This window comes from Phyllostomus hastatus, unplaced genomic scaffold (assembly GCF_019186645.2).
Source record: "Phyllostomus hastatus isolate PE091 unplaced genomic scaffold, TTU_PhHast_1.1 phas_contig_86, whole genome shotgun sequence".
Taxonomy (NCBI): Eukaryota; Metazoa; Chordata; class Mammalia; order Chiroptera; family Phyllostomidae; genus Phyllostomus; species Phyllostomus hastatus.
This window is the reverse complement of record NW_025333977.1, coordinates 51,024,844-51,169,022: the sequence shown is the minus strand read 5'-3', so window position 1 is coordinate 51,169,022 and position 144,179 is coordinate 51,024,844. Positions and strand designations below refer to the sequence as shown.

The window sequence follows — 144,179 nt, the reverse complement described above, 5'->3', positions numbered from 1 at the left end:
GAAAGAAAGAAAGAAAGAAAGAAAGAAAGAAAGAAAGAAAATACGTTTTCTTTCTGAGGTATTAGTTATCATTTTTATAATTTTCCTTCTGTCTCCTGACTTGCCTTTGTTTCTTTCTGATATCTTTCTTCTGTTTACTTTGATCTCTGTCTTTCATCTTTGAGGCTTTCTTCAAATATCTAGTGATCCTTGGCTATTGATATATCACTTAGAGCATGCTATGAAAATCGAGACCAGAAGCTCTGTGTACATGGGTGGGTGATCCCATCTTTCTGGTGAAAAGAAAGTCTTTTCATCAGAAGATTCCCAAATGGCAGTTTTTGGAGTTCTAGTCTCTGAAACTATTTAGGTGTTAATTCTCTCATGTGCTAGGGAGGCTTTGGAGGAGAGGCATTAGTTTTCTTGCAGCCTTCAAGTGTAGAAGCTCTCAAGGAGTATGTGGTACACACTGATTCACTTCATTGCAGCATCCTCTTCTGCAGGTTCTGAGATTGCCACTTATTCCAGTGCTCCATTCACCTTCCATTGTCCCAAACACTAGTTGGCATCTATTCTCCTGTCCTTTCATCATGTCTTCGTTTCTATGGGTTTGTGTCTAGTAAATGCATGTGGATAATATATATGAGGTCTGTCAGGAAAATGTCCAGCCACTCAATATAATGACAGCAGTCTGCACAACACGGATGTAACCTGGCAGCTAAGGAGAGTAGATTGGAATGCGCATGCGTGAACTATAGTACTTCATTCTACTAGTCACTGAGGGTAGTAGATGCTGTTGAGTGAGCATGTGTACTGTGTGGTCATTGCATTCAAAATGACTGAATGAGTAGAGCAAAAAAATCTGTATCGAATTTTGCATTAAGTTTGAACATTTCTCTGTGGAAACTATTGAGATGATTCTGAAGGATGCAAATATAGGCAAATGGTGATTGGTAGCTTCATCATGACAACATACCCACTCATGTATCACATCCTGTGCAGAGTTTTTTGGTGAAACATTAAATCACCCAGGTGACTCAGCCCCCTACAGCCCAGATTTGTCACCCTGCAACTTCTGGCTTTTCCCAAAACTAAAATCACCTTTGAAAAGGAAGAGATTTTAGACCATTGATGAGATTCAGGAAAATGCAAAGAGTCAGCTGATGGCGATGGGGAGAACTGTGTGAAGTCCCAAGGTGCCTACTTTGAAAAGGACTGAGGAATCATTGTCCTATGTACAATGTTTCTTGTATCTTGTATCATCTTCAATAAATGCTTTTATTTTTCATATTATGAGGCTGCATACTTTTTGGACAGGCCTCATATTTAAGCAAAGTAAACTTTGGCTAATTACATTTCTTCACATTTTAATCACCTCTGACTCTCTTCTTTCACTCAGCCCTTTGAAATATTTGCATCTGTTTATCTTATTTGCTAAGCTCCCAATTATATGGAACATGTAGCTAATTACATAAAACTAACATAAGACATAGCTACTAGCATGACACTGCAGGGAGATGGCAGAAACATTGACATGAAGTGTTTCTGTGGAAGCTCATTCTCACATTTAAGTAATTGCTCTCTCTACATTTTCAGATCTTCTCCCAAGCTCAAAACTACAGTATCCTGTGAAATAGTTTGTCTTTTCATTTTTATAGATAATATAAAATAATAAAATGCTAAAATTTTATTAAAAATCTTCCAAGTAATTTTTAAATTAAGAATGCAATTCAGTACCACCTGTGCCATGCATGCATCCTCCTTCATAGCTGAAAGAAAATCCTCTCTGTAGTACAGCCCTGACAGAACAGATTGAACTAACTTCGCATCATTTTTTCCAATTACCTTTTGTCTGAACACAGTACTCTTCACATGTACTGGTAAAATCCCCTACTTAATTCACACTTCTTCCCCTAGAAGCATGAGAGGAACGTAGACTGCTGATCAGTAGACCATGATTCCTGCCTTTGCCCACTGAAGAATAATGTAATTAATAAAATATCACTGAAGAGATACATGTGAACTTCCTCTCTTCAGAAAGCTATTCTTAAACAGGAAGAACAAAATTATATTTCCTTTCTACCTTCACTCATCAGAAAAATTTATAGCAGATTCAAGAGTGAACAGGTTATTTTTTTAGACCTTACCATTTGAAACTATGCCAGTGCTGGAAAACTACAAAAGATAGTAATTTTATAGTCTATTTATTTAAACAATCAAAACCCCTTGTATAATTGTGATTCCCATAAATTTGACTACAATATAATTATAAAATGAAAAACTTTAATTGCATATCAGTTTAATGAATAACCAAAGAAATAAATAGAATATGATTGGGATAGAATTTTAATATAAAAATGTTTACCATGGCAAATCAAATTTCATAATGTTATGTAAATATACACACATCATATGTATTCATATATATGTGCATAGGTACCCATAAATGTTTATAAATGTATCTGTATATATGTTTGTGTTCATTTAGTTGAAATTCTATCTTTCCCTTTTCATGCAAAGTGTAATGGAAGAGCTTCTTAAGAGCCCAGGTATGTTGTAAATAGTCACAAATTGCCCTCACCAACCCAACACACACAAAGTGAAGTTTCCACAGAAAGCGTGAAGCCACAGTGAGGCACAGCTTCTTGAAAACACTCTTGCATTCTAGTTTTAAAGCATCTGTATTTGTCGTTTCTGGGAAGGAAAAACTCAGGTAATCATTTACCGGATTTTACAAGTGTGTTACCTGCAACTAAATTCCATTTTTCTTTCTAATAAGAAAACATTTCAGAACTTTTGCAACTATACTGTGAAAATGAAAGAAAAGTCTGTTTTTCTTTGTCAATCAAGTAGTATGGTAAACCAAATAGCCAATTTTACATCTGTTCCCAGAAGCTCAAGAAAAGTAATTAACTGAAAACTAATAACTAGTAGGAGAGAAATCAAATTCCCTTTTTTATTTTTAAGGGCATGGAATTCTAACTACCCAAAGTGGTCCCTACATTCTGGTGACTTGTCCTCTACTGTACGAGCCTGACTTGGGGCCCCCCTCTTCCCCATGCCACCCTTCCATGGAGGCCCTGTGGTGGGATTAGCATTGTGGACTTTGGAGGACTGACATAGGTTTGAGTTCAGCCAAGCCATGTAAACTTGGCTCCAGCACTTGACCTCTCTGAGTTTCAATTTCCTCATTGGTAGAGAGAGAAGTAATATTTCTTTGTAAGGTTGTTGTTGGGATTAAATAAGACCATAGAATAAAATTTCTAACACAGAGAAACTCTTAACAAATGCTATTTTCACTCACTCTCCTTCAATACAAAGGTTGAAGAACATGAGTTTCCTAGGGATTCAAGCAAGACCCACTGTCATTTAGATGTGGTCACAATGTGACCCAACTTCCTGATAGCATGTCCAACCTCTGACTTTCAAAGCCTGCACATATATCATTTCTAGTTTAATCTGATGTTCCCTCACTGCCATGTGTTATAATGACATTTGAATATGCTGTTTATTCCCAGATACCAGCTAGGGGAAATTTCTACAGAGAAATTCAGTTCTGCTTTTCACCTAGATTTGATGATGAGCATTTAACTGTGGATATGTGGTTGCACTTAAAACAACCTCCACCATTTCCCACGACTAGGAAGGCCTGGATGTCTGGCCTCTGTCTGTCCTGAACTCTCTTCCTTTCTTTCTCTATCATGCTGTTCTTTTCTCTGTGCTTGGACACCATTCAGCTCTCTACTTTGGGGTTTTGGCCAAGCTGTCTCTTCTGCTTGAAGTGCTTTTCATATGGCTGGCCCCTTGTCATCCTTAAGGATCAGCCTCCATGCCACCTTCACAGAGGGCCTTCTCCAACTAAATGCATGTAGGTGTTTGATAAGTTTTTCTGCTTTTGTTTGTTTGGTTGTTTGGGTTACCTCAAAGGAAAAGGAAAAGGATATTACTAGCTTTGACACAGAACATGGCACAGAGAAAGGCTCAGAAAGTGTTTGTTTAATGGAGAAATAAACTCCAGTCAATAGGTTTGCATACCACCTTCTTGAATAAACAAGTATTGGGATCAAAATCTCAATCCACACCCCTCAAACCCCAAATAGATATGGAAAGGCAGAATGAATGTTTAACTAGACATTATCAGAAAAAAATCTTTAAAAATTTTTGAGACACCATAAACCACTTAAAAAAATACTTTCTCCTATATGGAAAAATCCATAAGATATGTCACCATACCTTTTTAATGATGATAATCATCTATTATTGATTTATATAATATTTTTTCTCATGGCTTGAAGACCTTTTAACATAAATTATTTTACCCTAACAGCTTTCCTATGAAGTACTTATCACAATTTTATGCATATGGGAAACTATTTGAATTTCTTTTACTAACTCAGGTCCTCATTCCAGGACTTCTAATTCTGAGCCTTGAGCTTTTCTGCAAACCATTCACTGAAAGGAAATCTATCCTTACCCATTGAAAAAATTATATTGTTCCTATCGTCACTAAACCCTGGCCCACTAATTCTATGACTAGTAGATCCTGATTTGAACTTACCAGCTCATCTTTGTGGAGATGCTACCTCAGAAAACTAACACTTCTCCTTTGAAAGAAAAAAGAAACGTCCTTTACAAAATAATAAATACTTAGGGGAAAAACATGGATTTTTTTTTCTAGTTCTTGGTACAATCAGTATGTCATATGGCTCATGCAAAACTAACTTCTTTATTTCAGGCAGCAAAGGTCATCTTCTCTGCTGGCAGTTAGTAAGTAAACAGAATCACTCAAAATCAGCCTGACAAGGTACCAGTTTGGAAACATAGTAATCTGTTGCTGGCCTTTAAGTCACCACAGCTTTGGACACCAGATTGGAAAATCTTATGATGCTTTTAAGGCTTTTCTTATGACTGGCTGTTGTGAGAAGGACTGGCAGAATCCCTCTATTAGTTCACACTTAGAAGAGACTGAGTGGGACTTGAATGTCCCGTGGGCACAAGATATTGCTTCTGGGCTCCTGTCATCATTTTGTCATATTTCAATATATGGAGGAGGGGCCCTTTCTTATTTGTTTAATATTTATTAAACATCTACTGTAGGTCTATTACTTTACCAGGTATCCAAAGATGGAAGGCATGGGTAGTACCCTCCAAGAGTTAATAGTTTAGTGGGAATACAGGTGGATCCATAGACAATAGAAATCCAGTGTAATGTGTTTGGTATCAGCCCAAGGTGAATAAGCAGGGAAAACATAGAGGGTACATTGCTGATTTTTCTGGAAAAAAAATAGAATAATTTCATAAAGGAGGTAATGCTTGAAACAATGGTGAGCTAATGAAGAATTTACCAGGCAGAAAGGGAAAAGACAGGGACATTCTAGCCATGAGAAGAACATGTAATAGAACCAGAGACATAAGAGTGTTCAGTAAAGCCTGGAAGTGATGAGTAACGTCCTGCAGCCAGTGTGTATGGCAAACATGGAGAAAGAGAGATGCTGAAGATGGCAGTTGGTTTACGGCTAGGCCACGAAGGATTTGGAGGCCACATGAAATGGTAGAAAGTCCTAATCCCAGTAAGTACCTCAGAATGTGACCTTATTTGAAAACAGACTTGCTGTAGATGTAATTAGTTAAGATGAGGTTTTCCTAGAATAGGGTGAACATCTAATCCAATTTGACTGGTGTCTTTACAAGAAGAAGGGAATTTGGACACACACATCACAGAGGGAAGACCATGTAGAAATGCACAGGGAGAGGATAGTCCTCTGAAAATGGCAGAAGAAATTTGTCATTCTGTCACAAGCCACAGAAAAACTGGAACCACCGGAAACTGGAATAAGCAAGGAAGCATCCTTCTCTAAAGGCTTCAGACATAGCATGGCCCTGCTAGCTGTCCAAAGCCTTGGTTTTGGACTTCTAACCTCCAAAACGATGAGATAACAGCTGTTGTTTTAAGCCACCCAGTTTGTGCACTATATTGTAGTTGCCCTAGTAAACTAATACACCATGCTAAGTAGTCTGATTTAAATGGAATGGGAGTATAGGTTTGTAATGGGACTATGGAAAAACTGTCGCCAAAGCCAGAGAGCAACACGACCAGAGTTGTATGTTAGATAAAAGGCTGTGACTGAAATGTGGAGCATACACTGGTGATGGGAAACGGGGAACATTTGTGAAACTTCTAAAGCTTATTGACCACTTACTTCCTCAGTATCTCCTCATCTATGAAATAAACCAAAAAGATGGAGAAAAGGTTGCCCTTCTCCTCTCAATTTGGTGTAAAACATTGTATCCAAGTTCTTTATTCTACATAATATTACCTGGATAAAGAAAGGGCATACTTTTAAATTCGATCCTGCTGCACTACCTTATCTAGTGACGGGGCTATCACAACGAACAATGACACTGGTAATACTATGATACAAATAATTAAAATGATTTTGATATTGATATTCTGATATTAGTTTAAATGAGTTCAAACTCTTATACCCATATAATAAATAAAATGATTTTTTCAGTAACGAGTTATTTGAGTTCCCAGAATTGTTTTCCCTAATCCTTACCTTAGTTGGAAAACTTGGTTTATATCTGTATCTTGAGATGTCTACTCCTGTGCAAGTGAAAAACTTGTTAAGAAACATGCTACCTCTTCGATCAATACTAAGGATTCTAGAGGACAGCTGTTACTTCTGTTAAGTGTATTTCCTAGAAATGTCATGAACTATGATGATAATTGGCAGCTTTCATGCAAGCAAATGGCTTCTAACAGGTATAGGTGGCATTTAAACTTCTGACATTCCAAGGCTATATACTCTCTGAATGTTTCTAGTCTTAAATAGTTTAAATAGGCTCTATTAAAGTACAGAAGATGAGTATGTTTTCAGTATTTCAAGCAACATAAATGCACTCACACACACTTTACAAATGATATCTCTTTACTGAAGTGACAGAAATCACTAGAGAGCAAGAACACGTTGTGGAGGCATTCTGCTTCACAGTCTGCAATTTTCTCACAGCCTCCTGAGATACATGTTGTACTTACATAAATGAGTAAATAATGTAATGAGTGTAAAACATGTCTCAATACATCTTCCATCTAATTTACCGAAAACTGTAACTGACAATGTTACAAAAATATTATTTTATGGTATCGCCTAAAGCGTAAAGTATGTTTCTAACTGCATTATACTAAAGGAGAAATTAAAATGATTTTCCTTTGTTTTATACTGTAAAGTACATAGCATAATACATTTAAAAGTTAATGAGATTATTAAATTAAGATTATTCCTAAGCAGACATGAAAAACTTGTTTGTGCAATTTAGTAGTCAGATGTCTTGGATACTGATACTTAAAATCATAAAACTAATTTGGAAACGTTAAGGCTCAAAGAGATAAAGAGGCTTGATTTAAGGAAACCAAGGTAGCTAAGGGCAGCACTGGGTCCAGAGCAAGTCTCTACATTTGTGGTGCATAGGCAGCACCATACTATTGCCATGCAGGTGTCTTCCACCACGATTAAGCTGTGGTTACACAAACAACAGGAATTCTGTACTTAGTGATTTCTACAAAATAATATTTAAGAGACATTGGAGGCCTTCATTAGTACAGTGTGGTAGTTTTTCCCCTGCAAAACACATTTTCTCCAAGGAAAACAGATACAAAATATTTTGGAGGAATTGTGAACATGGATATTGATGGAAGGGTACCTAGTTTCTCTGTGAAGTCATTTGTGTAAGTATCAGTAGTGGTACAATTACCAAAATGGGAAAAAAACTGAACAAGTGATGTAGGCACAATTTAGAATAGTAGCAAAAGTAAACAAAAAATATCCTATATCTACATGGGGTGGTTGAGTTAGGTATACTCATCCACTGTCATGCATTCATTTTTTCCACTCTTTCTTCTAAATGCTGTAATTTAGTTCTACTATGTGCCTAGCATTAAAAAAATAAATCTCCACTTAAAACATTTGACTTGCATGAACTATCAGGACTTTAAAAGGAAGAAGTGGCTAGATATGACCCCATGCAATTGATTTCAAATCAGATAATCAAAAGAGAAGAACTTAGATGTTTCCAAAATATTGATCTGAAGGAAAAGTTATATGGATATATAAAGTCTGTCTAGAAAAATTGCAACCATTGTTATTACAACAAGAATGGTTTTTGTGACATTGATGTAACCTGGCAGCCAAGGAGAGTGGACTGGAATGCACATGTGTGAACAATGACAACTTCACTGTACTAGTGAGAGGGTGTGGTAAATGCCATTGAGTGAGCATGTGTACTGTGTGGCCATCATTCAAAATAACTGAGTGAGTAGAGCAACAAATTTGTGTCAAACTTTGCATTAAGCTTGCACATTCCTCCACAGAAACTATTCAGATTATTCAGAAGGCTGTAGCTATGGGCAACTGGTGACTGTCAGCTTCATCGTGACAACACACCCACTCATGCATCACCTCTCTTGCAGAGCTTTTGGGCAAAACATCAAATCACCCAGGTGATTCAGCCCCCTATAGCCCAGATATGACACCCTGTGATGTCTGGCTTTTCCCAAAACTAAATTCACCTTTGAAAGGGAAGAGATTTCAGACCATTGAGGAGATTCAGGAAAATATGATGGGGAAGCTGATAGCAATGGAGGGAACTTTGTGAGGTCCTAAGGTGCCTACTTTGAAGGGGACTGAGGTATCATTTTCTTATGTACAATGTTTCTTGTATCTTCTTCAATAAATGTCTCTGTTTTTCATATTACATGGCTGGACAATTTCTTTACATTCCTTGGACAGACAGAGAATATAGCTTACATTTTTTAGAATATAGCTTATAAGTTAAGAAGCCACTATTTCCCACACTCATATACTAAGTATAGTTCATTAGTAAAGTATAGAATGAAACAAGACAGATTTCTTGGAAGAGGAAAATGAGCAAACATTTATTGATAGCCTGCTATAGCACACTGCATCTCATTTAATTTTCTTAATAACTGAATAAAATGTTATTGTCTCCTCTTTTACAAAAAAAAGAAACTGAGCCACAAAGTATCTAACTCACCTAAAATGAAAAAGCTAACAAGTAGTAAAGATTTGAACCCAGGCTTGATATCACATGGACAAACGCTTCATGCAGAATAAAACTCAAGCAAATTATGGGGAACACTGAAAGCCAAAAGCTCCCCCACTCATTTCTTTAGCAATCAGCTGTATGCATAAACTTTGATTTTATCACTAGAGAATGTGCTACCTCCTCTTCTCTATCCTCCTTTCCTTCTTCTTGTCTCTTTTCCAACTTGCAATGTATTTTGCAATTATTTCCCAAGGCCTCAGTACACTGTCACGTCCTCCTAAGACCCCAAAAGATGACTTTTCGGTAACACTCAGGGAAAGAAATTGAAGGCAGAGGAGGGTAACTCAAAATCAACCCTTGAGAAGTTACAGTAAGTACACACTTACCAGACTTTGAAGGGATTGAGAAACTACTGGAGAAGTAATTGAAATGGAGTGGGGGTGAGGTTTAGAACAACAGAAGGGAAACACACAGAGAACATGTAAAGCTGAGGAGAAAGCCATTTAGATTTGTGTTTATCATACAGAACTTCTCAAACTATATGGAAAATACCTACATTCATTACTCTACTGACAGTATTCACATTTACACTAGGAGCTATACTGAGAAGTTTAGAGACAGTATTCAAGATCAAAAGCAAGTCAAAGAGCTCAATAAAATGCTTCATTTCCACCTGGTTTTTAGATACAGCTTTCTGAAATATGTGTATTTCACCCTGGTCAGGTGGCTCAGTTAGTTGGAGCATCATCCCAAACACCAAAAGACTGTATATTAGATCCTCGGTCAGGGAACATACCTACGTTGAGGGTTTGATTCCCCAGCCTAGGCATGTACCAGAGGCAAATGATCAATGTTTCTCTCCTACATCAATGTGTTTCTCTCTCCAAAGTCAATAAAACATATCTTCAGGTGAGGATTAAAAAATGAATAATATAATATACTTAATTAATTAATTAATTATATTTCTGCTCTGTTTTCCCTACTACACAGAAGGAGGAACTGGTCCTCAGGCAATAACATGATTATGTATGCCATGGGCTCCAACTCTAAACTCAAGGTCTCCTCCTTGAAAGTCTAATGGACTTTTCCTTGTACCATGCTGCATAAACTTCTAAACATTGTAGTAAGTACAATACTAGCCACACTAAAAATGTAAAAATGTTTTGTGAATACTAGGGGTTTAATATACCTTGGTAATTGGTTGATGGGTATAATTTTAGAAGGAAAGCCAATGTACTGTCTCTTTGCCAGTTGGATGGGGAGTGGGGCATGTGTCTAGACAACAGAAAGAAAAGAGACATCGTAGTTTATTCACTTCCAATTTCACATATGCAGACTGATTTTCTAATTAGCTCTGTTTCTGTTACTGGTAAAGACTTAACCTTACCTTTCTAATAATTTGCCCAGCCTTTGGACCACACTTGCACTGCAGTTCCTCTAACTGAATTTAAATTCAGTTGTACTTTCGTTAAGGGGGACTCTTCATCACTTTCATTTCTACTAAGTTAATGCACAATAAGTACAACAGTCATACTTACTACTTGTGGTGAATAAGGACATCCAAGTGTTGTAGACTGCCAGGAAAAGCACATTTCAAAAAGCCTTTTGACAGAAATATTTCAAAGATATTAGGCTTTTTTTTTACCATTTAACTCCAATGATCTTCATTTCCTATAACTTATTTTGACATCTAAAGGTATATTGTTTTTTAAAAATCTATTGCATCACATATGGCTACCACCATATAAAGCCACTTAAAAATTACTGGTTTAGAATAAAGATAAAGGCAGAAGAAGTTTGGTTATGGTGAATCAAATAAAACCTTTTACACATTTTTAAGTGAGTTTAATGTTATCTGATGCACAGAAATGCAAACACACACATATAAACACTACCTTGAGATCCCTTTCAAACATATCAGCTTGGCTCAAATATGTCAGGATCTAGCATTCATGACCAAATTATATTGAGAGCCCTTACCAAAGTGATTGGGCATCACAGTTATCAAAACTGGGCATTTTCATTGACCCTCTGACAAACGGGATGACTTTTGTTCCCTAGCAATTAGGTAGAACGCTGTATTAGGGGGCTGAGCTCATACAGTACTGTTGTCAGAGAGTTCCATGGCCGCTAGAACTACAGGAAGACAATCCACTAAAACATTCTTACTAATAAGGAGTTAGCAAAAGAGAGGGTTGAAAAACAGCAGCATAGAAAATAAATGAGGTACCCATAAATTAGAGAAATTTGCACAAATGAGTCAGATGAATGGATTTCAGTTCAGCTTGGTTGTTAAGCTTGAAAGAACTCAAAAATGACCCACTATAGAAAATCAGATTCTATTTTCACAGTTACTAAAAAAATGATTATGTTATTATAATCATAAATGCTATTTATATTCAAAAGCATTTTGAAATGTCTGGAAGATATATGGTAAATGGCCTGGTGGTTTGTCTGGGGATTTTTTTTACTCCGTGATTTATCAAAAGTCCCAAACACTCTGTAATCGGAATTTTAACCAAGTCACTTTGGAAAGCACAAAACTGCCTCTGGGGATTTATCAGCTGCACCCATTAGAGGCTCTGCACATTTTCATACAGGTTGATCATAAGAGCCTTGGGTAGTGAGAATTCCCAAGGACTACCCAGTGCATCCCATTGCTGTGTGATCAGCACAAGGTCCCAAAAGTGACTTGACTGCTTGACTGTCTCACAGGAATAGAATTCAGACTTTCAACTAAAATCCCAGCAGGGAGATAGGGGTTTACAGAGAGAGAGAGAGAGAGAAAGATCTTAAGAAGACTTATGCATAGGTGAAGATCATTTTGAAAAAGTAAGGAATGATGAATTGTTTTCTTTGATTAAGAGGATTCTCAAACTTTGGTGAGCATAAAAATATCACCTAAAGAGCTTATAAAAGAATGTCTATTCTAGAAATTCTGATTCCATAAGTCTGCAGTAGGCAGACCTTAGTAACAAATGCCTCAAGTGATTCTGTTGCTTCATGGGATCACACATTGACAAATCTGTATTATAACAATATTATTATAACAAAATTGTGAAATAGATTGCTCTTGGGGGGATCATCAGATGTGTTGTAATTCTTTCTTCCAAAGTCATTTCTTTCCTTCAAATTTTCAGGCTTCCAAAGGCCTCTGATTCTCATCTAGAATGAGGTCCCTAGTTCTCCCTCACAAACAGAACTACATATATCAACTTTTCATATACAAGCGCCATATTAAGTATGCAATGGCAAGACATCCAAGTCAGAAGAACACTACACATTGCCTATTGTCTAATTGTTATAAAAGAGGGTAATGAAAGGTGTTTACCATTTTTACTCTTAAAGTATAAGGCTCTGAGCTTAGAAATATTTTCATGAGAGTCAGGTCCTCCTATCTGCCCAGATGATGGCTTGGTATAACCCACAACTGCTATTTATCCCTTCACAAAGTTAATCCAAGTTTATCCCTGCAAAAGGTCTTTTGGTCATCTAGTCTTAGCTATTTATTCTATAGCTAAGGCAATTATAGGGTCTACCACCTGCCTTGTCCTCCATCCCAGCATCTTCACAAGTTAAGAACTTTCCCATTCAAGGGATCCCGATTGAGAGCCAAGTCTATGCTCAGAAAAATTTCCCCACTGAATCACGCTCTGCTGTCCAGTGTCAAAGAGGCATTCAGTGTCTTAAATTGTAGTAATAATTTCTTCATATAAAAAGGATGTAGGACATTTGGATTAACTTCCTTCAAAGTATCTAACTCCTGAAATAAGTAGCAGGATCATAGATTCATTCCTCAAAGGAATACACTCCTACAACAAATTTGCCTATACTCTTTTTACTTCAAGTGTTAAATGTCTAGCATTGAAAATTACTTTCTCTGAAGAGATTCTCTGCCACATTCCATAGTAAAATCTGAATGCCTTTTGGGTAATTGCTGCTTCAAGTTACTTCATCATTTTCTTTCTAACTATACAGAAAATTTAGAACTGATAATATTTTTAATCTCAATCCTCATCTGCTGTGTCCATAGATTATTTTTGCACTTTTCAGAATGTTAAGCAGGCCCACCGAGCTAGCAAAGCTCCCTGGACCTCTCGCCTCTAATATTCCTCTTCAATCCTGTAAAGCTTTGAAAGATATTGATTCAGCAAATGTGAAAAATTAACTTATCAAAAATAGCACACAAAAAATGGGAACTGGCCAAAGAAACTCTAAGAATATTGTTTTAACTGGAAGTTGTACCATTAACTGTTACAACATACTGTATTCCTGTTATGGCTCTTTGTGATATATTTATCACTGTGTGGGAACAGTTTAATCTACTCCATACAGAGAGCAGTAGGAGCTCTCAGTAGCCTCAGAATATGATGGCCCTTGCCACAAACAACTGCTCTAAATTTTTTGCAGGTGGTGGGTCTGTCTTTTTTTCTAAAAGGAAATAACCCTACTCTAAAAGTCAAATTTGTCTTTAAAGCTGTAGTGTCTTTAACCACTTCTTTTTCCAGTTTTTCAGTTTTCACTGTGTCATGACTTACAGTGGGTTGCATCAATCATTCTGGGTTGTTACAGAAAATATTTTGTGGTGGTGACTGTCGCATGCAAGAAACTAAGTGCCCTTTGTGGGTGACTGCATAAGTATCTCTGACTTCTTGCCAAATCATTCAGAATGCCCCAAGATCCATTAAAACTCTCCACAGGGAGGAAAAAAGTCCCTCACCCTAGAGAGAGAATTTATGAGTTCATTTCAATCATCACAAATGAAAGCCACCCTTAATATTCATTAGAGATTTTATGGTGGCAATACACATTGTCTATTCATATGCCTCTCTGGAAGGCCAATTTCCTCTGAAAACTTGCATGGCTCCAAACCACAACTTGTTAGAAACAGTGGCCTATGTCCAAGTGGGGTCAGGAGAGGCAAGTGGACAACATTTCCTTATCCATTGGTAATGACTCCATTAAGTCACTGTGGTGACTATGAGCTTCTAAGTTTCAAAAACTAAAGGACAATATGAAATGTGCAGTCAGGTCATTGTATCAGTCATCTATTGTCCTCTGTGACCAAATTTCCAAAAGTACATGGGACTCTTTGGTGTACATCACAAAAGATGATTTTCAAAACTAACATTACTTTCATTTGAAGAGAGATGTATGCTGGAGACAGAAGTCTATGAGTCTGAGATCTTTTAATTCTTTTCCTTTTTTTCCCTGCTACCATGGTTCAAGTAACCTTTTTGTTCCCTCCAATCTATTCTCATAACAGTATGGAGAATAGTCTTTTAAAAATGTAAACGTAAGCATGTATCTCATACCTTCAACAAAAAAGAAAAAAAAAACAACAAAAAAAACAAAATCCAAGCCACTGACTTATAACACTTCTTACACAGCTTCCCATTGCTTTTAGGAGACAAACAACAACATTTAGCATAATCTACAAAGCTATGAGTGGTCCAACCCCTTCCTCAGACTTGCCTTATACCACATCCCTTGATTTCCCTCCCAGTTATTCCCATCCCTTTTTCATTCTCCCTGGTTTCGGCCCCTTACTCCTGCTTTTTTCACCAGGTTCGAGCTCAATCATCATTGTCCCTGAAAGTGTTTCCTGACTCCTCACTAGATCAAATCTGCCTTTTGCAGGCCTTCATAGAACCATGCAGCTCTCACAGCTCTTATTAAAGCATCGTTTCATGTTTACTTATGTGATTAGTTCTATTTTTGTCCCTCATTAGACTTTAAGGTTCACAGTAGCTATTTCTGTCAAACATTTTATCTTTCTTATCTGGAACATTATAAATAGACCAAAACAAATTCTTCAGTGAATAAATAAATGAGTTCCTGAATTTAATCCATTTTGTGCTTTGGCTAAATATCTCTTCCTTTGGATGAAACGTGGACATCAGTTAAGGTTGGGCTTGGGGCGAGCAGCAATAAGGCCTTATTTCTAATCCAGTTATTCATCAGTATGATTGTAATTAATAATTACAACCATTTCATCAGTATGGTTGTATTTAATAGCTGAGAACCATGAGATGCATAAAGATCTTATACTAACATTCCTTATGTTATTAGAGTAAATTCAACCAGCTGCTTTGTAACTTCCCAGGAAGAACAGGGAACATGAATTTCTGTCTTTCATTTTTTGTTCTCTTCTGAAAAAAATATTAAGCCTGAAAGTTATATTCTGACTCTGAAATATCATGAAATTAATATTTGATATGTCTTGATAAATATATAAAAGGAGTTTTATGAAAGATAAAATCATTTTACATATGTAAGTCACTACTAATTTGAGAAGTGATCATTGTAATAACTTGGAAGGCTAAAAAAGAATGATTATGAGCCCAGCACATGAACCCCCAGCCCCACCTTCTTTCTGTCTGCATGCCTCAGAGGTTCACAGGTGTGTGGTCACTAGTACACGTCCAGGAATCTAAAAGTAGAATATTACCCCACCCTCACTGCGAGCATTTGAACTAGGTAGTTCTGGCTTTTTTATCTCAAGGGAGAAAATTGAGCAAACTATATTTTAAAAATCTTAAAAATTTGTGAAAACCAGTCATGTACATTTAATACAACAATATCTCACTTGATAAGGAAGTATTGAAAATTGTTGATGGTAAGACCCTAATGCAAAGTATTGATCATCTTTTTGGCCCCACAGCCCAGACAACTCTTGATATATCATAGACACTATGCTGTTGTTCACTGCAGGAGGGAAAAGTAGCTATAAACACATATAATTATAGATTGTAATTAAATAGTAATTATTGCTACTAAAAATAGTAGCTCTTCTTTATTAAGTTCCAAATGGGTATCACTTAAACAGTTTACACCCAAGTCTTACAAGAACTCCATAGCAAAATCTTCATTATGTCCATTTAACAGATATGAAACTGAAACTCAAAAAATTAAGTAACATAATCACACAAATGGTTAGTAGTGAGGATACGATTGAAGCCAGACTTATTTGGCTCGAACATTCATGGGGTTTCTACCACATACTACACCTCTTTACAACCATGTTTATTTATCTTTCTGGTGAAAAATGTAAAGACAACTTAGTAGCAGAAACTGTCTGGACTATGAGTTAGAAAGTATATGTTCAGTACTATCTCCGCCATCATCTGTTGTGAAACTTCAGATATTAAGTGGTATTTTTTACCACTTAATCTTCATATATCTCAATTTCTCCATCTTTAAGATGGCAATAATGTTTTGTACAATTTATAGAGCTAACATAAGATAAAATGTGAGACAAGTTACATTGCGCCCAGAAGTCAGGGACTCCCTTTATTGAGCTATTAAGACTGTACCCTGAATTCACACTTTCACATGCATCATTTTATTTTTTTAAAGATTTTATTGTATTTTTCCCATTACTATTTAGTCCCCTTATACCCCTTCCCTCCCACAATCACCACACTGTTGTCCATGTCCATGAGTCCTTTTTCCTTTTGCTCAATTCCTCTACCCCCAACCTTCCCCCACCCCCCACTTAGTTGTTATCCTGCTCTCCATCTATGAGTCTGTCTCTCTTTTGCTTGTTAGTTCAATTACTGAGCACCATTTCATCTTTATTTGCAACTCAGTAACTAAATGTGTTCATTTTTACAAATGGAAAAGTACAGGGAATTTACTAGTCTAGTCTCAAAAGTTACAGAGCCATGATTTTTTGCAAGAAAAATTTGGACTCACATGTTTAGACTTAAAATATAGTTCACCATTTACATTGCTTCAGATTTTTATCAATAAAATGGGAAAAGTAATACTACCCTTTTGAATCATGGCACAAAAATAGCATATATAAAAGTAACAGAAATATACTCAAGTGGTTAGTCCAAAGAGGCCATGATTATCATTATATCAATGTATCTGTACGATCAGAACAAGATCTCAAAGGCCTGAACCATTCAAGAAGGCACCTAGTAGGTGTGTGGTGGATGGCAGTGATGAAAGAGGATGTCACACTCCAACCCAACACTCTACACTCTCTAGCCCCTGTTCTTCTGCTGCCCTGAACAATCCTAAATTTTACCCATCCATTTTTCAAAGCAAAATTTAGTTCTCTAAAAATGGCATTCAAAATAATGTTTAAAGTGGTTCTTTTTAAGTGTCAGGAACCTCTAAGTTTCTCATAATGGAAATGTAAACATTTGATTCTTGGAGAAATTTCTTATGGCCCAGATAACAAGGCTCTACTCCAAGTGAAATTATATTCATATGTATTATTGCTGGTTCAGGACATGAGGAAGAGTGAAAATAGCCGGGATAGAGGAAATACAGTTGGTCAGGGGGGAAAAAGACAAACCCAAAATCGAAAATAGCTTATGTAAATAAAACAATGAGAAATAAGGTCAACAATGGTCATCTGAAGGGTGTGAAAAGAGTAGCCTTGAAAAAGCTGAAAGAAAATCCTTATGCACTAACCTTTATTTGCTTATGGAATTTATCTTCCTCAGTGTATCCTTACAGCCCAAAGTATTGAAGATAAAAAGAACCTTAAATATCACTGGTAGTTCTCCCTCATTCTAAAGATGAGGCAGAAGACCATGAAGATTAAATAATTTGACCCACAGAGATGCTAGTAAGCGACGGTTGAGCTCACACCTGACTCCCTGGCTCTTACCTATGCTCCTTTGTTGTATAGGGCAAACTCTGACACCCCATACTACACACTCAGAATAGCTTTGTCTTTAGTATGCTTAGCATTATTTGAATTATGAGCCATTTCTCTGCCACACACACACACACACACACACACACACACACAAATCTACCAATACTTAGTGTGTTCTCCAAGTTCCATTACATAAATGTTCTCCAAGTTTCATTACATAAAATGTTCTAATATTCAAGCTGCTCACCTCCCAAAGGTCAATGCCCAGGTTTGGTGATTTGTTTTATTTTGTTGAACCATACAAAAGATTTAGGCTTTAAGTAAGTAGAACCTCCAGGTCTCCCATGATCTACGAATATAACAGGGCCCCTTATTGATTGACTGACATTCATTGTCCTTCCCCTTTCATTTGAGGATCCAATGCGACAAATTTTAACTTTTTGGTGGAAGCCAAAAATGTAGTTATAATTGATTACCCTGAGTCTTATTTCATTATCATGAGAACTATTCTAAATGACAAATATTTATGATAACTCCAGAAAGATTTTCTTATAGAGTACTGATTAAACTTTCTCCTTAATTTGATGCACTTGAATAAAAAAAGTACAGATCAAAACAAAACAAAAACAAAAATACAAAGAGATAAGGGATCAAAATGCTTAGAGCAATTCATAAGGGAGAGGGATTCTTGATTTCTGTAACAGTGCTAGAACTAGATCACAGTCTGTTATTTTCACTGATAGACATGTGGTTTGTGTAATTAGGAAAAGTCAAACATCAACCCAAACAATTAGACTGGGTTGCATTCTACATTGCTCTGCCTCAAAAGTCTATTTAATATCTTTTAATCCTAGAATTTCAGAATACTACTTCACATAGAGCAATTATATTTTCTCATTTATCTTTATTTTTATTATACAAGATTTTATTAGCAAATGCATTTAAACACTTTATGCATATTTATGGTTTACTTTTCTCATCTTCAACCTAAATAATTTCCAAAAATCTGATGTTTCACTATTATCTCTCATAATTAGTGTTTCTTTTAAAAACATTTTTAATATAAAATATTTTTGTACATATGACCAGCTCTTTTCTAGGATTATTTTATATACAAGCACTACAATGTGTTTGCAATCCTAATAAAATTTTATACTAAGAATTATGTTTTTCTCCCTTTTTACCTTTTCTTTTTAATGAGACCCCCATAAATTCTCATTATAAATCTGAAATGGTAGGTTATATATCCCCTCACATATATACCTCTAAACTCTCACATTCATAGACTGAATGGTTCACAGAGCACTGGACATGAATTTGCTAATGAGTGGGCGAATGAATAGGTGAATGGATGGATAGATGAATGAATGTGGTATTATAGCATCTCCTATTTTTCAAATTCTTCTCTTAAGTCAGTGTTAATTCTTTCATTAAACATGCTAGCTATAATAAAAAACTTTTCATGTAAAATATTCATAATTAATCATTTTTGTTCATTATGCCCTTAAAATTATTTTTAGAATCTTGATCTCAAGTTCAGTAATTTCAGTGCAGAGTATAATAAGTAGATATATCTTTTGATATTTTTGTATCATATTTTCATTTTCTAAAGAATTTCTTAGTCCAGGTCATCACTCACTTTGCCTTCTTTTTCACAAGTTGTCCAAATCTATTTATCGAAACATGTTCTCTTACTGTCCTGCCATAATTCCAACAAAAGCAGATAAAAGTTTAAGCTGTTCTAAGAAACAGATTTTTCTGTCACAAATGAACACAGGGGTGTTAAACTATAAGGAATTATTCATTGATGGTTCATAGCATGCCTTTCTTTGGGTGGATATGTAACCATCTTCCTGGCATATCTTACTCACTGGGCCAGAAAGAAGTGCCTCCACCAATGGGACCACAGAGGCCTCTTGACAGAAGTATAACATCACTAATGTACAAAGAAAATGATAACAGAATCTATGAAATTACTTTTTCCTTTTTTCCCTGTGCCTTCTTATTCTCTTTTTACTGGTTGTCTCAATCCTCATTTCTTTTCATATATTTCTTCAAGTGTACAACATAAATTCTTATTCATCTCTGTACACTGTTAAGCTCCTATTCATCATATAGATAGAGAAGAAAGAAAGGCTGAAATAAAATGGGGGCATCATGTTTGGTAAAGGATGGTATGTCATTGTATTTGCCAAAAGGATGGTATCACTTTGCTGACCACAGAGTGTGTGTAAAAGAGACTTGGGGGTATCTATGTAGGAAGAGGACAGATTAGGTTAATGAGTTTGCATCTGATGCTATGGTGCTAAGAAGGCATTTAAAGATTTGTGAAGGCAGCAGTAGTATTATAGGTTTGACCTTCAGAATCATTAATCAGGTAGCATTAATCAGGTAGACTAGTCAAGTAAATTCATCTGGTAGATTAATCTGGTAACGATGTGTCATGTTGATTGAAGGATGTAGACTAGGGTCAGAGAGTCTGGGAGAGATTGCCAAGGTGAAGAATAGAAGTAAAAAGTAGAGGACAGGCACAAATAACTTATCCTGGTGTTGTCACCTCTCTCCAAAAGATCAGAAGTTTTCTTGGGCAGTGTTAAAATTCTTATACCACTGAGAATTGAGGATATGTGTCTCAAGAGAATTTCCTATGTAAATAACTAGAGGCCTCTATTCACCATTTGAATTGAAAGTTAATTGTAAAATCTTTGTTCCTTTATTTCTTAGTTGATGTTAGCACATATCTTGTTCCTTTCACTGAAACAGTTTCGTAAAGAAATTTTCATTATCCACATTTTCTCATTTGGTGTAAACTTGACAGGCTCATGTAATACTCCAACAAGACCTTCAACCTCCATTCTTATCATCTCCTCAGGCACTTTGGAATGCATTAAGTAGAGCTTTGTTTAATTTCTCATCTTGAGATTCACTCATTTTTCTTTGATTTTTATGTAATTTAGATTCTTATCATCATCATTTTTCTATCTCTACAGCAATTGCATTCTTCTGTGCTTGGGTCTCTGTTTCATTCTTTCAGGTCTTTGACTTTCTATTTTCCTGAAGGAATTTTTTATTATCACTTTATAAACATATCACACTATTTTTATAAAATAGATTTCAAAATATTTGAGACATTCGAAGGGAAAATGAATATTTGCTCCCCTTTTGCATGCCAAAATTACTTCCATTTCTTAACATTATAAAAATAACTTGTTTTTCCTTCTTACAAATCTGAAAAATTATTCTAGATTTTGAAAGATATGTTTATCATAGTATTATATTATGATATGATATTAAAAGAAGGCCTCATCATCTTAGCAACTTGCAAACTCAATTCGTTCTTGCCCTTATTCCCAACCAAGTTTATGGTTCACTTTCATCTTTTTGTTAAGATGTTTCAATTTCTTAACAGGCAGTGCTTCATAAGTACCTTTCAATCACTCTTCTTGTAAATTGATTCTAAACACTTGGCTTCAAATATTATTTTTGGTTACCTCCATTGTTACCTTTCTTAAGAGGCATCTGAAATACCCTCTCAACACCACTCATTTAGATATTGGAAAAGACCCACATCCTTAAGTAGTTTTTCCTTTCATATTTCTCTTGTGGAGTATACACTCTCATAAATCTGACCTTTTACCTTTTCAATTTATATTTCCACAATCACATGTCTTTCCCATTCTCCAGATCCCATAGACCTTACGAACAACTAAACATGTGTTAAATACCTGTGTGTATGTCTTGTTCTTCCCCTGTTGACTTCTGTGAAGAGCCCTTCACATATAATACATTTCCCTGTCTGGATTCAGTTTGTTTCTCAACTGAAGAAAATGTTGCTTCTTTCTAAGCCTAGCACAAGCCTCTGGATTCTTTGATTTTGGTATAAATATTACCTGCTATCAAGTGAGTCCTGATATCATTCTATTTAATTTTCCCAACAGCCCTGCGTGGTAGATATTGATAACCTTTTTTGCATGTAGGATGTTTTCAGTTTGTAGAGTCATTCAGAGGAAAAAGGATTAGCAGGATCTGAAAGCAATATGCAGAACTGGAATTGGTGGGCTCAGAGGGCAGAGAGGTTGCTCAAGCTGATCATGCTAGCAATGTCACAATTGTCATTAAACTCAGCTCCATTGGAACCAGCCTTGAGAGTGTGAGCCTACAGTGGACTCAGCAGAGAGTCACCTCTGGGTGAATGAGAACTTTCTGGAGTACAAGTCAGTTTCAGAACTCGGATTTGATAAGGGGGTCAAAGACATTGGAATCTACTATTGCTCAAATTCCCAAAGTCAAGGAGAAACAAGTGTGACTGGTTTTATTTCCCCTGAAATGTGGGGTTTGGGGCCAGCTCCAACATATCTGCATATGTTAGTACACTTTTAAAAAATATGGTCACACTTTTACACTGTAAAATTGCAAAAAATCACCTCTGGCTACCTGTCATTGATAGCAAGTAACACTCATTTAGAAGCACACCTTTTCTCTCAACACTATCTACCTTCTAAATAACCCAAACAATAACCCTGCAATTACTACAGAAAAAAATACCAGCTATGCTAAAATGAAACTGGATATTTTCACTTGTTATTATTATAGAATGTATGTGTAGAATATAAAAATAATCATTTGCATTCACTGGACTTTTTTCACTCAATGTCTCAAATCCCTGAGTGTAAGTGGTCTCATTACATTTACCAAACCAATTTCACTCTTGCATGTTCTTGAACCCTCTCTTCAATTCCACTGAGGGTTTCCTGTCACAAATACTGAAAATTATCATCTGAAATTCTGAGCATTCTGCAGACATGTTTGACCTTCTGCACATAAAACTCAATTACTGAGTAATATATTAAAATAGACAAAACTACCTAAATAAAAAATGAAAACCATCACTATTGCATACCTTCCTAAATCTACACACACATCCACAAATACTCATGTAAACATTATAACTGAGTTTATGTATAATTGGATTACTATAAGAACAGGTATCAGAATGAGAAGAAATATTTTATCTAGACCTATGAAAACAAAATCCATTGATTTCTAAAACTCCATTATTTTTTTCAGCAAATGTTGGTTAAACATTTAGTAAAAGCCCATAACATTCTAGGGACAGTAGAGGATGCAAAGATAAATTACTTATAGAAAATAAACAAATGCCCAACTAATTCTACTGTAAGGTGAAGCAAGCTAAGCTACATGAAGATAGGGGCAGTGTATATACTACTTAACTCTGTATCCCCAGTATCTAATATAGTGCTAGGCACAAAGTAGATGCCAAAGTATTTTTGATGAATGTATAATGAATAATGCCTTTACATGATCTACAAGTTCAAAGGAAGGATATATTTATTCTATCTGGCATGACCCAGGAAGGTTTTCTAGCAGACAAAGTGTTTGATCTGAGTCTCAAGGAATAGGGTATTCATTTTGAAGGAGAAAATAACATACCAGGAAGAGGCCAATACATGACCACAATGATAAGGAGACAAGAAAGCACAACACAGTTATTAGAAACAGAAAATCATTTAGTTTGGCAGTCTAGCATAGGAAATTTATTAAGATGAAGTAGTAAATAAAACTGAAATATTAGGCTGAAGCCAGACTGTCGCAACCCAGAAATGCTCAATTAAGAGGTCTGGACTTTATTCTCATACTAAGCTCTAAACATTTATCTATTTTTTTATCCTCATCTGAGGACATTTTTTTCATTGATTTTAGAGCGAGAAAGTAAGGGAGAGATAGAAACATTGATGTAAAAGAGAAACACTGATTAATTGCCTTCTGTATGCACCCCACCGGAGATTAAACCCTCAACCTTTCAGTTATGGGACAATGCTCCAACTCACTGAGCCATACTAGCCAAGGCTAAATATTTGTGTTGAGGCTTATATACCAGTTTTTCCACTTTTCAAGTAGTTATTAGTACTGATCCTCATTCTGAAGCTGTCAGAGAGTCTTCAGAAAATAGCTCCTAATTATATTACCAGCAGCTCTCTACTAAACTACTCCAAAAAGCTGAAAAGTATTGCACCCCCAGAAGCTGAAGACTAAGGATGTGGGAGAGACATTCCTAAAAATAATTAATGCTGAACAATTTCATTACCTCCAAGGCTGTTACTAGATACCTGTAATATATAATGTGGCACTTTGAACACAGATTATTTTAGCTCTAGTCTGCAAAGACCTAATAATGCACAAATCTTAAAAGTTAAAAAAAAGCAAAAAAAAAACTGCAATAGAGAATAAGGCTCTTCAGGGATCTTTAATGAACCATGAAATATATTCTTTATCTAGTGAGACACTGATTCTTAATGCAAAACAGTATGGAGTAGGGTTACTGGATATATAAAGTTGTTCCATTTATTAACTACAAACACGAATGACCATAACTGTAGATAAATAAGGGTATAATGCATCCCTTAAGTAACTGAAAATCAAGCTAAAAAATTATACATTCAAGTCCCAGAATAGTTGTGCCATTAAATTTTACTTTTTCAATGACCCTGAGTTTAATATTACTGTTTCCATTTTAAAATTGAGAAAATTAAGATTAAGAATTTCAATAATTTTCTCAAGCTGCACAAATTATTCTCAAGCAGCAATTATTTAGACAATTCAATGGACATTTTCAAATCTGAATTGACATCCCAAGTATTCCTTCAATTGAAAAACTCCTTGGAAAATATTTTGCAGTAGTTTCTTTGAACACAAAGAAATATATGCAAGAGATTCACCCAAGATGGCAGCAGAGTAGGTGGAAGCTAACTAACCTTCCCCTAGGACCCTAATTGGAAATACAACTAAATTATAGAAAAATCATCCTGAATAACCAACTGAAGACTAGCTGGAGTAAAGCCTTAAAATCAAGAACTTACAGAAGAAACCACATCACCACATCAAGATGGGTAGGTACAGCAGCAGCTGAAGTTCCACAGGGATATTTCAGTTGCTGGGGGGATTCCCCCTGAGAAGTGTTTAGTTTGAACCCCACTCCAGGCTCCCCAGCCTGGACAGCAGAACCAGGAAAGGCACCCACATAACATCTGGCTCTGAAAAGCAGTAGTTTCTTTCCACCAGGGAGAGATGGCTGAAGATACAGCCACACACTCAAAGGGCCAAAGACCTTGGGCTCCAGTGGGGGTAAAGCAGAGCGGACTGGAGCCACATGAGGAAAGTCTGGGATTGCTGGCTCTGGGAAGAGAGCTGAAGTGTTAGCTGCCAGTGTCCCTGTACTGTCATTCCCCATACCAGACAAATCATCTTTCTCTAGCAGAGCATTCCCCTCCTAGCAGCATTAGCCTGAAGGGAAATAATAGTTCTATGTGCAGGATTACCTCTTGCACCACACTGTGGAGCTTAAACCCTGCTGAGGAGTACAGCCCACAGCTCTCTCAATGACTAAGCATAACAGACAAACTGCAGGCAGCAGTGGATCTTTGGGTGCTTTGAGATTTTAGCTGGCCCTCTTCTGGGCCCAGTACAGGCAAAATACAATTTGGTGCACAGTGTGCTTTTCTCTGCATTCATGCAGATCGAGCAGAGGGAACCACAAGCCATGTATCACCAATACTTCCAAACCAATTGCCCAGGGCCAGTCATAGGCAGTGCCTGATGTAGATCTGTAACAGAGTCTTTTCAGATCTACCCAATACATGGAAACAAACACAAAAAGGCAGCCAAAATGAAAAGAAAAAGAAATAGGCCCCAAATGAGAGAACAAGAGAATTCTCCAGAAGAAAAGCTAAAAGAAATGGAGGCAAGCAATTTATCATATACAGAGTTCAAAGTAATGATTATAAGAATGCTCAGCAGCATGAAAACACATAGAAACTGTAAAAAAAGACCATTCAGAAATAAATTTTACAATATTTGAAATAAATAATGTACTGGAAAGAAGATATTATAGGTTAGATGAAGCATAGGATCAAATCAGCCACTTAGAAGACAAAGTAAAAGTAAAAACACCCGATCAGAGCAATAAATAAATAAATAAATAAATAAATAAATAAATAAATAAATAAAATATGGATAGTTTGAGGGACCTTGGGACAATAGGAAGTATAACAACATCCACATCATAGGGATAGCAGAGCAAAAAAAGAGAGAGTAAGAGATTGGGAACTATTTGACAAAATAATAACCAAAAACTTCCTTAACCTGGTGAAGGAAAAAGGCACACAAGTTCAGAAAGCACAGAGTCCCAAACAAGACAGACACATAGAAGCCCACACCAAGACACAGCATAATTAAAATAGTGAAACTTAAACAAAGGGAGAGAATCTTAATAGCTGCAAGAGAAAGGAAGTTTGTTACCTATAAGGGAGCTCCCATAAGAGTGTATCTGAGTTTTCAACAGAAGCATTGCAGGCTAGAAGGAATTGGCACAAAATATTCTAAGTGATAAAAAGCAAGAACCTACAACTAAAGCCACTTTATCCAGCAAAGCTATCATTTAAAATTGAAGGAGAAAAAACGAACTTCCCAGAGGAAAAAAAAGCTAAAGTAGTTTGTTACCACAAAACCAGTATTACAACAAATATTAAAGGGCTGGATTTAAGATGAAGAAGAAAAAAAAATCAGATTACTAGTTCAGAAAAATTATAATAAATACATATCTATCAATAATCACTTTAAATGTAAATGACTTAAATGCTCTGATCAAAGATATAGGGTAGCTAAGTGGATAAGGAAACAAGACCTGTATATATGGTGTCTACAAGAAAACCACCACAAAATAAAAGATGCACAAAGACTAAAATTAAAGGCATGGAAAAGATATTTCATGAAAATTAAAAAGGGAAAAAAACTGGGGTGCCATTCATTATTTCTGCCAAAATAGACTTTAAAAGCAAGGCCATGGTGAGGACACTACATAATGATTAGGGAACAATCTAACAAGAAGACACAACCCTAGTAAACATTTATGGACCCAAAATAGAAGCATCTAAATATATAGGGCACTTTAAAACCCTATTGGCATCAATGGATAGATTGTCCAGACAGAAAATCAACAAGGAGATGGCAGTATTAAATGACACAGAAGATTGAATGGACTTAATATCTTCAGAGCATTCCACCCTAAAGCAGAGAACATTCTCTAGGATAGACTACATGTGAAGACACAAAACAAGTCTCAGTAAGTTTCAGAAGATTAAAATCATTTCAATCATCTTCTCTTACCATATGTTATCAAACTACGAATCAATCACAAGAAGAAAACTGAAAAATACACAAGGACACGGAGGCTAAACAACATATTATTACACAGTGAATGGGTTAACAATGAGATCAAGGAAGAAACAAATGATACCTTGAAACAAATACCCACTTTGAAAGAGTGAAATTCATAGCATAACATACCTATTTCAAGAAAAAAGAAAACAGCACAAAGGAATAATCTAACTTTACACAACTTGGAAAAGAACAAGAAGCAAAGCCAAAAGTGAATAGAAAAAAGGAAATAATACGGATCAGAACAGAAATAGAGTCTAAAAAGAAACAACACAAAAGATCAACAAATCCAATAGCCATTTCTTTGAAAAGATAACCATGATTGATAAACTTTTAACAAGACTCATCAAGAAAAAAAAAAGATAGAGGACCCAAATAAATGAAATCAGAAATGAAAGACAAGCAGTAACAATTGACATCAAAGAAATACAAAGGATTGTAAGAAAATGTTACAAACAACTCCATGCTAACAAATTGGACAACCTGGACAAAATGGATAAATTCCTAGAAATATACTATCTTCAAAAACTAAATCAGGACAAATCAGAGAATTTGAATAGACAGATTAAAATTAGTGAAATTGAAGTAGTCAAAAGACTGTCAACAAACAAAAGCCCTGGATTGGATAACTTTATAGGTAAATTTCACCATTCTAAGAACTAACAGTTCTTCTCAAGCTGTTCCAAAAAATTCAAGAGGAAGGAAGACTCTCAAGCTCATTTTATGAGGCCAGCATCATTCTAATTCCAAAACCAGATATAGATACTACAAAGAAAGAAAATTATAAGTCCATATCCCTGATGAACAGAAGTGCTAAAATCCCTAACAAAATATTATTGAAATGAATAGAGAAATACATCAAAAAAATCTTACACCATGGTCAAGTGGGATTTATCTCTGGAATGCAAGGTGCTTACAATATATGCAAATCGATAAGCATAGTACACCACATAAACAAAATGAAGGATACAAACCACAAAAGCATAGTGATAGATGCTAGAAAAGCATTTGATTAAATTCAGCACCCATTTATGATAAAAACTCTCAACAAAGTGGGAATAGAGGGAATAAACCTCAATATAATAAAGACAATGTATGACATACCCACAACCAACATTATACTTAATGGGCAAAAACTACAAATGTTCCCTTTATGATCAGAAACAAGACAGGGATTCCCACTTTCACTACTCTTGTTCAACATGGTTTCTGGAAGTTCTACCTAGGTTAAGCAGACAAGAAGAAATAAAAGGCATCTAAACTAGAAAGGAAGAACTAAATCTGTCATTATTTGCAGATGACTTGATAGTGTATATAGAGAGCCCTAAAGATTCTACCAAGGAACTACTATAACTAATAAATGAATTCAGTAAAGTAGCAGGACACAAAATTAACATCCAGATGTCAGTTGTGTTTTTATATGGCAATAATGAACTTTAAAAAGAAAGTGAAATAGAGAAAACAATCCCATTCACTATTGCTTCAAAAAGAATAAAATACCTAGGAAAAATTTTCACCAAGAATGTAAAATACCTGTGCTTGAAAATTATAAGATACTGAAGAAAAACACTGAAGAAGATACAAATAAGTGGAAGTATATACCGTGGTTATGGATAGGAAGAATGAAGATCATTAAAATGTCCATATTACCCAAAGCAATCTATAGATTCAGTGAAATTCTTATCAAAATACCAATAATTTATTTCATAAAACTAGAACATATATTCCAAAAATTTGTATGAAAACACAAAAGGCCTGAATAGCAGCTGAGATCTTGAGGAAGAAAAACAAAGTAGGAGGTCATCTACATAATATCAAACTATACTATAAGGCCACAGTAATTAAAACAGTGTGGTACTGGCATAAAAACATACAAATAGTTCAATGAAACAATAGAGAATCCAGAAATATGCCCTTTATAGTCGATTCATATTTGGCAGACAAAACAAGCAGATACAATGAGCTAAAGATAGCTTATTTTTTAAAAAGGTATTGGGAAAATTAGACAGATGAATGCAAAAAAACTACATAACTAGACTACCTTTTTACACCACACATAAGTATAAACTTAAAATGGATTAAAGACTTAAATGTTAGACTTAAAATCATAAAAATCTTAGAAGACAACATAAGTAGTAAAATCTTGGACATTTCTCATAGCAATATTTTTTATGTATATCTCCTCAGTCAAGGGAAAAAATAAATAAACAAATAAATGGGACTACATCAAACTAAAAAGATTTTTCACAGCAAAGGAAACCATCAGCAAAATGAATAGACAGCCCACTGAATAGGAGAATATATTCACTGATACATGTGACAAGGGGGTTGTCCAAGATTTATAAAGAACTTTTAAAATCTCAACACTCAAGTAACAATCAATCTAATGTAAAAAATGGGCAAAGGACCTTAATACACACTTCTCCAAAGAGGACATACAGATGGCCAATAGACATATGAGAAGATTCTCAGTGTTACTAATCATCAGGGGAATGCAAATTAAAACCACAATGAGATATCACCTCACATCTTTCAGATGGCTACCATCAATAAATTAACAAACAAGTGCTGGTGAGATGTGGAGAAAGCAGAACTTTTGTGCACTGTTAGTAGGAATGCAGACTGATGCAGCCTCTGTGGAAAGCATTATGGAATTACCTCAAAACATTACAGATAGAACTCCCTTATAACCCAGAGATTCCACTTCTAGAAAGTTATCTGAAGAAACCTGTAACACTAATTCAAAAGAATATATGCATCCTTATGTTTATTGCAGCTTTATTTACAATAGCCAAGACTTGGAAGCAGCCCAAGTGTCCATCAGTAGTTGAGTGGATACAATAGCTACGATACATTTACACAACGGAATACTATTCTGCTAATTTTTTTTTTTAAAGAAGATTTTACCCTTTGTGATGGCATGGGTAGACCTGGAGAACTTTATCCTAAGTAATATAAGCCAGTCAAAAAAAGACAAGTACCATATGATTTCACTTATGTGGAATCTAATGAACAAACTGAAGTAGCAAGCAAAATAGAGACAGGCTCACAGATAAGAGAGCAGGGAGTTGGAGGTGGAAGTGGGTATTGTGGGACTGGGGAGATCAAGTAAAAAAATAAAGGGAGCCCATGGACACTGACACAGTGTGACGATTGTGAGTGGGAAGGAGGTTGTGAGTGTGGATGGAGAAGGTATAAGGGGGATACATTGTAATGGGAAAAGAATACAATAAAAAGAATCAAAACATTAAAAAAAGGAAAACAGAAATATATATATTATAGTAACATGATAGCAAAAGTCACAAGAGCTGCATTGCTACTTGGAAAGTTAAGTCTAGCTCTGGTAACTTTCCTGACACTGATAAATTTGACTGATTAGCACTTTTGTTATCTGTTTTTTTCCTGTCAGCACAAACATCCAGATAAGAGGATACATTTCTGACATTTACAGACTTACCCACAAAAGTGAGAGATGCATATCTGTACAAGAAGACTTGAGACGTGGGTGGTGATTACGGCAAAAACGGTTGTCCTGGGGTCCTACTTGGGCAATTTCCAAATCAGCACTTGTCCAGAGTGTTTTATCTGGAAAAGGCTTCAAATTGTTGTACATTTGAATTTTACCTTCATTGTAAGATAACATTTCTGCCAAGTTGCATCCAGTTGAAGTGTTGGATCTAAACAGTGATGAAGACAGAGAATCCACTCTGAACTCTATTTTTTCTTTCTTCCTTGTGCTAATATTATTAACTTTCTTTTCTTGAAATTTGGATAATTTCATACAGGAAACCAAGGTTGTATCTTCAGCTTCTGAATGACAAAGAAAAGTAAGTTAACAAGTAAGTATAATAATTTTATATGTGTAGGAATTATGAATATTATGGTTCATTTTATAACAGAAATGGATGAATACCAGAGGATAAAACAGTCATTTAATTTAACAAAATAGGCCTGGCTGGCATAGCTCAGTGGATTGAGCGCGGGCTGGGAACCAAAGTGTCGCAGATTCGATTTCCAGTCAGGGTACATGCCTGGGTTGCAGGCCATGACCCCCAGCAACCGCACATTGATGTTTCTCTCCCTCTCTCTTTCTCTCTCTCCCACTCCCTTCCCTCTCTAAAAATAAATAAATAAATAAAATCTTTAAAAAAATAAACATAGAAAATACATTTTAAAAAATTTAACAAAATAATTTATAATACCATTTTGAAAGAGTATTTTGTATATTAAATTATTTGTTTTGTAATGAGAGATTTATTTACCAAAATTTTTTGAATTTTTAAATTTTTAAAAAATATATTTTATTGATTATGCCATTATAGTTGTCCCATTTTTTTCTCCCCTTTATTCCCTTCCACCCTACAGCCCCATTCCCACAGCATTCCACTCTCCTTAGTTCATGTACATGGGTCGTATGTATAAGTTCTTTAAAAAAATAAATGAATCAATAAAAAAGACCCTGGCTGGTGTGGCTCAGTGAATGTTTAAAATATTTAAAAATCCATTTAATCATATTTAATGATTAAAGTCAGTTTGACTGGAATGACTGCCACCTGCAAATAGTATACTGAATGACACTTGAGAAAAAACAATTGCAAAAATTCCCCACATCTTCTAAGAATGATATGGTGTGCATGTAGTCTTATATATTTATAATTTTTAGAAGTCGTGTGTATAAGAAAGCACTATAAAGAAGCAAATGAAATCTTTGTCTTACTTTAAAGAATGAAATCTCAGATATGGGCTGAAATCCTATTGGTATTCTAAATTTTTGCATTTTAATATCAATCTGCAAAAAGATTTATTAAAAAGATATTTAATACTATAAAGTTGATTAGTGAGACCTATATTTACATGTGATGAAAGGTCTGATGAAAATTCTAGTTATATGTAAACCAGTTACAGGAAATAGAAATACATATTACTCATAGTAAATTGTACCATGTGATCAACTCTTTTGTGTTCAAATGTTTAACTGGTGTAAACAAAAGATTATGACTAATAGGGCATTTTTAATAAATAGATGTCAAAGTTGCATGTCATAACATTTCTTGCTGCACTCATATCAAAACTAAAAACTATTGTTTTCTATGGCCAAGGAATGGTTCTGACCCTTATTGCCTTGCTGACCATCACCCATAGCTTTCTCTCACACTGTCCCTTTGCCTGGTCCTGAAGGGAGGGAGGAATGGAGTGGGACATAGGGGTAAGGCAAAATTCAGGAACAGGGAGGGGATATGTTTCACATTTAACTTGGCAATTAGAAATAAACCAAATGTTTAATGATGACTTTAAGGCTTTATAAAAATGGCCTTTTTTAATACATACTATACCAGTTCTTCCCCCAAAGTATTTTTAGCAGCTCATTGAATTCTTACTTATGGAGACTTATTAAAGGAGGTTTTATCTCATCCAGCCTGGAGCCCCTGGCTTTTTTGGTCTGAACCAGTGTTTGGAATCTCTTTAGTGTGCCCATCAGTTCCACTGGGTCATCACTTGATTTTATGGCCTAGCACACACTCAGCTCAAGGTAAAGACAAAAAGCTCTCCACAAAAGATTAAATATAAAATGTATAGAGATCATAAGTATGGGAAAATAAATAATGTGTTCCTCAAACCTGTACCCTCAGACAATTTAAACAATAACTTGAAAGCACAGCACATTTTGGGGTTCAAGCTTGTAAAATATATTACCACTGGCCAGGCATACTAAAGCAGGGTGTTTTTTACCTTTTTTTTTTCAAAATGCAGCAAATTGGGTTAAGTCCTGAGCCATCTATAAGTGATTCACTCCGGTTCAATGTGAAATAGTGATAAGAATGAGGTATTTTGTTTTTAGACACTTTTGTATTGCTTCTCCACCTTTTGGCTAAGATCAAGTGTAGTATCTATTGTCATCAGTTTAAATATACTTCTTCTGTAAAGCAGATTCTTGCTCTTCAGAAGATACACAGTGAGCAAAACAAAATGCAGCCACAGCTTACTACATTTTAGTATACAAATATCAGTGTTTATTATGGTATATTATGGGAAAAATACAGATAAAGGAATTAATTAGCACTGCACTAATGACTCAAAGTTTCCTTGGAAGATTTAGAAATATTTCCCACTAGTTTAATGTTGGCAAATTTATACCTACACTTCTTTTACTATTTTTTACTTTTTAAAATTCTTTTTTATCTTATTATAGCTGTCCCAATTTCCCTCTTTCCCCTCCTCCACCCACCAGCTCCCATAGTCAATCCCCCCACCGTTGTCCATGCCCATGGGTCATTTATGCATGTTCTTTGACTAACCCCTTCCCCTTCTTTCCATCATTCCCCCCTGTCCCCTTTCCTCCTGCAGCTGTCAGTCTTCCATGTTTCCATGTCTTTGGTTCTGTTTTGCTCATTAGTTTCTTCATTAAATTCCTCTTATAAGTGAGATCATATGTTATTTGTCTTTCACTGACGGTTTATTTCACTTAGCATAATATTATCCAGTTCCATCCATGATGTCCCAAATGGTAGAAGCTCCTTCTTTCTTTCTGCAGCATGGTATTCCACTGTGTAAATGTACCAGTTTTCAAATCCATTCATATACTGATGAGCACTTAGGCTTTTTCCAACACTTGGCTATTGTGTACGGTGCTGCTAAGAACATTGGGGTGCATAAGATCTTTTGAATTGGTGTTTCAGGATTCTTAGGGTATATTTCCAGCAATGGAATTGCTGGGTCAAAAGGCAGTTTCATTTTTAATTTTTTGAGGAAACCCTGTACTGTTTTCCACAGTGGCTGCACCAGTCTGCATTCCCACCACTATGATTCCCTTTCCTCCACACCCATGCCAACATGTGTTGTTTGTTGATTTATTAATGATGGTCATTCTGATAGTTGTGAGATGATATCTCATTGTCATTTTAATCTGAAACTCTCTAACGGCTAGTGATGTTGAGCATCCTTTCATATGTCTATGGGCCATCTGTATGTCCTCTTTGGAGAAGTGTCTATTCAGATCTTTTGCCCATTTTTTAATTAGATTGTTTGTTTTCCTGGTGTTGAGTTGTGTGAGTTCTTTATACATTTTGTCTGATGTGTCATTGGCAAATACGTTATCTCACTAAGTCAATTCCCTTTTCATTTTAATGATGGTTTCTTTAGCTGTGAAGAAACTTTTTAATTTCATGTAGTCCATTTGTTTATTTTTTTTCCTTTATTTCCCTTGCCCTAGGAGATATATCAGCAAAAATATTGCTGCGTGGAATATTTGAAATGTTGTTGCTTATGTTTTCCACTAGGACTTTTATGGTATTATGACTTACTAAATCTTTTATCCATTTTGAATTTATCCTAATGAATGGTCTAAATTGGTGGCCTGGTTTCATTTTTTGCACATACCAGTCCAGTTCTCCCATTGAATTGAAAAGGCTATTTTCACTCTCCCATTTATTGAAAAGACTATTTTTACTCTACTGTATGCTCATGCCCTCTTTGTCAAACATTTATTGACCATAGAGACATGGCTTTTTTTCTGGGCTTTCTATTCTCTTCCATTGATCTCTGTGTTTGTTCTTATGCCATTATTGGACTGTTTTGATTACAGTGGCCTTGTAGTACAGTTTGATATTAGGTATTGTGATCCCTCTAATTTTGTTCTTCTGTCTCAATATTGCTGAGGCTATTCAGGGTCTTTTTTGATTGAATATAAATTTTTGAAATATTTGTTCTAGATCTGTGAAATATGCCATTGGTATTTTAATAGGAATTGCATTGTATCTATAGATTCCTTTGGGTAGTATGGACATTTTAATGATGTTAATTCTTCTAATCCATGAACATGGTATATATTGCCATTTATTTGTATCTTCCTCAAATTCTTTCTTCAGTGTTCTATACTTTTTTGAGCAAAATTATGCTTTTACCACCTTGGTTAAATTTATTTCTAGGTATTTCATTTTATTTGTGTTTCCTATAGTAAATGAATTTTTTCTTAGTTCCTCTTTCAGATAGTTTATTGTTAGTGTACAAAAACGTTATAAATTTCTGAACATTGACTACTTATTATTTTTAAAGATATCTTACTCTTGAAGATTTTAAAATATTTTGAATATTTATACCTTACATGCTAAGTTTTATACTAATTGTTAAAAATAGTTGTATTCTGTTGTATTAACTCCATGTGAAGTAACACTTAGAGGAATATTTCTTTTTTTTTTCAGAAACATTTGGCTTCAGATTTATTTCTGCCCTTGTTTCTGCCTCATTCTTTTCACTGAACAGCTGATAAATGGCATCTAAATAGACATGGCAATTTTCAGAGGCAAATGATATGTTTCCTCATTTTATTTGAATGAGATATATTTATAACAGTGCTCTCCAATTTTTTGAGAGAGACTATAGTCCCAAAAATGTTTGAAATAAAGAAATCTCAAGCATGCTAACATTTCCAATAATTATTTACAGTTTTTATTCTTGGTCTTTAAGAAAATAATTTGAGCATCCCTAGCCAGGTAGCTCAGTTGGTTAGAGTGCCACCCCTCCCCCCTATACCAAGGTTGCAGGGCTGATCTCCAATCAGAACTCAGACAAGAATCAACCAATTAATGAATAAATAAATGAAACAACAGAAACCCACACATTTTTAAAAAGGAAGATTTTGAAGGAGAGTTAAGATGGAAGTAGATTAGGTGGATGTTACACTCACATCCTTCCAGGACCAAACTGGAATTACAACTAAAATATAGAAGAGTCAACCTGAATAACCAACTGAAGGCTAGCTGAATCAGAAGTCTTATAACCAAGAATCACAGAAGAAGCCAAGTGGAGACCTGTGGGAAGGACAGAGATGCAAAAACAGCTGGGTATGCTCCCACAGGCGGCAGCTGTGATTCTGGAGGGATATCTCAGAAGCCTGGGTCTTAACCCCAATCCAGGCTACCCAGTTCAAAACCCCTGATTCTGGAAGAAGTGCCCATATAATATTTGGTTTTGAAAAACAGCAGGAATTCTGTCTGCACAGAGAGACAGGAGTCAGCTAGAGACATAGGCACCCTCATAAATGGCCAGTACACAAAATTTTGTTAGCAGCCACTCATGCTGGTGGAAGGAGGGTGGAGAGGACTGGAGCTGTGTAAAAAGAGACTAGGGTTTGTGGATCTGGGGAGAGAACCATCAACAGCCATTAGGACCCCTATGCTGACTCCCTCTCTCACACCACAGATGCCATCTTTCTGTGGTGGAACACTCTCCTCCTTATAGGATCAACATGAGGCAATGAAATAACCCCACTCTTTGGACTCCTGCTCCAATAAAAAGACAAAGGGTAGCTAAATGGATAGCAAAACAAGACCCACATATGTGCTGTCTATAAAAGATCAACCTCAGAATGAAATATACACCCAGACTAAGAGTAAAGGTATGGAAAAGGTATTTCATGCAAATGAATTTTTTTTTAAAACTAGGGTAACAATACTTATATTACACAAAATAAACTTTAAAACAAAGGCTACTATAAAAGAAAAAGAAGGGCACTACGTAAGGATAAAAACAGCAATCCAACAAGAAGATACAATCTTTGTAAACATACATGCACACAACATAGGAGTGCCTAAATTTATAAAGAAAATGTTGATGCACATAAAGGGAGAGATGAACAGTAGTGCACTCACAGTAAGTGATTTTAATGCCCCACTGATATCAATGGATATATTTTACAGACTGAAAATCAACTCTGAAACAGTGGCTTTAAATAACAAACTAGATCAGATGGATTTTATATCTTCAGAGCATTTCATCACAAAGCAGCACAATATACATTTTTTCAAGTACACCTGGAGCATCTTATAGAATAGACCACATGTTAAGACACAAAATATGCCTCAATGAATTTAAGAAGATTGAAATCACATCAAATATCTTCTCTGACCATAATAGTATGAAACTAGAAATTGATCACATAAAAAAAACAACTGAAAAATACACAAACACATGGAAGCTAAATAACACGTTATTAAACAATAAATGGGCTAAAAAAGAGATGAAGGGAGATACTTTGAAACAAATGGAAATGAGAACACAACAAACCAAATTGTATGGGACACAGCAAAAGTAGTCCTACAGGGGAAATTCATAGTATTACATAGTATTACAGGTCACCTCAAGAAACAAGACAAATCTCAAATAAACAATCTAAATTTACACTTGAAAGAACAAGAAAAAGAACAACAATAAAAGCCCAAAGTGAATAGGAGGAAAGAAATAATAAAGATTGAAACAGATATATATGAAATAAAGTAAAAAAAAAAAAATACAAAGATTAATGGATCCAAGAAATGGTTCTATGACAAGTTAATCAAATTAACAAACTATTAACCAGTGTCATAAAGAAAAAAAGAGTGGGGACCCAAATAAATAAAATCAGAAATGAAAGAGGAGAAATAACAACAACTTCCCAGAAACACAGAGAATTGTAAGAAAATGTTACAAACAACTCTAGGCCAATGAATTGGATAACCTGGACAAAATGGATAAATTCCTAGAAATGTACTCTTCCAAAACTAAATCAGGACAAATCAGAAAATCTGAATAGACAGATTAAAATTAGTGAAATTGAAACAGTAATCAAAAACTTCCAACAGAGTGAGCTAAGATGGGGTCGGAGTAGGAAAGAGCAGATTCCACTTCCCTCTGCTAAAGGGAGAAAATCCTGACCGATCTACGGAGCAGAAAAGCAAGCAACCAACATACTTCAGCATATGTGAAAATAGGGAACCAAGGATTGTGACGGAACCGAAAAACCGGACCCTAAGAAGAGTGCTGCAACAAGGTAGGGTCCCAGGGACCAGCGTGTGGCCCGGGGTCTGCAGCCCCAGGCCCAGTGCCTGCTGCTGGGTTTGCCACAGAGTCCTCCTTGGGAGAGAGCTGGGACAACTGCTCCCTCCCCAGCCAAACAAGGACTGAGTGGCACTGGGAGGAATCCAGGTGCTAGAAAACACACAGGGGCTGTGAGCACCTTTGGAGGCTGTGGACACTGGAGGGGCTGGGTCATGCAGCAGGCCCTGATCGCCACAGTCACTGGTATGGCTGGAGAGTTTGGCAGTGGGAGAAGCCAGGCCACTGTGTGGAGTGGCAGGCTTGAACAGGAGGAATTTCTCAAGAGGAAGGAGTGAATAGACAGACACTGTTTGGGGAATTCTCCTAAAGTGATCAGTCGCTCCAGCCTCCCTGCCACCTAGCCCAGGGCTCCCATGCAGGGAGAGCATCCCTGCACCCCAGTCCACTACAGTAACCCTGGGGAAAGACCTGATTCCCACACCCAGGGTGCAAGGCTGAGGAGCCACGTTAGCTTCCCAGACAGCGTGGCAGCCAGTGCAAGCTCCGCTGACTGAGGAAGAAAAGCCATACCAATCACCCCTCAGCCTGCCACAGCCAGCAAGAGCAGTTTGGCCGCTTTGAAAGAAAGAGACTTTTTAATTTGATTCTATTTTTTTAACAATTCTTGATTTTTTAATTTTTATTGTTTTTATTCTCTTTTGACTTCTTTTTCCTCTTGTTCCTGATTTCTTGTTTTATTCCTTCCTCCTTCCTTTCCTCCAGTTTTATCTCTTCTTCCTTCCTTCGTCTACCTTTTCTATTTTTATTTTTTAAATTTTTTTCTAAACACCTACAAGTGAGACAAAATCCTGGATCTGTGAAAAGACCAAAGTTGAACCCAAAGAAAGGGCATCACAAAAGATGGGACAGTGAGACAAATTTCACTCTGCTATTACAGAGAACCTGCAAGTTATTGCATATTTGTATTATTATTATTTTTCCAGTATTCTTACATCTTTTTGTAATAGTATTTTTGTATCCCTTTTCTTTTTGTATAGTCTGCTTTGCTAGGCTAAATATATTGTATGACCTGACAGCTTTCCCCTGATATCTCTTTCCATACTGTATTGCTAATCCACTGTCCTTTAACTCACCTGTGTCCCATTCGCACACTACTCTAGGTTCTGTACTCCCTATTCTTGTTACATAGATCTTATAGATTCTGTCATATGATTGTTGCCATTATATTATTGTACATAATTGCTGTTGCATGCAATTGTAATTACTTCACAACACCCCTCCCAGATCTTAGCCCATTTCAAAGTTTCCTGAACTCCATTACTGTAGTGGTTAACCCTATTCTCTCACACACTACACCTATTTACTATTCTTTACTCTCACCTTACCTCAGAATCTGACTACCCACAACCTCACTGCTTTATAGATCCAACTCACAATCCTTCCTTCCTCAGCAAGAGTCTTATCTTCTTTCCATCCTTTCTAAAAATCAGCTAGCTGGGTGGAAGATCACAGTTCACACTATACATAGTCAAAGGATCTCCTATCTCTTCCCAACTTGCTGCTACTGTAAATATAATAGAATTCTCTGTTGCTGTCTTAAACCATTTTTCCTTCCCCCTCCAACTGATGAAAAAAAAAGAATAGGTGGAGGCGGTGAACACCAGGATACCCACTGGAAGAGGAAACCCAACAACAAAGGAACCACTAACAGATAACAACAGATGAAGGTGAAGGAGGGAGTGGTAACCACACGACCCTCAATCCAGGACCAATCTGGAAGTACAACTAAAGAGTAGAGACAGTACCCAATAAAAACAACTGAACAAGAGAAAGAGAGAATTCTTTAAACCTTATATACACGGAAGAACCAGCTTCAACACAACCTGCTCTCACCAGTACAACAAAATACAAGAGGTGGTGGCCAGACTGACCCTCATTTAACCAGCTGGTGGGAAGGAACCACCAAAGAAAGACCCAACAACACTCAAAACCCAAAGGCAAACTCAAAGCCAACTTAATTGATAGCCCAAGACCAGTGAGCTTGGGAGATCAAGGAAACTGCACCACTGAAACTCACTGCTATTCTACAAAAGAAGTTCACACCACAAACCCAGGGAGCGAGAACAGATCAATTTAAGAAGCTGAGGCTAACAAGAAGAGTCTCACAAACAATGAGAAGACAAAGAAACAATCCCCAAATGAAAGGAAATAAGGAAGCCTCAGAAAGAATGCTAAATGAAATAGAGGCAGTTCAACTATCAGATACTGAGTTCAAAGCAATGATCATCAGGAAGCTCAATGAGCTCACAGTGAGCTACCAGAAACTACAGGGAAGCTACAATGAACTCACTGAAAACTACATCAACATGAAAAAGGAAATAGAAACTATCAACAAGGGCCAAGAGGAAATGAAGAATACAATTTCTGAACTGAAGAACACAGTAGAAGGAATGAAAAGCAGGATTGATGAAGCAGAAGATTGGATCAGTGAGCTAGAGGACAAAGTAGAGGAAAACACCCAGAAAGAGCAAGAAAAGGAAAAGAGGCTCATAAAGAATGAAGAGGGATTAAGAGAAATGCAAGACAATATGAAACATAATAATATCCATATAATAGGGATACCAGAAGGAGAAGAAGAAGAGCAAGGAATCGAAAACCTATTTGAAAAAGTAATGATGGAAAACTTCCCTAATTTGATGAGAGAAAAAGTCACACAAATCCAGGAAACACAGAGAGTCCCAATCAAGAGGAACCCAAAGAGGCCCACCTCAAGAAACATCATAATTAAAATGGCAAAATTTAAAGACAAAGAGAGAATATTAAAGGCAGCAAAGGAAAAACAGGAAGTAACATATAAGGGAGCCCCAATAAGTCTAACAGCTGACTTCTCAATGGAAACACTCTAAGCCAGAAGAGAATGGCAAGAAATATTCCAAGTAATGAGAACCAGAGGTCTGCAACCAAGGCTACTTTACCCAGCAAGGCTCTCAATCAAGATAGAAGGCCAAATAAGAAGCTTTTCAGACAAGAGGAGTCTAAAAGAATACACCTCCACCAAACCAGCTCTGCAAGAGATGCTAAAGGGACTGCTTTAAGGAAAGGAAGGAAAAGAGAGAGAGAGAGAGAGAGGAACACATGTACATAAAAGGCAATGAGTAAGTACCTATCAATAATAACCTTAAACATAAATGGATTAAATGCTCCAATCAAAAGACATACAATAGCTGACTGGATAAGAAAACATGACCCACACATATGCTGCCTACAAGAGACCCACCTCAGGATAAAGACCTGCACAGGCTGAAAGTGAAGGGCTGGAAACAAATTTTCCAAGCAAATGGACAGGAAAAAAAAGCCAGGGTAGCAATACTCATATCTGACAAAATAGACTTCCAAAAAAGGGCCATGAAGAGAGTACCAGAAGGTCATTTCATAATACTCAAGGGAAGAATCCACCAAGAAGAAATAAACATTGTAAATATATATGCACCCAGCATAGGAGCACCCAAATACATAAAGAACATCTTAGAGGACTTCAAGAAAGATATTGACAGCAACACAATTATTGTGGGGGATTTTAACACCCCACTATCAAAAATGGACAGATCTTCCAAACAAAATATCAACAAAGATATTGTGGCATTGAACAATACCCTACATGAAATGGGCTTTACTGATATATACAGAGTCCTCCATCCCAAAGAAGCTAAATACAAATTCTTTTCAAATGTACACAGAATATTTTCAAAGATAGATTACATGATAGGACACAAAACAAGCCTCAACAATCCCAAGAAAATTGAAATCATACCAAGCATTTTCTCGGATCACAAGGAACTGAAGCTAGAAACCAACCCCAAGGGAAAAAACCCAAAACACTCAAAATCATGGAGATTAAATAGCATGCTATTAAACAATGAATGGGTCAAGAATGATATTATGGAAGAAATCAAAAGGTTTCTGGAAACAAATGAAAACAAACTCACAACAACCCAAAACTTATGGGACACAGCCAAGGCAGTCCTGAGAGGGAAGTTCATAGAGATACAGGCCCACTAAAAAAAAGTTAGAAACATTTCAAACAAATAACCTAACCCTATGTCTACAAGAACTTGAGGAACAACAACAAAGACAGCCCAAAGGAAGCAGAAGGAAGGAAATAACCAAGATCAGAGCAGAATTAAATGACATAGAGACTAAAAGCACAATTCTAAGGATCAATGAATCCAAGAGCTAGTTCTTTGAAAAGATAAACAAAATCAACAAGCCTTTAAGCAGACTCATCAAGAAAAAGAGAGAGAAAACCCAATTAAACACAATCAGAAATGAAAGAGGAGAGATTACAACAGATACCACAGAAATACAAAGCATTGTAAGAAATTACTACGAAGAACTGTATGCCAAGAAATTTGTAAGCCTACATGAAATGGACAAATTTCTAGAAAAATATAATCTTCCAAAACTCAACGGAAAAGAAGCAGAAAGCCCGAACAAACCAATAGCAGCAAAAGAAATTGAAGCAGTAATCAAAAAAAATCCCAACACACAAAAGCCTTGGACCAGATGGTTTCACAGGAGAATTCTACAAAGCATTTAAGGAAGAGCTAACCCTATCCTTCACAGACTATTCCAAAAAATCCAAAAACATGGAAGACTCCCAAACTTTTTTATGGGGCCAACATCATCCTAATTCCAAAATCAGATAAAGACACAACAAAGAAAGAAAACTTTAGGCCAATATCGCTGATGAACATTGACGCTAAAATCCTCAACAAAATATTGGCAAACTGCATCCAACAATACATTAAAAAGATCATACACCATGGCCAAGTGGGATTCATTCCAGGGATGCAAGCTTGGTACAATATTCGCAAATCAGTAAATGTAATACATCACATAAACAAAAGCAAAGACAAAAACCACATGATCATATCAATAGATGCAGAAAGAGCATTTGATAAGGTACAACACCCATTTATGATAAAAACACTCAGCAAAGTGGGAATAGAGGGAGAATTCCTCAATATAATAAAGGCCATATATGAGAGACCTACAGCCAACATCATACTCAATGGGCAAAAATTAAAATCTTTTCCACTAAGATCAGGAACAAGACAAGGCTGTCCACTTTCACGACTTCTATTCAATATAGTACTGGAAGTTTTAGCCACAGCGATCAGACAAGAAAAAGAAATAAAAGGCATCCAAATCAGAAAGGAGGAAACAAAACTATCACTGTTTGCAGATGATATGATAGTGTACATAGAAAATCCTATAGACTCCACCAAAAAACTGCTTGACCTAATAAATGAATTTGGCAAAACAGTGGGATACAAAGTCAATATCCAGACATCAAAGGCATTTCTGTACACCAACAATGAAACAGCAGAAGCAGAAATCAAGAAAAAAATCCCATTTGAAATATCAAAAAGAAAAATAAAATACCTAGGAATAAACCTAACCAAAGAGGTAAAAGGCCTGTATTCAGACAACTACATAACACTGAGGAAAGAAATCAAGGAAGACACAAACAAATGGGAACATATACCGTGTTCATGGATTGGAAGAATTAACATCATCAAAATGTCCATACTACCCAAAAGCAATTTACACATTCAGTGCAATACCTATTAAAGTACCAATGGCTTATTTCACAAACATAGAACAAACACTTCAAAAATTTATATGGAACCATAAATGACCCCAAATAGCTGCTGCAATTTTGAGAAAGAAGAGTAAAGTAGGAGGGATCACAATACCTGACACTAAACTATACTACAAGGCCACTGTAATCAAAACAGCCTGGTACTGGCATAAAAACAGGCACATGGACCAATGGAACAGAACAGAGAGCCCAGAAATAAACCCAAGTCTCTACGGTCCATTAATATTTGACAGAGGAGGCAGCAACATAAAATGGAATAAAAATAGCCTCTTCAACAAATGGTGTTGGGAGAACTGGACAGCTACATGCAAAAAAAATGAAACTACAGCACCAACTTATACCTTATACAAAAATTAATTCAAGGTGGATAAAAGACTTAAATATAAACCGTGACACCATTAAAGTCCTAGAAGAGAACATAGGTAGGAAAATCTCAGATATTTCACACAGAAACTTTTTTACTGACATGTCCCCCAGAGCAAGGGACATAAAGGAAAGAATAAACAAATGGGACCTCATCAAAATAAAAAGCTTCTGTATAGCTAAAGAAAACAGTATCAAAATTAAAAGAGAACAAACTGTATGGGAAAACATATTTGCCAATGATACCTCAGACAAGGGTTTAATCTCCAAAATATATAAAGAACTTACACAACTCCACTCTCAGACAAGCAACCCAATTAAAAAATGGGCAAAGGACTTGAACAGACACTTCTCCAAGGAGGACATACAGAACATCCAAAGACACATGAAACGATGTTCAATATCGCTAGCTATCAGAGAGATGCAAATTAAAACCACAATCAGATACCACTTCACACCAGTCAGAATGGCCATCATAAACAAAGCAACAAACAACAAGTGTTGGAGAGGTTGTGGAGAAAAGGGGACCCTAGTGCACTGTTGGTGGGACTGCAGACTGGTACAACCACTATGGAAAGCAGTATGGAACTTCCTCAGAAAACTAAAAATGGATCTGCCTTTTGACCCTGCAATTCCACTGCTGGGACTATATCCTAAGAACACTAAAACACCAATACAAAAGAACCTTTGCACCCTGATGTTCATAGCAGCACAATTTATAATAGCCAAGTGCTGGAAGCAACCTGGATGCCCATCAGTAAATGAATGGATCAAAAATCTATGGTATATTTACACAATGGAATTCTATGCAGCAGAAAGAAAGAAGGTGCTCCTACCCTTTGCAACAGGTTGGATGGAACTGGAAAGCATTATGCTAAGTGAAATAAGCCAGGCAGTGAAAGACAAATACCATATGATCTCACCTTTAACAGGAACCTAAACAACAAAACAAAGAAACAAGCAAAATATAACTAAAGACACTGAAATAGAGGACAGACTGACAGCGACCAGAGGGGAGAGAAGAGAGAATTTCAGGGGAGAATGGGTAGGGTTTACAGGAACAAATGTAAAGGACACATGGTCAAAAACTAGGGGGAGGGTGGTAATGGGAGGGAAGTGGGGAGGGTTGGGTGGGTGGGCTGGAATGGGAGTAAAAGGGATAAAACTGTACTTGAACAATGATTAAAATAAAAAAATAGAAAAAACACAAATAAACAGTTAAAAAAAAAAACTTCCAACAAACAAAAGCCCTGGACTGGATGGCTTCACAGGTAAATTTCACCAAACAAAACATGAATTAACACCTGTTCTTCTCAAAGTGATTCAAAAATTTAAAAGAGGGAAGACTCCCAAGCTCATTTTTGAGGCCAGTATGATCTTAATTCTAAAACCAGATAGACACTAGAAAGAAAGAAAATTACAGGCCAATAGCCCAGATAAACATAAATGCCAAAATTCTCAACAAAATATGAGTCAGCAATACATTAAATACATTAAAAAATCATAAACCATGATCAAGTGGGTTTTCCCCAGGTATGCAAGGTTGGTACAGTATCTATAAAACAATAAATGTTATACACCACATAAACAAAATGAAGAATACAAGCCACATGACCATATCAATACATGCAGAAAAAGCATTTGATTAAATCCGGCACCCATTTAAGACAAAAACCTGCAGCAAAATGTGATTAGGGGTAACATACCTAAACATAATAGAGGCCTTTTATGACAAAAACCCACTGCAAACATCATACTCAATGTGCCAAAACTAAAAGTGTTTTCCTTAAGATCAGGAATAATACAGGGATATCCATTTTCACCATTCTTATTCAATACAGTACTAGAAGTTTTAGCCACAGGAATTAGAGAGGAAGAAAATAATAAAAGGCATCAAAATTGGAAAGGAAGAAGTAAAACTCTCATTATTGCAGATGACATGATCCTGTATATAGAGAAACCTAAAGATACCAAAGGAGTACTCTACCTGATAAATGAATTCAGTAAAGTAGCAAGATATAAAATTAACATCCAGAAATCAGTTGCATTTTCATATACCAATAATAAACTATTAGAAATAGAAACTAAGAAAACAATACCACTTACAATTACATGAAAAAAAATACCTTGGAATTAATTTAAGTAACAATATAAAAGACCTGTACTCAGAAAAGTATAAGACAAGGAAGAAAGAAATTGAAGATGATGAAATTAAGTGAAAGTTACATATCATTTTTATGGTTAGGAAGACCTAACATCATTGAAATGTCCATATTACCCAAAGCAATCTATAGATTTGAGACAATTCTTATCAAGTAACCAATGGCATATTTCACAGAACTAGAACAAATACTACAAAAATTTATATGGAACCATGAAAGATCCCAAATAGCCACAGCAATTTTGAGAAAGAAGAACAAAGTTGAAGGAATTATACTACTAGGTATCAAGCTATACTACAAGGCCATATAATCAAAACAGCATGATATTGGCAATAAAACTGACATATAGGACAATGGAATAAATGGAGAGCCCAGAAATAAATTCATGCTTTTATAGTCAATTACTTTTTGTCAAGAGTCAAGAACATACAATAGGATAAAGGTAGTCAATTCAATAAATGATGTTGGAAAAACTGGATGGATACATGAAATTAGCAAGAAAAGTGAAACTAGACCATTTTCTTACACCATAGACATGAATAAAGCCAAAATGACTTAAAGACTTTAATGTAAAACTCTAAACTCTAAAAACACGAGAAGAAATCATAGGCAGTAAAATCTCAGATATTTCTTACAGCAATATTTTTCTGATATGTCTCCACAGGCAAGGGAAACAAAAGAAAAAATAAACAAATAGGACTACATTAAACTAAAAAGTTTCGCACAGCAAAGAAAACTATTAACAAAATGGAAATTCAACCACCAAATGGAAGAACATATTCTCCAATGTTATATCTGATAAGGAGTTAATATCCAAAAATTATAAAGAACTTATAAAACTCAACCAAAAAAATACTAATATCCAATTGAAAAATGAGCAAAGGTGATGCAGACACCATGTCCACGTCATTATGGATGAAATGAGACATTCACACAGACTACAGAGTCCAGTGGAGGAAAAGGGGCAGCATGGCTTTTCTCTCAAGTGGAGCAAAAGCCTTGGCCCTTGCCGTGACTGGCTTTTACTGGGTTTCTCGGCACATTACATGATGGTCCTCATTTACTATGCACAGGTTCGCTTTAGGTGGTTACCTTTTCCAAAAACAAAGGAGCCAATGCTGTTAATCACATCACAGAAGAGGGATATTGGCAAATGAGAAGAGAAAAGTGGTTGAACCATTTACATTCATCCTTGGAAGATTTAGTATGGATTTTAGGAAGTTACTTTGCAGTAAATGTCTTCAGTTCAGGGTGAGGGAGTGTTTTAGCAAGAGCAAGAATCAAAGTAGCCTAGGAACATTGCAGACCTGATTCCCGATGGGAGAACCGATCTGTGGGCATGAGTCCTGTGCATCTCAGAGTGGAAGCTGGGCCCACGCTACACAGAATGGTTTCCTACACAAAGGACCTAAATAGACACTTCTCCAAAGAAGTCTTACAGATGGAAAATAGTATATGGAAAGATGGTCAATGTTACTAATCATCATAGATACAAATTAAAACCACAATGAGATATATAACCTCATACCTGTCAGAATGGCTTTCATCAATAAATCAACAAATACCAAGTATTGGAGAGGATCTGGAGAAAGGGAAATCTTTGTGCACTGTTGGTAGTAATGCAGATTGATGTATCCACTGAGGAAAACAGTATGAAGTTTTCTTAAAATATTAATAATAGAATTCTCTTATCACCCAGAGATTGTACTTCTGGGAATATATCTGAAGAAACCTAAAATGCTGATTCAAAAGCATATTTGCCATTCATAATGGCACTATTTATAATAGCCAAAATTTGGAAGCAGCCCAGGTGCCCATAAAAAGATGAGTGGATAAAAAAAATGGTGGTAAATTTACACTATGGAATACTACTTAGCCATAAAAAGAAGGAAATCTTACCTTTTGTGACAACATAGATAGACCTGAGGAGTATTATGCTAAGTGAAATAAGCTAGTCAGAGACAAACAAATACCATATGATTGGACTTATATGTGAAATCCAATGAACAAAATAAACAAAGAGAAAAAGACTCATAGATACAGAGAACAGAGAACAGACTAACAGCTGTTGAGGGACTGGGCAGGGGGGCTTTGATGTGCTGGTTAGAATGAAAGGGATTAAGTGAAAACACTCATAGATACAGACAACAGTATGATGATTACCAGAGGGAAATGGTGGTGGCAGGGGAGGTAGAAGAGGGTAAGAAGGGAGATAAATAGTGATGAAAGGAGACTTGAGTTTGGGTGATGAACACACAATATAATATATTGAATTGTATACCTGAAACCTATACAATTTTATTAACCAATGTAACCCCTATAAATTCAATAAACTTTTAAAAAATAAATTAGTTTTAAAAGGGGAAATGACTTTGCACAACCTGTATAAACTTGATGTTCTATTGCTCCATAATATTCTAGAACATAAGTAGAAAATGTGATGTTTGGTCAGAGCAAGCTCTACCTGTTTGCTTAAATAAGTGAGAAAATATTGAGATTATTTTAATCTTTCATAGAGGACTGTGATAAGGTATTCTGAGTATCTTATCACAGAATAATGTGATAAGATACACAATATGTTTCTTCCTTTTTCAAAGGTCATGCTTAGTTCAACATAATTTGTATTGCTGTTTATTTTTGTGTTATTTTCTCCAGTATTCCTTTTTGGTGCTTTTTACATTACTTGGTTTTACTCACCATCTACAACTCAGGAAGAGCCATTTTCTAACCTCTAGTGCCTTCCAGAAATAATAAGCTGACACTGCACAATCATTGAGCACAGTATTTTTTCTTTGTTATGCCTCTTTTCTAATGGCAACCTCCTCCTGTTACAGCCAAAGCTTAATTGCTTCACTGAAACGCTGGCACCAAATATAGCCTTCTCTCTCTTCCTTTCTGGTGAAAAAGGCTCTCACTTAATTTGAGGAAAAAGGGATATTCCAGGTAACTGACCTTCATATTAATGATTTTCCCCTAGGAGAAATGAAACATTTTTATGCTGTATAAATTTAGATGAGTGAGAACTCATGTCCCAGAGGTGTTAAAACAAACTGACCCCTTATTATTTGTTTAAACTCTATAAGTGTTTTTAAAAACACAGTTTTGTTAACTTCTGTACCTTTACTCCTCTCTTATCTTTGAGTTAAAAGAGATTAATGTAATGTATTTTATTAATTTTTGAATCCCATATACCTAAGGGAGTGATTTTCAATCTTCTTTCTCATGGCACGCATAAACGAATTACTAAAATACTGTAGCACACCAAAAATATATTTTTTGCTGACCAAACAAAAATATAGGTATAATACTGATTCATTCACACTGGATGGCTACTGCTGTGTTGGCTGTTGTCATTTTTTTTATTTGGCAATCTAGAGGAAAAGAGGTCAGTGTCCCTGATTAAATAGGTGTTATATGTTTTAAAAATTCTTGTAGCACTGCAGTTGAAAATCTCTTGACTAGGGAAATGTGTGGCTTAATAAATGTTTGCTGAATGTAAATACACTCTTAATTTCATACACATGTTTTATTTACCAAATGAGTTATTATCTATAGTCAACTTTTTGCACTAGATTGGCTACTTTCCAATAGCAAAGTGTTTCTGGAAAACCATCTTTCACTATTAGGTAGTACATAGCTGAGGAATGAAAGTTAGAGTTAAATATTATTATAAGGGATATAGTATTATCATTAAAATCCTCTATAATATTTCAGAATAATAATTTTATTCACAATTCCCTGTTTATCTGTATACTTGTTCTGAATTTGATTAAAATTTATAATAAGATACCTTTTAATGTCTAGATGTTGGACATTAAATTGCCTTTTAATTAACTGGTCAGTCTACAAACTGTTATTGAGTGTGTACTATATGCCAATAGATATTACAACATTCCATGAATATGGTATTGATAAGTAAGATGAGATTCCTGCTTTCACAGGGTCTACATTCTATAAGGAATTAACATATCATAAACATATAAACAAGTATATAAATAAGAAAATGTGATGTGTTATTCTAAGAATTAACAAGGTAATTGGGTGGGTATATTGCGGTGATTTTACCAATTTTCTAAGGTGATCAGGCATTATATTGTGGATACTGAAACTGAGGCCTGAATCATAAGAAGGAACCAGATATGTGAAAGTCTGAGGATGACTTTGGATTCAGTGGATGGTTAGGAAGCACATTTCTATTGAGACATGAATGACAGAAAAGAGTGAGCCAGGCAAAAAGCAGAGGGAAGAGAATTCTTGGAAGAGGATAGAGCTTGTATGAAAGTTCTAAAGCTAGAATTCCTGGGAGAATTCTTAGTGTATGGCCAAGGAAGACAAAGAAGAAAAGAGTGTGAGATTATAAGGCCACAGACTTAATCAGGAACTTTTAAACAAGACTTTTGTAGAGCAGGCTGAGGAATAAATTTTTTTATTGTTGTTCAGTTACAGTTGTCCCACCTTTTTCCCCATTGCTCACCCCTACCCCATCCCCCCACCATTCCCACAGTGAATCCCCACTATTGTCTATGCCGTGAGTCCTCTATAAGTATTCCATTGCTTGCCCCTTCCCCCCTCCCCTCTGGATGAGGAGTATGTATTTTATTCAAATTAGGGGAGTGACACAACTTGCTTTTTATGCTATTATTCATCTTCCCTTTCTATTTAATTTTGATCACCATTTTCAAAAACTCTCCGCAATAACATTTAAACATGCTCGGATCTCATTCATCTTTAATTCACCATTTTATTTACCACCCTTTCTACTCCCTTTCCTAGACATGTTTCTCTAAAAAGTTAACTATTTATGCTTTCTTTAATTTAATTCCTTTAATTTCACATCTTTTGAACCCACCTCATGTACTCATCAATCAACTTTTTCTCTACAATTCCTTTAAATTGCTTTAGTGATCTGATGAACCATTTTCAAACTCCGTTACTACTTGGCAGTCAGCAATATTGACCATGGTGAACTTTAGGAAATGCTTTCTTTTCTTGGCTTCTGTGATGCCGTGATTCCTGGTTTTCCTTTCACTTTTTTTTGACTATTCTTTCTCTAATTCCTACATGTTGATACCTCTTTCTCTCTCAAAATTGAAGGCTTAAATTCCTATAGAACTAGTTCTGTGTCCTCATTTAATATCACCATAATTCTCTTCTCATCTACACACACACACGTACAGCTTTAATACTACTTGTAGGATGATGATTGCTAATTTATTTATCCAGGGCTGTCTACTGAGCTTCATACTCACATACCCAACTGTGTACTTACAATGATTTAGAAGTATAATCAAGACTGAACTCTAGGCCCTCAAAGATAATTCTCATCTAGTTTTCTTCAACTCAGTGAATGCCATTTTCATCCACCCTGCTACACATCCCATGAATCAGATTACCACCTTTGCCACTTACCTCTCCTTTGTGTACTTATATTTATTCCATTACTTAGTTTGGCCTATTCTCCAAAATGTGTTTTAAATCTGTTTCTGTGGGTTTTTCCCCCTCTTTCTATTGTTACTACCTTAATTTTCTCACATTGAAAATATTGCCAACTCTCTAATTGGTTTTCTTTTCAACTTTGCCCTTCTTCAGCTGACTCACAATATATTGTGAAAGTTCTCTTTAAAAGATGTAAATATGGTGATTTACTGTCTTGCTCAAGTTATTGCAAGTTTTTCAGTGATTTAAAAATAAACTCCAAAATACTTAACTAGGTTATAAGGCTCCCCTCAGGCACACAAGGTGAAGAACTTGAGATTCCAAATCTCCAGAACTCTTGTCTTTCTCAGTGTTTTTGTGTATGCTGCTCTCTCTTCCTGGAATACTTATTCTCATTTTCCTGACCTGGTTAATTCCTACACAGTCCTGGAGATTTATCATAAATGTCATTTTTTTCCAGAGATATCTTTCCTGACTCCCAAGTTCAAATTAGTTTTTGATTCTTTTGCCTTCTTGTCTTTCACCACAATTTCAGATTTATATTTCTGTGTTATTATTGGTTAATGTCCTTCTTTTCCAATAGGCTCTAAAATGAAGGAAGGTAGGATCATACAAGTACTATAAAGTATCCTTAGTACCTATAACATTGTTGATATCAGGTACTCCATAGAAATTACTTGAAATGATGATATGAAATGAATGTATTAATAATGGATGAGGAGATGATTTGGTAAAAATCTATCTAATCTTTGAAATATAATGATGCCAAAATGGTATTAGGAATTAAGAAATTAGAGGAGATATAATTATTGTTTGTTTATTTTTCTCCATAAAATGATAACTATATGCAAATGTTATTTAAATATTTAGATATAGTATATATACTTACTGTATATTTTATATACAATATAAATATATATATCTTTTAGTTTATTTTGTTCACATTCCTTAAATAATGTCAAAATTTTGTTAAAAATGTTGGATTAAATGCACCTCATTTTCTGACACTTTGCTTAACTATTAGAATGATAGAACAATTTTTGGAAAATAGCATCAATGAATTATTGAACTGGATTAGTCTTACAATCATATTTTATGAGCTAGGATGAAACTTATTGGACATCTAGTCTACTAGCCTATTTAAAAAATGAGAAAACTCAGAGAAGCTAAGTGAGTTATTCAAGAAAAGAAAACTCATTAATAACAGAGCTAGGATGAGGATCAAGTATTCTGACTATTAATCCAGTCCAATGTTCTTTTTCACAAGACTTTTAGAAGTCAGCATAATTACCAGTTATCTTGTATTGACAGCCGAATTAGGACCAATAAAATTCAGGGTTTTCATTTGTAAGTTAAATATAGTTCTTAATAGAGAGGATGAACCCCAGGTAGATGTGCTCAGATTCACAGGATGTATATATATACACATATGTATGTAGAAATACATATATATCCTATGTACACACACATATACACATATATATGCCTTTATGTTATATATATTCCCTGTTATATATATTCTTTTACATATGTTATTTATATGTAAATTTTAAAAATATTTATAATATGCATACATATATATACTTTTTCATATATATTTTGCTATAAGGAAATTTAAATCTCTTTCAATTTTGTCCTTTCCTTTACACAGGAAAAACTTAGGCTTATGAAAACTAACTAAATTCAGATGATCACCTAACTGTCCAAATTGTGTTTTCTTTATCCCACTAATGAAAAGGAAGTTGGGAAATAATGTAATAGAGCTTAGTAAAATAATTTCCCTTTTTTTGTTCCCAATTTCTGATTTAGAAAATTTTCCTCTGTAGTGACCTTTTAACAAGTATTCAAATCAAAAAAGCTTGATCACCTGATGTCTATTTCACATCATTTTCTCACCAGAGAAAATAGATTTTTTTAAAAAAATTAGCATCTTAGTTTATTTTAAGAGAGAGTTGTAAAGGACACCATTAAGTGAAACTTTAGATAGTTTCATGTATTTTGCATTAACGATTTTCTCTGAGCTTCTTAGTTTCTTTGTCACTTAGTAACTGAATATTTATCAATTCTTGGGGCTTCAGAAATATATTTTTATAGTCAAAATACATAATTAAGTAAAAATCAGTTTATAAAATGTGTAAACACCACTTTAAGTTTTCCTAGATTTCTCTACATTTTCTCTGTAATTTCCAAGTTTTCTACAGTGAAGATATATTATTCCTATAATTGGGAGAAATTCTATAATTTAGAAAATGTATTTAGAATACAGGTTGTTATAATCAAATCTATTTTTGCCAAGCAGAACAGAAGTAATCAGTATGTGTACTGTGAATTTGTTCATAGCTACTTGAATAGAAAATTCCCTATGGACTGGATAAAATGGAGACAGTTATTTTCATGGTTAAAACAAAAATAATTAGTTTTCAATGGTGAGATTATTGAAACCCCAAAGCTGCATCTCCATTCTTGTGTATGTAAAAGTGAACACTATTTATGACCTAAAAGGTACTCTGAAAAGATAATTTAGGAGATCACAGTGATCAATTAACATTTAGTGACTCAATGGACATCAATAAAGCTAAGAGGATTATGAATCAGAATCAATCAATGCAAACAGAATGCAATCAATCAATGCAACCAGAAAACAAACACATTTTATTTCAGATGTTCCTTTTACTGTTTCCTTGGAACTACAACAAAGTATAAGGGCTATTTGAAAGTAATTCATTTACAAAATGAAATACTGATTTTAGAAATAATTGGTACAACATTGCCATGTTGATGTTAGATATTTTTATATATAATTACAAATTTTAATGTTTTTTTTTTCAGTGATAGAAATTGAAAGTAAACTAAGGCTGGACCTGCACTTAAAATAGGGCTGAACACAATAAAAACAGTCAATGAATGAATAGGTAATTGAATGCATTAATGAAATAGAATAAGGATATTCCTCCTAGAAGGTTAATAAAACATTTATTTATTTATTCAACACTCATTTACTGAGCACCTAATTTGTGGGAGATGAAAAGAAGAATAAGACATTTCATCCACCTTGTGATACTCATTGTTTTATACAAGTGATTAAAAAGAAATAGTCACCTGTTTCTGTGCCTGTCACCTCCACTAGAAAGTGAATTCTTTGGGGCATCAGGTCTTTTGCACATCTCAGACCTGGTCTCTAAATATGCTCAGTAGATATATGTGAGCTGGACAGTTGCTCAAAAATACATCTGGGGGGGGGGTAGTGAATGTGTGTCATGTAAGAGGTATCAATAAAATGTTATTAACAGAGCAGAAAGATTACATCAGGTAGGGTGGGGAAGGAAACTGCACCTGCCTAGGGGATTAGAGACATTTGAACAGCTATGCAGTATAACTTAACATGTCTACCAAAGTTCCTTATGAACCAGTTTTATCCCACTATACAAATACAAATCACCAACTCAAGTCCTAGTCCAAGCTTTTAGCCCTTTTTCCTTCTTCTCAAGCAGATTTTGAAGTAAGTATATAATTCTGGTCTTATAATAATGTGCCACACAGGATCTATTTTCCATGGCACAAAAAAGTTGCATTTTCACATCCATCTCTTTGCACTTCTGTATGGACAGCCAAGAATGGTCTTTGCTCATTGATCCTGATAGATTGGGGCCAGTCTTTTAAGGCAGAGACACTGCCCAACCAACTGCCAAACCAACCAGAAGCTGCCAGGGTTACACAAATCAAAGACGCAAATGTGTCTGTGCCAGTTTAAGGGGCAAGGCCACAGAAGCAACATCTTTCTTACTTTTTGTATAAAATCCTCTGCTCTGAAATTGTGAAGAAGTTTTTAGAACCATTCTTAACATTTCTTTTTTGGGGGGACACACTTTCAGTTGGCCAAAAATGTAGACAATAGGAACTTTAAAGCCACTAAAAAATTAATTAATTTTTATTAAGTACTATTGGATTCCCAGCAATACAAGGAGCTGTGGGTAGAGGAAATTACATAGAAAAAACACAACCCCTGTATCTAGGCATTATACTTCAATATATACACACACACAAAAAAACAAAAAACGTTAGGAAAACCTGGTTTAAAAAACCAGCCCTGGTCTACAGATAAGTGGCTGCTCTGCTGTGATTCTCTGCTTTTTGGCTCGTCATGTGACCCTGAGCAAATCACTTTACTCCACTGCACTCCTGTAAAATGAGGAGCTGGAGCACAGGAATTCATTATTTTTTAAATAAGTTTAAGGACATTTAACTAAGGATCTCCTTTTATTACTTTATATAAACTCTTGAACCTCGAAAAAGTATCCAAGAAAAAGTAGAAATGAGCTACTATTGATCACCAATTATTAGAGTCTGAAAAACTCTTTGTAATCATCTTTTCTAATATCTTACTTGAAACATGAGGAAACTGAGGCACAGGAATGTGGATTTAGGAGCTTAAAAGCACAGTCAGTGGTAGTTCTAGCTCTCTTGATTTATTTCTCTTGATTCTGTTTCTTATTATTTGCTAGTGCTCCCAAACACACAGCTTTATTTTCAGCTAGAAGTCCCTTTGGCATTCATTGAGATTCAGTTGTTTTTTTCCCACAGTTCTTTGATGTTTAACTGGTTATTAAAACCAGAGATGGCATGGGAAACAGCCAGGTCAGAGTCAGTAAATCAGGGAACAGAAGTAATATTTAAATAGTGCCTTTCTATCTCCTCTTCCTGTGCAGGATAGCTCTTACTTCTCAGGCAATATAAACAGACAAACAAACAAACAAACAAACAAACAAAAAACTACTGTTAAGAAGACTGTTATAGAAATTTAGATGTTAACATGTTTATTATCTTTGGGAAGAGAGGACCAGGAATGGAGATATCTCAAAGCTCTTATATTCATGCCTACATAAAGAAAAATGATTATTGAAGGTAGTCATTTGCCACTAAATCTACAAATTTATATTATAATTTGAAAAATAATAATCATGCCCTGGCTGGCGTAGCTCAGTGGATTGAGCGCGGCCTGCGAACCGGGCATCGCAGGTTTGGTTCCCAGTCAGGGCACATGTCTGGGTTGCAGGCCACGGCCCCCAGAGGCCGCACATTGATGTTTCTCTCTTTCTCTCTCTCTCTCTCTTTCCCTTCCCTCTCTAAAAAAAATAAATAAAATTTTAAAAAAAGAAAAATAATAATCAAATAAAATCAGAATTTAGCTTGCATTGTTCCCAAAAAACAGTGTGGAAAAAAGAAGTGCAGAGAGGGCTTACGGTTTTTTCAAGCCTCTAATACAATGACTTACTGATGTACTCTGTTGTACTGGAAGTTTTTCCTACCTTCTGAAACATGTCCTTTCCATGACTCTCTGTCTAGCAAAGCTCAACAGGAAAGGAAAGTGATTGATGTGATCTCAGGATTTTAATATCATTATAGAATGACAAAGAATATACACTTTATAACAGTATAAAATTTTCAGTATCTCAGGAGAAATTGCTAAATTTTAGGGAAAAAATTTATATGAAAACTCATCTCCCTTTGAAGGAAATGACTTATGCTTCTTTTAGGTCAGGAAATGTCTCAATACAGAAAAGTCCTTATGTTAGATAGACACTTTCATGCAGCAGCTGAAAACAAATGTAATAAAGAATTATTTAAATAAAACAATGCTCATGGCATTGAAATTATTGGGAAAGAAAAGGAAATCAACTTAAATATAGCATTATCTGGGGAGAAATGTCCTGTCATTTCTTGGCAGTAGGTTTAACATGTCTTTGATAGTGAGATAAATGCCTACATTCAAAGGTCACCCTTTTTAACACTAGAAAAGGAGAAGAAAATTGATGTTAACATGTTAAAGAAAACTCTACAAACCTACCAAAATAACTGGGAAAAGGTCTATTTTCTCAATTATAATAATACTCACATTATAAAAGTACATGGATTAAGTCCTCACTGGTTTCGCCTTTGTATACAAAGATGGCATATGCATACATACTGTATACTTATACATTATATGTTGGGGACTCATTCTCCATCCCTCCTTCTTCAATCCCAGCACTATGAGGAAGGTTGGTGGAAAGAAGGTTAGGGTCTAGAAATGGTTTAAGAGGTGATCTATTCCTTATTCCCATAGTGTCCTTCATTATTGGGTACATATTGAGCATCGATTTTTGAAATTCTGACAAATGTACATTTAAACTCAAACCAATATGCCCTTGGAGATGGGGAATATCTGGAGTCTTAGCACAGGATATTTTTTATTATATTTGGTAACTGTTGATGTAAGCTTCTGTCAACTTCTTCTTTTGAAAAATCCATGTACCTGGTATCAAACACAGTTTCTACTAAGGGTACTTCAGGACAGCAGCAAAGGGTATTTGATCAAGTTTAGAACAGAGAAATAAAGGATATTTCAAATATTTTTCTGTGGGGAAGGCCTACAATGGGATTAAAAGGAGTTTAGAGATAAAACATGAATGTTCATTGAACATCTTCTGGGATTTACTGTTTCATTTAATATTTACAACAACCATAAGAAGTTTTTATCATCAGTTCATACATAAGAAAATGGAAGTGCAGAGCATATAAAACAATAGGTCTGAAGTCGGGAGATGGCTCAAATAAAAGTAAAGCAAGTTTGGTTACTATGAAGTCCAAAGCCCAGGAGAAGTCCCACAAGTTCTAGCTAAAGACCAAGAAGCAAAAAGTAGAAAGTGACAGAGGAGCTGAAGTGACTGAAGCTAGTACTGAGTGGTTGGATTTTATTTTGCACCTGGGCAGAGAGTGTGGGTTTTTTAAAGACATTTTCAGGTTTGCATTACATTTTAAAGATGTCAGTTAGTACTTGGTGTTGGCACAGTATGAGTTACCATAAAGTGTTTACTAGACATTTTTTGAATTCTATAATTCATTTAAAAATGAGAATAATGCTAAATGCTAAAATAATTCTTACCAATATTTTGAAGTTATCAAGAGGATAAAATGCACACTTGTGCATGGAGTTATAATTTGGCTGGAGAATATAGTTCATTTATAAAATTTATTTGTTAGAATCAGATACTTCCCTTTCTGTAAGTAAACTAAAAGTTAAACTGGAAGGTTGCTTAATCTCTTTTGCTTATGTGAAAAGGGAAGAGAGGGAGAAAGAAAGCAATACTTTGCACATTGAAATTAGAAAATCTAGTCTGATTTTAAATTTGTTTCAACCAGAGCCAGAGATGCAGATTTCATACTAATGTTCAAGGTTCCTTTAACACCAACTAAAGCCTTCTTTAGTCTTTTGTTAAAAAAAAAGAAAAGGAAAAGGAAAAGAAAAGAAAGGGAGAGAGAGATTAGATTCTCCTTCTAGCTAACAAATAGACCTCTATATTCTTTCTATCTGTAAATGAATTATAATCTTGCTGTTGCAGGAAAACCCCTTCATCTATAACCTCAAAATATTCTTAGGTAACTCTGGAGATTTTAAAATATATCTATAAATTGTTTTATCCTGCTCTCTTTAAAAGGGGACCCATAATACTCTTCTCCTTAATACGAGCTGGATTTATCAACTAGCTTCTAACAAATAGAATAAGGTAGAAGTAATGGTGTATGACTTCTGAGAATAGATCTTAAAAAGCACTATGGTATGCTCCTTATTCTGTCTGGGATCACTCACTCTGGTGGAAGCCAAATGCCATGTTATAGGGACACTCAAGTTACCCCAGGAAATGCCAAAATGGTGAGGGCCTGAAAATGCCTAACACTTCTCATCAAGCTGCTGAGGCCTCCTGCCTCCAGCCATGAAAGGGACTTTGGAAACAGATCCTTCAGCCACAGGTGGCCTTGAGATGCCATTTTGAATGCAACCTTATGAGAGACCAGGAGACAGGATCGCCAGCCACACCACTTCCAATCTCCTAACTCACAGAAACTAAGATAATGCATGTTTTTGTTTTAAACCTTAAATTTGAGAGTAATGCAGCAGTAGCTAATTATTGTAATATAGTAGTTAATGGTACATGATGAGTAGGAAAGTACTGGAAAATAAGAACGATGTACATCACTAGCTCCTCTTTGTATCATCACACCATACATAAAGACTATTTTTTGGTTGACACTTGCAGGTACTATTTAAACTGTCATTTTGGCCTCTTCTCCCACTCTCCTTCCTTATGGATTATTTAGAACCACCCAAAATGTCTCTGATGAAACCTAATAAGTGTCCTGTGTTTCCTGCTTGTTAATGGATCACAGAATAATCGTGAAGTTCTTCCCCAGTCACTAGTGTCGTGACCTCAATTAAGCTCACCAAAAAGCAACCACACTTTGATCCAGTCTATACACATTTGCCAACATGGTATGGTTTTAAGTTTATATATAGCCCATAGTTTATTTGGTGTCAATCCAATTTCCAGTATAAAGACTAAATGACTAACTCAAAGCTCTAGATGCTGATTCCACTGCATAAAAACTAAAGGAGGCTAATCTAGGTTGGTTACACAATGAATTCTGCGAGCCCATTTTGTTGTATTCAGCATCAACAGAAGGGACAGTTCTAAAAAGAAAGTGTATCAACTAGAACTACATTCATCTTTGAGGAACAGAAAACCCAACTACAGTAGCTTAAACAGGTATACAGCTTATGTTTTCATACAATAAGAATTCTAGGTACTGACAGTCTGGCACTGGGGCAGTCATTCAGGGATGTCACTATTGTATTAAGCTTAGAGTGATTGCCAGCTTTGTTGTCAACGTGTGCTGGCTGCCCTTACAGGTGGAAGAGAGCTGCGGTCTCTGCAGGCATCCTGTCCCAGCTCCAGGTGGGAAGGACAAAGGACAAAGCTTTCTCCTCAGGATGCCTTGTTGTTTCTTTGGTGTTTGTTTTCTTTTCAGAGAAGAAAGCCTCTCTAAACATTTCTGACAGCATCTCACTGGACGGAATTGAATCCCATGACCACCCTGAATGGCAGGGGAGACTAAGAATTCAAATACTTATCCTATAGTCCCTACCAAAAAAAAACATCAAGAAAGAAATTGGTTGAAATGGTTGTGGAGTGACCTAATCCTTAGTACTTTAATATCTTCCACAGAAGGGGATCTAGGGTGATTTTGGATGTATATATGTATGTGTATCTACTATATGTGCATATATATGTATATACATATGCATTTTTAAAAAATTGTCACTCAGCAACAGTTTTTTCCACAGAAAGGAAGAAGCTCAGGAAGAAAATGTTTTGGTGCGGTTCTGGGTGGGTGTGTTTGACAGTGCTTAATATCAGCAGCACTGAAAGTAATAAATGTTATCCCTCTTTTCTATCATGAATATGAATGATGCTCTGAAGGCTGAATGCAACCTAAGAATTTACGTGAGAAATGAGCCATGAACCACTTTTGAAAATATATTAGCCCAAAGTCTGTATTACTGCATATTTTATACCCTTTTCAATATGCTACAAAAGGTTTGAGCCATCAGCTTGAGTGCTGCCAGCAAAGAACAAACAAGAGCAAGGATACAAAAATGAATGCTGGGAGTCAAGTTACCCCAAGATGTTCTTTATGGTTGGTACAATAATCACAGCAGTCTGCTTTGCTTCAGACTCTCCTCATCAGCACTTCTCCTGCAAGCCTGGTTTCCCAGCAAGTTTATCCTAGGCTAAGTCGTCAGAAATATTCATGGAGCAAAGTTGATATTTGAGAAAGTACTCCATAAACATCTTCCACTGCCCCTGGTGTTTGGTTCCCTGTACCTTCTTCTATGTCTAAGATCCTTCCTACCATTTTAAGAACATTAAAAAAAACTCACCTGGTTGAATATTTTCTGATTAGGAGTTGAGTTAATAATTAAAATTTTTATTCTGAATGTTTTTTATAGCTTTTAAAAAATTTATTTTTAGAGAGAGGAGAAGGAAAGGAGAAAGAGAGGGAGAGAAACATTGATCAGTTGCCTCTTGTACATGCCCCAGCTGGGGACTGAACCCACAACCCAGGCATGTGCCCTGACTTGGAATTGAACCAGCAACTTTTCACTTTGCAGGATGACACCAAACCAACTGAGCCATACCAGTCAGGGTAATTCTGAATGCTTTTATTGTTCAAAATATATTTTGTAGGTATGGGCATATGATAATTATTAATACATTTTATATCTTATGAACTTTATTCCACATTAATGATATTCAGTAAAATGGTCAGCCATATGAAAATACTTACTCTGTAATGGTATTATTCATTATTTCAATCATTTTTACTTCCATGTTGTTTTTCAAAGTTCAAAAATGAATAAAATTCATTCCCATAATACAAAACAAATATCAACTTCCATATTTTCAGGAGGCTATTGTCTTTCCAGACCAAATCTGAGACATTTGAGGTTTGTAAAATAAAAATATAGGGGGCATCACATTTGCAGACAAGTGCCCACCAGTTCTCTGATCCCAGAGAGTCTCATGTCTCCTGGTTCATATACTAAGCATCTTCTGGAACTTTTATAAAATACCAATTCCTGGGCTCCAGACATGACAATTGAGTTGGACAAAGTGTGGCTCAGAAGTCTGAATTTTTAACAAACACTCCAAGTGATTGTCACACAGACAGTCCAGGGCCAGACCTGGAGAAGCATTGGTCTAAGGCACCTGCTCACCTGGACGAGAGGCCCCAGTCTGTGCCAAGGTCCATTCTCATGCCCTCAACATGCCAGTGTCCCCGTTCACATCAGAGCTGCTCTCTGAGAAATGACTCCCTCTTTGCCCCATCTCTCAAAGGGTTAACTGCTTCTACTTTTCCTCAGTCACAATGAGCTAATAAATTAATAGTTTGAATAATAATTCCTAATACTTAACACTGTTACACCCAAGTATTGTCATACAGAAAATGTTTCTTAAGTAATTAAGTTCAGTTGAATGCCTACTCTGAATAAAGAAAGATTAAAGATAGATAAGACTACCCTCTACTCCCAAACAGATTTCTAGATTAGAGAGCTCCTGCCTGTCCCACTGAGTCTGAGCTTCTTCAGCTGATCTGGTGACAAACTGCATAGCACAACTGCACAATTACCATTCAAAGAGGATATATCTTGGCCAAATGAAATGTCCAGAAAGATGGGTCTTAGAGCAAAGACGGATCTTTAACTCTTTTCTTCTATGAACTTTCTACATTTTTACCTCATTTCTAAGAGATGTTTCTATTTCTTTTACTAAAAACCTCAGGAAGGATTGATTTCTCTTGATACAATACATGTCTGGGGAGGTCTTATTATAAACCAGCCCAATTTTTGCTTGGCTCTCAGACAGTTTCACTTAGATACCGTATCTGAGGCCTCATCTAAATTTAGGAGAATGAGACTGCATGTTTCAGACATAATCTGGCAGCTATGCTTGTGAAAGTGTCACAAAGCCCTTGTGCAGAGTAAGAGAAGGAAGGAGGGGAGGGAGACAAGAAGAGAGGAGCCTCCGTGAGAACAACTGCATTTTTTAAAGCATCTTCTCAATACCAGCTATGATGCTAGGTGCTTTAATGAAGGACCTCCCTTAATACTTAAAACAGCCACGAGATACAGGTTCTTTACAGACTGATTTTTCAGATGATGAAAACTGATGCAGAGAGAGATTGAGGAGCTGACCAGATTCAAACAGAGCTGTCTGTTTTCAGAGCTCTCAACCAGTACTTCAAGAGAAGGCCCTGGCCAGTGGGCAATCAGGCCACGTGCAGCCGAGTGCACGACCTCAGAGTGAGGATCTGCCACTGTGGACGCTTCAGAACAGCCGGCAGAAACTGGGGTTCATCAAAAGTTATGGTCCATTGTTTAATTCATCAGCCTAAAAAATCAGGCTGGACTGAGGAGTTCGAGCTCCCTTTCCTCACCACATCCGCCCCTCACAATTCATATGCTATGTGTAGCCTCTGCCATTGATCAATCTACTGCACCAAGAAAGGTCAGTTCTAAGTTTTCTAGTAAAATATCAGAATAATCAAGGAGGATGCTATTGGTGTCAGAAAAATATTAAAAATCAGTATAATGCCGGAGTTGGCTCTATTGACATATACTCTGTATTTTGTTACAGGGTGAATAGCAACTATTTGGCTATTAATGTTTATTATTATTATTATTATTATTATTATTATTATTATTATTATTAAGGCCTAAGGTTCAGACATTCATAATTGTTTGAACTTCTGGGCTAATTAATGCAATATTTAAAGAGATATGTCAGAAATCACATTGTATATTTTTATACAAAATGTAAAAAACAAAAAAGGCATGCACCCCATGCTGAAGGTTGCCAGATAGTTCTAAAGCACTTAGCATAGGTGTTGTCAGAGAAAATCCCAGTATATTAATTATAACAGGCTCAGAGTTACTTATCAAAAGGCTGTAGCACATGATGTTTTACATAATCAAAATGGTTTATTAACTCAAGTAGTAATTTTATTTTTTCATTTATATTCTAATTCCCAGGGACATAATCATATCAATTACAAAACAACCTACAATAAGTAAATACAAAGTAGCTACAAGGCTATGTAAGCCTTGTACATTACTTAGCATATTATACAGCTCCATAACAAGACAATTTTCACAAAACACCTCGTAAATGTTGATGATTCACATTACCTGATAAGAAACATCTTGTAGTTTTTCTCCTTGAAGAGTATGCATGTTATTACTCAAAAGAAAATCATCTTCATGTAAATCTATTAAAACAGATTAATGTTATATATGGGTTAAAAGAAATTGTAGGATTTAAGAAGTGTGAGTATAATTTATTGAATAATACTAATGTTTTTCTTCAGTTTATTAAGGTACTATATTGACTAGATGATAAGTATTTTCTTAAAAGTGTTATTCTTACTGAAAGCAGATAAATATAAAATGGAAATTTAACAAAACAAAAAATGAAGAATGACCCTGAAAAGTTGTGTACCTACCACACAAGACATGAAGCCTCTCGGGGACTCAGTTTCCCTGTCGGTAATAATAAAAGGTCAGCACATAGACACGAAAGCCTCTTTCGACTCCCCAGTGCTATGGTTCCATGAAGTTATCCTCTCACCCGTTTCTGTTAAATGAATCTTTCCAACCCTGGCATTTTGAGCTTCATTATTATGCCATCTCAACCTGAATTATGTTGCAGCTGTTCTGTGCATGCATTAGTAAAAGCTATGCCATGTGGCATCTATTTACTTGAAGCTAATAGAAACTTTTCAAAAGGTAGTAGCATTTCCCTTTCAAGCCCTGTAAAAGGGGATCACTTTATTTAAATCCAAAATAGGATGTGCTAAAAAACCATAGGACTTCGTGGATTCCTTAATCCAAGCCACACAGTTTACAGATGAGGGTGTTGAGACTCCCAGAAATCACCTGGCCACAATAGGCCAATGACTTTTTCTCTCACCTTCATACCTTGTTACTTGCAGATAGTCCTTTAATTTCCCACTATTCTTTATTCCCACACTCTGTCAAAGAGGAAGACATAGGTGAGGTCTGCCCTTCATGCTCAGTAAAACGTAGGTGCAAGTTTTTGTCCAGATCCCCATCATAGGCAATGGTAAAAGATACATTAAATCCACAGCTCAGTCTCAGAGTTATTTACACCAATTACTTAATATTTAAAACCAGAGTGACCACATTACAGGATTCTAGAAAATGCTTAAATTTTTAAATGAGCTGGTTTTATGATCTGGTTCTTTGAGGCAGTAACTTTCATCTCAGAGCCAGGATCGTGAAGCAGAATTTTGCAGCTTTATTATTATTATTAGTTTCTGTATTTAGAAAAAAAATTCTTTCTCCCACGCCTTTATTTCTTTCTACCTCTTCCTTTTTCTGATGCCTTTCACATGAGTTTTAGAGAGCAAAGTCTGTATTCTTCTGGGTACTGGAAAAAAACAGTAAAGGAGCACTTGTGCTTTAGAATCTGGAAGCAGCTGAGGAGTATGCACAATGAATAGCATCATGTGCATAACAATGCAATGTAGTAAACTGAGTGACTCAGAGGTTATCATGGGGGTGGGCAGGATGGGGGGGGGGGTGGTCACCAGGACCCAGAGTACTTGTGGAAGAGGCAGGGCCCCCGTCAATGGAAGTTTGAAAAATGGATACAGTTGGGAAAGATAGAAGAAAAAGAAAAGTAAAAATGTAGTGACAATGCTGTGAACACTGGCCTTTAGTGTGGAATGAGTAGAATATGTTTAATTAAGTGTAGAGATTGAGATGGGCCTGCAATAAGTAATTCTGAACATAACACAGGAGGAGGTAGGGCTGGAAGAGTAAATACGGCCAAATTTTGGTGGGCTTTCAATGCCAAGTGGAGAAATTTGGACATAACCCACTAAACCAATGTTACAATGGCAGAAGTTAACCATGTACATAACTAAATGAAATGGACTTTGTCAGGGAGATAATGGGAGGTCTGTGGTGAGCTGAACTGCAGGGCTGGCACTGCGAAAGGCCAGCCAGGGAGCTCAGCTCTCTCAGCTGAAATCTCCTCAGACTCAGAGTCCAGGATGGTCCTAGTCCTTCTTGTTTTCCAAAAGAGTGTAAATATATGGAATTTAATGCAAAATTTCCCGATTTTTAAAATACAAATGACCTAACTAAGCTTTTTCTCAGAATAAATTCAGTTATAGAGCTATCAGTTTGTGACATCTTCTACAGGAAGCTTTGAGGGTTTAGGACTAAGGAAGGGCCACAAGGAAAATGGCATTTTATGAAGATTAGCCATTTGTTTTGTGGTCTTATACATTTGAATTTATTTGGAATCTCCCAAATATTACCATACAAGAACACATTTATAGAAAACAGAGGCAATTTGGTCCTAAGTAGCAACAAAGTTGCAATGGTTGAACTAGAGAATTTGCAGCTGTATTTTTCGAAGATGTTTCATACCACTTACTCTGCAGTGTGACCTTGGCACTCCTCTAGCAAGAAATGGAGTTCAGTTCTCCTCTTACTAAACTGAGCCAGCCTTACTGATTCACTTGCCACAGTAGAATTTGTAAACTCCAAGTCTAGGTCAGAAGAAGCTATCTGCTCTGCCTTGATATTTTGGGATGTTCCTCTTCAGACACTTCCCTGTATGATGTGTGAGGTTTCCTCTCACCACCTTCCTTCTTAAAATCTAGCCCTTGGCCTGGGAGAAGCTTACGTGAAATGGGGAAGCTACATGCTGGTTTTCCAGGTGACCAGCCCAGCTGAGCACAGCCTTCAATTATCCCAGAACAGATGCTGGACATGGAAGTGAAGAAGCCTCCAGGTGATTCCAGCCACCAGACACTTAAGTCCTTCCCAGTCATTCAAGTCCTCCTGGATGAAGCCTCAGACATCCTGAAACACTGCCCTGACCAGGTTCCTGATCTCCAACCCCCATGAAACGAGTAAACTGTTGTTTGATGTCATTAGTTTTGGGGTGGTTTGCTTGCAACAAGAGTGTAAGAGCACACATAAACTACATAGTGGGTCACAATAGGAGTGTGCAAAAAATACACCATATAACAGAAACATTCTGACTGCTCCTCAAAAGCAGAGGCAGGAAAAAATGAGGCTGAGGAAACAAAACAAAACAGAAACAGTATTTCTAATCAGCTTCTAGGTTATTCTAACAGAGATACTTCTGACCATGCTCAGGTAACTATATTCCTAGTAAGAGCTCCCCTACTGAATTGAATTCATCCCAAGATTCATTTGTAGCTAAAACTAGAACTCTGAGTGTTCTCATTCACTTCATGAAACCTTTCTTGGAAATAAAAGAGACCCGCTTAGCAGGCAGCCTCTGCTCAGCGAGTTTATTCCCACATCATAAGCAAGCATTCAGGTGTGCACGAGAGCTTCTCTCTGCCTTTCCTCATATTGTCCATTCTGACCAGACTCAAGTCACATGCTCTTGGGAAACAATCCTTAAATTAAAATTCTGGTTCCTAAAAATTAAACAGAATAGTAAATAAATTTGTGACTTTATACATTTGCCCTCTTGAAAATGAGGGTACCAATCCAATAAAGAAAAAGAATTAATAATGTCTGGAAAAATTAAGCAAAATATTTATTTGCTTACTCTGAAGAAGTTGGCCAAATAATAATATTGACTAGAATTCAGGAAAAGTTTCAAACGAGTAGTTATTCAAATGTTAAACTTGAAGGACCTAACATTTCTTTCTCCTCTACCAGTTTACTATAATGAATCTTATCAAAACCATTGGTAAGATTTATTTTTAAAACAATTTTGTAGCTGTATGAGTGGAATTAATATTCCTTTCATTACCAACATGTTTCCTGACCTTATTCAGACCCTATTTCCTTTACTACCATATTTTTTTGCATATTTTCTGTTTTATGGACAAGTCTACTGCAGTAACATTGAAAAAATCTCTAAGTTTCCAAACATGATCTATTTCCTTTTTAAATTTTTGCTTTGTTTTTATTCTTTGTAGTTTCTGGCATAAAATATGAAAACCCTGTTTTTAAAACTACCTTCACTTAAATCATAACTTGATTTTAGGTAAATTCCAATTTATAGGTTTAAAAGATTGTGTTTTAGGGTTGTTTTTTATTTCTACAAAATTAAGGCAAAAGTAAATGTAAAGATTTTTAAATTGATTTTAGTTTACCAAAATGAATATTATAAATAGTTTTCCTGCTTATGAAGCTGACAATACAATTAATATGAATGACAGGTTGATTTTCCTTGATACCTAAATATTGCCAAATTTTCAGTTATAAAGTCCTGGGCACTTGTCCTGGCTGGTGTAACTCAGTGGATTGAGCATGGGCTGCGAACCAAGGGGTAGCCAGTTCAATTCCCAGTCAGGACACATGCCTGGTTTGCAGGCCAGGTGCCTGGTACAGGGCACTCAAGAGGCAACCACACACTGAAAATCCTCTCCTTCTCATTCTCCTCCTCTTCAACTCTCTCTAAAAATGAATAAATAAAATCTTAAAAATTAAAGTCCTGAGCACACAATTTATCTTACATTTATTTTACAGATGTAGTCTCTGTTAATAGCACAGACACACTTTTAGATAAAATTCTTTTTAGGAGAAGGAACTGGTCTGGATAAACTAAAAATGCTATTCTCCTGACACTCAACTCATTCTGATAAATTTTGTATTAACTGATAAAACACAGTCATGTTATCAAGCTATGTGAATTTGTTCATAAATTAAAATACCAGGCACAAATTCTTTGCTTAATATAGCCCATGGAGGTTCCTTTCATCATGCCCCAATATTTTTAGGACAGCAATGCTGTTAACATATGTCATGTAGAAATACCATTTTGAAACTGAAATGGAAACAAAAGCTTTTTTTTTGGTCTTGGAGTTTGCAACAGATTCGCTAGGAGCTAACATCACCCCTACCATTTATTTCCCTATATATTTTCTTCTGCTTTATTGAAGCTGTCTTTACAATTTCATTATTAGTGTTCAAGAAAATCATGGGCTGTGTATGACAGCAATAATGCACCTTCAGATCTTCATTTTACTGAACTTCACAGACTGCCTATCCTCAGGCATAGACAGTAAACCACTCTGAAGTAATTGTGCAATTAAAAAGTAGTGCTTAAAATGAGAAAGAAATATTATGGGTTAATATGGAGGTCACTAATTGCTTAGAAATACTCTGAGCCTTCTAAATGAAGCTACTACCGCCATAAAATTCAAGTCCATTGCTTGTGGCCTTCCCTCCCCCACTGAATTTCTTCCTTCAATTTACAATCACATCAACAGCCTTGGTCTCAGACCATCAACTCTTCCTTGCACAGCATTAATCCCTAAGAAATGTCCTGTGACTCAGCTACTACTGTTGAAATGCCAGCGAAACTTCTTAGATACACACACACACACACACACACACACACACACACACACACCAAACACACAGTCACTCAAGATTCTGAGAAATATCACAGCTGAGAACATTCCTGTAGAGGCTTTCTTCCTTCTCTGACAAAACTGACACCACAAGTCCTAAGAACCTCACCTAATGACCAAGATTTTTTTCTGCTTTATCAGAGTAGCTGTAATAGAATTACCTGCTATTACAAAACTTTTTAAAAGTTCACAGAAAAGTAGTTTTAGGAATTAGAATACTTGAAGAGATTTATGGTCAATCTTATAATTAAATATATCTATAATAAGTTATACCTTCTTTATCCATACATTAATACACAATAATCTAAAAATAACATGTTTATTAAAGGAATGGATAGATGGGTGTTTGGCTCACCTAGAGAGAGTGTGAATGAAGATAGCTGGCATCCATGAGATTAAGATAGAGTCAAATCAAAACATGATATTATTAAAACATTTCCTGTATTGTAATTAAAAGAAAATACTATACTTAAATTATCCCCAGTGTTTCACCTATGTATTTTTTATAATAGAGAAAATTGTAAATATTTAAAAAAATTAGTTAAAATTATTCACCAAAATGTTATATAATATTTAATAAAATAGAAATATTTCAAGGGAAAATGATTATTTTCATATTTTATAAAGCCAAGAGCTCTTTTAAAAAAACAAAAGGCAAAATGTAAACATATATAAATATATGCTATAATTATTCCCTTTGTCCCAAGATAGTAAAAATATTTTTATATAAAAATCAGAAACTCTTAAATTATCAATAACTAATATAATCAAATATTTTTTGTTCAAGTAACACTGTAAAGGCAATGCCAATTAAATCAACCTTTTATGCTGTTGTTCATCTTTGTGAACCCTTAAGACTTTTTTATTCATTACCTGCCCAAAGTTAAGTAATTTTAATTTTGAAGTGATTTATTATTAATGAATATTTTATACCTGGCTGCTAACTTGCTTTGGGGAATTTTTAAAGTATAAAATGGTATAATTCTGTGTTAGTAATCAAAGTTATTTCTTTTAAAGTTTTAAAGAAAATTTAAACATAACAACTGTTAATATATTCATGTTATTTTTAAAGGTTTATTCAATGTACTGATTTTTAATACATTTTAAATTATTTTAGACATTAGAGACTTTCAAATATTATTTGCACTTGATTCTTTGCTTCAACAGGCAACTTAATTAGATTTCACTTCCTTTCTGTATGTCTCTATGTATCTACACATACATGTTTATATTCTATTAATAATACATATGTTCTATTTATTTGTCTTTCTTTTTAAGTAGACCACAATGCCTGCTTATTTTAATGGGAAAAGATGTAAATATTTTTACCTGGCCTTTAAACTACTTCGGGAAAGTGCAAAGTCAGCAGAACTAAGTTTAGCAATTACCTTTCCGCTGACAGAGTCTTCTGATGTGGGGATCATTCTCAGGCTTGCAGGATTCCTGCCAAATTGTATCATTGACTGTTTTCCTTTCTAAAGTAAAGCAGAGGATTGGTTAGCAGAATTCACAGTAAGTGTAAGAAATTTAAAATCAAAACAAATTCTGCACATTGTTGTAAGGTGGTGATATGAAACAAAAGTTCTATGGTTCATTCTAGGAAGTTCTAGTCAGTGATGGACACCCCCAGATGTCCTGTGGGCTCCCATTGTTTCCACGAACTACATAAGCACCCAGGCATATATGGTAGAATGCTGCGACTGAAATACCTGATTGTAAAAAAATGATTGTGCTGAGAAAACATTAAGCTGTGGTAGATTCAAGATCCTTAAATGAAAAAACCAACATTTGCTCAGTCGTGTCCTCCTGACACCTAAAGAAGGCCCTGGACATGTGTGAAGAACTGAACTGCATGGAAATGAAGAACTGGTTTTAAGTAATGCAAATGCAAGCAAAGCATCAAATGGAGACAAACACTCATATTTGACTAGAGAAAAGGCATTGATCATCAGGAATCAAGTTAGGATAGAAACCTCTGTAGTCTTCTGTGCATAAACTGAAAAGCATGCTATGAGAATGGAGATACCCTTGAAGATAACAATCATTGATGGTTATCACCTTGCTCTAAATAAGCTTTGCAGAGCAATCCAGGTATATGATTTTGAAAAAAAGGAAAAGTAGTTTGAGCATCCAACTCCTAGGCTCTGCAGGGGAGAAAGAAAGGAGAAAAGATATCCCCAAGCTTGACAAACTGAATAAAAAATGAATTATTGACTGAATAATCCAGATGTTTTGCCACTGAGAATGATTTAAAATTAGTGTCACTCTATATCCTGTAAGGGAAAGAGACATTATTAACTAGCTTTCAAAAAGTAATTTATAGAATTAGAGATTTACTTCAGATTTAAAATACAAACTGTTAGTTGCCTTTATTACTACTATGGATAATGTAATTGCAGACACTAAAACTATAATACAAGGCATGTAATCAAAACAGCATGGTACTAGCATGAAAATAGTCATATAGATCAATGGGACACAACAGAGAGCCAAGAAATAAACCCACACCTATATGTCAATTTATATTGACAAAGGAGGCAAGAACATACAATGGGATAAAGGAAGTCTATTCATTAAACTGTACCAGAAAAGTTGGACAGATATAAGCAAAAAAGTGAAAGTAGATTACCTTCTTACACCTCATTGAAGAATGAACTAAAAATGGATTAGACTTAAATGTAGGACTCGAAACCATGACAATCCTAGAAGACAACATGGCAGTAAAATCTCAGATGTTTCTGGTACCAATATTTTTCTGCTATATCTCCTTGGGCAAGGGAAACAAAAGAAAACAAATGGTATTATATCAAACTAAAACATTTTTTGCATAGCAGAGAGTACAATCAACAAATGAAGAAAAAATTTACTAAATGGGAAAACATATTTGCTAATGATGCATCTGATAAGGGGTTAATATCTAAACTTTATAAAGAATTCATACTACTCAATGCCAAAAAAGCAAACAATTCAGTTTTAAAAAATGGACAGAGGATCTGAATAGACATTTGTCTAAAGAGAACATACAGTGGGTCAGTAGATGTATAGAAAAATGCTGTGTCACTAATCATCAGAGAAATGGAAATTAAAAGTACAATGAGATATTACCTCACACTTGTCAGAATGACTATCATCAATAAAACCACAAATGGTCAGTGTTTCCAAGGATGTGGAGAAAGGGGAACACTCATACACTGCTGGTGGGAATGCAGACTGGTGCAGCCACTGTGGATAACAGTATGGAGTTCCCTCAAAAGTTAAAAGTGGCTCTGCCTTACAACCCAGTGATTATTTCTGGGGATTTATTCAAAGAAGCCCCAAACACTAATCCAAAACAATATAGGCACCCCTACATTCACCGCAGCATTATTTACAGTAGCCAACCTATGGAAACAAACCAACTGTATATCAAAGGGTAAGTGGATAAAAAAAGATGTGGTATCTATATGCAATGGAACATTACTCAGCCATTAAAGAAAAGAATGATATCTTACCATTTGTGACAGCATGGATGGACCTAAAGAGTACTATGCTAAGTGAAATAAGTCAGTAAGAGAAAGGCAAATACTATGTAACTTATATGGTATTTGACTTATGTGGAATCTAAAGAACAAAATAAATGAAGAAACAAAATTGAAACAGGCTCCTACATACAGAGAAAGAACTGGTGGTTGTCAGAGGGGTGGGGTTGGAGCACTGGGTAAAAGAAGTGAAAGGACTAAGAAGTAAACTTTGGTAGTTATAAAACAGTCATGGGGAAGTAAATAGAGCATAGAAAATACAGTCAAAATATCGTGATAAATATATATGGTGCCAGTTGGAAATATTGAGGGGAACACTATGTAAATTCTGTGATTGTCTAACCATTAAGCTGTACAACTGAAACCAACACCTGTTTGAAATGCTGTCGAAAAGTTTTTTGTAATCCAACTATTTTTAATTCTTTTTTATTTACTCCTAGATTCATAAATCTGAAAAGACATCTAAGAGGTCAAGATGACCTTTTAAAAGAGGTCAATGATCAGTCAATGATTTGTGTTAGCAATTTAAAGTTAGAATGGAATCACATGCACTTTTTAAAAATTTATTCTATAAAATGTAAAGAAAATTCCATTTGTTTTTTATTAATCACTTATTGTTGCTTATGTCAGTAGCATAGGAAAGAATTTTCATGGAAACGGACCATATCATGTGCATGAGTAATCATGAATTACTAACCAAATCCTTTGTTTTCAGACATAGATCTCCAGATTGACCTAGAAAAATAAAAGAAATAGATATTTAAGTCCATATTTAATAAATAATAGTATTTCAATCTAACAGAAGTAAGATCATTTAGACACATGGGTAATGCCTTTAACAACAGAAATAAATGCTATTTCTAAGTAAGGCCTACACATAGTCCTGTATTTTTCTGACTGTAAATGGCAAAGTACAGTTAATACAGCATAATCTTGGCCTAAAAATTCCCATTCAATATGGAGAAACTAATATTCATTAACCTCCTCCCTGCAAAAGTGGGCCATTTCCACATGAATGTAACTCCAGATAATTAGATAGAAGTTCTTTTTTAAATAATCATGTTCAATAATTACAGAAAGAATGAATAAATTTAATATAACCATTGTGCAATCACAACAATGATCTGGGCAATAATCATCAATTGCTGTTAAAGCTTTTAATTGAAAGGCTGATTTGTAACTTTGTGCTGGATGGATCAACCTGATGCCATCTGAACCCACTAAGCAATTTCAGTTACAAAAGTAGAGACGACCAGATACAGGGATTTCCTTGTAATACAACAGGAAGTATATAGTCACTGATGACCTACTTAAAAAAAATATATATATAAACTTGAATCTTATCAGGCCTCAAGATCTGACTATAATTTTACAAGAAAAATAGAGGATTAAAAGAGCATTTTTTTAAAAAAAAATTCAAGGATGCAATCGGAAAAAAAATTTAAATATGGGAAATTCCTCAGAAGAGCCAGCAGGGTTTCAAATAAATAGAAAAAGAAACATAAGTTAAGAGGCAAAAATCAAATGCATTGCATGAATCTTGTTTGGATTGTGATTCAAATTAACTGTAAAAATTATCTGATGTTATTAGAGAAATTCTAACATTGTATTTGGTGATACTAAGTCATTTTTCTCATTTTGTGCTAGTGCAGTTGTGGTATTGTGGTTCATTTTTTTAAGCAGTTCTTGTTTTTTAAAGGTGTATTGAAACATGAAACTATATGTCTGGGATCTATTTTTAAAACAACCTAGTGAGGAATGAGGGGAGAGGGGAGGCGAATGGGTAGAGATGAACTAAGATTGACTATAAGTCTATACTCATTCAAGCTTGGGGATGTGATATGATCATTATCTCTTCCTCTGTGTAAAATTTAAATTTTCCATAATAAAATGTCTAAAACAGAAATTGGAGATAAGACTACGCTGACTCAACCATGTTAATCAACTTAAATGTTGGGTGAAAACATACGTATCCTTTACATATAACAACTCTGTTTTAGCTTGAGTGTATCAACCATTTCTAGTCATGGTAATCATTAAATTAAACCCAAGGTCACTTTTTTGTGGTTTTTTTTTTTTTAAGCTCAGGGTTGTAAGCAAAACACTGCCCATGTAATTTTTCTTCTTTTCTTAACCATTATATTTATTTCATTTCTAATTCAAAATGCTTAGGGTCTTTCTTGGCAAATAGCAAGTGTTCCAAAAAGGCTATTTATAATATTATAAAGTGAGGTAGTTGCATAACAACATGAGATGTTATTCCCTTCAGGGGAGTGGTGGGCAAAAAAAAAAAAAATCAAAGAACTCAAAAGAGTCTTCAATTTTATTTTAACTGGTTGGAACCCGAGGAGCACTTTAATGGATTTGGTTTATGTTTGAAAAATCCCAATTCAGTTGGTATCAGGTACTTTCCATTTCATTCATTCTCATCTGCCCCTCCCCCTGTTGGTATCCTCCAATCTGTAGAAACACAAATCAATCATGAGCCAATAGCTGTGGTTTTTGTTTAAGTTTTTGATTTGGTATTAGTGAGTTCCTTATTTGTGGATAGATTAAACAGCTACATAATTGGGTTGATTTTTAAGACTGAGAAGAACCCTGGGGGCAGGGGGAGGAAACACTTTTTTTTTACTCCAGTTTATGTCTGAAATGACACTGTTGTAGTTTTAGTAGTTAACTGTGGCTAAAATACAACTACCCTTGCCTGGAAGGTGTTCTAAACTGTTAATCCTGCAATTACCTACTTACTATGGATACATTTTATATCCTTACTGGGAGAGAGCTTTGAGCAGGGAAGGGAGGAAAGAATAAGTAAGCATGCAGTAATTGAGGGAGTCAGGGCAGGAAGAGCAGGAGCTGTGGAGGGGGGTGGTTGGCACTGTGTCCAGAGAAAATTTCACATATTAACAATTTAGTCTCAGACCATTCTGGAGTGCAAGGTACCCATTTTCTGTATCATCAGCTACCAGCCTGGAAATTTCCCAATAAACCAACTTCCTGCCCAAATCCCATTACTGCAACATGTGTGTGTCACATCCTCTGGGGACTTGATCAGCTGAGTGTAAAGCCAAGCCTGACCTAAATAACCCAAATCTCTTTGCAAACACATTTTTATTTGGATTAAAAGAACTCTTCAGAAGATTAATAGATCACTGATAGAAATGTTTTTGAGTAGGCTCCCACTTTAATCTGAGCCTAGTGTAAACACATTTCTTTTTCTGAAAATTTAATTTTCACAGCCTTGTCTACAGGAACATCACACCATACATTTCCTATGCATCAGCATAAACAGATAAATGGTAGCAGGGTAAAACATACATAGATTGTACATGACAATTTTTAAAAAGCACTTTGACAGAAAAAAACACTAAAAGATTCCATTCAACATCATAGAACTAAGAGAACATAAAATTTTCAAGGTAAATTTGACTTTCTTTCTGGTTTTACATTCTCAAAATTAGGAACTTCTTGTAAAATAAAATAATACTACCTAAAGAAATCAGAAAAGGAATTCATCATCAAATGTAATCCAAATATAGCTCATTTTGCCCACTCTAGCAAAGTGACTGGTATTTCCTCCTTGTAGTTTAGTAATGTATTATAGAATCACACTTCAAGTTTTTATTTTTTCTCCTTTTATTTTTGTAACATTGAGAAGTGTAGAATGCTTCTTTCATTAACTAGGGTTTGTGCTTTATTCTAAACCCTTTCCAGTCTTTTAAATAAAAATCTGTGATTAAATCCTCATAATCTGAACTTTTCATGCCCCATCAGCTCACCAAGACCAAGGGGAGAGATACATACCAAAATATGTTAATTACGTTATATAGTGCCTTTCTTTGAGAATGATGGAAAATAGCCTATCACGGTATCCTAAGTGTGTTGAAACATACCTGTGATTTATCTGGTCATTTTCTTCAGAGCTTTGATCATTGTATGACCCATTACACTTTTTGGAGGATAATTTGTTGCCACATCTTTCACTATCCTTAAAAGACCATGAACTGCTCCCAGGTACCTTTAAGGACACTTCAGATTCTTTAGTTATTATTCACTCCTTCCTTCATTTAAAAACCATTTTTTGTTTTTAATGTTCAAAGTGCTTTTTGAACATCTACCACATGATAGGTAGCAGACCATGGTCTGGAGAAGTTTATTTAGTACAGTAGGAATTTTTGCATTAAATAATATCGAGGCCAATATTCCACATTTTGCATTAAGTAATACTGAAGCCAATGTTCCATATTTGGGGGAAAAACACACTGTAAAGGCTAGAAAGTGATGAACAAAAATCAGAAAAGGAATTTTGGTTTTATTATTCTAATGATTGATAGTGTTAGTCTGAGCACTGTCAAATTCAGAACAATCTTTCCCCTATATAGGAACTAAAGAGTCATTTTTCTAATCCCTATGGTATTTTGCTTTGTTTTCTTTCCATCAAGATTTAGCTCTCAAGGACAATTTGAATTACCTATTTCAAGCTGAGTAGATAGGGCATCATGGAAAAGTCTATATGCTGAGACAATCATTCATGAAACTTGAGAAACAAGCTTTGCCCAATTAAAATGCCTGTGAACTACCTAGAGGACAATGTCTAGTTGGAGACCAGTGTGGGCAGAGGTAGAGATGTGGGAATCAGGCCCTGGGGTTAGTTGGGTCATCAACAGAGCTTTGAGGAATAATAGGTCAGACAGACCATTCCGTCAATTCTCTATGCTTTGCCATCATATGTCCTAAAAATAATCTATGGTTTTATGAAATCTCTACCCATGGTCTTATGAAATTCTTTTTGTCTCGGTCTAGATGTCTGCAGACCTTACCCCAGGACCTAGTTGTGCACCTTTCACCAAAAATCAGCAGCCTCACCAGCTTCCTGAAAGTCATGAGGAAAGAAGATGACCATTCATTATCATAGTAATATTTTATATTTGTAATTTAACTAGGAGGGAGCAAGATTCATGTTAACATAATCTACAAAGTCTGGGCCAAATAAGTCTCAGTAACCAGAGTCCATTGTTTTGAGTCTAATTAATTTATTGTATAGGTGGGCATAATATCTAAATTGAGAATTTTGCACTCCTCAAAATAGATTCTACCTCTTTTGAATATAGAGAAAATAAGTGTCTAGTCCAGAGATAACCAGTACAAAAGGTGGATCTGCAATAGGAAAAATGGAAAACATCAAATAACTTTTATCATTTTAATCATTCAAATCACAGTAGAGTTGACCTTTGAAGTTGGGTAGGCCCACTAATATGCAGATATAATTTCTTCAATAAATATATATATTCAGCCCTTCATGTCTGTGATTTTCCCATGTGGGGAGTCAACAAAACCATTAAAACAGTATTTCAGATCATGCTGAGGCAAAACAGATGCTTTGTGTGGTGAACACCCTGCACAGCAGCTCACATGCTGTGATTGGGGTTGAACCTCACAGTGAGCCAGCCTGAAGGTTGACCCCATACATGAACAAGCTGAGAAGACTCAATTACAAGAGGAGGACTCACATAGAACACACAAAGGAAATTTCTGGAACACTGAGATCAGGTGATGAAGGCAACTGTGCCACGGGGTCCCACAGAACACATAGAACATAAAGCCCCTCCACCAAGGCTGGGAGTCATAGTAGATCTACCTAATACATAAAAACAAACACAAAGAGTCAGCCAAAATGGGGATACAAAGAAACATGTCCCAAATGAAGGAACAGGAGAAATCTCCGAAAGGAGAACTCAATGAAATAGAAGTAAGCAACTTACCAGATATAGAGTTCAAAAAAACTGTTGTAATGCTGTTCAGGGAACTTAGTGCCAACTTCAACAAAGACACAAAAACCAAAAAACAAAACAAAACAAAACAAAACAAAAAACACATAGAAACCATAAAAAAGAACCAGTCAGATTTGAAGAATACAATATCTGAAATGAAGAATACACTTGAAGGAATACATATTAGACTGGATGAAGTAAAGAGTTAAATTAGCAAATTGGAAGACAAGGAACAAAATGCCAAGTCAGATCAGCAAAATTTAAAAAAAAAACACATAAAAAATGAGGGTAGTTTAAAGGACCTTTGGAACAACATTAAGTGTAACAAAATCCACATCATAGGAGTACCAGAAGGACAGAGAGAGTAAGGAATCAAGAACCTATTTGAAAAGAAAATGACTGAAAAGTTTCCTGACATGGTAAAAGGAGAAGATACACAAGTCCAGGAAGTACAGAGAATCCCAAACAAGATGAACTCAAAGATGACTAAAACAAGACTCAACATAATTAAAATAGGAAAGGTTAAAAACAAAGAAAGAATTTTAAGAGCAGCTAGAGGCAGATAGTTGCCTATAAGAGATCTCTCATAAAAAAGTTATCTGATTTCTCAACAGAGACATTTCAGGCCTAGAGGTATTGGCATGAAATATTCAAAGTGATGAAAAGTGAAGACTTGAGACCAAGACTACTTTACCAAGTAAAGCTATCATTTAAAATTAAAGGATGAATAAAGAGCTTCCCAGAAAAGAAAAAGCTAAAACAGTTCATTACCACCAAACCACCAGTATTGCAAAAAATATTAAAGGGTTTTCTAGAAGGAGGAGGAGGAAAAGGAGGAGAAGAAGGAGAAGGAGAAGGAGAAGGAGAAGGAGAAGGAGAAGGAGAAGGAGAAGGAGAAGGAGAAGAAGAAGAAGAAGAAGAAGAAGAAGAAGAAGGAGAAGGAGAAGGAGAAGGAGAAGGAGAAGAAGGAGAAGGAGAAGGAAGAAGAAGAAGAAGAAGAAGAAGAAGAAGAAGAAGAAGAAGATGAAGAAGATGAAGAAGAGGAGGAGGAGGAGGAGGAGGAAGAAGAGGAAGAAAGAGAAGGGGGGAGGAAGAACAGAAGAGCATAGTTATAAAGAATAAAATTCAATAAATATTGTACATACCTATCAAATATCACTTTAAATGTAGGCTTAAATGCTCCAAAGACATAGGCTAGCTGAATGGATAAAAAAACAAAACCTGTACATATGGTGTCTACAAGAAAACCACTGCAGAATAAAAGACACAAGCAGACTAAAAGTAAAAGGTTTGTAAAAGAGTGCTTGCTTTGGCAGCACATATACTAAAATGTGTAATGATACAGAGAAGATTAGCATGGCCGCTGCGCAAGGATGACACGCAAATTCATGATGCATTCCGTATTTAAAAAAAAAAAAGGTTTGTAAAAGATATTTCATGAAAATGGAATTTTTTAAAGCTGGAGTAGAAATGCTTATATCTGACAAAATAGACTTTAAAGCAGAAGCTATAGTAAGAAACAAAGGACAATACATAATGATAGAGATAGCAATCCAACAAGAGGATACAACCCTAGTAAATATTTATACACCAAATAGGAGCACCTAAATATATAAAGCAAATCGTGATGGACAAATACAGAGAGATTGACAGGAATACAGCCATAGTCAGAGATTTTAACACCCCATTGACTTCAATGGGTAGATCTTCCTGGCAGAAAAATCAACAAGGAGACAGCAGCCTTAAACAATACATTAGATCAAATAGACTTAATTGATACCTTCAGAGCATTTCACACCAAAGCAGCAGAATATACATACCTTGAAAGTGCACATGGAATGTTTTCTAGGATAAACCACACTTAGGATACAAAACAAGTCTCAATAAATTTCAGATTGAAATCATATCAAGCATCTTCTCTGACCTCAATGCTGTGAAAGTAGAAATCAAACACAAAAATATTGAAAAGCATGGGAAGACATGGAAGCTAAATAACACGTTATTAAACAATGAATGGGTCAACAATGAGATCCAGGAGAAAATCAATAGACACCTTGACACAAATGAAAATGATGACACAACAATTCAAAACTGTGGGACATTGAAATCCAGTGAATGAAACAAACAAACAGAATAGAAAAAGACTCATAGATACAAAGAAAAAACTGATAGCTGTTAGAGAAGTGGGGGACTGGGGAGCTGGGTAAAAAGATGAAGAAATTAAGCAAACAAAAAAAACAAGAAAACAACTCATAGACACAAACTACAGTATGATGATTACCAGAGGGAAAGCGTGGTGGGGGAGTGAGAAGAGGGTAAAGAGAGGATAAATGGAGTGATGGAGGTAGACTTCACTTTTGGTGTTGAACACACAATGCAATATACAGATGATGTATTACAGAATTGTATGGCTGAAACCTATATAATTTTATCAATGGTCCTCCAATAAATGTAATAAAAATTTAAAAAAGAAATAGTATTTGACTCTTGGTTGGGAATTTGTACATGTAGATGACTGACTGTATGCATTGGTTCTGTGCATTTTATATACAGGACTTGAGTATCCTCAAATTTTGGTATCTGTGGGGGTTCTAGAACCAACCCTCTGCCATATCAAAGGACAACTTTTGTTAAATTCTGGAAGAGCCAAAGTTGTATGTGGATTTTTGACAGCGTAGAGAGTCAGCATCCCTAAACCCCATATTGTTCAAGAGTCAACTGTACTTTTGTATCAACTTATTATTTCATTGAGTCACTATTTCTGCTATCAAGATTAATTCCAGATGACTCACACTTGTGTGCAATTGAGCCTCAAGTATTTGAATTGGGATAGAAGGCATACTATTCAAAATCAGTGCTCTTATTGACCTGGGTGAAGCCTTGGCTCAGTTAATACAGTCAGGTGTTAGACCCTGTTTAAATATTTGTGGTTGCTGATTGTGGTGAAAGGGACACAATTAGCTTCTAGGCTAAGGTTGAGAGATATCTAGACCAAAACTGAAGGAATTTCATAAGACCATGGATAAAGATTGGTTATTTTTAGCACATAGAAGGGTGGGAAAATGTAGATTTTTGGTTGTTCATATGAAGAATAATTCATGTGGTGAAGGCCGGGGGAAGGGGGTGGAAGCTTAATGGAAGCGGGAAAAGGGGGCGAATGGGGGAAACCTGTAACAGTGTCAACAATAAAAAATTTTTAAAGAAAATAATGCAAAGTGGATCAACAATGATACACGAATAAAATCTGTGTTTCACACATTAACAACTGTAAACATACTACTTCCCACCCTTGTCACAACACTCTCTAGGGGCTCTCTAGTTTGTTCTGTTTTACTGGAATCCAGATCATGCAAGTTTTGCTTCTAATGAATTAGCTTAGGTTTGGGGATCTTTTCTTGAAGGGTATCATTGTAATTAATACATTGAAACTATTTTGAGCTAAAACTTCCTTTTAATCCCTATAAAAATGAGAGTTAAGGCAGTTCTCCTTAACAACCTGCTTCATACAAGAGGGCAGGAGGAGTCAAGCACATTAAATGCTTGTCTGAAGTGTGATTATATGAAGGAAAGGGATTACTGAAACAGCTCAATATTTACTTAACTTAAGGTCTGTTCCCCAGGTGTTGACAAGTTGTGGGTTGCTACTGAATTGTTTGAGCAATGTTTAGTACGACTTACACCGAAATCAAAGCATCTGTTTTAAATTCTGACTTCTGCTCCCATAGGCAGACATTCAGGTCTTTCAGTGTTCAGACACTGGGTTCTTTATTCACTAGTGGGCAGGTCAGAGGAAGACTATGAGTAGCTTTATTTTGGAACCATATCTCTGTGTGTGTGTGTGTGTGTGTGTGTGTGTGTGTGTGTGTGTGTGTGTGTGTGTGTGTGTGTGTATGCATTACTCTAAACCCCATAAAGAAGATCCCATTAGAAAAAGTCAATGAAATAGTTCTGTCTTGTCCATTAATTTGACACGTGTCAAAATACCAGGCAAAACTTGTGCCTGTTAGCCTTCATTTTATTGCCCCTTAAATCAAACACTAATCATCAGTCTTACATTTCATTCACTTGGGAGTGTGTGGCTTCATTTAATTTTAACCCCTGGGAATTATTAGGAAGATAAAAAATGAAATGTAGGCAACTTATGAATGGGCTGGTAGAAACTGAAGAGTATGTCCAACCTGTGATACTTCAAGTGAGTAAGAATAGACTCTAAGAGCAAAACATTTTCACATAATTATGAAACAAGTTCAAATTGAAAAAAACAATTAGAAATAAAGAAATGGCATTTGAAGAAGGGAGAAACTTTGGATTCCAAACACCATATTACTATTCTCATGGAATGGTTGCAGTTGACTGTCTTTTGAGGTGGAGTCTAATATGTGCCTGTTTGCTGCTTTATTGGTGTTTATTTATTTAAAATTTTTATTGAATTTATTGGAGTGACATTGTTAATACAATTATATGGGTTTAAGGTGTACCTATAATACATTATCTGTATATTGTCTTGTCTGTTCACCACCCCAATGTGTTATTGATTTTTAAACCTTACTTTCAAATCCCAAAGGCAAAAGAAAAACAGGAGTGAACATGTCAGGCATTGTCGTTGCCTCGCTAATAGAAATGTGAGAGGTATTTCTGCACCAGAGAAAAATTGACTGGCAGTAAATGATGGTGTAAATCCTATGAGAAGCTCTTAAGACTGTAGAGCTGATGAGATCTGATCTTTGAGTTGCAAATGAATAAACTGAGGTACCAAATAGTAAACTGATTTGTCTAGGGTTATGCATATAGTGGTTTACCTTGATTAAATGCTAGTCATTTTATTCATTCTAATATATTCTTTCAGAATTATGTAACTGATTCTTTCATACATCAAAGTTCGTTCATTCAACAAACATTTACTGAGTGCTACCAAGCCACTGTTTTAGATGCAAAGAAGAAATACAAATGACCCTTCTCTCAGGTATCCACTATCAAAGACTGTTTATCTGAGGATCTTATTGGTTTCCATGATTTTCTTAACTTGAAGATTAAATAAGCTTTATAAAACCCTTATATGACCCCAAATACATTGAAGATAATTATAGATGTTATTTGTCATTATATTATGTATTACTAGTACATAAAATTCCGATATTGCATTCTGTTCACTTGCAAGAATGAAGATTACTCCTTTGCATGACTCAAATGGTTTTACTAACATTAAAATACAATGATTTCAAGAATGCCACATCCAAACTAAATCTGTTTTTGACATTCCTTAGGCTCTTATGTTTCAATATATTTCTCCAGATGTCCAAAAAAGACATAGAAGTTAATATGTTTCCTTTTTAAAAAATATTGTAATAGACATTTGGCAATGACAATGATTATCATGCTTCAAAGTTGATAAAGTACACTCAATTTGTGGTGTACCTAAAGCCACCAGAGAAATGAGAAAACATGCACCCAGCTATCAGCATGACACTCAAAACAAGAAGGTTTGTGTGACTGGATGACAAGCCATCACCCTCGTAAAAGTTCTAACACCCATCAGCTCTTCTACCTTGCACTACACCTGATTATGTGAAGACAAAGCTTATGAGGAAGTCTCTGACATTATCAAATAGATCACATGGCAGAGAGGAATATTAATAACTATAGTTAGTCTTAGCCCAGTACATTAAAGCAAGTTGCTAAGAGTATCAAGACTGTAAATCTTACTGCTTTTCTTTCTTTTTATTTAACACACTTGCACAGCAATAATGGCAGAACACCCATGTATTATCAAACACAGTTTTAGATTCTTTACATAGAGTGAATAATATAATCCTGACGACTACCCCGTAAGGTTGATAATTACAATAATCCTCAATTTACAGAGGAGCGAACTGAGACACAGAACAGTAAATCAAGATTCTTGCCTAAGGTCACATAACTAGCAAGTGGTAAGATTGGTATCTTACACCTGAGGTCTTCAATAGTACATAGTACTTCTTCTACACCTGACTGCACAGCTGCAGAAACCACCTGTCATCTTGATCAGAGGTCTCACAAATTAGTACCACTGGCCAGAAGGGAGAGTGGCTATGAAAATGTGGAGAAAATGTAATGCTATATGCCACTACTAAACAAACAGCTCAGAAAGCCTGTCCTCATCAAAGCACTAATACTAATAATTTAGTGTTATTTGAAGACAAGTATGTATCAGCACATTGATGTGTTTTAAAGTCATTAATCATTTAGTGGATGCCATCATCACCATCAAAGCATGCCCAATAATTTATGAAAGCTCACTTAATTAAAATGGGCTCTTCAAGAATCACTGAATTTAGATGATGACAATCTGCACGTTGGAGGCCCCCAGTATATCACAGTAACAATATTATGTTTCTCAGGGAAAACAGATTTCATTTCCCCATGAGAATTCAGCAAAGAGGAAGGAGAAATATCAGTTCCTCCTGATGGGAAAAGTAGACTTTCTGGACAGCCTGTCCAGCTCCTGTCAAAGTGTAACAACCCTATATAGCTAATGAATTCTGGTTCCCCCAAGAAAAGCAAGTAGTGTGCAGCATCCCCACATGGCTCATCATCAGGGCAGATCACGAAGTTTATAGTGCCTGCAGAATGCACAGGTACTGTATCTAATCCACTAAGGACAGAGCTGGTAAGCTGCATGCAACTTTGCCTTTTGCCTTCTAGTGTGCTAAGTGGGTTTTCTATCAATCCTAAAATAACAAACTCCACTCACAGCTCTATAAATACCTGGGATGACAAAACAAGTTACCTAGGGATGGCTACTTACATTATAAAAGATCCCTCTTTTACAAAAGTATTTTCTTCCAAATTTCTTAAAATAGAGAGCTCTCTTAAGTATCCTTAAGTGTGTTGTGGTTTATGAAATTACATTTACACAAGGTTGTAGAAAGGGGAAGGACAACTAATGTTTATTAAATTTCATGTTTCTGCTTCTTGTATCATCCTATTTAACCCTCATAGCCACAGTTGGAATATGATCCAAATAAACTTGCAAGAAGTGTCATAGGAAATAAGAGAGGTAAAATTATCAGACTCAGCCCTTACAGTGGAAAATCACTGAACTGGCACGCCAGAAACTGGCTTGCTTTCTCGAGTCTGCTACCAAACTGGGCAGGCTCCAAGCACCCTCTCAGAACCTCAGTCTCTACATTTATAGCATGAAGGTTGTGGAACAAATATCTCAAAATATTTTCCTGTAGAGACAATCCATGGTTCCTTATCCATAATATTTCAATCCAAAGTCACCAGGGATGACAAGAGCTTTTAAGAGAAAATTTAAGTGGAAATGGACTTTTTTGCTTTACAGCTCTTTCTTTAAAACATGATTAAAGAGATAGCCATGGCTTTCATTAGATTCAATTAGTAATTGTACCATAAGTTTAGGAAATAAAAAAGACAATGGGGCATAATTAACCTCAATCTATTGATTTCATAAGTCTATATTTACAGGAGGAAACTAATTAAAACCACCAGAAGATGTTCACAGATGAATTGGTGGCAAAAGGATAGCTGTAAGTGATCACAGCTATAACAGGTAAAAAATAAAAATGAAAATGAAAGAAAAGTACAGTCTTTCCAATGAAGTAATCTATGGTTTTATATGTCAGCTTGTTATGAGTCATTTTACAATCTACAAATCAAGAAAAGGATTACCTGCCCTGTTTGATACTGACCCCACTAGTTCACAGTTTGATGAAGACCTAGCAGATGGGATGCCATTGTTAATCTCCTTTCCTCCCTTTAGTGTCTATGTCATTCATAGCTACGTCAGTGCTGATGCTAATACAGAGACAGAACAAAAAAAATCCCAATTTTAATAGTTGGGAAGCAAGTAAGAAATGCAGATGAGCAGTTAGAACACCAACCTGGGAGTCATCTACCTTGACTTCTTTATTATTCACCTATTCTAAGATGACATTTCACATTTCAGTGTATCCATTTATAAGACACTTGCCTCTAAGTGCTTTTTAAGGCTTTTTGTGAAAGATGCTAGGGCAGTATACAATGATATAATATCTTAACCATCTTTTAACTCTAGTTCTTCTTTTCCAAACCCAACTTAAATGTCTTACTTTCCCTGTGGAATTTGTACTGTTAAACCACAAACCACAGTTATGTTCTTAGAGATAACACCTATTATTGATCACCTACTTTGTGTTAGCCACTGTACTAATAATGGTAATTACATTGCCACTTTTTATTCTCAAATGATAAATAAGAGTAACAAAGAGCTTCCTCATTTTATAGGATAAGAAATACAGCTTGAAGAATTTAAGGAACTTTTCCAAAATTACATAACTGATAAATTTCAAAGCTGGTATTTTTATAGTGTTTGTTTGACAACCCCTCCCAAAGTGTTGTGTTTTTGGCAACTACACTATATTGTTTTTTAACTCTTTCTGAGAATTCTTATAGAAATTGGACTTGATATTTATAATACAGTATTTAATTTTAGAGTTGTGTATGTTACTCTCTAGATATTTTGGGTATATATAGATCTTGCTGTAGTTGACATCTGCCATTTGCTAATCCTAAAATCAATGTTTAGAACAGTGATTGTCAACCAGAGTGCCACAAGAGGCACACTATTGTGTCACAAGAATTTTTAAAGCATGTAGCACCTGACTAGTCAGAGGCACTAATGTCTTTTCCCTCACATTGTCAAATAAAAAAATGACAGCAGCCTTAGCTATCCAGTATAAATGAAACAAAATTATACCTACTTGTTGTCATATTGACAAAAAGTGTAATATATTTTTAAGTGTGCCACAGAATTTCAGTAATTAGTTTATGTGTACCATGAGATTAAAAAAAAAAAACATTGCAAAATACTGGTTTAGTGAAAGGATCAAGAGGAGATAGCAAGGAGGGAAAGAGGGTAAGAAGGAAGGAAGAGAAGAAAACCAAAAGGCAGGGAAGAGAGAAAGAGGGAGAGATGGAGGGAGGAAGGGAGGGAAGGAGTGAGGGAGGCGAGGAGAGGGAGAGACAGACAGAGAGATGGACTTCCCTTGTTACTAGAATAAATAAGATGTGTGGTTAGGTACTGTCCATCACATGCACCTACTGAAGACACTGATGCAAAACCTATTAACATAGGGGATGGCTCTCCTGGGTGGCAAAGTTTGAAGTGTGCTTTCTCAGAGTAATTCCTGCAAGCTCAGCTACATTATCTGTCTTCAACCTCCCAACAATTCTGACCTCTCTTTAATGTGTAATATATTCTGTTCTGCTTAAATTTGCTAGCGTGGATTTGGTTATCTGCAATTAATAATTTGTCAAATTAATTTCAGTTCCTATACTAGGTATATATTTCTGTGCAATAAATTATTCCAAAATGTAATGTCCTAAAACAATACACATTTATTATCTCACAGTTACATGGGTCAAGAATATGGGCATGACTTAAATGGGTCTTTCACAGGGTTGCAATCAAGTCATTGGTTAAAAGGCTTGAGACCTTATGCAAAGGTATAGCTGGGGAGTGGATCCTCTTCCAAGCTCAGGCAGTGATTGTTAGTAGAATTTAGTTTATTGAGGACTGTTGAAATGAAGACCTCAATTCCTTGTTGTCTGTTGTCTGAAAGTTGGTCTCAGTTTTTTGCCACATGGGCTTCTCTAAATGGGCTCTTGCTTCATCATAATGTTCAAGCCAGAAAGGCAATGGAGAGATTCTGTTAGCAAGACAGAAGTCATAGTCTTTTGAATCCTAATTACGGAAGTCACTTTCTATCACTTTTGCCAAATTCTATAGGAATTAAGTCACACACAAAGGTGGGGATCATATTCAATACAAGGGCATAATTAACAGAAGGCCAATGTGATAGTTAATTTTATGTGTCAACTTTGTTAGGCCACAGTACCCATCTATTTGGTCAAACACCAGTCCAGAAGTCACTGTGAAGGTATTTTTCAGATAAGATTAACATTTAAATTAGTAGATTTTGAGTAAAGCAGATTATCATCCATAATGTGGATGGTCTCATCTAATTAGTTGAAGGTCTTAAAAAGACTGTATCTCCCTAGGGAGAGGAATTCTACCTCTAGACTACCTGTGGACTCTTGTTACAACACCACCTCTTCCCTGGGTTTACAACATGCTGGCCTGCCCTGCAAAACTCAGACTTCCCAGCCTCTGTAATCACATGAGCAAATTCTTCTAATTTCTTTCCATATATATCCCCAGCCTATTAGTTTTGTTTCTCTGGAGAACCCTCACACAGCAGGGTTCATTAGAGGCCATCTGATAAGACTCTCTCCTATAGTTTGAAAAGGAATAATTATAGTGTTTTGTATTAGACAACACACCCCATTTCAAATAATTTACAACATATTCATGGAACCATTTGAGAGCAGCAGGAAGTCGTAGAGACCATCTAGTCTAACCCTATCTTATAGAGGTGGAAACTGAGATGTGGACCAGTATAATAACTTACTCAGCACTGTTTAGGAACAAAGCTGGGTCAAGAACTAAATTTTCTTTCTTAATACTCTTACCACTGCTCCATGGATTATCTTAAATTTAAAGCTGAGAATATCACTGGTGGCCTGAAATCTGTTTATAGTGAAGGAAAGTCTTCACACAAGTGAACTGCTGGTTAGGAAGGTTGTTCTTTCCTTGTGGGTAATGGCTTTGTGCTGGTGTATTCTTATTCTCCAACCCAAGTTCCTTAATGATCAATGGTACCTATAACCAAGACAGGGGGCTGGGGTCATGGATGCTGCTGGTGGCTGTGCAACACAGCAAAAATAACTGGCCATAAAGGGATTAAGCCCCTGACCTCAGCCTCATTAGTGCTGAGCTCAAACCAACTACTAGACACATATCATATTGTTTATCTTTAAAGCTATGTTTGAATCTGCTATGTTATTCTCTCATTAACATCTGGTAGCTAGAAATAATGTAATTGATTTCTCCAGTGCTTTTAATCAGTGAAGAATGTTGATGAGTAAGTATATAAAATAATTAAACTAGTATTTTAAAAATATTTTAGTTAAAATGAACCCAAGAAGCACCCTGAAATACAATTTAGACAAACAAGGACCTCTTTGATAAATTTTCTTGTTTACTGCTGTCTGCACAGGGTGGGAAATGTAGGGCTGAATTGTCAAAACTTGAACTCAACCTGGGTGTTCATGATTTGAGGCAATTTGTGGAGATTAAAAGTGTGGGTTTTCTAATGCACATCAACAATAAATCCTGTTGCTTCTTCTTGTCCAGCCCAGGAAAAAAAATCAATGCTTTTAGGTAAGGAGTGTTGATTACAAATTATTTTGAGCAGTGATTTTAAAATGACATCCAAGCTCCAGCGAGAGTTTGACTTAAAGTCATTTAATCAAGGATATTAAATTAAAGGATCACTCCACTCTAGTGTGATAGGTTGCAGAAGGAAGGAAAATGAACATTAACATGTCTTATGCCAGGTGCTTAGCGTGTGTGATCACATTTGATCTTCACTACAAACGAAGAGACAGACATTTTAATCTATATTCTATTGCTCAGGAAACTTAGGGTCAGAGAAGTTCAATAACATTTTCAAGGGCACACAGTTCTCAGCTACCTGAGGAGCAAGAATTAAACTCAAGTCTATTAACCACATTGCCCATCTCAAGTGCTTTCTACAATGTTCCCTATACCATCTGATTATTTTTAGCATATCTATGGTAAAGACAAAATCCTTATTTCTCACTCTTCTTTACTTCTCATCTCCCCCCAAAATATCCCCTCACCCATATTCTACTCTCTCTAACTCTTGCAGACGCACACATGCATACCACACGCACACAAACATAAACACGTTTGTGGCAGAGAGGAAAAAAAAATGGTATTTGGGAAGCCAAATCTCCAGTCTGACTCCATCTATATCTTCAGACAAGTCACAAATCTCAGCTTCTTCATTGGTTAACACACCTGTTCCCTATGGTCTTGTTTCTTTCTAAAAGCATATATCTAAAAGTTTATCAAGTATTTTATACTTTAATATCTATACTTCCCTAAGTGCAGTAGAATATGATACAATCTGGTTACTTTGATGCCTCAATCCCACCAGCAATTTTAAGTTTCTCATCCTAAACTACCGAATATAGAATTCATCCCTAGACTCAGGTGGCTATTGAGCAATTGGTATATGGCTGGTGTGAGTGACAAACTAAATTTTAATTTAATTTAATTTAAAAATTTAAGCTGGGTAAAAAAACACAATTTTTACTGCTTCACTAGGACTGGATTTCAATTTAATCATTGAAGCTTTAGCACGTGAATTGTGATATATGAAACACACAGCAGATTTCAAAGTCTTAGTTTAAAAAATATATAAAATAGAGTCTTCTAGCCAAGATGGAGGCATAGGTAGACACACTGTGTCTCCTCGTAGAACCAAAGAAGGACAAGAACAAATTTAAAAACAAAAACAACCAGAACTGACAGGAAATCAAACTGTATGGAAGTCCAACAACCAAGGAGTTAAAGAAGAAACATTCATCCAGACCTGTAGGAGGGGTGGAGACAGGCAGCCGAGAGGAGAGGACTCAAGACTAGGCGGTGGCTGAAGGAGTGAGTAGTCCCACATTTGCCTGCAGATAAACTGGGAGGAGCAACTGGGGAGCGAGACAGACCGCACAACCCAGGGTTCCAGTGGAGGGAAATAAAGCCTCAAAACACCAATTGAAAACACCTGTGGAGGCTGACGTACTGGGAGAAAATCCTAGTCTCACAGGAGAGTTCATTGGAGAGACGCACAGGGTCCTAGAATGTACACAAGCCCACCCACTTGGGAATCAGCACCAGAAGGGTCCAGTTTGCTTGTGGGTAACAGAGGAAGTGACTGAAAGCTGAGAGCAAAGCAAGAGCCATTGTTCCCTCTTGGACCCTCCCCTATGTACAGCATCACAACGCAGTGATGTGGGTTGCCCCACCCTGGTGAACACCTAAGGCTCCACCCCTTACTATGTAACAGGCATACTGAGACAAAAAAAAAATGGCCTAAATGAAGGAACAGATCAAACTCCAGAAAAAATACAAGTAAGCGACAAAGAGATAGACAACCTATCAGATGCACAGTTCAAAACACTGGTAATCAGGTTGCTCACAGAAATGGTTGAGTGTGGTCTCAAAATAGAGGAAGAAGTGAAGGCTATACAAAGTGAAGGAAAGGAAAATATACAGGAAACCAACAGTGACAGGAAGGAAACTGGGACTCAAATCAACAGTTTGGACCAGAAGGAAGAAATAAACATTCAACCAGAACAGAATGAAGAAACAAAAATTCAAAAAAATGAGAGGCTTAGGAACCTCCAGGACAACCTTAAACATTCCAACATCCAAATCATAGGGGTGCCAGAAGGAGAAAAGTAAGAGCAAGAAATTGAAAACTTATTTGAAAAAATAATGGAGAACTTCCCTAATCTGGCAAAGGAGATGGACTTCCAGGAAGTCCAGGAAGCTTAGAGAGTCCCAAAGAAGTTGGACACAAGGAGGAACACACCAAGGTACATCATAATTACATTACCCAAGATAAGGAGAGAATCTTAAAAGCAGCAAGAAAAAAAGGAGACAGTTACCTACAAAGGAGTTCCCATAAGACTATCAGCTAATTTCTCAAACAAAACCCTACAAGCAAGAAGCAGCTAGAAAGAAGTATTCAAAGTCATGTAAGGCAAGTACCTACATCCAAGATTACTCTATTCAGCAAAGCTATCATTTAGAATGGAAGGGCAGACGAAGTGCTTCCCAGATAATGTCAAGTTAAAGGAGTTCATCATCACCAAACCCCTATTATATGAAATGTTAAAGGTACTTATCTAAGAAAGAGAAGATGATCAAAAATATAAACAGTAAAATGACAACAAACTCACAACTATCAACAATGGAACCTAAAAAGAAAAACAAAAAACAAAAACAAACTAAGCAAATAACTCGAACAGCAACAGAATCACAGAAATGGAGATCATAGGGAGGTTTATCAGTGGGGAAGGGGGAGGGATAGAAAGGAAGAAAAGGGGAATAAGAAGCATAAATGGCAAGTAGAAAATAGACAGGGGGAGGTTAAGAATAATATAGGAAATGGAGAAGCCAAAGAACGTATATGTATGACCCATGGACATGATCTAAGGTGGGGGAATGAGGGTGGGAGCTGGTGTGCAAGGTGGAGGAGAATGAAAGGGGGAAAATGGGACAACTGTAATAGCATAATCAATAAAATATATTTAAATATATATAAAATATCTCATTAATTTTATTACTTGTTATGATAATATTTTTGGTGAATTGGCTTATATCCAATATATTATTAAAAATAATTTCATCTATTTCTCTTTTTTAAAAAGTTCTTTGCAACTACTAGAAAATTTAAAATTACATCTGTGGCCCTGACTGGCGTAACTCAGTTGAGCATCAGCCCACAAAGCAAAAGGTCACTCGTTTGATTCCCAGTCAGGGCACGTGCCTGGGTGTCAGGCCCTGTCCCAGTCAGCGCATGTGCAAAAGAAAAGGCAACCAGTCAATGTTTCTCTCCCTCTCTATCTCCCTCCCTGCCCCTCCCTCTAAGAATGAATAAATAAATAAAATCTTTAAAGTAAATAAATTACATCAATGAATTGCATTATATTTCTACTGGACAGGGATACCTTAGTTTCTTCTTACTAATGTAGTAGGTCCACAGTAGTGACTGGAAATCTGTATCTTCAGTGGATTCTGAAGTCCAGCCACTATTGAGAATGACAGTCAGAAGTTACATCCAAGTGTTTCTATAACACCCTTTTTTGTGTGATTTATTTTCTAACATAATAGTATTAGATATTTTTGTACTTTTTTTGGTCATTCCTCTCCATCTTAACCAAAAACATAATAAAAAGTTTTAATTTATCACCACTTTATAAGACCCAAATATTATAGAAGAGTTGTTACAGCTAAACTCACTCTACATGCCAGCACTTTGTATGCCTGGGGTAGGTTTAACACAAATTATTTTCTATAGAGACAAAAGGGAGCCACCTTCAGAAAGCCAACCATCCTCTCTAATCACTATATAGAAGATCCAGAGGTGAGAAAGGCCACTCTTATTTATTTGTTTATCTATCTATCATCTATCTATTTATTTAGAGTAGTGATGCCACTATAATAAGGATGAAAAGGCTCTGGGAGGGAAGGGTGGTAGACATGGCAGATTAACACTTAATATTTGCCTTCCTCTATCGGAGGCCAGAAGGCTAAAACACATGCTCTGGTCCCCTGAGGCCTGGGTAACAGACAAAATTTAGGTCTGGCAGGACAGAAGCATCCACATGACATTTGAAGGCCACAAGCTAGTAGCCGTGTTAAAGAGAAGACTCAAATTCCATTTAACTTAATATTTCCCAAATATTTCCATTTAAACAAGTAATCAATATAAAATTTTTAATAATCTGTTTTATATTCTTCTATTAATACTAAGTCTTTGAAATATGGCATAAATTTTACCCTTATTGCCATCTGCATTTTGACTAGGGCAGAGATCAGCATTTTCTGTGGAAAGCCAGATAGGAATAATGTAGGCTCTGTGGGCCATATACAGTTTCTGTGGTACAGTATCTTTATTTTTGTGTTTGTTTTAAACAACTTTTTAAAGTATAAAATTTGTTCTTACCTCCTGGCCATAAAAATACAGGTCATCTCAGGCTGTAGGTTGAGGCCTCAGCTCTGGTGTGACGCATTGGCCCTTCCCTGGTTCCTCTGACTCCTGTGCTAAATCTTTCCTGCCTGAGGGAGCAAGAGGAGATTCTCTTCTCTGCAATGGAATGGCTGAACCTGCACAGAGGACTGTACTCCCCTTTCTGCAGAGGAGGCACTGAGTTCTAGAGAATTTGAGCAACTTTCCCAGGTCCCATAGCTGGTAAGTGGCAGGGGTAGAATGAAAATTCACACCTAAAATTCAACTCCAAAGCTCATGCTTTTAGACACTGCATCAGACATGCTCCATTGTTGAGACTTTCTTTACCTTGATTAATGAACTTTCACTGATCCACTGATTTAGTCTACATATGATTACTGAATGAATATCTGTGCAACATTATGAATAATATGTACAACATATAAGTAATAGAGACATTGTTCTTACTCACATTTAAGCTTAGTTTTGAAAAGGTTCAGATTTCTTATCAATTTAATTTGTGATATACAAAATGAAGTGCAAAATTGACAATTATTTGCTTGCTTCAATCAACATAAAGGACAAACCAGATAATTCAGGAATGATCCAGTTAACCCCAAGCTGGCAAAGGTACAAACATTTTATGTTCTCACTCTAGTTCTTTTTTTTTAAGATTCTGTTTATTTATTTTTAGAGAGGGAAGGGAGGGAGATAGAGAGAGAGAAACATCAATGTGCGGTTGCTGGGGGTTATGGCCTTCAACTCAGGCATATACCCTGGCTGAGAATTGAACCTGCAACACTTTGGTTCGCAGCCCGCGCTCTCACTCTAGTTCTAAATCAAGATCTTTTATAAGCTTTGGACATTATAAAGAGGTCCTAAAACAGATACAGAATCAAGGAGTAACAGCCTACATTTCACTAATGTAATAAGGGGCAAAGTAATCAGTCTTCAGTTAGGCCAGTATATCAGTACCTTTACTTTCAGTGCATTTATTTACTTGTGTGATTATTCACTCTATAAAACTTTTACCAACTGTTTTTGTTTGTTTGCTTGCCCTCTTGTTTGGCAGTAGCCCTCCACAATTCTCTGGCTTTGCTATATACTAAAGTGAATCACTCATTACTCCCCTTAACAAAATTTAATGGTCTCATATTTTAAATTGATTTTTCTTTGAGCCAGTTCTCCATTAACGAGCCTTTCTGGAACTACAGTTAAAATGCAAGCTGGGTATTTCTGATGTTTCTTATTTAAAATCCTACAGTAAACTTTTCTTTCAGTATCTCTTCTACCCTCAATTGTGCAGTTGGTCTATATGCGATCATCTTATGCCCATCTATGTAACTCCCTGCCTTGCTTATAAAAAGTGTTTTTCATACAGTAAAACTCCTAATAAATATGCATAAATAAAATACCTGTAAGGGAAGCCAAGAAGCCTAAGATTCTTTTCTCATTTTAATATTTCTCTTCAGTTCATGTAGCAAATGACATTAGTGTACACTATAATCTCCAGTGTAACTATTAGATAGGCTGTCATATTGGTTCCAAAGGGTTTGAGTTCAGGAGCACCTCCCCTCTGGGGGCAGGTAACAAATACTTTTGGGTGGAGGATTGAGAGCTTGAAGCATGATTTCATTAACTCTAGGGGTGTCTTTGTAGTATTTCTACAATGTGAATCTAAAAAGGATACGCTTTTTTAGATACTGCCAAATCTGGTCCAAAATGTTTTTTTTTTTTAATTAGGAAAAAAGGAGTAAGTGAGAACACCTGTGGGGGAAAGCATCCATTCTTCAGAAGCTTGGAGGGGAAGTCAGGAAAGTCCTAAACTGCTAAATTTTATTATTAAAAGATAGATTTTTTAAATCAAACTATAGAATGATTTTCATTTTCATTAAGCATGAAATAAGTATCAACGATAATTTGATAGGATTGATAAAATTCAAATTTTAAATAGTGAAATCTATGGCTGAAGTAGAGCTATATACACACTTATATTTGTATATATGAATATATTTTTCAATTAAATACTGAGACATCTATGTACATGAGATAAGTAGAGGGGAACATATATATGTATATAAAACTATCTTTTTATCTATCTATATGGAGAGAGGGTTGTAGCAATTTAAATCATGTTTTATTATTCTCATCTACTTTTGCAATGTAAGTGAAGTTTTATTAAAATTCTAGCAAATTGGTTGGCTATGAAGCTGTTTATGTTTCATGTATAATTATTAAATTCACACATTTAAGGAGATATCTTCAGGCTCCTCAGCTTATTCAATTTTTCTTTTTAATTATAGACTAAAAATGCTTACAAACATTTGCAGTGCCCATTGACAGCCACCATGTGAACAGTGCCCTCCCTCACATTAGTGTGTAAAATGGACTGCTGCTTCCTCTTACGCATTTCTGTTAACATCAATGTCTTACTGACATTGAAAAGGGTATTGGGTTAAGGAAAGAGTTTCCACTGTACTAAAAACTTTTCCGATTAGTTTTATTTACTGAGACTTATGATTGAACTGCTTTCCAACATTACATTGCTTTTTAGTTTATTGAAGTTTCTGAGAAATGGAAACGTTCTGTAAGCTATGCATAAGAAAGTGTTTAATGTGCCCAAAGAATAAAATAAGTGTGTGTGAGAGGTATGTGTAAAACTCAAAGGCATATTACTGTAGCCCTTTCTCTAGAGGAAAAGAATATGTGGATTTTAATCCTGGGTCATCTTGTTTTTTTAAACTGGAAAACTATTTAACCTTTCTCAACATTTTAAAACTTCTTTAAAGTTCTTGTAAGGATCAACACAGATAATATCATATATAGCATCACCTAGTCTAGTGCTTTATAATAAAGAAGCACTGAATAAATGACAGTTAATATTATTTTTTATGTTATTGGGGAGGTATGATTATAAGGGTAGGAGATGACATCTAAATCTATAAGTATAGGGAAGTTCATTATTTGCAGCTGACAGGATGTTTTGTATTGTCCTTACCACAGTAGAAGCAAAATAAGTTATTAGTATGGAGTTAATTTAAATATAGCACAATTAACTAGGAGAATGGCCAGCACTGTTAAACAGGGACAGGTCCAATTTTGCATAGCACAGAGAACTCTATTCCTCTAGGGTTATAAAGGTAATTCACAAAAACTATTTGCACTTGCATTCTAGCAATACTCATGTTTTGTAAGTTGATGGTGTGTGTCCATAAATTAAATAAGCTGCTGAATATGTGGTTAGCACGGACTTTAAAGTAGTCAGTGGTGTGCTGTGGTCAGCACTAGAGGTAGTGAATAATTAAACATTCAGGTGTTGTAAGCCTGTTATTAAATCACTGGTAGTTTTAAATTGACCACAGTAGAAGCATTTACACCATAGCAATTGGCAAATGCTACAAATCTCAAGCTGGGCCCACGCTAAAGAGCTGGTTTACCACTAAACTACTGATAAACTACTGATACATATATATTTAATTGCCAGCTTTAACACTTACTCCTTTATAGCGTTTAGAATGTTATTTTACTTTTCTCTCTTGAAATTTCCTCATCAAGAAAATATTATAATTATTTCTTTGTCATAAAGTTGTTTTGAGGATTGAGTTACTTTATATAATCACTTAATACATACACTATGAATGGTAGTTCATATTAACAAGCCAAAATCATGAAAGAGACACAATGAAGAGAAAATCAGAAACTAAAAATAAATGAAGAACTTTCTGAGAACAATGGATTTTTAAAGATTTTATTTATTTATTTTTAGAGAGAGGGGAAGGGAGGGAGAAAGAGAGGGAGAGAACCATTGATGTGTGAGAGAAACATGGATTGCTTGCCTCTCACATGCCCCCAATCGGGGACCTCACCTGCAGCCCAGGCATGTGCCCTGCCTGGCAATAGAACCAGCAGCTCTTCCATTTGTAGGCCAGCATGCAGTCCACTGAGCCACACCAGCCAGGGTGAGAACATGGGATTTTGGCTGTGTTAACAGCCATCACTAAGTAAGTGATTCTAAATTTATAACAATATATAATCCACTCAGTTCAAGGCTTCACTCACCATGAAAAGATTGTTGTATGCTTTTCCACTCTCCCCAAAGGATAAAATGAGAACCAATTTTACCAGAGGTGCTTTCTTTGTTAGCATGCTGCTCTGGGACTGGCTCATATAAACTGCCCATAGAGCCCTCCTGCAATAAAGAGATTTATGAGTCAAAAAATAACAAAATGATAATTTTCCTTGAAAAGTCATCTAACCAAAACCACCTTTCTACAGTATCGCATTTGAATTATCCTAGGCATAGAGATTAAGAGTTTTTGGTGTGCCAGTTTTTAACAGTGAACAAGAAAGTGAAGAAAGACATTCTCACCATTTATTACAGAGCCAAAATTCAAACAAGATTGTAAGTATTGGAGAGCCATGCACAAAATGAGGTAATTTCTCAAGAAACACGATGAAGACATCAAGTTCAAGGTACTAAATAAAAGTTAATTTGTGTACCAATAAACTGTGTTGGGTGTCAGACCTTAGATATATGCATGTCTTTAATTAACACTATGTCCTTAAATAAGAAGCACAATCTGTTGTTTTATAGCTTCCTCAACTGTAAGGCAGCAGTCTTTACTGTACAGAGCAATTGTCAGGACCAGATGAGCACAGTATGTGCTTTCAGACAGCAAAGGTATTTCACAAGTACAATGAAGACATTAATATTAAGGTTCACATTCTTTTCATATTAAGAAATGATACTATTTATTTGTTTTTTATTTATATGGAGTAATTAACTTTTAAAATGTATGGGTTTGCATTTAAAACCACTGCAAACTATATTGTAATCTTTGTATTTGGGAAGCAAATGTATTGACTGAATTGACTTGCTATATATTTTTTTCTTTTTGAGACAGAATTGCTCTAGTTATGCATCATCTAGAAACAGTTTTAAGGGAGAGAGGTGTGCACTAAATATACTGAAAATCTCTAGATATGATAACTGTTGATGCTGATAATGGTGTCATCAATATAAACATCACTTGTATTATAAAAAAGTTTTCTTGCTTGAAACAATGAGAAAAAAACTACTGTGTTGTATTGAAATGGTCTCATCTTTAAAAATGCATTTTAAGATACAAGCAAAGTAAAGATTGAATTCTTTTGTATTGTCTGCCTTTGGAACTCTCAAGCGATATGCTCTACAGTTTGAAATTATTAAGTAACCCCTGCTCCAAACACATGGCAAATTATTAGGAGAATTAAAAAGACCTAAATAAGACCCAGACCTGTGTGTTCTAAAATACATAAATATATAGAGTATTCAAAACCTAACAGAAACATAAACTGATGAGTAGAGGTAATGCTTTGGACCTGTTAAACACCCATTCTCAAACAGGTAGCACTGACTAGATTTTGGGCCTTGTGGGATAACATGCATTAGACGTATGTCCTCCACATAAAGCAAACTCCATGCTGAAATCCAGGGGCTACAATAGCACTCACTATAAAAGGAGGCTGGAAAAAGCTCCTTCCAACAGTTATTGGGCCAGAAAAGCAAAATTCAATAATGCAGAACCAAACTGAGATCTGAAACAAACTCAGCCAGTTTAGTGATTGGATGATTAATACACCAGTCTTGGGATGAGATCTCTGGACCAGAAATGCAAGCCTTGATTCTACATTGGAGCCACAGACAGACTTGAGATTTTGCCTCACAACTGGATGGAGACCGGAAAGGAGAGGAAGAGAGAGGGAAAGGAGAAGGAGAAAAGGGGAGAAAGTCAGAGACATAGGAAGTAGGAAAATGGGAGAGGAAAGAGAAAAATAGTTATCATTCAATAGTAGCCAAGATATATGAAAGGATCAAATGATGAGAACAAGAGCCAACAGCTTGGACAGTCTGAAAATAAAACCATTTTATTCTAGATAAAGTTAAAATCATAAAATGGGTGAAGAAATAATTTTAAAAAGGATATGTATTACCTTCACAGAGCTAAATGAAAAACTAATTCCAATTAAAAATAATCTATGATGAAAACAAAATAAGCAAAAATAAAATGAGAATGATTAAATAGCAATAAAAAATGTAAACTCTTGAAAATTAATAATCATAGAAATTTGTGGTAAATAATCAAAAACTGGGATGAACTCTAGACGTCTCAAAAGAACTAGAAAGTGCTGAGGAGTTCTTGCCAAGAGTACAGAATAGAAAGATAAATAGAAAACACATGAAACATTCAGGTAGAAGTGTGGAGGGTATATTGAGGTGCTAGAACATAGGATTAATAAGAATTCTAAAAACTAAGATGACAGAATTTTCTTTCAATTCAACAAAACTATAGACCTATTTAGTTATAACATAGTTTGTTTTAAATCCTAAATATAATGATAACAAAATAAAATTTAATAGTGTACATAGAAATATACCATGGCCAGCCCTTGCCAGATGGCTCACTTGATTGGAGTGGCATCCCATACACCAAAAGGTTGTGGGTTTGAATCCTGATCAGGGCACATAACTAGCTTTCATGTATGATCCAGGGATGCATGCAAGAGGGAGGCAACCAATCCATGGTTCTCTCTCACAACGATGTTTCTCTCTCTCTTCCTTTCTCTCTTCTAAAAGCAATGGACATATCTTCAGATATATGTATATATATAGTGGCCAGTCAATATTTAATATAGAAATATATGAATGCTTCAACATTTAAATACATATTAAAATATTTAAAAGAAAGTTTATTGTTTCAATAAATATTCTAAGGCATTTGAAAAATTTATTATTCACTCATGATCTTAACAAATTGTAAAAGGATAAGACTTCCTTAATCTCATCAGGTTTAGTTATCAAAAGCTCCAGAAAACTCAAGAAGTAATTGCATGAACATTAGAGACAAGACTAGGATGGCTGCCATTCTAGCATTCCTGTCAGTGTTATAGAAGGGAGAGAGAAGTTGATAGGGGCTGCTAAAGAAAAGAAAAACTTACAGATTATCTGCAAATAAAATCTTAAAAAGATTAGCTATCAGAATTTTTAAAATTCAGCAAAAGTACTTATAATATCAACATCTGAAAATTAATAATGTACCCATAAATCAGCCAAACAAATTAAGAAAATAATAATCACAATAGCAACTGAAATTCTTAGACCCCTACCAATAAATTTAGCAAAATATGTGGAATAATTTTATACAGAACATTATAAAACATCATTAAAGACCATAAAAATCAGAATAAATAAAAAAGATGCACATTTGTGCATCTCAAACCCATTATGAAGCCAATTTTCTGTAAAGAAGATATAAAAATCAAATCTATCTTTTTTTAATTGATTTATTTTAGAAAGAGAGAAATGAAGAGACTAGAGGTGGGGGAAACACCAATTTATTGCTCCATTTATTCATGCATTTATTGGTTGCATCTTGTATGTGCCTTGAAGGGGGATCAAGGGGGATTGAGTTGATACACTAAACAACTTGGCTACCCAGCCAGGGCCTAGTCAGCTCTCTCCTCATCAAAGATTTCATCAAAGATTTTATTATAACCCGACAAGATGATCCTAAATTTACATAGACGTGCAAAGAATTAAAAAGTTCAAATTTTGAAGGACAAAGATAGGCATTCTTCAAAGGGAGATATATACTTGGCATTACAAGTATCTTAATAAGTATGCAAAGAATAGGTATAAGGAAAGGGATAGAGACAAAGCAGTGGGATAGGATAGAGTTCAAATAAAAATAGAGGCAGCATTTCAAATTACTGAAGAAATGGTGCAGAGATAATTGATTGGTAACCTTAAACTCAATAACTATATGATGAGCTCAACAAGGAAATCATCTTGCTTCTTATGAACGAGCTTTCTAAAAGCCTTATCACAATGTAAAACTCTAAGGAAAATCCTGGAGTCAAAGTGGCATACATAAAAGGATATTCCTGTCTCCCCTTTGAAAGAGAGATTCCATTTTGAGTTTATAGATCCAAAATAAAAGCAATCACTTTTAATGGATTATTTATAATACTCTTGGTTCAGAATGGGCAGTTCATTAAGTTTGTCTTATATTTCTCTTAAAAACCCTATCTACTGAAAGAGTTACAATTTCCCCCTACACTTAAATAAGGAATGTTTAACTCTTCCAACTGGCTTTCCTTAGTGGTAATCTTTATGAAATGCTTAATATTTAAAATTACCTCCATCCTAGAGATTTAAAGGTCAATATATTTATATATACCTTCACTTTATAATGCTGAAATCTTTCTTTCCACTAAATCAGTGGTTTTTAATCTCTTTTTAAAAATACAATGTTCCATATTTTTACATTCATATAGGCAAAGATAAAATATGCTTTGAAATATTCACAATTTCTGGCCAAAAAATGTAACCCTACCCCCTTTCACCGTTCACAACAGCACAGTGGGGTGTCATAACACCCTGGTTTAGAGTCCATACACTAAATAACTTTATTTACTCCACAGTAGAAATAAATAACACCTAAGATGGACATAATTTTTTCCAAGTACCTTGTAGTATTAAAGCAACTAATTTAGACAAATGTGTAAACTTTGGAATGCTCAAACAAAATATTCAATGCTCTTGGTGGTTCAGTCTAATCCAATATGTTTAAAGTAACTTTTTAAGAGTAACTTTAAAAGAAAGAAAAGAGTTACAGTCAAATTGAGTCTATGAGGCATGGACTTGCAGCAATTCTTTTTGAGTGTTTGTTCCTTTCTCTCTGTCACAGAGAAAGACAATCATGCTCGTTATGTGGCTGTAAGTCTTTAATGGCAGGATTACAAGCGCATGCCCCACTAGGCCAAGCTACGCTAAGTTACAGAAACATTAGCATATTGATTATAGTACCGCTCAGAGTGGACTCAGAATGCAGTGGGCTGTGCTGCCTCACTGCCTATTTCCCTGGGAAGTGTATTCGTATAAAACCATATATAGTTCTTTTAGATCAACTAGAAAAAATGCACAATACCACTTAAATCACCTAAAATGGGAATTCTCCAATCAGATTTATATGGCACAATGCAAAGTGGAGCACTGGCAGTTATTTTGTAAACTGGGACTATATAGGCAGCGCAAACTCCATGATTCTTCCTACCACAACCACAATCACATTTCGTTTTTCAAGATGCTCCAAGATTAAATCCCTCCTCTGGGCTTAAAACACCTCCTGTTTAGGTATTACAACCTGTGTCAGCTCCATCTCCAGCACTTATGTTAATCTTATTTGCAATTTGAAAAGAAAACAAACATCAATTTAAACCATTCTATTTCCCCATGACATTGTGAAAAACCAATGAATAGACATAATGTCCTGCTGTAAACACAGATAGAAATGAATAAGATTATTTTTGACATTCATTTTTAGCTTTGGCAGATGGTCACAAATGCGGGTTAGAGTTATAAAATATTTCCAGATCTATGACTACCTGCTAACTTTCACTGATCTACTTCAGGCAGCATCGAACAGACTGAAAGTGACCAGAGGGGAGGGGAGAGGGGGATAATGGTGGAAAGAAGGGGAAGGGACTAGACAAAGAACATGTACGAATGACCCATGGACATGGACAACACTGTGGGGATGGACTGTCGGAGCAGGGGGTGGGATAGGTAGAAGAGGGCAAATGGGGGAAATTGGGGCAACTATAATAGAATAACAATACAAATTATTTTTTCATAAATAAAAAGAATAAATGTATAATAAGTGAAAAAAGATAATAACATCGAAAAATTTGAGAGGTGCTCATACCCTTGAATGAGCACAGCTGCAGGACTGGATCAATCCATTGTGCCTTGCGTTTGCAGTGCTTTGTGACTCAGAAAGCAGCCTCTGTAGAAGTTTCACCAAGTCAGCACTGCATGAAATTCATTATTCAAATAACACAGAACAAATTTTGATTTCTAGGATGTCTCAAAGCAAAGCAAACAACCCAAATGCAACATATTTTGTTGCAAAAATATTTATACTATTATACGAAAGAGAAGAAAATACTTGCTTAAAAATACTATTTACATATCCTACAAATTCAGCATCAAATGTTAAACAACTAGTCATTGTTGTAGATAAATATGTATATATATATGTCTCTTTATATTTTTGTAAATCACTTACCTTTGAATAGTATTGGCGTATATGCTTTAATGAAAACATCCTTTCTCCTCTTTCTGATGTGGCCTTTCTTATCAGACTGTAAATGTATTAATATTACCTCATAGGAAGTTTAGGAAATATCCTAATTTCATCCTTTTAGTTGACACAGTAAGATAAAAATGAGAGTATAAACGGTGCATGTGAAGAGACTTACCAGTGAAAAGCAGAAAAGATTCAATTTGGTCAGCTTCAGCTCCTTGCTGCTGTAAAAAACATCACTGTCCATTGTAGCTCGCTCTTGCCTTCGCAGCTGTTCGGACAGCTTCTCCTGGGAGATGATTACAAAGTGAAATCCCTGCCATAATCCAGGGGACTCAGGGACCATTATCAAATGAGACAGGTCTTTACTGAACAGTTTCCTATGTTAATGAGGAACCCTGACTAATAAAATGAGAGAATAAGACTTACCATGATCTATGGAAACAGATTTCAAAGGTGGTGATAATATCCCTAAAATCCGGGTGGGGGGGAATGCAGAAAACAACTCTAGGTCTAGCTAACTAAATTGAAAATAAGAATCACACTAAAAAATTATCATCCTTCCTTTCAAAGGTGGTAGGTTAAAACTCTCTCTCATCACTGTTTTCGATTAATTAAGAAGAATGTTGGATCTCTCACATGGCAAGATACTGAGCTAAGCACATTTTATGGTAGTAAAATATATATAACATAAAGTTTACCATTTAACCATTTTTAAGTACACAGTTTGTGGCACTGAGTATTTTCACACTGTTGCACAAAAATCACCACCATCCATCCCCAGAAATTTTTCATCTTGCAAACTGAAACTCTGTAGCTATTGCCTACTAACTCCCTGTTCCTCCCACCCCCACCACCTGACAACAACCATTGTGGTTTCTGTCTCTTAGAATTTCACTATTCTATGTACCTTATGTAAATGGAATCATGTATTTGTCCTTTGGTGATTGGCTTACCTAACTTAGCATAATGTCCTTACCTATGTTGTAGAATGTATTGGAATGTCTCTCTGTTTAAGGCTGAATAATATTTATTATATGTGTATACAACATTTTGTTTATCTCTTCATATATTGAGGGACACTTGGGTCTCTTCTACCTCATGGCTATTGTGACTAATGCTGCCCTGAACATGAGCATACACATAATCTATTTCCATCCCTGCTTTTTATTCTCTTGAGTACACACCTAGAAGTGGCATTGCTGGAAAGTTCAACTTAGGTCTTGTGAATACATTTTTTCTTCAGCTGGTCCTGGAATTTTTCCCCTTTAAATAATAATATTTATTTCTAATAATATTTATTTCTAGTAATCCTGGAAAGGGCATCTACAGTTGTCCCTTGTTCTTTAATTATATACCTGTTTTTGGAAATATAGCTGAAGAAACCTGAAACACAAATTCTAAAGAACCCCTATATATTTGCACCCCTAGTTCACTGTTGTATTATTCACAACAACCAAAATTTGAAAGCATCCCAAGTTCCTACAAGTAGATGAATGGGTTAAAAAAAAAAAGCTGTGGTACATTTACACAATGGAATACTACTTGGGTATAAAAAAGAAGGAAATCATACTTTTTGTGACAGCATGGTTGGACCTGGAGAGTATTATACTAAGAGAAATAAGCCATTCAGATAAAGATAAATACCATATGATCTCACTTACATATGGAGTCTAATGGACAAAAATAAATAAACAAAAGAGGAACAGACTCATGAAATTATAGTACAGACCCCATACTAGCCCCAGGTGCTGTTTCCTTAAATTAAATTGAAATAATTATAAATCTTGTAGTCCTTTTCATTGTAAAGAAGTGTCTTAGCCTAATAAAGAATCATTTATTGTCTCAAGTCCATTCCTAAAATTTCATAAACAAAAGACAAATGAAGAGTCATAAATTTTGAAGAAGCATTAATTAGAATAGTGGAACATGAAAATACATACTATTTTGGAAATAATTCATAGAAATGATTACTATTATATTTATTAACTAGTCAACCCAGATAATATTGTTTTCCCATTTTTTAAATATTTTATTTATTTATTTTGAGAGAGGGAAGGGAGGGAGAAAAAGAGAGAGAAACATCAATGTGCGGTTGTTGGGGGCCATGGCCTGCAAACTAGGCATATGCCCTGACTGGGAATCGAACCTGCGATGCTTTGGTTTGAAGCCTGTGCTCAATCCACTGAGCTATGCCAGCCAAGGCTTGTTTTCCCATTTTTAAGCATCCAGTATCAAAGGAAGAGATACAGGGAAAGAGAGAGGGAGAAGTTAAGAAGTATTTACCTATTTCAGGTGAATATATTCTCCATGTTTTATTCTAGAAACTTGATTAATTTAGCTATCATATGCAATGTCTGTAATTCATCTCAAATAAATTTCTGTGTTTGGTGTGAGGTAGGAGTCAGTTTCCTTTTTTAAAAAAAATTTTCAGTGATATATCTACTTGACACAGCACCATTTATTGAGAAGACCATTGATTCTCTACTGAAGTACAGTGGCATCCTCACATATCAAGGCACCATTTCAGTGTGAATGTGTTTCTGGAATCTCTCATATTTCATTGGCCTATCTTTCTGCCAATATTACACTTTGTTAATTACTATAGCTTTAGAGCAAGCCTTGCTGTCTGATAGTGGATGTACTCCAGCTCTGCTCTTTGTCTTTAGTGGCTATTCTAGGTCCTTCAGGATATATTTTTTAAAGCATTAGACTAAAAACCTAAGGAGAAGTTTAAGTTTCATCTTGGCACCAACTAAGACCTCATGAAAGACATTTAACCTCCCTCTCTCTCTGTTCCTCATTTGTAAAACATGCAGAGCTTGGATTACACAAACCCAAAGGCTTTTGCATTTGTGATTTTCTAGCCCAATTCACACAGAAGGGGAATACAACTAATGTTCATAAATAAAACACAGGAAACCTCCCTTGGAGGATGGTTGCTTAAATGCAGCCAAATTTTCCCTCCACAAATACTATTTTAGATTTAAAACAATGTATTTGAAAGCAAGTCGAGGCACCATTTGTTTAATAAAACATCAGGGATTTGCAAATTCATGAAGTCCCTAACTTGACTATTTAAGAATGACACAACAAAACTCACAGGCTTTACTGAAAATAAAATTTGGATAATATTAGAAACATTGTCTCACATATATCTCTCTGCAATTAGAACAAGAAGCTTAAGCCTGCAGTAGCTGACCAATATCACCCCGACAAATTCAATAAAAAAGAAGTCTGCAGTAACTGACACCACTTTTCTTCTCTGAAGACAATCTTTAACCCAAAACACATCTTCCCGTTTTAACAGGCTAGCAGCACAATGTCACACTTTGTTTGTTCTCGGGTATTTTCCTGTGTAATTCTCCACACTTAAAATATTCTCCTGCTCTCTTTTTACAAATTCTGTTGGTTTCTTTAAAAGACACATCCTGCTTGTCTTCCATGAGTAATCCTATTTCATACTTCTCGGCTTTTTCACTTTGTACTCATCCACCTGCACTGCATTTCCTGTTTTATCTACATACACAATTGTATTAAACATTTCATTCTCATCTCCCTAAATGGATTCTAAGCTGCTTTTATTTTGAACTGTCAGGTGAGGAGTATTGTGTTTAGTGTTATACAATCATATCCAGGTCTTTGGGAAGAACTCTTGGGTTGCGAGTTTTTCCTCTGTGCCAGTCACGTATGTTATCTTATTTCACAATGGCCTGGTGAGGTAGCCAGCATCCCTCTCACTTGATAAATGAGGAAGCTGTGTTTATTACAGTTAGGTAACACTCTCACTGTCACTGAGAGTATTGGAGTCTCTTCTTCCACTGGGGAGATGGAGATGGGACAAAATGGCTTAGTGGCACAGATGGTTATTAGAAGGAGATAGGGTAGGTTCTGAAAGGCACAGAGTAGGAATAACTGTTCTTGCCAGAGACAAGAGATGCTGTGGCTGGGGAGAACATGGACAGAGAAGTGATAAGATCTGGTCAAGGCTTAGGCTGAGAGGTCCAAGATGCATGCCTTCACCAGAGGAGCAGAGTTTGAAACAGAGACAGGATGGAGCAAAGTCTGGTTTGAAACACAGGACTGCAGCTGACGATGGACGATGTGTAGCAACAATAAAGAGAGCAGGTATTTGGCTTTGGCTGAATGCATAGATTAATAAATAAATAAATGGCTTCTTGGAACAAATGAGAGAAAGCCATCAGAAACTTGTTTGGGTGTGTGGAACCTAGATAACTGGCAGAACATTAGTACCGTTTAACAAATGAAGGAACTCAGGAGAAAATGAAAACTGGGGAGTAGTACATGCTGCGATAGATTTGTACATGGGACATTCAGCAGAGAATGTCCAATAAGCAGTTAAAAATATGTAGATCTCAGAAGAGAAGTAGAGATTGGAGTCTGTAGCTTACAAAATGCTACATGCTGCATCTTACTCTCCCAAAAAAAGCAAAAACAACAACTAAGTAATAAAGAAATTGGGTTTACGAGAAGTGATTTGCCGGAAGTGATACAACTAAGGGGTAGATGATCCAGAATTTGAACTCTGGTTTCTAATTATGAAATTCAGTGCTCATTTTATTATATCATATTTCCCCTCAGATAAAAATGAGGAAATATCCAAAATAAATAGAAAATAGCAGATAACATTATTCTATTCAGGCCACAAATATCTTACGCTAACATGCAAGGCTTCAGGTGACAAAAAAAAATGGACATTTATCAAACACAGCAAGCGGACTTCCCCTTTCTTAAATATTTTTGTATTCATCCGCAGAGTTACTTGCAATTTGCCTGCTGGTATGGACATAGCTGGCAGCATTGCCTGCTGGCCAAAAAAAAAAAAATAGATGTACTAGAAGCTGTTAAGTGAATTAAAACTTTGTGCCGAAAGTAATGCCCAATAGCATAGTAAAAAAATTCCACTTCAGCCGAAGTTATTTCTAAAAACTCAAAAACAGAAGAGGAAAGAACAGAGTTAGAAAGCTTCATGAGGTGGAAGATGTGAAAGAGATTATAGAATATACAAGTAAAGAAAGAAAATGTTTGAAAATTTACCAAGTAGCTGGAAGCAGTAGAGGGGAAGAATATCTCTCTGAGTACTGCTGATTTTCTAGAATACTCGAGAGTTTTTTGAAAAGGAAAATAAAATAAATTATGTATTTGTTATCTATTGCTGCAGAACTGGCATCCTTATTCCTTCTGCATTCTATCAGCCAACGGAAGGTATAATGCAAGCCCAGATTCAAGCTATAAGGAAGTAGATGCCGACTTTTGATGACAAGAGTTTCAAAGGCACATTGCAATGGATACAGACACAAGTGGCAAGTACAATTGTAACTATTCTTTTAAGATTTTATTTTTCCTTATTTTCAGAGATGGGGAAAGGGAGGGAGAAAGAGAGGGAGAGAAACATGGATGTGAAACTTCAGTTGGTTGCCTTTCTCATGCCCACAGCTGGGGAACATGGGCTGCAACCCAGGCATGTACCCTGACTAGGGATCCAACCAGTGTCTCTTCAGATCACAGGCTACTGCTCAATCCACTGAGCCACACCAGCCAGGACCAATTTTAACTATTTTTAATGGTAACCAGTGTGGTTACCATTTAGGTAGTTCCATTTAGGTAGTTTACTTCACCTCTCTTGGTCTCAGTTTCCTTCTCTCCAAATAAGAGTTAGGACCAGATGCTGCCTAGGATTCTTTATAGTTCTCTTTTTCTAATGCAATGATTTCCAAATCTGCCTTTAAGGCAAACTGGAGAGGTTTTAGGTGACTCAAGAAGGAGAAATTTACAAGCGAAGTGGCATGATGCTTAGCTAAGTATAAAGTCACTTATTAAGATTCAAAAATGCGCCCTAGCTGGTGTGCCTCAGTTGATTGGAACATCTACCCATAAACCAAAAGGTTTATGTGTTCCATTTCCAGTAAGGGCACATGCCTGGGTTGCATGTTTGGTCCAAGGTCAGGGCACATGTGAGAAACAGCAAATCAATGTTTCTCTCACACATTGATATTTCTCTCCCTCTTCCTCTCCTTCTTTTCCTCTCTCTCTAAAATCAATGAGCATGTCTTCAGATGAGGATTTTGAAAAAAGTAAAAATGCTATGTAGAATATAGAAGTGAGGGAGGATATCATAAAATTAAATGGCATAGTATTATTGCAAGTTGGAAAAGATTGAAAATGGCTAGTTTCACCATTTGACAACACTAATATAAGCCATCCAGAGGGATTAAAAATACAAATATCAGAAATTGAACTGTCCACTTTATGGCCTAAATGACCCAGCTTGGTACTGACTCATCACCAATATTCTACTTTATAGATGTGTCTTCATCAATAATTCAAGGTATGAAAGTGCCCAATGTTAGAATTACTTGGATTGACTGTTAACGTAGTTTAAATTAAGTGGTTAATTGCTTCATCTTCTATTTCACTTGGACCATAGAGATTCAATCAATTTTGTCAAGCCCAAACTTTAGCCAAGCAGATACTAAGAGAAAGAAGTCAGTCAACCAGTCAACGGTGCTGCCTGTTTTTGTATGCAGAGAAGAAGCATATTCTTATTAGAATCCCCAGCTGCAAGAGAAGACTGAATGCTTTACTTTCCTCAGACTGACGAGGAAACAGTGGCGAAAATACGAAGCATTATTGCCCAGAAATAAGAACAAGTCTTCTTTGAATGCTAAAGCAGGGAGGAGGGTAATATTTTCTATTGGTTTCATTTATAAATTCTGTTTGCATCATTTTTGTTTTGTTTTTCCTACAGGATGGATACATTTCAATTGTGTAATTGAAATGACCAACTACTGAAATCTGGAGATTACTTTGATTAGATATTGCCATGCTTGAAACAGGCTAAGGAAGGTAATTCTAACCACCCCCATCAGTAAGAAAACATGTCTGAATTTGGCACAAATTGCAACTTAGGAAACTGTATAGTCAGGCAAGAGTGAGGAAATGCTCAAATCTAAATGGAGCTGTTGCTGGTAGGAAACCATTTCCTTGATATCTGCATGTTCATCATCTTAGTTCTCAGCCTCAGACAGCTGTCTCTTGAACTTTAGGAAACCAGACACCAAAAAGGAGATCTGAAAAACTAAAGCCTGCTAAATTTGTACATAGCAGACAGAGGTCAGGCAGGGCTATTTTTAGGATTAATGTTGAGAGCTCTGGTTTTCTTTCTTTATTTTTTTCATAGAGGGGCAGATGTTAGATGATCAGTGTACACATGTTAAGGTTTAGAGAAGTTAGTAAGTCAGTGTAAAGAAATAATAACCTGCTTTACTGAAACTTAGAGTATTCATTGACTTTACTGCTGTTTACTGCTGGAAAGATGAGTAGTAATCCACACACATGATGCAATATTCATATTTTCAAAATAGATACCCACACAATTTAGATGACATCAGTGAGGGGAAATTGCAAAACAAAATAAAAATGTATTTTAGAATAAATTCACTTTCTTTGCCTTCCTTTCTCCATTGCTTCCAAAAATGTTTGAAAATCATTAGCAACATAAACTTTACAGTTCCATTTCCCAAATTGGTTTCCTTTTCTCCTCACTCCCAGTCCCTGGTTATATTTACCACCTTCTGTTTCTGGAGCACACAGCTGAAGACCCAGGGTAGCATCTGCAGCAAATGCTCTGACTCCCTCTGTGAATATGAGTTTTCAGGAATGCCTATCAAAACAGAGAAACAATTTCAAATACTACGTCCCCATTACCAACTCCCTGACTTCCTTCACCCCTTCTTTTGTCTGGCATATAAACAATTTCTCTTTAGCGGGACAATGTAAGGTTAAACTCCTGGCTATGTTTATGATTTCAACCCCTCCCCAGAATCTCTTCTTGAACCATGACCTTCTCCTACTAACTGATGTATTTCCAGCCTTTTCATCTCTATTTGTTTTTTCACATCAGCCTATACCACAAGGCAGCCCATCCCTGCCTTTGAAAACATCCTCTCTGACCTTCAGTCTACTTCCATTAATCATCACTCTCTTCTTCCATTCACAGCCAAGTTCTTCCAAAGACTGGTTTATAATCACTTGGTCGCCTCATATATTCCTCAACCTGCTACAATCAGAATTCTGTCTCCATCATTCTAAAGAAAGTATACAAGATTATCAATATTAATAATTCAGAGTTTCCCAATCCAATAGTCATTGCAATGTCATGCTCTGTAGCTGTTGCCATAGTCCATAGCTGTCTCCCTCTTGGAATGGATAACAACTGCTCCTGGTCTTCTGCTATTCCTTTGACCACTCCCTCTCAGTCTTCCCTAGGGCCTCAATTCTACAGCCCCTTGTGTACTGCCATCAGACCTCTCTGGGGCCTCTGCATGCATCTCCACTCTCTAACCCCTAGTCCCCAGTTCAGTCTTCACAGACTTTCCCAACACTCTATCAATTCTCCCACTGGTCTTGCTCTCTTCCACCTTCACTTCATCTATCCACTTGCTGTCAGTGTGATCTCTCAAAGTTACTTTTATCTCAAAGCTTTGAACTCTTTCTAGAACTCCCTATCATGTTGCTTTAAGCACAAATTTCCCTAGAAGCAGACCCTGATAGCTTATTTGTGAGTATAAGGAATGCCAACCAGTAAGGGAGTGGAGAATTGATACAGAGACAAGAAAGCAAGGTGGCTGGGGCTTAATCCTGCTGGAATACTCAGGAAAATGATACAATATTCATGTCTTGAGTTATCCCACAGAAGGAAGATGTTTGTGTGTGTGTGTGTGTGTGTGTGTGTGTGTGTGTGTGTGAGAGAGAGAGAGAGAGAGAGAGAGAGAGAGAGAGAGAGACACACACCCGGCTCCAGTCAGATTGCTCCTGGGAGGTAGGGGGGTCTCACTTCCTTGGGCACTTCAGGCCAGCCAGGAGTGGCCAGAATGACCTTCTACAAATCCAACAAATCTCCCAGGCACATCCTGAAGTTGGCACTACAGCACAGTGAACTGGTTTAGGTACAACAGATATGGGTGAGGTTTTGACAGCATCTGCTGCAAGTGGCTTTACAACTGTCATTTGCTTTCTTTATAGCACATCTTCTTATCCTGTGTCTTGTGGCATCCTGTGTCAGCTTTTTCTTGAATACAATACCTACACCATCATGAAAAACTTTGATCTTGAGCGATATATTGTGCTGTTCTAATCTATGCCCAAATACCTTTCCCTTCTTTGCTTGTGACTGATACCTGGTAGTTTAACAACCACCTCAATTGTTTCCTCCATCACCAAACCTATCCTGACACTCCCATAGGTAATAGCCAATGCTTCCCTTGAATCTCCACTGTGAACTGTACACTTATGAATCCTACAACCTTGAACACTTCCCTGTAGGGTGTATGTTTGTCTGTGCTACCAAATAAACCGTTTGAACCAGAGCAATGAATTCAGGTCACACAGCTGCAAATATAAAATAAGATAATTTATTTTAGGTGAGTAATCAATTCCACAATTATTTGCAATGAAGTTGACTACTATATAGATTTACCTGTTGAACAAAGAAAATTCCAGCATATATGAGTAAAATTCAATTATGTGGAAGTCAAGCAATAGGGTTGGACATTATAAAAAGAGTGCCATGGTAAGAATTAAAATATTTTATAAAATTTCTAATTCTACCTTGCCATTTGGAAGCACTCACTTCTATAAAATAACAAGAAAATGGCAATAACAAAAAGTGTTGAAAAAACTAGCCAGCACCCACCCCCACCCACCAACCCACACACACACACTACACAGGCCAACACAGTAGTAACAGCCCTAACAGAACCCGTGACTCTGGGACAGCTTCACATAACAGGCACTGGCGATACTGCTCAGTTAGATGATGGCAGCAGTCTGTATTTGTCCAGAAAAGATTAATTAGGGGTGTCCTGTTAAAATGTACTAAATGCAGGTTGCGCAAAAAGTAAATGCTGCAGTAGCAAGAAGCACCTGGATCATATCAGGGAAGAATCTCTGGAAGAGATAGGCTTGTCGACTTACTACTGTCAGAGCAAATAGACCAACACAGCCTCTTGAAGCCAAAATCAAATCACTGGATAATAAGATAAAAATACATTTTGCCATTGAATTGCCTCATTTGCATGTCAGGGGGGCATAGTTTGAGCTAATTTTATGTACTCTCGGGCCTTTTCAGGTGTAATAGATAAAATATCAAACTTACGGTAGACCTTAGCACCTACTTGCCTGGCATCTCCTGCCAATAAACAGCATATTACCTACTGTTTTAGCAACTGGCCAAGAATCTTAATCTTAAATTGTCTTTTATCCATCTCCTGCCTCCATCCCAACCAAACTTAATACTGAATACTGGATCGGGAGAGTGTTGATATTGAATAGGGAGAGGGCAAAGCAGGGTATGCAGTCCTCACTGTGCATTAGAATCACGTGGAGAGCTTCTAAAGTCTGGAGAGGCTTGGACCCACCCAATACTGTTTGAAATAAACCAGACACAAGAAGTTTAAAGTTTCACCCAAGTGGTACCAATGTGCCCCTGTGTTTGAAAACCACTGACCAGCAGCATCGGTATCACTTGAAAACATGTAAAATGCAAATCTTCAAACACCATCACCGACCTCACAAAAACTGAAATTCTGTGGGTTGGGCCCAGAAATCTGTATTTCAACAGACCTTCCAAATGGTTCTAATGCCAGCGCAAAATAAATTTATTTATTTAGTTAAACTTTTTATATTGTTGTTCAAGTACAGTTGACTCCATTTACCCCCACCTATCTCCCCCACCCCAGCCATCCCCATCTCCCACCCTTGATCCTACCCCCTTCGGTTTTGTCCAAGTATCCTTTGTACATGTTCCTGAAAACACTTCCCCCTTTAGGACCACTGAACTAACAACTATTCATTCCTACTAATTCTTTATGCACAGAATTTTGTGTTAAGCTAGGCTCTTGTTTCCCACAGAAACAATGTCACGTAAATATTACTCCTATATTTATACTTTTACTGAAGTCCAGTATAGGATCCACTCATGAAAAGGAAAGGCAAAGCCAGTTTTTAAATACATGGATGTTGAATTCAGACATAGATTTCAAACCAGCATTGCTAACTTACTAGAGATTTGACAATGAGCAAGTACTGAAATTCTCCAAGTGTTAATTTCCTCAACTTTAAATAGAAAAGTAGTACCTATCCTATTAAGTGGTCGGGAGGTGTTAACCTAAAGAATAAAAGGCCAAAGGGAGAATCAACAAGCATTTATTTGAGATTTTTTAAAAATTAGCTATTTGGGAAGGAAGCACTAACTCAGGCAGAAACCCAAATAGTATTCCCATTCAAAAACAAAGGCAAGGGGTATTGATGAGAAAGGGAAGGGTAACAGTTACCTTTCATCAACAGAAGGAAGGCATTTCTATTAGTGCAGGTAAACTAACAGTGACACAAATTCTAAACAATATTTTTAATTTTTACTTTGGGAGTTATCTGTCCAGTAGTACCACTATTTGCTTTCTTATTATTCTTGCATTTAGTTCTTTGGGATACAAATGCTGCTTTAGGCCCATCCAAAGGTTAGGTTAACCTGCTTTAACATTCCAGAGATCTGAGACATAAAACAGGCATGCAGTTCCTCTGAAACAGCAGCTCTGACTCCATTTCAAAGTGGCTCCATTTATTATTTTTACAGAGGGCAAAATTAGGATATCAGTGTAAAACTCTAATACAGTGTCTCACATGTAGTAGCTTTTAGTAAAGGCTGGCTCTTAAAAGGAATCTTTCTGCACCCAGCCCAGGAGGTCCTGGGGTGGGAGGGTAAGGTGGAGGTTGGTCTTGCTCAGGAGCTGTAGGAGGCTGTGGGGGTGGGGGAATGTGGAAAGAACTGGGCCCTGATGCCCAGTGGCAAGGGAAGTGTTCCTCAGAACCGGCCTTCCCCCACTCCCCACACCCCAGAATGCAGTCTAGCATTGAAAAAGAAATAACTGTTCCTTATGAAATCAGGGTAACAGTTACTGCATATGGAGGAAAAAAAATCTTTTTGCAAAATTTGAAAAAATAAAAGAAAGAAAAAAAAGGAAGGAAAGGAGGGAGACAGAAGAGACTTTGTTAATAAAATATTGTCCTTAAGGTTTGGGACAGGAAAACATCTTGTCCGAGGGTGACAATGGGCAGGTTATGTGCCTTAGATTACTTATCTGTCTAATGGGATAATAATAGTTCCTCGCTGGCTTGTTGCAGAATTGATTAATAGAGTTACTATTAAAGTGACCTCTTGGATCAGATCCTAGAACATCATGAAAGCTTGAAAAGTGAATAGCCCAACTGTGGGAAGGTAAGGTGAGGCATTGATTAAACCACATTATGATAGCGAAAGTGAATACAAAAAAAAACATTTCTATGCCCTGGCTGGCGTAGCTCAGTGGATTGAGCATGGGCTGTGAACCAAAGCATTGCAGGTTCAATTCCCAGTCAGGGCACATGCCTGGGTTTCAGTCAGGTCCCCAGTGGGGGCCACATGAGAGGCAACCACACATTGATGTTTCTCTCTCTCCCTTTCTCCCTCCATTCCCGTCTCTAAAAATAAATAAATAAAATATTAAAAAAACCATTTCTGGAATGCCAACAATTGGCCTTAAACATGTGCACTCATCTCCCTTGGTAATGTCAACAACGACACTGTAGGAACAGTTACGATTACTGTCTCCACCCCCAAAATGATAAAATAAATCATAGAGAAGCTAGAAGATGTGTTAATATCTCACACACCAAGTCAGAGTGTGAGCTGGGCTCACTCAAACCAGTGCTCTGACTCCTCACTAGATCCAAGGGCCCCGCTCACATCCCTGCCCCAACATCCATGAGCAGCTCATCAAGGCTCCCCATCATGCAATCTCTCTTCCTGACAAATGAAGACCTTGGTTCCCATCTTGATGTGCAATTCACAGAGGACTAAGTGAATCATAAAGAAAGGATTGGATAGAATATCAGAATTCCTAAAACCTACCTTGTATTTTCTTTGTTTTCAGATAAGGAAACTCAAAGAGTTTAAGGAACTTGATCAAAGCCATGACAGTTTATTTAGTATCAGGGTCACAGTGCAAACCCATTTCTCTTGACTACAAGCTCAGCACTCTACATTGCACCCATTTTTAGAGCAGTTTTAACAGGAGAGCAGAAGAAGGGCTAGGAGGCTGGGGGACCCTTGAAGAAACACCAGGGAGATGCTGGACACGGCTTTACCCACCAGTCTGCCAGCACATCCTAAACTGGCTTAAGCAAGCAACTTTTCAAAAATGTTCTGATTGCAACAGCTAGAACATTATAAATAAATTATTTAGGATAATTTAATTTCATTCATTTATATTTGAAGTAGCTAAAAGCAACCTACGTAAAAACTCAGTCCTCAAGTATTACTGTTTGAAGAAACTCTATAGGAGTACAATAACTGTGTTAACTTTTTTGTTGTAATTTGCTGGGAATTCTTGAAGTGGGTCCAGTTCACTCACCCTTATATTTCAGCATCCAGCATAGCACACGGCACTAGGTGAGTATTTTTGTTTACTACTCGGTATAGCTAGGCCCTCAAACTTTCCCAAATGTGAGAATCACTTAGGATAGCTTGTTAAGCAGGTGGATTCCTGACTGCAGCCCCCAGAGGAGGCTGACTGGCTGGCTTTTGGGCATTTTTAACGAGCTCCTCCTAAATCTGAGGGAGGCAGCCTTACATGAAATTCAAATTAAAAATATAAATAATAGCCCAGATCAATTTGTCATCTTCATAATTTTACCCACACTTCCTCCCCACCAATGCACACCTCACAGAACTCTATCACGAGTGCTAACTCATGTGCCACAGGGATCCCTTCAGCACTGTAATTTTTTTCCTGGTAGGAATTATAATAAAATTTCAGAGCAGTATTGTCATCATGCCATCTTAGCTCTCAATTATTGGTCATTTTTGCTATTGTGAGTTGTTTACAGAAATGTTGCAGGGCTAAATTTGACCTTTTCTACACAATGAAAAATTTGTGGCCTCTCAGAATAGGAACTTAGTCAGTATATCCTCAAGTCTGTCTTTTCGCTTGTTTCCAAATATTTTAAATTAGTGCGGTGATCTCAGGATCAGGCTCACACCCTGAGAGAGAAGGGGATAGCAGGGCAACTGCATGTCCTTGAGGGCAGCTTCCACCAAAAGGTTGTATGGGGTCGGTTTGAGACATGCTGAAAAGAAGTGAATATTACACATGCCCACAAATATATGTTTGAGCCTAAATTCTTCATATTTAAAGGAAGATCTACACGACAGCAAGTAATAAGATCATGGCTGGGACTCAATGAGGTTTTACATGGCTTTACGTGGAAAATGCCATCATCTACAATGTGGTCTTTGTTTGTTTGCTCACTTGCCTTGGAAATATTTGTTAAAGAAAATGTGTTTGGTGGTTTATTTAAAATCAATAAGTAATTAAGAGAGACTGAGAACATAGCGCCACACTAGGAAATAGACCATATAAATTAATCATGAGAAAAGTGATACTTCTGAAACCTTATCCTATAAACAATCTAACAGACACACTGGCTACTGATGAGTTTGTGAATAAGAATCTAACATGTACATAAAGAGTCAGATAATTATTGGGTGAGTGGAAGATGAGAGGGTTTGGGTTTTCTGCTTACCTTACGCTCTGCAGGCTTTCCAGGGAACGGCCTGACACACCGGAATCCTCCTCCTGTGCACTCAGGGAGACCACTCTTGTTATTATTTCAAGGAAAACATGCTACGACTTGAGATGGAAACTGGAAAAAACAGAAAATTGAAAAGAATAATCTAAGAATAAAGTAGTGCATTCTGCCCAAGCTTGACTGGAGAGCAAAAGAGTCTGGTAGTTACAGGTATATAAATGGAACCAGTGATCGGCGGACATTGATAAGCCTTGGACTGAGATAATGACTAAGTAAATAAATAAATAAATAGGATAGGGCTCCTGTTTTTAAGGAACTCATAACCTATTGGTGGAGAAGAAAAAAAAACACAAATGTAAATGAATTAAAAATAGTATCAGAAATAGGTACACACACACACACAAGCGAAGAAAACTGCAATAAAGTTCTAAAAATTAAACAATGTTTGGACCCAAATAAGTGACCCGGTTTAATGGAAAGGGATGTGGGTGAAGACAATAACAAATCTTAGAGGAGGAAAATAATAAGAGAAGGATGGCAGAGTTTATGTCTGGCTGCAGAGGAGAGGAGAGCAATATGAAAAACAAAATAAGAACAGTAAGGTACAGAACGAACAAAGGAAGAGAGTCAGAACATTTTATTTTGAAGCAAATTAAGACTGGGAGTTCTTTTAAAGTTATTTAAAGAAAGTGATGTAATCAAAAGAATAATTGCAGAAGATCATCTCTACTACTTTCAATTGTAGAAAGAAAAGAAAAACAAGTTGAGTTCTAATGACCTTTTTAATCCATTAATTTTAAAGCACACATGGAGAAGAAACTTACATCAAAAACTTGAATGAAGTTCACAGCATTTCATCAGATGCCCAAGAGTTCTTGGCAGGAAAAGTGAGGACACCTCTGCACTAGACCATGTCGCCTGATTAGCACACGCACACAAACTTTTTTTCCATGGAAACAAATAATGTGTTCTACTTCTGCCAAGGTCATTCTGCATATACAGATGGCTTAGGTGGCTCAGTGCAGTTAACTCCTTTGGCAGAAGAACACAGATTTCCATCAAATCCTTCCCCTGCTCACTGATAACTGGCCCCCAGCCTTATTCGATCCTGACACTTAAAAAAAAAAAACTGTTGCATTATTTGTTGTTATTTTTATTTTGGTTCCTCCAATTTGAATACCTTCTACAGCAATTATTAGTAGCAATATATAGACGAAGCCAAATTCGGTGTTACCTCAAAGAGGTATCTTTATCTTTGTCTCGATTGCCAAAGTTATGTGGTTGAGGGAAGTCTGTTAACACAGCTCTCCTTGGCTAGGATTCACTCCAGTGTTTGTGATTTCTCTGAAGACCCATTGAGCAACCTGGCCTGAGTTTGAATTTGTGCAAAAAAGCCTCTAACCAGGTGAGTCGCACATTGTTTCCAGCTCATTAGAGATGTTTTGGACAACTTTTTTAATGAGGCTTGACATTTGACTACCACCGCATATGTGACTTTCTCCATCATGTCACCCACCCCCACCTCTGCTTCCTTCGCTCTTACTCATTTTTGTGAGTGAATCATCCCTTCTCGTCCCTCGTATGACCATGCTCCAGTTTGATTAATCTCTCTCATCAACGCTCCTTCCTGAATCCTCTGATTAAATCTGGTCTTCTGTCTCTCCTTCCATAATGCATGGGACATTTTAGCAGCTATTAATTATTTGGAAAAAATGTTACTTTCTGTCGTGCTTAAGTTAGTCACTACAGTTTTCTGTCGACCATGTGGCTTCTATTAAAAATTATTGAACCTAATTAAGAAAAGCTTTCAAACATCAAGTTCTAAAAGCTGTAAAAATATTCTTTTTCAATTACAGTGACAAACTTGTGAGGTGGGAGGAGGAAATAGACACAATATGCCTGACCAGAACACATCTCTTTATCCTAGCCTAAACAGCATATGGTATTCACCAACAGATTGAGGAAATGTGATTTAAATCAAATTATCAGCAGGGGACTGTGAAACTGCTAGGGGTCATTCCCAAGGAGGAGCTTTTCTGGTGGGAATTTCTGATCGTAGCAGTCAAAATTCTGGTGACATTCCTCTTATGTTAGACCTTTATACTATATTAATTTTTTGTTAACAGTCCAGCACAATCATTGAAAAGTGACACAGAAATTAATCAGTTGTTTAATTCAAAAAAGCCTAACTGACTGGACGGACTTTTCCCCAATATGAATCAAGTGGAAGTCTGGTCATGGTGTAGACACAGTCTTCGGCGAAACCACTCTCTAATTCATTTTCTGATGGCTATGAATTAGCTGAAACCGGCTAAAATAAGACATGACCTTTAGAAGCTGAAATAGCCTGTGGGTTTAAATAGGATGAAGTAATAACATAGTGCCAGGTGCAGCTCACATCAATTAGGTAAGAAAAAAGAAAATACCCAGGGAGAGCTGGACTGACGTGTTCAAGCCAGAGAGGCATTTGAGGTCATAGCTGACCCCTTTTGGAACCTGGCACTGTAACTAAGAGAAGCACAATTGTTAGATGTTTAGTGGAAGGACAGCATGTTAGGAAACATGAAGGAATCATCACTAATAGTTACCAGGCAGAGCTGATACGCAGCTGGTTAGCACCAGAGTGACATGCAAGCAAAAGTGGTCACGCCAATTGATTAAGGCCCTTCAGTTAAACACTTGCATTTTTTTGTAATGCTGTGTTTATGAAGATATTATTTTGATACTGATTAAAGGGAGAGAATGATCACTTTATAGTTTACCAAAAATATGAACTTTAGTCTTTTAACTTTATTTCCAGCTTTAGTCTTTTGCTCTGATACTGAGAGTCAGACTACGTAACACTGATGATCACTTCTAGCTCTAAAATTCTGACTTTAAGGAATTTTGACTCTGGATTTCCCAAACTATATAATTTCATGTATAAATTAAAGTGTGAAATGAGGTAGATGCCATTTATATAAGACTTGTGTCTAAAATAATCCACAGATTAGATATTTATGAATATTTTACTTTTTACATTATTTCTATGTATGTGTGAATTATATGCCTCTCCATAATAGTAAAAATATAAATAAGTAAAATAGAAATAAAACTTATTGTCACTTAATAAATCAATACATTGTTTGGAAGCACTAATGTGAATATGTAGCTTTTCTTTCTTTTTTGTTTTTTTACTCAGTATTTATTTGTTTCATTAAAGAGGTTGTGTGTTTGGGGGCAGGGAGGGATAGATACACTGGTTTGGGTGGAGAGAGAAAGAAGTCACCTAAAGGAAAATTTACAGGAAGAAAGGGTTATCTCTCTACTTTCCTGTTGCTTAAATGGTCATTTTCTATAACCCGTTAGCCAGGTCTCAAGCAATAATAAGGGAGAAGATACAAGACTGATGCCAAGAATTAACAGATTTTGCTCAAAAACTTTCCTGCAAATGCCAAGCCACACATTATTATTAGTGTAGAACCAATTAAAAGTTTGTAGAACAGATTTTAAAAGGAGAAAATGAATCCTCTGCAGGATGCTCCTATAGCGTTGCTCATCTGCAAAGCAGAAGTGAAAATCCTTGTTAAATCTCTCAGACGTTGTCTGACTAGTGCGTCAGAGCTGTGTTGATCACAGAAGGCAATACACCTAATAAAGGCTAATTGCTTTTCTTAATAAGCATGTACTTCAGTATAAGAAATGAAGAGTGAAGTCAATATGAGGAAAAATAGTTTCTACAGTAAGCCTCTGGCCAGGAAACTAATTCTTTTGAGTTTATTCATCTACTGCATAACACACACACACACAAACACTATGTGATAAAGAATACCACGTCTCGTTAGTAAAAATTCCAATTTCTTTGAGAGTCTTTTCTCTTTTGAGATTAGAAGAGGTGAAAGTGGGGAGGTATAAGACATTTTCTCCTTAAGAACGACAAACTACTGAACATGGGGGATTTATTTAATGTGGAAAGTCACATTATTGAGATTAGACATCCCCTCTTCAAGGTGCTCCTGGGAGATAATGGCTCTCATACCTATAATTCAGTGAAAGCATTGGTTTTGCCTGTAACAAAAATGGACCTGAGGACGGCAGTTAACACCTTCATCTCTACATAGCACGTGATGATTTTAAGAATAACTCTAGAACAAATTTGTTCTTTTACATTACCTTCATTTCTAAAATTTCCTCTTAAGGGGTAGGCTCTGTATATTTGCTTTAAAATGTCATTAATTTTAAGACAAGTAAAAAGTAGAAAATATGAAAAAAATTTCTATTTCATTAAGGAATAGCTTATAATACCATTTTACTAATAACTATAATCAAAGCAAGAGAAAGTGAAAAGTCCAGCATGAAATGAGCAAAAAAGTTGGAAAGTAATTCTTTACTTATGTAATAGGCATGATATCATACCTTGTTTTAAAATAAGAAAGCAAGTGATTTTTAATATTCATTTTGACCACTCTACATATATATACTCATGCCATGGAGAAAGAGCAGAAATAGAGAAATGTTGATTCTCAAAAATTAGATGTTGAATATATTCGTCTCATCTTCAAATAAGCCATGACCTCATCGTAAATGTTCTCAGCCCCTGCCCCTATCCTGCCTGTTAAATCTATCCCATTACTATCTTATTTTTTACCTTCATTGTGCTATAATTACAACCACATTCAAATCTCCTCAGTCTGATCTCTTAATGGTCAAGGAGAGAAGTCATAAATTCTTTTGCTCTAGACCCCAGCTCAGGAACCCTGAAGCCTAACACAGTGTGATTAGGACACCTGTCCCAGGTACCCTAGCACACTGTGCACTGCCTCAGCTTAAGACAGTGATTAGGTTGTTCAAAGGCTACTCCTTTCTCAAGACTTCATTTTAATTCCACTTACTCCAAGATGCCTTCCCAGATTTCCCCAACCCAGAATGGCTGCCTCCCCTGAATTCACAATACTACTGATTCTGTGCATGTGAAAAATTTATACTGCCTTTTGCTACCTAGCAGCTGATATTTTATACTGTTACATGTGTTTTTATATTCCAACTTTGCAATTAGATTTAGATTCTTGCAGTTGCCATTTTTGAGTGCCTAGTATATGTTAAGGATCATTTATGTGTTTAAAGTCTTACATCAAACTTGCACAGTAGTCACTGTCCTTGTTTTACATATGAGTAAGTGAGGCACAAGGGCTACATTACTTGCTTGGGGCTATATAAATACTATGACCTGACCTGGATTGGAATCTTACAATTTAGAAGGCAGAGATTGTTATTGAAATTCTTGTATATCCCCTTGACCACTTTGATAGTGCTTTACCTATATTAAATAATAAAATGTTCTTTTCTAATTGATTGGTTTTAAGTGCTGGCCTAAAACTGCCCAGGTTATCATAAGTAATGTTCTACAGTATCAACCAAAACTAATATTTACTGCTGTGTAACAGGGCACAGAGTAGACTGGCACTAGGCCAATACAATCAGTGGATGATAAAAAACGTAATTTCTGAGGAGAAAAACAAACACTTGCACAGATCCATGATCAGGTTCATATGCTACAGAAATAAGCCATGACTTTTACCAAGATTGTCCCTTTAAAATGCTGAAAAACTGAGGAATTAAGATAAGAAACATGAAAGAATATGAGAATATTCTCTTTAGATTCCCATAGCAAGGTTCAGGCACATCTGAAATAAAGTAATTCATCAATAAAAATGGTTATGAACAAGAATAATGTGAAAACATTTAACAAGTAAAAGAGCCTAGGCCTATACCAATCAGAACAGACAAAGCACAGATTGGAATGGACACGAGGTGTGGACGACTGGTCCAGCCAGGCTGGTGCATGTTGCCTGAGAGTCAGTCATGGATTTGGGGTTTGGATTGGCAGAAACATTAAACAAATTCCTCTTTCATCCCTAAACATGGTTCAAATCTAGTCTGCTGTGACTGTCACATCCCTGGAATCATTAGGCCCTCCCACCAGGATACGTAGACCATTGCGATTCGTTCAGGAGATGTTTATTGAATACTTACTTGTGACATGTGCTGTACTAGGCACTCAATAGACAAAAACAAATCAGATGTTATTTTTGCCAGGGAGCGCACAATGTAGCTGAGTCTTCACCAAAAGTTATTCTTGGCACAATTCTGGGCACTGTTTTACCACGAAAGGATGAAGATAACCTGCTTTCTTAAGAAGTCTATATTTTCGTTGGATTCTCTCTAAAAGTAGACACTGAGGCAATGATTATGTGCCAACTTAGCTGTGCTGATCAACAGGCATCTCTGCTAGCAATCTGGAGAGTCATCACCAGCAGCTCACCAGAAAATCTCTCACATTTACATATTTTAAACAAAATCAGTTTCTATTACTTGCAAACAAAAAGTTACAACTATATCATGGCAGTTATCATGCATGTTTGAGGAATGTCATTTTTGTGCATAACTGCCTCATGCAGGTGGGGAGTGGAGAGGTGACAGAGGAAAGGCAACCAATAAAGGATGTGTTATTAAGCCAGTTACTACATTGAATAACTAAAATTTAACTCCTGAGAAACTTGGAATTACCCTGGCCAATTATTCTTCCATGCTCATCAGTTATTAGGTGAAGGCTCTTTCTGCAAAGCATTCCCAAAGGCAGTCCTGCAACAAAAATGTTAAGGGTATGATTTAGGAATTAGGCTGCCTTTTACTGAAACAAAAAGAGAATCCAGGAGGAAGTGGGTAATGCTCAAGCAATGTCTACTGCAGCGTTTTATTTAAAAGTTACTGAGCCTTACATAATTAACACAATAGTTACAGTTATTGTCAAATAACAAGTGTTGGCGATCTGATTTTATTCAGGCAATATGCTAGTAACTGGGAAACCAGGGGTGAAACAAAGAGTAAGTCCATTTCTTTATATTTTACATTATTTAACATTAGTCTCCAATATGACAAATTTTGCCTTCCATACACTGATATTCTGATTTCATGTGACAAGTAGTAAATAAACTGAACATGTATGCTAATGTGGGATATAATTAGCAATTTTTAGTTGCAGACAATAGAATTTAGTTTTATCTAAATCCAAAAAATAAATTAATCCAAAAAATAAAAAGAGATTTGTTGGTTAATAATATTGACTTTAGGGTTCCCACAAAGACCACCAAAAAATATGTTGATCAAACAAAGCTAAGTTTATTAGACCTACTGTGCTAAAGAAGGTCAATATTTATAGGGTTTAGGGCCTAGATAGAGTGTTGGTAAAGCAAGTCAGCAAGGCAAGGAACTATTTGGGCAGAATTTATAATATAATACTTTAGATTAAGTACACACAGTGAGGCAAGGGCCTTGAAATGAATCTTGATGAGCAAGCTGTCTTGATTTTAATTGGTTCACAATCTTATCTTCAGGAACAAGTATATCCAGAAACAAGCAGCTAAGCAATATTTGCTGGATCTTAGTATTGCCTAGCACAGGGACAGGAAATTGTGTTGGCTTTAGTTCTCACCAAATAGTTCACAGATTTAAAAAAACAAAACAAAACAGATCTCCAGAAGGATAAGACCTAGTACCTTAGGGAAATCAATGGCATTAACACATAAAAATGTGTCTTTAGGCATGCATTGTTGTCTGGCAACTCAGCTCCTACCAGCTTCCACTCTTGGAGTGTTTCACCTGAAGGATCCAATTCCTAATAGAGTGCCAATAATTGGTCTAGTGTGGGATATGTGGCAGTCCTATGGTCAAAAGGGACAGGGACTGGAGTTTTGTATTCCACAAAAGTCACCTGGAGAAGAGAACACGTAATTTCCCAAAGGAAGAAAAATTAAGCAAACAAGATTGAGAGATAGTTACTATAAAAGTTAAATCTCTCAAACCTCTCTCTTTTTCATGAGTACTGAATTTTGATTAAAGCTTTTTCTTTTTATTGTTGTTCAACATTTAACAACAATTTTTGTTATTTAAAATTTTAGTTGTTCATCCCTGGCCAGGTTTCTCAGTTTGAAGTGTCGTCCCATACAACAAAATGTTGTGGGTTCAATCCCTAGTCAGAGCACATACCTAGGTGGCGGGTTCAATCCTCTTTGGGGCCCATAAAGCAAACAACCAATCAATGTTTCATTCTTTCACATTGCTGTTTCTCTCTCTCTCTCTGAAATCAATAAAACCATATCCTTGGGTGAGGATTAAAAAAAAATTGGTTGTTAAAAGTACAAAATTTGTATTTTTTTAGTCATTCCTCTCCTTTCCCCTAATTACATCCTTACAACCATCCACTTTGGTCAAATGTTTTCATTTCCATGTCTGCATTGAGTTTTTCTTGCCCATCCTTTCCTTTACATCTACCCATAACTAATCTAATCATTTAAAAAATTATATTGTTAAAAAATCCCTGCAATAGCCTCTTGCATGTTTTCTGCATCTATAGGATCTCTTGTGTACTTCCAGACTAATAATCTTCATAAACCACTATTGTAATTCTTTCATTCCTAGCTTTTCCTGGTTCAATCATTCCTCATAGTCTATTATATGTCATAAACTTGGTTCTCACCTTGAAGGTTACCCATGAGAGCCACCAGCTCTCTGTCTGGACTTATTTTATACTACCCACATGTATGCACACTTTGAACAAACCAAACACATAGCAATGTTTCCAGGGTACCCCCTTTGATTTCTTAACTCCAACACAATGTATGCCTTATTCACCTTCATATGCCTCAAATGCTTATCACAGTCCCTCAGGGTGCAATATAAATGACTATTCTGATGAACTGAAAATGATTGTCTGAAATGTTACTTTGAAAAAGATCATGAGGCCACATTCAGCATGAGTGGAAAGGAATGTTGTGATTGATTATTGTCTGTCATGGGGAGTGTGTGTGGTGGGCAGTAAGAGTATCCATGCCTGGCACTTTCCATATTTTAGTGCACATTTAATTAATATTTTTGAATGAAGCTCTTCAAGAATTTAGAATGAAAAGATCCCAGGAAAAGCTTCTTTGATCCTCCTTTGTTTGAGAAGTAAAACCACCTCTGTCTACAGAGCCTAGCAATTGTTATTGCAAACCGAAGCTATCTACATTAGTATAACTTAACTATCTTTTGCAGGAATTTTTAAAAAAGATTTTATTTGTTTATTTTTAGACACAGGGGGAGGGAGGGATAGAGGGAGAGAAACATCATTGTGTGCTTGTGCCTCACACTCCCCCTACTGGGGACCTGGCCCGAAACCCAGACATGTGCCCTGACTGCGAATCCAACCAGTGACCCTTTAGTTCTCAGTCTGGTGCTCAATCCACTGAGCCACACCAACCAGGGCTGTTGCAGAAAATTCTTGACTAAGCAGATAAGATTATAAATCAATAAATAACTTTACTCTTTGCTTTATAAAAATTCTTGCAAACAAACCTGTCTGGGCAAATACTTTGCTCTCCTATCAGGATAATAAATTGCTCATATGAACAGACAACTCCCTTACCAAACTTCAGTTTATTTATAAAGATTTACTTCAAGACCCTGCCTTAAGTCCATCTGTACTGGTATGTCATAGATGTTGCACAGATCCAATCAGTTCCACACTTTGTACCAAATCCTATAAATGTCCTCTTTTGACATTTGCCTCCTTAAGACACTACTAAGACCCAATAAGGTAGTGTTCTCTTTTACTTTACTATTCAATAGGTTAATAAACTTACATTTGTGTGTCAATATATTTTGTGTTAGTTTTTTAGGAGTTGATATTTGATAGATGCAAGAACCTCGACAAAAATAATGGGGACAAATTCATGAAATTAAGAACCCATTGGTTAGAAAGGTTACACCTTTCTAGTTCTTGAGGAGTTTTTAGGAACATAAGAACAGGTGACCAACTGTCTGGTATTTTGTAAAGTAATGTGACATTTTTGCACATCACAATGCAAGAAAAAGAAGACCATGAGCCTTAGACACTATCAAGCACACAAGGCCAGTTGATTATGGAGTTCATTCACATAAAGGTTTTCAAACTGTGGTGTACATTACAACCTCAGAGGGTCATGTATGAAACTCTGATAAAAGCCTGACTTTCAGATACTCTCACTCATGGGCCTGTGGCAGAGCTCAAGCATCTGTAGTTCAAATAACCTGGCAAGTGATTCTAAGGCAAAAGAATCTCTGACTTTGCTCTTAGAATCCAGGAAGGCATCTACAGTCCAGTCACCTAAAACCAGTTCTATCACTGGTCAGTTCCCTCAATGGCTTTTCATCAAAAATTCAACTTCTTTGTCTTCAACTATTTTTGTCTTAATCTGGCTTTCTCATCTTTTTGATACTTTAAGCATTTCAAACACAGTGGAGGGAAGGAGGAAAGTAAAGAGACAGAGAGAGGAAAAAGGAGAGGAAAGATATTCATTTTACCAAATTTTATTTTTCTGTTATCACATTTTATGTATTTTACAAATGATGATTTATTTTCATCTTGCATACTGATTTCTGTTTGAATTAAAAACTTGTCAACCAAGCTTTTAGGAGATTTATAGCAATATTAATTTACTAATAATGTATAAAACATGGATTATAATCCATTGTTATGCAACATGTATAATTATCTCTGAAGAAAATGTAGTAGATTTGTCAAGTATTAATTTGGTTTCAGGAGACACTCTCAGTTAACTAGCTTATTATATGGATGTTGTTAGAAATAGCTCTTCTTTTCCTATAACAAAACTTTGACTGCATAAGAAATATAGAAAAGTAGTTTCCCTACCCCAGATATACACTGAGGGTTAGAATGGGAGTGAAGAGACAGGAAGAGGTGAGGAGGGATTGTAGGTTAGCGAACAATGAATTTTCCTTCTTGACAATTTGCCTAAAGCCAGCTGTGAGCCCTGTTTGAACTCAGCTCTTAAGAGCAGTTATTCTGGATAAATGATAAGCGATGGTGAAATAACTCCAGGAACATTGCAAACAAAATATATGTATAAATATATATTTATATGTGACTAAAGCTGCTGTTAACATCTTTTTTTTCAAAACCCAAAACCTTAAGTTATTCATCTTGACAAATTAAAAAAAAAACTTACACACCAAAAATATTACCTTTCCTGCAAAGCAGTATGTTTCTCCGAATACCTATTTTAATTCCTTTGAATGAGAATTTTATTATCAAGTTTGTTGGACACCAGCTTTCCTGGAGTATGTCCATTTCATTCATTCAACAGAAATTGTACCAATCAAACTTTCAATACAACTTTTTGCATTATGGTTGGATTTGGCGATTGGTTTAAAATGTATATCTATCTTTTATAGTGTATAAGCCAGAAAATTGTTAATGCATTAGGACTCTCTAGGCTGTATGAATGATGGAGACCTCTGTGTTATCCCTGATAAAGTTGAGGATACAAAAACAGCTTTAATCCTTGGTTTTATACTATGCTTGTCGGTCTGTGGAACAAGTTCAGAGACTTGCTATACAGTGGAAACAGAGCCACAGGCTTAATTTTTAAAGCGAAAATGGTCACATTTTTAATCTCCTTAAAATATAAAATAACTAAATAAATGGATTCAGATAAAGTAATTTATACTTAAACAACAAATAAGAATTTTTATAGGTAGAATTCAGGCCAGATGAAATTTTTATTGTTAGTATGGTAGCTGTGCAAATTGTCAACATTTAGTAAAATTTTAATCTTTTATTACAAGTGGACCACTGTTCTTTTTTAATTCAGGAAGGGACAATTATACACATAGCAAGAGCTAATTTTTTAATCGTACCTTAAAGTATTCTGTTACCCATATTTCATGCATTTACTTCAGCTTTATGCTTTAGACAGTGGGTTACTCTTTTGAAGGCTATAAAAGGTTCTCAGCTTTAGGTTTCTAACTCAGCCCAGGACCCTTTAGAGCCCCCTTCCTGATGCACACGCATTACTGAAGGCATAATTGAGCACAGGGAGACTTTTTTTGTTTGGGATCTTTGATTCCAGTCCATGGAAAGCTTCTCTGGTTTTATGGCTTTTCTCCCTGCTTCACACCATCCCCTCCCATAAGCATCCATTCTGAGGTGTTGATTATATGTCTTCGAATATGAATGTACCCTTGAAAAATGCAGGGCTGCACGTGTGATTATCCTTCTTATATATGTGGCATTGTGCTATAAAAATATAGAATGAGGTATTTTTGAGGTGGAAATTCTATTGAATCACCCCTAGTTCTCTATTTTACTTTTGTAAATAGTTTCTCTTTATTTTTATTTTCTTACACATTGTGCAGCTGGCTACAGATTCTTTTAAATAACCTTAAGGCATTGTGTTTACAAACTAGTCATGCATATAGCAAGGTTATCTGTGCCATTAGACCTCATTCTCAGGAAGGCGAAGATTTCTACAAGGGCACCATGGCCAGTATGCCCTATGTAACCCATTAGCAGTGTTCATAGAAATAAAGCATCACCCAAAGAAAGCAGTTTGTCTTTGCCACATGAATGAATGACATTCGGAAGCATCCTTTATGTAAAGGTAGAAAAGGCAAATAAATCTCTCTACTCACGCCACCACCGTTCCCACCCCAAATTACCTGCCTGGGGTCTTATTCCATCAGAGACCTGAGGGGTAATTCATTTGACACTTTACTTCCGGTCACTTTACTCCTCACTTTTTGGTATTTTGTTTTAAACCAGTGTTTGTAGCATCATATCACCTGGAACTTGTTAGATACATATTTCTTGTTGAAATGGACCCATTTCAAATGTATTGAATCAGAATCAGCATTTTAATAAGATCATCCAACTTCTATAAAAACATTAACATTTGAGAAGCTCTGAATTAAACCTCATTAAGCCATAATCTGACTAGCTATCCTCTAATTAAACTCTCTAATTGAAAATACAGCGAAAGGGCTCCTCATGATTACATACATTTCTATAGTTCTGAATGAGATCTGACCTCCCCTTTCCTGACACTTTACTGTGTCTCAAAAGTCCGGGATTACTTCAATGTCTTTCCCTGACATAGGCATTTTTTTTTTACCACAAAGGCACACCTCTTCTACAATGATGAGAATTTGGACACCAGTAAGAAGAGGAACAGGGAAGAATTTTTAAGTCATTTTTTAAATCACATCATGTAATCAATAATTAAATCCATCTATGTGTGAGGAAAGTCTTGTTAATATTTACATTTCTTGTAAAGGAAATAAATTAGTCATAACTCATAGCCAATTCTCATATTATTGTCTAGTCTTAACAGTACATTTCAGGAACATTTCAGGATCCTTTCTCTATCTAGATTTTCACTGAAACTAGGCTGAGCCTCTCCATTTTGTGTTGACTCTGAAATTCTCTATTGAATTTTTTCTAAGTTCTTTAGAGCTTTGATGCTCCGAGGGCCATTGGTTCTTTTTACTGTAAAAAAAGGACAGACAATTATTTATTACAGTAGTGAAAGTAATTCTTCCAAGAGCAATTAAATCTCACTTTGCCTAAGCTGAATGAATACAGGCCACACTACAAACTTCCTCAGCCTTAAACCTTCCATGAATATTTCTCCTCTCTCTCTCCTCTCTATTCCCATTGTCACTGTCACAGTCTGAGATTTATCATTTCTAATGTAGACTATTGCCATAGTCTCCTAAATAGTCTCTCTGACTCTTTTTGTAATCATGCCTCCTTACTCCCCATATTTTCTAACATATACAGCTGACCATGTCACCTTCTGTTTAAAATTTTTCAATGACTTCCATTGTCTGCTCAGTGATATATAACAAACCCCTTTGAAAGCTATGCAAGAGTTTTCTTGGTCAAGCCATTGCCTTTCAGTGCAGTATCATATGCCCTTTCTTATCCTTTCCGCATAAACACCAAAAATAAATTGATCTATAATATTTCTTAGACCTGAAGTTCTTTACCTGGAATGCCCTTTAACTTTCTTACATCCATTCATCAAGTCTCAATTCAAACACTGTTTCTGTGAAGTCATTCTTGGTATATTACAGAAAAATTAAGTTATCCTTCAACATTTCTATTGTATTTTAAATATCTCTCTTTTTATAGCATATATATGAATTAATTATATATATATGCATATTCATATACATATATGTGAATGAACTGGACTGTAAATGCCCTTAGGACAAGGAAAACCTCTTTTCTTCTCTCTTTGTTTTTGCATTATAAATTAATTTATTTTTAACCTTTAAATGCATATTTTTTTTAATTTTTCTTTTTTATTTGTGATGGTTTATTTTCATTGCATTTTTCCTGTTACCTTTTGTCCAAGTCCACGAGTCTTTTTTTCTTTTTGCTTGATCCTCTCACCCTCTAATACCTCCCTCCCCCAGAGCTGTCCATCTGCTCTCCATCTATGAGTCTGTCTCCATTTTGCTTGTTAGTTTAGTTTATTCATTAGATTCTACATATGAGTGAAATCATATGGTATTTGTCTTTCCTTGACTGGCTTGTTTCACTTAGCATAGTGTTCTCCAGGACAATCCATGCTGTTGCAAAGGGTAAAATTTTCTTCTTTTTTACAGGCAAATAGTATTCCATTGTGTAAATGTCCCATAGTTCTTTGTTCCACTTATCTACTGATGGACACTTGGCCTGCACCCAAATCTTGGTTATTGCAAATAATGCTGCAGTGAACATAGGCATGCCTATGTTCTTTTGGGTTAGTGTTTCAGGTCTCTTCACATAAATTCCCAGAAGTGGAATCTGGGTCATAAGGCACCTCAGTTTTTAATTTTTTTGATGTATCTCCATACTGCTTTCCACAGTGGCTGCACCACTCTACATTCCCATAAAAGTGAAAAAGTATTCCCCTTTCACCACATCCTCACCAGCACTTGTTGTTTGTTAATTTATTGATAGTATATGATCTTTTGATGTATTGCTGTATGTAGTATACTGATATTTTCTTCAGCAATTTACCATTTATGTTCATCAGGGTTATTGGTCTATATATTTTTGTAATATCTTTATCTGGTTTTGGAAATCCAATAATGCTGGCCTCATAAAATAAGCTTGGATGTCCTTCCTCATGTAGAAGTTTTTGAAATAGTTTGAAAAGGAGAGGTGTTCATTTTTGTTTGAATGTTTGGTAAAATTCACTGTGAAGCCATCTGGTTTAGGGCTTTTGCTTGTTGGGAGTTTTTTGATTACTGCTTCAATTTCTGTAGTTGTAATCTGTCTATATATATTCTCTGGTTTTTCATGATTTAGTTTGGAAAATAGTATGTTTCTAGGAAATTATCCATTTTGTCCAGGTTGTCCAATTTGTTGGCATGGAGTTGTTTGTGGTATTTCCTTAAAATCCTTTTTATTTCTTTGTGTCAGTTGTTGACTCTCTTCTTTTCTTATTTTATTCATTTTTGTCCTCTCTTTTTTTTCTTGATGAGTCCAGTTAAAGGTTTGTCAACCTTACTTATCTTTTCAAAGAAGCAGCACTTGGGCTTATTGATGTTTTATATTGTTTTTTCTATTTCATTTATTTCTGCTCTAATCTTTATTATTTCCTTCCTTCTACTCACTTGGGCTCTGTTTATTCTTCTTTTTCAAGTTCCCTTAAGTGTAAAGTTACATTGTTCATTTGAGCTTTTTCTTCTTTCTTGAAATAGGCTTGTAATGCTAAGTATTTTCCTCTTAGGGCTGTTTTTCATGTGTCCCACAGATTTTCAGTTGTTGTGTTCTCATTTCCATTTGTTTCAAAGTATTGTTTGATTTCTTCCTTGATCTTATTATTAACATATTTATTGTTTAATAACATTATTTAGCATCCATGTCTTTGTATATTTTTCAGTTTTCTTCTTGTGATTGTTTTCTAGTTTCACACAATTGTGGTCAGAGAAGATGTTCTACATTATTTCAGTCTTGTTAGGTTTATTGAGACTTGTTTTGTGTCCTAACATGTGGTATATCCTCGAAAATGTTCCATGTGCACTTGAAAAAATGTGTATTCTGATGCTTTGGGATGAAATGCTCCGAAGACATAAAATTCATTTGATCTAGTGTGCTGTTTAGGGCCACTATTTGTTGATTTTTTTTGTCTGTAAGATATATCCGTTGATGTCAATGGGTTATTAAAATCCTATATTATGACTATATTTCTGTCAATCTCTCCCTTTATATCCATCAAGGTTTGCTTTACATAATTAGGTGCTCCTATGTAGGGTGCATAAATGTTTACCAGGGTTATATCTTCTTGTTAGATTTTTCCCTTTATCATTACATAGTGCCTTTCTTTTTCTCTTACTGTAGCTTTGGCTTTAAAGGCTATTTTGTCATATATAAGTATTGCCACCCAAATACTTTTATTCCTTTCTATTTGCATGAAATATCTTTTTTCCATCCCTTTACTTTAGCCTGTGTATAACCTTTGTTCTGAGTTGGGTCTCTTGAAGACAGCATATATATGGACCTTGGTTTTATTTTTTTTAAGCTTTTAAAAAGTATATTTTATTTCTTTATTTTTAGAGAGAGGAAAGGGATGTAAAAAGAGTGGGTGAGAAACATCAATATGTGATTGCCTCTCACTTGCACACTCCACTGGGGACCTGCTCTGCAACCCAGGCATGTGCCCTAACTGGAAATCAAACTGGTAAAACTTTGGTTCACAAGCCTGCACTCAATTCACTGAGCCACACCAGCCAGGATGGACCTAGTTTCCTTATCCATTCAGCTACTCTTTGTCTTTTGATTGGAGCATTTAAGTCATTTACAATTAAGTGATTATTGGTAGACACATATTAATTGCTACTTTATTTTTTAACTATTTTCCTCTGAATCTTTCTCCTCCTTCTTCCTCTTCCTCCTCTTTCTTTTTTCTTCCTCTAAGCCCTTTAACATTTTTTGCAGTACTGATTTTGTAGTAACAAATTCCTTTACATTTTTCTTTTCTGAGAAGTTCTTTATTTTTCCTTTGATTTTAAATGGCAGCCTAGGTGGGCAAAGTAGCCTTGGTTATGGATTCTTGATTTTCAACACTTAAAAGATTTTATGCCACTTCCTTCTGGCCTAAAAAGTTTCTGTTGAGAACTCAGATAACAGTCTTATGGGAGCCCCCTTGTAGGTAACTGCTTTTCTTTTGTGGCTTTTAAATTTTTTTCCTTGTCTTTGAGCTTTGTCATTTTAATTATGATGTGTCTTGGTATGGACCTTTTTGTGTCTTTCTTGTTTGGGACTCTCTGTACTTCCTGGACTTGTGTACCTTTTTCCTTCACCAGGTTAGGGAAGTATTCAGTCATTATTTCTTCAAACAAGTTCTTAATCACTTGCTCTCTTGCTTCTCATTCTGGTATTTTCATGATACAGATGTTGTTATGCTTCCTGTTGTCCCCCAGGTCACTTAAACTATCCTCATTTTCTTTATTCTTTTTTCTTTTTACTGCTCTGTTTGGGTTTGTTTTTTCTACCCTGTCTTCCAAATCATTGATACAGTCCTCCACTTCATCTAACCTACTGTTTATTGTTTCCATTGTTATTTATTTCTGATATTGCATTCTTTATTTCTAAATGGTCATTTTTATGGTGTCTGTGTCTTTTTTCATGCTGTTGAGTATCCTTGCAATCATTACTTTGAACTTTATATCTGATGAATTGTTTGCCCCACTTTTATTTAGCTCTTCTGGAGAATTCTCTTGTTTTTTCATTAGAGGCCTGTTTCTTTGTCTTCCCATTTTGACTCTCTTTGTGTTAGTGCCTATGTATTAGGTAGATCTGCAAAGACTCTAGTGTAGACCTATGTTAGATGCTCCCTGTGTCTGGCCCTGGTCAACTTGTTTGCGGCTATCAGCAATCCACAACTTGTGGCTCCTTCTGTTGGGTCAGTCTCAATGTGGTGACGTGGCTTCTTCTTTAAGTCCTTGGTTATAAGGCTTTTCTCCAGCTAGTTTTCAGTTGGCTATTCAGGATGATTTTTCCACAATTTAGTTGTAATTCCAGTTTGGTCCCAGGAGGAGGTTAATATAGCTTTCATGGACTGTGCCACCATCTTAGATCTGTATTGGAAAATCTCTTTTCATTCTTTAATTCAAACTTCCTGGGGAAGAGAATAGTTGTAGAGCTTAGTGCATATTACAGATTGATAGAATGGGATGCATTTTCCTAGTAATTTATCAGATTGAATGTAATAGAATTTTAGGCATTGGGAAATAAAGGTTGGAATACAAAATTTCTATCTGCAAATCTCTGGTCCACAAGCATATACTATGTATAGAGAGAACTCTCTATACCCTATTCTAGGCAGGGCAGGTATATAAACTCATTCAACATATGTCTATTTAGTGCATGTCAGCACTGTGCTAGGCATTTGGGAAACATTGTTGAGCAACATAAGCCCTATCCTAAATTGTCTGCATGGTACTGAACACAAGATTTCATTAAACCTGACTCTGACCAACTGTGCCTTAATTAATCTGAACTCAAAAAATATAAAGGAGAACTCCTCTAATTCATTTTTCTTTCAGTAGTTCATCATAGTGCTTCTGAAACCCCAATTTGTGTGTGAATGAAGGTTTTGATTTATTACCTCTAATGTGCACCTGAGATTTTGCTGTTCTAAGGAGCTCTCAAGTGATGCCCATGCTACTAGTCCATTTGCCACATTTTTTTTTTACTAAAGGTTTAAGATTCAAGAACGATCTAGGAATTCAATCTCCTAGGAATGAACATCTCTCATATTACCAAGTCCAAGAGCATCCTCTTTGTGTTCTTCAGATCCACACACACATAAGAGTGTGGTAAACATGGAGTAAAGCTAACCATGTAGGGTGCTGTCTTAGCAAGGTCTAGAGACAGTGATTTCAAAGAAGTTCCATCTACTTCTAAACAGGCAAGAAAACTGTAGGGTTCAGAAGCAGTCATCCCAACTAGTCTCTCTGTGGTATGCTTAATTATACTTAGATAAAGACAACTGATATCTTGCTCAAGATGCTGCAGGCTCAAGAGAAACTACTACCCCTCCCTCTTAACTACCTAGAGGAATTTGAATTGGGTGCCCTGCTCATAGTACAAGATTAATGGAGACATGTTTTTACCTTAATCTGTATGGCTGAACATCTGCTCTTCTTACGATCCTGCAATGGCCTTCTGAAACTTCAAGCTGTCTCACCTCATCCTTAGCTCAAAATGTCACACTCGTATGTATCTTATTTTCCCTTTTTGTTGTTGAATCTCTCATGTATAGAGGGTCTCCAACTTTCTCATGTATGTAGGATTCCCATGCACACAAAATTAAATTTGATTTTTCCTTGTCAATATAGTTTATGTCAATTTGATTATTCAATGAGCCAAAAAGAAAAAGAAAAAAAAAACAGGATGGAAGGGGGGTTTTTCCCTTTGCCCACAAAGCAGTGAGGGAAAGGTATTTGGGTGATATCTGAAGTTTCAGAGAATTGCAGTAGTGACTCTCCAGAAATTAGGGCAGGTAGGTCTTAACTTATCCTAAGTGATGAAGAAACAAATATCTCTGGATAGTAACAAACTTATTTTAATAGACATGGCAATGCCCAGCTTCTGTAGGACATACTTTATACTAATTTCTTTGCATTTCTCACAACAGCAAGGGTAATGGCTCTGCATGGAAAATAAATATATGCAGAATGAATGAATGAATGAATGAATGCACAAATGAATTTTCTTTATTTTACAATATAATTTGAAGCTTTAAGAATTTAAAGTGACCTGTCTGATATATTAGTTATGGAAGATGGTTTAAGCTTTATTGATATGCTATTATTGTTAAGCAATGAGATATACTGGATTATGTAGGGTAAAATATAATTCAAAAACATTACATTATGTAATGTAATGTACACATCACATTAACTGCCTTTTAACTGAGTGAGATGGCTGGTATTTTAAGCACTATGGTTTTTACGTTCTGGGCCATTTGTTTGCCAGAGTCTAGCTGAAGTTTAACATTTAATAATGTTAAGTATGTGAATTTGGGGAAGAATCTGCCTTTATATCACATATGGCTTGTTATCCAAGTAGAATTGAGTGACAACATTTTTCTATTTTTTTCATTTATCTTTTTTGTTAATCATTCCAAACACATTTGTTCCATTCCATAAAAATGAGCAGCTTACCTTCCACCTTTGTGAAATTATTGTTAATCATTCTCTAATGTTTGTATTATCCCATTTAAACTGTCCCCCTGTGGTTTTACAATTCTTTCTGCTCAATAATCCAGCAGGAGAAATGATGAACAAACAAGCAAATAGAGAGAAACAAATAGGTTTTCTTATGAATCATCATTGTAAACCTCATCAGCAACATTAGAGTTTCTCAAACTGTTATTTAAGAATCAAATAAATCTATAGGCAGAGCATCCAAGCCAATGGACTTGAAGTCTGTCCAAGTGGAGATGTCAGCCTGATACAAAATAGGAAATGATTCGCCCCAAATGCACCTAGCCTGAATCTTGACTGATAGAATATTAATCTTAAAATTTGACCATGGTGAAAGAATAATTGGAATCATGAGACATACAATGAAAAAAGAAAATCCATACAGTTTCCTAATACCTATGACCTTCTTGCTACCCAAACTCATCTTAGATGTAAAGGATTACATATCTCCACATATTTGTTGCCTGAGCAACTACATCAATAAATATTATCAAATATCTGCATGAAATATAGAAACATCCAATCAGCTGGATATTTCTTAAATATCTAGGTATTTAGTGTTATATAAGTAAAAGATCCATTTGTGTAATGAGAACTTATCACTCTAATGTGCATATTTAATGCTTTTTACACAGTAAATACCTGAATATGTGTTTGAACCAATATTTTATCAACTTTTCTGGGATTATGTGGTATAACATTACCTGTATGTATCCCTGATCATGACATATTTTTTAAATAAATGCTACAAGTTGCCTGATTAGTGAATTAAATAAGAGTGTTCAGGTCCACACTGACCTCATTTACATACTAAATCAGTATTAACTAATAAGAGTCCACTGAGGCTAAAGAAGAAGGCAGACAGGAACACTAACTGGGTATATATCTTACTTGTCCATTTTTCCCCAAATAACCTCTGAGATATTAAATAGAGAAAATATGAAAAGATAACAGTAAAAGAAGCAGCTGAGTACCAAAATTACCAATACTACAATTAAATTCTTTAATAAAACTTTTCTCAATCTGTTAGGACACAAGCAAATCCTCATCTTAATAAGAAAGAGTACTCTTCTTTTAAAGATTTTATTTATTTATTTTTAGAGAGGGAAGGGAGGGAGGGAGAGAGAGAGAGAAACATCATTGTGCAGTTGTTGGGGGTCATGGCCTGCAACCCAGGCATGTACCCTGACTGGGAATTGAACCTGCGACACTTTGGTTTGCAGCCTGTGCTCAATCCACTGAGCTACATCAGCCAGGGCTGAAAGAGTACTCTTTTTATGCCATAATCCTAAATTCTCCCTTTTCATTTTATATGACTAAGGTCCTTATAGTAATGTCACACTATGGCTATGCTCAAGTGTGTGTGAGTAGGAAATGAAAATATTTCCTATCTCCTTCTCCCTGCCTTATGGGAAGTCACAGAAGGATGTCAAAAATTATCACATGTATTGTGTCATGCCTGCATCCATTAGACTGAGACTTGACTACCATCATAGAAACTTGATCCAAACATGACATATGAGGTCTGTCCAGAAGGTATCCAGCCATTTAATATGAAAAAGTAGACATTTATTAAAGAAGATACAAGAAACATTGTATATAGGACAATAACACCTCACTCCTTCAAAGTAGGTACCTTGGCACCTCACACAGCTTTCCCAATCACTAGCTGCTGCCCCATATTTTCCTGAATCTCATCTGTGGTCTGAAATCTCTTCCCTTTCAAAGGTGATTTTAGTTTACAGGAAAGCCAGAAGTCTCAGGGCCCCAAATATGGGCTGTAGAGGGGCTGAGTCACCTGGGTGATTTGATGTTTTACCAAAAAACTGCGTGAGACGTGATGCATGAATGGGCACATTGTCGTGATGAAGCTGCCAATCACCAGTTACCCATAGCTGTAGCCTCCTGAAAAATCTGAATAGTTTCCATGGAGGAATATTCAAGTTTAATGCAAAATTTGATGCACATTCGTTGTTCTAATCAGTCAGTCATTTTTAATATGATGGCCACACAGTACACATGCTCACTCAATGGTGTCTACTGGCCCCAATGACTAGTACAGTGAAGTCATCATTGCTCACACATGTGTATTCTAGTCAACTCTCCTTGGCTGCCAGATTACATCAATGCCAAGTAAACCATTCTCATTATAACAATGGTTATATTAACTTTATCTCTAATGATGCCCTTAATTCTAATGTTCTTTTTTTAATTTATAGCACCATTGACATAAACACTTATACACCTGCTCTTATCCCTACTGAAGTCTTTTATAGACAACACTTTTCTATGATTTACATCTCATTATAAAATGCAAGTTTCATGGCTGTCAGAAAGAAATTGAGTACAGTAAGCTGGGAGCTAGTCCTTTGACATATTGAGGTGGCACCTCAGTCTGGGGGTGTAACTCTCAAAACAGAAAATTGGAATTACAGGTACCACCCACATTCATTCATAAAGAGAAGAAATAATAATGGTGCAGAATAGTGATTTTCAAGTTATGGTGCAAAAGACTCAAAATAGTATTTTAATTTAAAAAATTGATTTATGATTCAACATATCAAAATTTAACAGGACCCATTTCCTTCTTGTACCATAAATTAATACATATATGTTATTGAAAAAAACAGAAATATTAATGATTTATAAAATGAAATATAGGTGTTTAACTCTCTTCAGAAAGAAAATCTATCAGTTTTCTTAAAGCTCTACTATTAATCTTGATAACACTAGTTATTTTTGTTATTTTGAAATTTTAATCTGCTCCTTTGACCAGTTTGAGGACATATGTAGGCATAGCATATTACTTGGTTTTTAACTAATTATGAATGAAAGTTTCTTAAAGTGTTTACATAATTTTGAATCACATGAAAATATCTAAAAATTAGACAAAGTTTTCATAAATCATTTCCTCTGCATTCACTATTTACTTATTTTCCCACTAGAGTCTTCTTTCACTCAGCTCCTTCCACTCATTCTCTCACCAACAGCAACTGCCACACTGCTTTCATGTGTTCAGCAAATGTATGCCATGCATATATGCATCCGTTAGTGTATGTGTGTGTTTCTCACTGAGAAAGAATGTGGAGGTCCGTCCCTGGAGAGCTACAAGAAGTGAATAAAAACTTATGTTTTGTATGATGTATTAGTCTCTTCAAGAGCATGAGCCAGATGGTCTCTTAAAGTCATTTTTTTATCTATAACTAAATGATCAGTGAGCTAGCTTCAGATCACCCTGTACTATTTAGTATATAGAGCTATTTCTCAAAAGTACTAAATGGGGCCCCTGGGCTCTGAAAAAATTAATGCACAACCCTTAGGGTTGAAATTACTGCCAGGTAGTGATTTAAGTGATGGGAAATAAATTTTTTTAATATATAGCTAAGTAGTTAATCAGCAAATAAAATAACAACAACAATAATAATAATAATGAAAATTAAGGAGTTAAATCTGTTTTCTTGTTCTGTCCTCCACAGATGGAAAGAATAACTGTTAAGTGTGTTCCTTATAGAAATCTTTAATAAATTTTAAAGTAGTGTTCAAAACTTCCCTTCAGTTTCTCATCTCTAAACTAAATAGGCCCTATTCCTTTAATCTTTACACATAAGATTTGTTTTCATCCCTTCTTTGCTTTTGCAATATTTTCTTCAGTCTAACCATATCTTTATCAATGTGATGAGCCATCATATTAACCTAATGAAGAACTAGAATATTGTAAGAAGTGCTCCATCTTGCCTATATTTTAAAATACTTCCTTAATCTCATGACAAACACCAGCTTTATAAATAGCAGATCTGTAGTTTTTGCAATGACAAGTTGTAATCAGGAGTAGCTATTCTAGCCTATTACAACAGTATTTAAAATCTCTTATGTGCCAAGCTTATGAACCAGGCCCTGTTTGAAAAATAATAGTTTTGACACCAAAGCAATTCATTAGCCACAGGAAGGTAAGGAGATTCATGCAGTAATATTAGATGACCTTCTGTAGTAAGACTGTGAAAACATACATAAAAGTCTTCCAGGACTGAGAAGAACTGTTGGGTCCAGCCATATCAGGCTTCTCCCTCAGTAACGCCATACTGCATATAATAAAGAAACACACAGTCACTGTGGTTTATGCTTTTGTGTTAGTGTGATAGCCTCTGCTTGGTATTTTTTTCTATCACATTTTTATGAATTTTTTAATAATTTGAAAATAGCCACTATTACACTTTAAAGAAAACTATAGAAAACACAAAAAAGTCAAGAATAAGAGAGAGATACCATGACACACTTCTCATTCAGTTGCCTGGTAGTTGTTTGCTCTCCTTCAAAATAGCAATTTCTTGAAATACAAGGAATACTGGTCATCTGAACATATCCAGTCTCCCTGAGCAAAGTGATAAGGAAGTATATTCCTTGTAAATCAATGCTGGGGATCAGGACATAAAGTTCCTTTTGTGAAATTCATCAAAAGCAGTTTAATTTTCCACTTATGAGAATTACTTATACTCAAAGTCCCATACTACAATCTTACACAGCCTCTTTCCAAACCAAATAGTTAATTCAGAAATGAGCTAAGTGATAGATGCATTACTTAGCTCAATTACTTTGAAAGATAGGTCACCAAATTATGACTTTACTGAATTTTGCCTTTGGTAAGAAGGAAGAAAAGGAATGTAGTCAAAAAGACCAAAATTATATGGCCCGGTCCTTCTTCCCAATTCATGTCTCTTTACTGTTGTGATATGTTTTCCTGTCTTCCGAAAGTTATTATATCCTACTGAAGCACAGTAATCTCAATAGCTCCTTTAGCTCCTGAAGTTGTCATCTTCATCCAAGTAAAGAAAAACTTGAAAAAAAGATGTTCAAAGGAAACAAAGTCATTGGCCCTACCTCCATAATGTTGTGCATGGCACCATTGGTTTTATTTACATGAAGATAACTAATCCTCCTTAGAAGAATGGCAGAGAACGCTCTGGAGAATATTTTATTGAAACCCATAAAAGAAAGGAGATAAAAGCAGTTCTTAGCTTATGAGCAGAGTAACCCAGGCGGTAGATGAATAATCAAAGAGACTGGCCTTCATCGCAGGGCAGCAAGTGTAGGCAGCTCACACAAACTCTATTCAGAGGTCACTGAGGAAAAGTTCAGATCTATATATGTACTTAGGCTGGAGGGATGTAAGGTTACCTTTTGGGTAACTTATGAGAAAAGCTGATATATTTTGGTAACAGATTTTACTTCCATAGTAAAATCAATAAAGTCAATGTTAAGTATTG

General features: G+C 35.9%; 1 protein-coding gene and 1 non-coding gene across 2 annotated transcripts; one reads left to right on the top strand and one right to left on the bottom strand.

The window, feature by feature from the left end:
- Window positions 1–30,631: 30,631 nt before the first annotated feature.
- On the bottom strand, window positions 30,632–104,531 carry LOC123827380 (putative uncharacterized protein ENSP00000383407). Its single transcript, XM_045851891.1, is given in 8 exon segments — window positions 30,632–30,709; window positions 63,903–63,982; window positions 70,540–70,626; window positions 73,367–73,404; window positions 78,432–78,486; window positions 98,204–98,270; window positions 104,384–104,429; window positions 104,431–104,531. Coding segments are annotated over 8 exon segments (507 nt in total). The 3' UTR covers window positions 30,632–30,676.
- LOC123827690 lies at window positions 79,741–79,848 on the top strand. The gene has a single exon (XR_006787330.1). It is a non-coding gene; the product is annotated as a U6 spliceosomal RNA (small nuclear RNA).
- Window positions 104,532–144,179: the final 39,648 nt, after the last annotated feature.